Raw genomic sequence first — 144,179 nt, forward strand, 5'->3', positions numbered from 1 at the left:
TCCATCTACTTTTACATATATTTCTTTCTCTCTCTAGAAAGCTATTCCCTTTCATTTATTTGAACATACCTCATTCTATCTACAAGATTCAGCTCAAGGATTTTCTATTTTTCTATATCTATCCTTGACATACCCTAGCAGAGTTGATAAGCTTTGGGTCTGAATTATTTCTGTTCCAAATATTGCTAGCACTTAGTCTATCATGTCTCAGTTGATTTTCAACAAATCAAATATGAACAAAGAAATATAAAACCACATGGCATGAGTCATTATTCCCAGCAAGAACAAATCCACCCTGCAAAGAAAAAACTATGATCTGGGATGAGAGTGGGCCACATAACCAGTTTAACACAAGTGGGCAGATATCGCGATTCCAGAGCCCACAGTATTTTCAGTTTGGGCTTTTATAATACAGGGTTATAAAGTGATGCTTCAGTGGAGTGCCTTTTGCCACTCACTCACCATCTCCTGGAGGTAACAAAGCAAGATGATAATATGTTGAGAATGGTGTCTGGTGGTTTCATGATTCTATCATTATAGTCAAATTTGCAAAATCCATTACATCTATATGGTGTTATTGACACCAAAGATAGGATTCCTGTTACAATGTGAAGTCAATTCTTCATGCATGTATTTTAGGAGATAATTAGGCTAGCTAAGTAGTGAGCAAACACTAAATGTAAAAGTGTGTTTAAGAAAAACAAGACATTTTCACATACAAAAGCACACAGACCTCAGTAAATCTTGAATTACTAGTAATAAAAACCAACATGAAAATTTACAAATAAGTTCAAACTGCCAAGCAATATGTTGGCATAAAGTAGAGGATTTTTTTTCTTTAATCTGGCAGTCACAGAAGCTTTATTTCTAGTCACATGTTTCCTGGATCAGTTGAGTTTGGGATATTGAAGTATCTAGTTTCTTGACGGTACTGCAAGTGTGAAGGTTTTGCTAAAAACTACATTCTCTGTAAAGATTCTCTGCTGCTGCCCCAGGTTCTGCTTTAAATTTCACACCTAAAAAGAAGGTGTCGGTACTGTGGGATGGGAGTTATAACACTACTTCTTGAGTGAATAATACCCACTAGGAACTATGTTTGACATTTCTGCATATGCCCTTTTTAGGAACTTTCAATAAATACACAAGAATATTAATACCAAAGCTAGTTTAACTTATACATGTATAAGACAATAGAAGCCCAGAAATATAAAACACCAACAAAAACAAATAGTCCTTGAATAGGATTGTGTACTAGTAAGTGCAGACAGAATTGGGGATTAAAGTCATCTTTCATGACCCTTTAGTTGGACTTCACAAGAAATCCATCTAAGATTCAGACATGCCACTGTAGCTTCTGTGGAATGTCTGAATCCCAGATTTGAAGTTTAGAGAGTGAATCATGGAGGACAGTTTCATGATTATCATGAAGAGAATGTTTTAAGGAGATAATAATCAATTATTAAGACAGGAAATCATCAGTAAATTTCTTGACATCAAGAAGCTGAATGTAAAAATTATGATTTTTACCTCACGAACAAGCAAATCAAGGCTTTGGATCTTAAATTTTGAGTCAGTCGTGGTGGGAAAAGAGAGGCTACAAAAGCTACTTTCTCACTTATGCAAGCTGATTTTCCTCTGCTTGGCATCACCTTTATTCCAAGATGGAGGGTGACACAGGAAATGAGAAGATGCTGGGGATCACCAGGGACCCATTTGACTCATGTGTCATTAGCCACACACATCATCAGACTGACCCTGACTTTTCAATGAGGAGGGCAAGTAAAACCTCTCTCTCCCTACTCCAAGGAGAGAAGTGTGTGACCATTAAGCAAAATATTCCCCATAAATATATTTATCTAATTTTATAGTACATGAATGTGTGAGCCGGATTTAAACAGAGGAAGTTTAACTTCAGAGGCAATATTTTTCCCAAGGAAACATCAACAGAGTGAAGAAGACAACCTACGGAATGGGGAAAAATATTTGCAAGCTTTGGGCATAGTTAGAAGTTAATATTCAAAGTATATAGGGAACTTGGTAGAAAAAAGTAAATTGATTAAAAAATAGGCAAAGGATCTTAGCAGACATTTCTCAAAAGAAGACATAAATTGTCAACAAGTATGTGAAAAGTGCTCAACATGCCTAATCACTAGGGATATGCAAATCAAAAACCATACGGAGATATCACCTCACCTCATTTCTGATAGAATATGGACATTAATGAAAAGAAGATAGCAAATTTTGGTAAAGAAGTGTGAATAGAACCTTTGTACACTATTGTGGTGAATATCAGCTAGTACCGCCATTATTAAAAAAAAAAAAATTAGAGTGGCCCAATGGCTTATGCTTGCAATCTCAGCACTTTGGGAGGCGAAGGCCAGAGCATCTCTTGAGGCTAGGAGTTAGAGACAAGCCGGTACTTATCACTACCTCATCTCTTTAAAACAAACAAACAAACAAACAACAAAGGCATGGAGGTTTCACAAAAACTTACAAATAGAATAGTATATGATCCCACTTCTGGGTATATAGTCATATGGAAATAAAATCAGTCCATCAAAAAGTTATCTGTGGTGTCCATAGCTCAGTGGGCAGGGTGCCAGTCACATACGCTGAGGCTGGCAGTTTGAACCTAGCCCGGGCCTGCTAAACAACAATGACACCTACAACAACAACAACAAAAATAGCCAGGCGTTGTGGTGGGCACCTTTAATCCCAGCTATGTGGGAGGCTGAGGCAAGAGAATCGATTAAACCCAAGAAGAGTTGGAGGTTGCTTTGACACCACGGTACTCCACCCAGTCTTGAGAGTCTGTCTCAAAAAAAAAAAAAAAAGTTATCCATACTCCTATGTTTATTGCAGTATTATTCAAAATAGCCAAGATACAAGAACAAGCCTATGTCCACTGATAGATGGATGGATAAAGAAAGTGTGAAATACCCATGCACACAGTGTTAAAAAACAGGAAATAGGCTGGGCACAGGGGCTCACGCCTGTAATCCAAGCACTCTGGGAGGCCAAGGTGGGTGGATTGCTTGAGCTCATGAGTTTGAGACCAGCCTGAGCCAGAGTGGAAATGAGGTCTATAGCCAAATATAGCCAGAATAGCTGGGTGTTGTGGCAGGCACCTGTAGTCCCAGCTACTTGGGAGGCTGAGGCCAGAGAATCACTTAAGCTCAAGAGTTTGAGGTTGCTGTGAGCTGTGACGTTACAGCACTCTACTGAGGGTGACAAAGTGACTCTCTGTCTCAAAAAAAAAAAACCAAACAACAACAACAACAAAAAAACAGGCAATACTTATCTGAGGCATTTGGGACAACATGGGTGAAGCAAAATGGATGAACATGGATGTTATGCTAAATGATGTAAACAAGACACAAAGCAAAAAATGTAACATAATTTAAATTATAAGTGGAATGGAAAATAGTCAAACTGATAGAGGAAGAGAGTAAAATAGTGGTTTCCAGAGGGTGGCAGAAAAGGGAAATAGAGGGATGTCGGTCAAGGCTTACAAAGTTTTGGTTATATAAGATGAATGAGTTGGGGAGATTTTGTGTGCAGCATGGTGAACATAGTTAACAAAATTGAGTTGCATACTTTAAATTTGCTAAGAGGGTATATCCTAGGTTTTATAATGACAAAATAAAAGAAAAAGAAAAGAAAATAGTAACTGTTCTAAGGGATAAATGTTAATTAACTTGATTATGGCAATTACTTCACAATGTATATCTATATTAAAATGTCAATTTGTAAGTCTTAAAGATTTGCAACTTTTAGTCATGATTTATACTTCAAAATAAGGATAGGGTGAAAATAGAGCCAATGCTTTTTAATGTCTACATTAAATTTTATCTCACAGAATAGTCACCGGTGTTCTATTTGTCAGACATTTTGCTAAACACTTTACATGGATTTTCTCCCTGAACTCATATTAATCCAATAAAGATAATACTTTTAGCATCGCAATTTTTCAAACCATATTTTATTTTCAAGACTTGAGGGATGGATTATCTTCCTTAATTCACAGTGCTAATTCTTGGTATCTAACATCAGAGCCAAATTCTTAATGAACACCAAAGTGAAATGCAGTGGAGTATTAAAGATACATTAGATATAGATTAATTACTAGATTTTACATCCAAATTAGAACATCTGCTTTGAACAGCAACATGGCATAATCATATGTCAAGGTGACAGAGGTGACAGAGCCTAAAGTTCAAAGCAATTTGTCTCAATGCACAATGACAGCTACACACTCAGAAGAATAACATGCAGACATTATAAGAGAAGTAACTATGTTCATAATCTGTCTACTTGAGGTTGAGATATACCTTTAAGCCCTTTTCTCCGGTATGTTTTTGTAATATTAAACCCATTCCATGGTTCGTGACCCCAAAACTTAAACATTTACTCTTCATCTTGGATTTTGTATTATTGTTTTTGTTGTTAATTTTCACCCTGCTAAATTATTTTAATCCAGTGTACTCAGTCCCACACCTCTTTCAGTTATATCCTTTTTTGTGGGGTGGAGGGGATCCCTAGTATTTTATATATATATATATTTTTTTTTTTTCCCCCAGGCTAGAGTGCCATGGCATTATCATAGCTCAAACTCTTTGGCTTAAATGATCCTCTTACCTCCCCATCCCAAGTAGATAGGACTACAGGTGTGAGACACTATGCTCTGCTAATCTTTCTATTTTTAGTAGAGACAGGGTCTCGCTGTTACTCATTTTGGTCTTGAACTCCTGAGCTCAAGCTATCCTGAATCAGCCTCCCAGAGTGCTAGGATTACCTATATGAGATACCACGTCAGGCAATAATTTTGTTTTAAAAGGCACTTAATAACATGTGTAACAGAGCAAGTACAACAAAACGGTGAACACATATATTGCTTATTGAGTATTACTTGCTTTTTTAAGCACAAGTAATTGCTTTAATTCTCCCAGTAACTTTATTTGTCATTATTGTTCCCATTTCATAGATGAGGAAGTAGAGGCACAGGGTTATGGGACTGGAGGTGACAGAGCCTAAAGTTCAAAGCAATTTGTCTCTGAAGCCTGAAAGTTCAATTTCTATAATAAAGCACCTACAAAATTGGGCAATCCCTTTGAATCAATTTTCCCACATTTGGAAGTATATACAGAAGAAAATGGGAAAAATCCATATGTGCTACAGTGTTAATTAACATATTAATTATGTACATTTGAAAGCATTAACAAATAAAGGAAAAAGTTAATATAATCTCACCTTACCATCAAAAATGTCTATGTAATCACTACTGTCAATATTGTTAAGTATCAGAATTGAAAATGCTGAAAATATTTGTACTTTGCTAGCCAATGTATATTTTATTAATATCTAACTTGTGCCAAAACCTAGTAATATATAGAATAAGATAAATAAGAGCTTTGTACTCCTGTACTTATGTTCTGGTCATAAAGATAGTAGAGAAATAAACAAATTCAGTAATTATAGATTACTACTGTTAAACAACAGGGTACAAAATTATATTTCACCACATTAAATAAATGCTTATAAATGCGCATACTTGCACTGAACAAAAAGCAATCCATAGTAAAGAATTCAGTCTTTACTTTTGTTTGTGACATTATACTAGATTTATATCTCCTTTAAATTTTCTTTAATGTTTTTAATTAGAAAAAGACAAACACCTCAGTTGAAAAATAGGCAAAGAAAATGAAAAGCTAGTTCACAAAAGAATACATTTAAATAACCAATTAACAAGAATAAATAATACTTCAGGGGAAAGTGTGTTCAGGCCCTAATTAGGTTAAGTCACTATCCTACATGCTTTCCTAATGCTGTTCAGAACTTATTACTATTTGTAATTATAAAACTATTTTGGTGCCATTTTTATTTTTAATTTTGTTGCTATCTAGATTACAAATGTCTGGAAAGCAGGAACCATGTCTGCTTTCTATCTCCTGTGCCACTGAATCTGAAGCTTTTGCACAGTGTTAGAAGTGATAGGAATACAGTAGGCAACAAAGGAGAATAAATATTTGTAAAATAAATTAATCTGAATGATAGCATTTAAATTAAGAAATGCATCTAAATTGACACAATATACCACTTTTTTTTTTTTGTAGAGACAGAGTCTCACTTTAATGGCCCTCGGTAGAGTGCCGTGGCATCACACAGCTCACAGCAACCTCCACCTCCTGGGCTGAAGCAATACTCTTGCCTCAGCCTCCCGAGTAGCTGGGACTACAGGCACCCACAACGCCCGGCTATTTTTTGGTTGCAGTTTGGCGAGGGCTGGGTTTGAACCCGCCACCCTCGGTATATGGGGCTGGTGCCTTACCGACTGAGCCACAGGCACCGCCCAATATACCATTTTTTCTTATTTATGCAAGAGGAGTTGAAAATTATTAAAAAAAATCAATGCTAGTTTCCCATTGCTTGCATGGAAATAAATTAGTAAACATTATTTGCAAAAAGTCAATTTGCAAATATTTAAAGGAATTTCAAGTTAGATCTCCTTCAAACAGATAACACCAAAAAGGCAACAGGATACCTGCTCATCTGATACTCCTGCTGACTCTATAATCCCCTCAATAAAAGCCATCCTGGAAGTCTTAGAGAAATCCAAAAGAAAAAAAACATTAGTAAAAAGTTCTCTTTCAATTCTGTAAGCTCCACATGAGTCTATCCAAAGAAAATAATAAAATTAGCGCACAAAATGTATGTGTAAGATTATTATAGAATACTCATCATGGGTAGATTATCTCTTTGTGGTGGGATTGAATACGACATTCTTTTCTTCATGGCTTTTCTCAATGTTTTCACAATTACAGTATGTTCTTTTTGCCATCTGTGAAACATTTCAAAACAGATTTATCAGTATTTATAGGATTTTTATAGTTTAGCACTGTGATGTACTTTTAAAGTCTATCATATCAGATAAAATAGAGAATTAATGCCAGGTAACACATCTAAGTCCTCTCAGAAAAGAATGGGTATGTTTTAATGGTAACCTAGAAATAAGGGAATTCAAAAGATGTTAAGCCAGGGAGATATAAAGAAGTTGGAATTCAAGGGGAAACTTGAAGACTTAGCAGAAAGAGCAGCTGTGATTATGATGGAGAAGTAGATAAGGAGGTAGTGGAAATTTTCCTAGTAGCAAGAACAAAGGCTATGATGGGAATCATGGGACACAGAATGGAAGGACTGAGGTTTCAAATTAGCCACAGCACAAGGTGAAGGAAGAAGAATACTGAGAAAAATATTGTAAAAGGACATCCGAAGACACAGTTTGGGCTTGACCCAATGTAGATAAGTCCAAGAGAGAGAAATTATCTTTGTATAATCACAATGGATCTTTGGTAATACAATTTTTTTTTTTTTAAATATTAGTATTTTTATTTATTTATTTTTTTTGAGTGTGGGTTTTTTTTGGCCGGGGCTGGGTTTGAACCCACCACCTCCGGCATATGGGACTGGCACCCTACTCCTTGAGCCACAGGCACCACCCGGTAATACAATTTATTAGACAATGATAAATTTGAGATGAGAAGAGTCTAAGTTTTAAAGACCAGTTGATAGCCAGAAAATATTGCACCTCAAAAGTTAATGACAAATTAAAATGTGTTGTGGCAGATCTATAGGAGAGCTGTTTGGAAGTGGAGGCATAGTTCTAAGCCTATGATTGAATAAGGCAGATGGAACACGTAGAAATTAAAGACAAAGCCAGTATCTCCAACCTTGCTTAGAGGCTGATATCAGGATCAGAAGCAGTTTTGTTGTTATTACAGTTACTGTAGTAATCTTATAAAGTCAACAAAGTCAGCAAAGGCATTATGTAATTTATGTGGTTTGAACAATGTGTATTGAAGGCAATGCTAGAACATTTGGGTGAAATTAAGATGGACGCGATTGGAGTTCAGGAATAAGTAAAGTTTACAGAATACATAAGAGCAACCTGTAACATATTTAGATCTCTAAAATCAAGAAAGAGAAAAGGATTTCCTGTCTTTATTAATGCACTGGTGTGATTTAAATGTATTTCCTAAGTATTTCTGGCATCTAGGAAGTTCATAAGCACACAAGGCATGAAATATTTCCTTTAACAGTATGAGTACTAAATAAAAAACTTGTTATCAGAAGAAAGCATGCAAAATTTGAATATTAACCGGATTTTTTCCCCGCAAAGAAAAACAGCTATGAGAAATCTTAGACTCCCTGAATAAAAGATATAACAAGTACTTTTAAAATCCACAAACTTAACCTCTACCCTTGCAGTACTATGACAGTGAGCTTATGAACAGTAGTGTTGGGTTTTTTGTCCAATACCTATGGCAAGGGTCTCTAGATAAAGAATTCTAGTCGGATTTGTAAGAAGCAACATTCAATTCATTTCCTCACATGAGTATCCTCTATAGTAAGGGTCATGACATATCCACAGATGCCAAAATTATGTAAGCAAGAGATAAAGTGATTTTAATAAAGAGATAGTAAATTACTAGAAAGGGGATTGAGGCTTTCTCTAATGAGAAAGTCCTTCCTTCCTTCCTTCCTTCCTTCCTTCCTTCCTTCCTTCCTTCCTTCCTTCCTTCCTTCCTTCCTTCCTTCCTTTCCCTCTCTCTCTTTTTCTCTCTGTCTTTCTTTCTTTCTTCTGTATTTGTCTCAGTACACAAATTTATTATCTTTGACTATGGGATATGATACAAAAACCTAATCAAAATATTGATAAGTCAAGGAGTCATATTGCTTTCTTTTGCACAATAATAAGATGGAATAAAACAGTACCATAATGAATAGAATCTGATGTTAGGCAAATTCATGATCTGTTTCTAGGGATAATTATGTGATGATGATAAATGCATTTGCTACAGATACGTTCCTCATTGTATTTTTGTTTCCCCCTCCTTATGTCAAATGGCTGTCTTTACATCTGTAGAAAAATTTTAACTTTGTGTTGTTAACTATGTGAGGTGAAGAATTTCTGAAGGTTTTAATTCTTTCTCAGTAAAGGATGTTATTCATCTCAGGGCTCTGACATGTGAAACATAATCTCAGTAAAGCCAGAGAAGAAGTGCAACAGACATAATCTAGCTTTGTTGAATAAAAAGTAAAGGTAGGCAAGAAGTGTCTGCATAGCACTGAGGTCAAGTTCCATAGGACTAAAGTGAAGACTTCCTTTTCATTTTGGGGGTTGGATGAAAAATATTCTGATTTGTATTTGCTTATTTCTCCCATATTTTGTTTTGTTTCCCTTTTCAAGTTGGAGCTGAATTTGAATTTTATTGTCTCAGCAGAATTATATTTTAGGGTACAAGAAATTTTCCTTTTAAAACTATATTTTTGCTTTAATAATTTTAGGTCTGGCTCGACACCCACAGCACAGTGGTTACAGCGCCAGCCACATACTCCAAGGCTGGCAGGTTTGAACCCTGACCGAGCCAGCTTCACAACAATGACAACTGCAACAAAAAATAGCCAGGCGCTGTGGCAGGCACCTGTAGTCCCAGCTACTTGGGAGTCTGAGGCAAAAGAATTGCTTAAGCCCAAAAGTTGGAGGTTGCTGTGAGCTGTGATGCCATAGTACTCTATCAAGGGTGACATAGTGAGACTCTTTCTCAAAATAATAATAATAATAATTTTAGGTCTATGAAGTTTAAGTATATATGGTTGAGGAAGACATTGATGAAACAATGAGTGATGGATGAGAAGTTTTCCTCTATTACTTTGTTGAATAAATATTATTTATGGGCCTGAGCAGAGGAGAAAAAATAGACAGTCATAGATACTTAAGAAGTTAAGACCCCCTTGTAAGCAAACATCAAATGTAGAGGAACAGCAGTGGGTACACTATGGGATCTGTGTTCACAGATCACAGAGCTTTCCAGTCTTTATAGAAACCATCTAATCTCAAGTATGGAATGAATCAGGGGATAAATGGACATGAAAAGATCTTACACATCAAAACAATGTGTGCTTCAATTATAACCGCTTAGACAAGTAATTGCTATTCAGAAAACCATTGCCTGTACCAAAAACCTGGTCCTATATTTCCTAAAATACTTATATCATTTTACCATTATGGAATGAAATCCCCAAAGTTGAAGTTTCTTCAGGTGTAGTTAAAGAAAATAAAATTTATAAGTTAAAAAAGAAAGTTGCTTTAAGTTGATTTATATTAGCCACAAGGAAGTTATTTCTATTCAGCTGACTTTGTGGATTAGATTTTATGTATGATAGCAAGGTAAAGACCATTTTAAGAGCAAATAACAAGAAATAAAGAAAAGTGCTTAAACAGTTGAAAAAGAGTTATTATGATGTTTAAAATTCTCACTTACATAGATCCAAAATGTTTTCATGACTTTAGGATCTAATTTCAATGATAGAACCCCAAACATTCTTTTAAAATTCCCCAGAAAATGTTGTCACTTCTTATTAGAGTGTATTAGGTTGCAGCAAGTTAATCATCCACTGAAATAATTAGAAAATAATCATCCACTAGTTCATTTAAGAAAAAAACAACAAGACAAACAAAAAATATATTTTCATAGACTTCAAAGATCTGTGGAAGCAATGAATAAGACATGGATGGAATCCATTCATACCCCCAAAATGATCCACAGATTCAATGGAGTAACCATCAAAATACCAATTACATTCTTCACAGAAATACAAAAAAATCCTCAAATGTATAGAGAACCACAAAAGACACCACATGGTCAACAAAATCTTGACCAAAAAGAATAAAACTGGAGGAATCAAATTAACTGACTTAAAAATATACTTCAAAGCTATATTAATCAAAAACAGCATGGTATGGGCATAAAAACAGATACATAAATAATAGAACAAAACAGAGACCATAAATAAATCCACACATCTACAATCAACTAATACTTTACAAAGGGGCCAAGAACACACATTAGGGAAAGGGCAGTCTTTTCAATAAATGGTGGTGGAAAAATTGGATATCCATATGCAGAAGAATAAAACTAGACTTCTTTATCTCACAATATATAAAGTGAACTAAAAATGGATTGAACACTTGCATGGGAGACTTAAAACCGTAAAAGTATTAGAAGAAAATTTAAGGTATGAGTATACCTTTCTTAAAAGAAGACACACAAAAAACCCAACAGGTTTATGAAAAAATGCTCAACATCATTAATGATCAGGGAAATGCAAATCAAAATCACAATGAGATATAACCTCACCACAGTTAGAATGGCTATTACCAAACGAACAAACAAACAAGCAAACGAAAAAAGAAGATGACAAGTATTGATGAGGATGTGGAGCAAAGGAAACCCTTGTATACTTTTGGTGGGAATGTAAATTAGTACAGGCATTGTGGAAAACAGTATGGAGATTCCTCAAAACATTAAAAATAAAACTACTATGTGATTGAGCGATCTCACTTCTGGGTAAACATCTGAAAAAATTGAAAGCAATATATCAAAGGGATTTCAGCATTGGGATGTTTTGCAGCTCTATTCACAATAGCTAAGATATGAAAGAAACCTAAGTGTTCATCAGTGGGTAAATGGTAGATGGAGCTGGAACATATTCTTCTTAGCAAAGTATCTCAAGAATGGAAGAAAAAGTATTCAATGTACTCAGTCTTACTATGAAACCAATTTCATAGAAAACCAATTTCATAAGAAAGCTATAACCCAATTATAGCCCAAGAAGAAGAGGAAAGGGGAGATGGAGGGGAGGGGAGGGAGAGGACAGGTGGAGGAAGAGTAATTAAAGTGCATCTTACATGTGAAGGGTACATGTGAAACTTACTAGGTGTAGAATATGAATGTCTTAACACAATAACTAAGAAAATGCTGTGAAGGCTATGTTAACCAGTTTGATGAAAACATTTCTAATTGTATACAAAACCAGAACATTGTACCCTATGATTGTATTAATGTACACAGCTGTGATTTAGTAAAAAAAAATGTGGTACATATATATCCGGTATATACACAATAGAATACTATTCAACCCTAAAGAACGAAATCCTGTCATTTGTGACAACATACATGAACCTGAAGGATATTACATTAGGTGAAATAAACCAGCTCCAGAAAGACAAATGTGAATAACTCATATGTGGAATCTAAAAAGAATGATCTCAAAAAGTGGAGAGTATAAAAGTAGTTATCAGAGAGCTCGACAGGGTGGAGAGGAATTGAGGCTTTGGGGGAAGAGGCTAGTGAATAGGTACAAAGTTATAATTAGATAAGAGGACTATATTCTAGTACTCTGTTGCACAGCACAATGACAACAGTTAACTATAATGTACTGCAAATTTACAAATATATAGGAGAATTCTGAATGTTCTCGCTACAGGGAAATGATACACATTGGAGGTAATGTATTTGCAAATTACTATGGTTTGATTGTTAGACAATATATACATGTCTCAAAATTTCGCATTGTACCCTATAAATATGTGTAGTTATGTGCCAATTAAAAAAATAAGACTTAGAATGAATAGAATAACAAATAAATAAAAACACGAGCAATACTGTCAAATGAGTTAACAACCATACAATTGGGATTACCACAAAGGATGAAAGTGAATGGATAGAAACAATATTTGAAGAGATGATAATTGAGTTTTTCAAAGCCAACAAAAGAGGTTAATCCAAGTTCATCAAACCCCAAGACAGTAACAGAGAAGCAATTAACATTAAAATGCTTAGAACTAAAGACAAATGTAAAACTCTTAAAAAATCAATCAAATAAAATAAAAAAAGTCTTCATATGGCCAACAATAAAAGTAATGACTAGCTACAAAAATAAAAATAAATAAATAAAAGAAACCCTGGGTAGAATGGGAGGTCTATTTTTAGTTCTTTGGGGGAATCTCCATACTGTTTCTGAATATTAAAAAATCTGTATTAAATTGCTAGTGTTGCCGTAACAGCAGACCACAGAAGGGAAGGCTTAACAACAGATATATATTCTAATGGTTCTGGAGGCTGGAGTCCGGGCCGAGGTTGTCCGAGGGCTTGTTTTTCTAAGCTTTCTCTCCTTGACTTGCAGATGGCAGCTCCTCACCACCACGTCCTCACTTTGCCTTCCTCCCGGCTGGGTCTGTCCTGGGGAGTTTCTTGCTCTTCTCAGAAGGACACCAGTTCTTTTGCAGGAATTATCTCTTCAAAGGCCCCATCTTCCAACAGTCACATTTTAGGGTACTGAGGATTAAAACCTCACCATATGAACTTTGAGGAGGCACATTTCAGCCCATAACATTGATGTTTAAAGTGATATAATGTGACATAAAATTCTATACCCAGTGAAAATATCTTTCAAAAATGCAGCACTTAGAGAATTAATTATCTTCAGCAGATCTGGAAGAATGGAAAAACCAAAGGCAATTTTCTTTTCTTTCTTTCTTTCTTTTTTTTTTTTTTAATTGACACAGAGTCTCACCTTGTCACCGTCAGTAAAGTGTTGTGGCATCATAGCTCACAGCAACCTCAAATTCTGCGGCTCAAGCTATTCTCTTGCTTCAGCCTTCCTAGTAGATGGGACTACAGGCACCTGCCATAACTCCTGGCTATTTTTTGTCATTGTTGTCATTGTTGTTCAGCAGGCCTGGGCTGGATTTGATCCCACCAGCCCTGGAGCATGTGGCTGGCACCCTAATCACTGAGCTACAGGCACCTACCCTAAAGGCAATTTTCTAAGGAGAAAGAAAATGATCCCAAAAATGAAATAGAGAAATGAAAAACAAAAGAGAAACATCAGAAATAGTAAACATGAAGTTAAATAAAATCAAATATTAATTTTATAAAATATGGTATAATTTATATTCAAACCGGAAATTAAGAATATTCATAATAAAAGCAGCATAAGGGAATTTAAAGTTTCCATAATTCCAGCTGCATCAAGGAAGGATATGGCAAAAGTCATAATTTGCATTAGATTTTTAAAAGTCAAGGGCACACGTTGCAATCTTTGAGAAGGGTAAAAGGATGTACATCTAAGCAGTTAATGAAAGGAAGATGTGGAATAATCAAAATATAAGATTAATAAAGTTGTAAATAAAGGAGGCAAAAAGCAACCTAAACTAATGAGCCACAAAGATTGATAAATTTCATAGCAGTTATGCAAACTATAAAGAAACTAAATAATTCAAATAATATACAACCACCAAAATGGATTCAACACAACCATACTATAAGGGATATTCTTTAAATATGTATGTAATACGTGTTTTACATATTGTATTATATATACCTATATACATACAATTAAAAACTCGAAAGTTAAAGAATAGAAAAAAGACTATGAAAACTCTACCTGGACATGGTACAACTAAACTAATTCATGTATTGGACAAAGGAGACTATGGAAGTAGAGATAAAGAAGGGTATTTCATAATGATAAGGCCACCAACAGAACATCAACACGCAGAAAAGGGAAAATACAACCAAACACTAGCATAAAAAGAAATAGTAAGACAGCTTTCTCCATAACTGATAGAAAAAACAATGAAAATGTGGGACATCTAAAGCAGTGCAATGAACAAATTCAACCTAATTCACTTACGTACAGGGCAGCTAGAAAATATTGAGAGGGGAGGGAACAGGGTCTGAAGAGGGATTTTTACATGTTAATAGCACTGTATTTTTTAATTTGGAGGCTGATTACATGGGTACTCTGAGATTTCTGTATGTACACTATACTTTTATTCAATATAAATACAATAATTCACAAAGACCTCCATGCAATCTGCTTTTAAAGTTATACCCAGCCAGGATTCTTCAGCAGAACAATATCTCTCTGGTCCATGTTTGGGCAACCTTTTCTTTGAAATTGCTTTGACTCTCTGAAGCCCTTAAAAGTCACATAATTACCTCTAATGTATAATAGGAATAATCTATAAAAATCTTTATTTCCATAGTGATGGAACTCCATTTTTCATAGATTATATTGCTATCTTACCAAATCTTCCTCTACTGTGTATTATTCCTCATACTTAGGTGGAAGATGAGGGTAGAAAATTGGGGTATTTTTTGAGCCAGTCACATATCTTATCTTGCCTAATCATAAAAAAAAAAAAATGTGGTAGGTTTTTTTTTTCTGTAAAGAAATAAATTCAGAAGACTTTATTTCCTTCAGAAGACAGAAGGTTTTTCTTCTTTTTTCTGTAAAGAAATAAATTCAGAAGACACGAATGTTGGTAATTAAGTTGAAGCCGCAGTATTTTGTTGTTGTTTGGGGGGATTCATTGAAGGTACGAAGAGCCAGGTTACGCTAATTGCATTTGTCAGGTAAAGTCCCTGTTATAAATATGTTCCTCCCCTACAAGGTGTGCCAAACACCGTGACTCCCAACCCCCTCCCTCCTTCCCTCCCTCCACTCCCCAATTCCCCCATACCGCACTGTGTACTACGTCATCAATTGTCCTCATATCAAAATTGAGTACATTGGATTCTTGCTTCTCCATTCTTGTGATGCTTAACTAAGAAGAATGTGTTCCACCTTCATCCAAATTAGTACAAAAGATGTATAGTGTCTGTCTTTTTTAGTGGCTGAATAATATTCCATAGAAGAAACAGTATTTAAATACAAATTTACTTCCTCCTTTCCATTCTATTTTTCTTTGGATATAAAAAAATTCATTGAGCATTTGAATTGATCAATAATGGCTTAATAGCTATTAATATCTAGTTTCGGTAAAGGTCCCATTTTAAAAGAAATTTTTAGAATTTTTCAAACTAGACACAAATGGCATGATAAATATAGGGACTGATTTAGGACTCGAGGATTAAGAGGTACTGAATCAAAACAGCCTGATAGCATCCCGAGATTGTTAACTGTAGCATTAGGAATCTACCTAAATAGCTTAGTCTGGTCTAATATCAATTGCTACGTATTGCATGATCCTTGACTTGGTTTTCGGCTTCAGATATATACATACATATACACAATACGTATGTATGTATATCTGCACACATATATGTATATCATACATAGGCTATAGTGTGTCTGTATATGTGTACACTGACTTCAGAGATTGAGTTTCATGAAAATTCTAACTGTATATTCTACTGAAAAACTTGGCTTCCAATAATGCCAGACTTCTACACATAATTGAGATTTTCCTACTTTTCTGTAGGAAACTTTACCTATTCATCATTAGAAGTGTTTTGAGTTTGCACTACCCTTGAAGCCAGTTAAATATTATTTGGGGTTTTATTTCCATCGTTATCAAAGTAAGCTATAGCAGGTATTTTGGTTAACCATTTGACGGGGCAGCATATTTAATTCAATAATACATTGAATGTTTTTCAAATAAAGTGTGAATTACCCATAGACCAATGATTAAAAGAGAAGAAATATAGTCACTGCAAAATTTATTTGTAGAGATGTTCTATTGTTGACGAGTTGCCTGTGAAATCATTTTATTTGCTCTCTTGCAATATACCGTCAAAGTAATGGTCGTAACTGGGCTAATAAAAACAAAATGAAAACAAGAGGCTTAATTCTCCATATTAAAAATAATGAAAGATGACTGTCTCCTCCTCTCCCTTTTCTTAGAGCATTTACTTTCAGAAAACTTTTAACTATGCAAGTACTCTCTTTTCTCTTTGAAATGCGCATAAATCCTTTTGAAAACTAGACAGACTTTTATAACCCAGGAAAATCTCCAGTACATGAGAGTCATCTCTTTGAAATGTAAACATTTAGAGAAATAGCATCTTTATCTTCTGGCTGCTGTAAAAAGGTAGGAGCCTAACTTCAGTGGGTACCTTGCTCCAAGTTGCAAAACAACTTCCTGTCATCAAAATATGAAAAGTTTGCTTTTCCTTTGAATAAAGCCAGTTAGTTAACATTAATGCTCATCCCACTTAATAGGTAAATCTAGGTTTAACTCTGTGTGACACATAGGGCTGCCAAGTCCTCTTACTTGAGAACTAGCTATTGTTTATCTTGAAAATATGCATGTAATGGGTCATTTTTGTTTGCCTATGAAAGAAGGTGATATTTATTTCTGTCTTTTCAGCCTCTTAGTGGATTCTCCTGTGAGGAGAATCATACTCAAATTTAAAACTTATTTCATCTAGGTTTGGAAAAGACTATTTAAAATTATGTTTTCCCACCACAGCTCTCTGGATTATTTTTAAATGTGTAGGGTTTTGCAAAAACGAATAGGGAAGAAGGGCCTGTGGGTCCTTTAACGTACTTACTTTGGGTCAATTTGGGAACTGATGTGATCTCAATCCTTGTTGGCCGAGTGTACCTGTATATTTCTCCTTTCTATCTTTGCAAATGTTGTTCTTCCAACATTACCTGCTAAACACTTGCTGTGACTGAGAGTTTTGCTGAGAGTACTATGAAGAGAGTTTAATACAACAGACCTTCAATCTGCTGTGTTCTATTTAGCGATGACGGATTCAGTGCTTTCCCTTTGGACATAAAGTTATGGGACCAATAGTTTGTTGGTTTTTTTTTACAAAAAATCATGCAAAAACATAGGGTGTTTTAATTACAGACTGTGGCATAAACATAAGGGTTCGTTATTAGCATTTTCTAAAAATTTGTCTGTTAAGAGATTCATTTTGTTCATAGATTGGTTTGAGAAGAATTAAAAAGCAATTTCAAATGTTTTAATGAAAGTCAAAAGGAAATAGGATTTGATTTTCAATTTGTCATTGCTTAACAAACCATTATTTTTCTTTTTAGTAATGGGTCTATTTTAAAAATAAGTTCTGTGACCATTATGCACCACTATCATTGTTGCGGTAGATTGAGTCTCCTCTGAATGTAGAATTAAGTTAAATCATGAATATTTCAAAGCACAATTCTGTCTAGACTCATTTAACCAGTACAATTGGCATTTTTAGCAAAACTATTTCACCTCCTATGTAATTCTTATCTTCCTCAACACTCATTCTTATCTAGGGTGTCCTGAGTAGATTCAAAGGAAGTGGTTTTCCTTGACAATGAAGCATCTTATTTTACCCAAGTCAATCAGTTGTACGGAGTGTTTACTATGTGTCAGGTATCATCCTAGTACTGACAAAACATTATGAAATACAACAAAGTCTACTAGGAAAAAGAAAGTCAGGTGATCTATACTGAATTGTTGCTATTCCAGAAGAAAGGAGCCAGCATCCACAGTTTTGTAAAACGAACTGTTGGAAAAAAAGTTAAGCAAAGAAGCTACCAAGGAGAGTGGGGAAGAACTTTAACTCAACCCTACAGAGGAAGCTGAGGGCCCAAAGGCACAGAGGCCTTGTGCTTGACTTTTATTCTGTTCTGAGTCAAGCCTCTTTCACAAGTGTTAAAAGCAATATGGGGCCTTTGCCTCCAGAGAAGAAAGACAGGAAGAATTTCTCACTATATTCTAACTTATTAGAAAAGACAGTTTCCAGGCAGAATGCAAAGATCTGTACATAGGAGCTTGAGTGTCTTGTGAGATTGTGTGTATAAAACTAGGGCAGTGTGGGGTACTGGTCTTGTTCTGTAAAAGACTAAAATATGTAATAATATTAATTTCAGAAAATATGTTAATATGTGGTCATAACATAATTTCATTAAATTATAAATATCTTAAACAACATTTTATGTTTTCAACTTTAGTTTCTAATATGGTAAACATGAATAGATATGAACCATGTAGATATACACCATATAAATTTCCAACCATTTTTAAGGATAGAGAGGGGTATTAAAACCAACAAGTTGGAGAACCTCCGGTAGTGTCACTAAAAGTCTCCTCTGATTTTTGGGATAAAGGATAAATAAAAGAAGTGAGTAAATGATAAGAAGTTATAATCTCTGTTTTTTTTTTAATTAAATCATAGCTGTGTACATTAATGCAATCATGGGGTACAATGTGCTGGTTTTATATACAATTTGACATATTTTCATCACACTGGTTAACGTAGCCTTCATAGCATTTTCTTAGTTATTGTGTAATGACATTTATATTCTACATTTAGTAAGTTTCACATGTACCCTTGTAAGATGCACCGTAGGTGTGATCCCACCCTCTCTCCACCCATCCTCCCTCCCCTCCCTTTTTCCTTACCCTGTATGCTTGGGCTATAATTAGGTTATAGCTCTCTTATGAAAGCTATAAATTAGTTTCATAGTAGGGCTGAGTACATTGGATACTTTTTCTTCCATTCTTGTGATACTTTGCTAAGATGAATATATGTTCCAGCTCCATCCATGTTCCAGCTCCATCCATATAATCTCTTGGGTTTTTTGTTTGTTTGTTTGTTTATTTGTTTTTTCTTAAGGCTACTTGGGCTCAGGTATAATCACAAGTTGTGCACCTGGGGTGGTTATTGGCTATAATAACAGGTGTGAGAGCCCAAAAGATGGAAATGGGAAGAGAGGCATTAGCTCTTACCTCAGAACCGATAGGGGTTTACAAAAACCCTATCCATGAAGCAGGTGGATTGAGCTCAGGAGTTTAAGACAATCCTAAGCAATATCAAGACCTAGTCTCTATAAAATAGCCGGGCATTGTGGCGGGCACCTGTAGCCCCAGATACTTGGGAGGCTGAGGCAAAAGCATCCCTAGAGCCCAAGAGTTTGAGGTGGTTGTGAGCTATGACCCCAGGGCCCCAACGAAGTGCGATTCTGCCTCAAGGCAAAACAAAACAAACAAACAAAAACCCTATTGACATCTCTCTATGAACTCACTGTAAGAACAGAAACAATCCCATCTCTTGTAGTTCCTCAATAAAGATGCAGTACACTTAAGTAGTGGTGTTATTTTAAACTAAACCTCTAGCCACTACTTTTGTTGAATTATAATATATTAACAATTAACTTATATTCATCACCTTGTGCACATCATATATGATGAGTACTTTATATGGGCTCCATCAACTACTATTAAATGAACTTCAGGTAGTTTCTATTATTTTTCCCATATTTGCAAATACTCAGAAGGATTGTTTGCTAGAAATGGCATAGAATTGGTTAAATGGTAGAGCAGGGTTGAAACAGAGGCCACCTGTTTTCAAATCCATCTTTTTCTTCTTTTTTCTTCCTTCTCCATTTCTCTCTCCTTCCTTCCCTCCCTTCATTTCTTCTCTTATCACAGATATATATCTTTTGAAACAATCCTCACTAGATCATAAAATATAATACTTTTGAAAACTCTTGACCATGTGGTGAGATTATATTAACCAGAGGGAGAAGCTCATCTTTTTATTTACAAAGTGTTTCATATTTTCTCTGGTGACCTCATTAAAATGTTGACTCTGATCATAATATACCAAGTGTTTTCACTGCTGCGGACTTACTTACTTAGTCAAGTGGCAGCAGGAACTTAAGAATCTGTCAAATCGTTATGTATTCTTCCCCTGTATAAAACAGTCAGGGATGGCTAATATTTTTCTTGGCTTGCATGTGAAGCTACCTCTGGAGAGAATTCCCTTTTCCTTTAAATATTTGCTATGCAATTATAATCTTGCTAAAATCAAAGTCATTCCAAGAATTCTTGATGGGGGAAAAAAATAAACACCTCACAAAAGAAAAAATCAAAAGGAGGGGTGGAATATAAAGGGAGATTGGGTGGTCCTAGTCTGGTGCAGGTGGTAGAGGTATTCTGGGGTCACAGCCCTGGCTTTGTACCCCTTTTCATCTTCCCCTGACTCTTGGGGCCCGGGGCTGCTGCTTTCCTTCATTATTTCTCATTAAAAACTTGTTTTTGAAGATGACAGTACACTAGTTCCCCCTTATCTGTGCTACCGAGAGTCAACTGCAGTTCAAAAATAGGTGAGCACACTGCAAACAGATAGCAAGAGAAAGACAGCAACCACATTCACATGACTTTGAATATAGTATATTACAATAGATGTTCTATTTTATTATTAGTTACTGTTGTTAATCTTTTACTATATCTAATTTGCAAATTAAACTTTGTCATAGGTGTTTATGTATAAGAAAACACATGGTCCATATAGGGCCTTTTTTTTCTTTTCTTTCTTTCTTTTCTCTTCTTTTTTTTTTTTTTGCCGTCTGTGATTTCAGGCATTTCCTAGAGGTCTGGGACTATATCCCTTGCACATAAGGGAGACTGCTGTGTTGGTTTGCAGTGGGTGCCATAACAAAATACCCCAGACCAGGTGGTGTAAACAACAGAAACTTATTTTGTTGCAGCTTTGAAGAGTAGAAATCTAGGATCAAGAGGTTGGCAGGTTAGATTTCTCTGAGGCCACCCTCCTTGCCCTGCAGGTGGCGCCTTTCTCACTGTGTCCAGCATGTGGTCTTTCTTCTGTGGGCTGCAAATCCTGTTGTTCTTATTTATTTTAATTTCTTCTTCGTATAAAAATACTAGACACGCTGGATTATGCCGTACCTCTAAGGTCTCCTTTTAACACAATTATCTATTTAAATGCTCTATGTCCAAATCAGCTCACATACCTAAAATTGGTAGTTAGGGCTTCAAAATGTACCTTCCCCAAAAATGGACTTTCCATAGAAATATCAAATATTTTGTGTAGTTAAGTATTTTATGGGGATCAATTATATATTTTTAATCCTATTGAAAACTTATCTCTGGTATTTGTGAACTATATTATCTCTCCTATACATTTAAAATACAAGAATTAATATTACATAATATAGTTAAAACATACATGCTGTGAGCTGTCAGACAAGGAGAATGCACATCGTCACAGCCTTAAAGTAATATGTAAGTAACTTAAAGCAAAGATAACTTTTTATATGATGTCAGTAATGATAGTAGAAATTACAATTTTTTTTTTTTTTTTTTGTAGAGACAGAGTCTCACTTTATGGCCCTCGGTAGAGTGCCATGGCCTCACACAGCTAACAGCAACCTCCAACTCCTGGGCTTAAGCGATTCTCTTACCTCGGCCTCCCGAGTAGCTGGGACTCAATCATTTTTTTTTTTTTTTAAGAAGTTCACTTTTAATCCACTCGTTCTTGCCTTCAGGTAGGAAAATCTGCAAGCTATTTCTTGCTCGTTTATGTTCTAGCATAATGTTTTTAGTGCTGAAGTTCTTACAAGAAAATCTCTTGGGAAATGACCTAGGAGAAGGCAAGTTACAGTAAATTCTAACGTGTTGTATGCACTCTGATACCAAAAGATGGAGTTTGAGTTTGCCTTGGAAAAAGATTGTAGTATATCCTACCATGTCGCCAAATTATACATTATTTTTCAGTTTTTCAGCCTTTGCCCAGCTTGGAATGCTGCAGGATATTCAGGGCTACTGTTTGCTTCAATTGAGTATCAGATGTGTCCCATAAATAAATTACAAGTGTGGACCAAGTGGGTGTACTTATTTTCCATTGCTTATTATGTGAAGGAAATAATAGAAGCGTCTGTTCCCAAGCCTATTGCTCAATATATTCACATAGTGAAGTTAAAATGTTTGGTTAGAAAATCAATATTGTTACACTAAGCATTAAGTATAGTAAACTATGAGAATTGTGAGAAGCTGTGCACTCCCTTAAAATCAATGCGTATTCAAAACAGGGAGTAAGGAAATAGATAAAATTCCAACTTTAAATAGTAACCTAGGGAGAATTAACCAGCATCCCAGCTTTTGCCACCGCAGGAAGGATCAATGAAGCATACAAACAAATAAATAATAAACGCAACGCAATATCTGAGGTAACATGAGATTCATCTGCAGTGAATTTGAGGACAGTGACTACTATGCAGTATTGGCAACCATATCAAGAATCCTCTGTGCATTGGTGGTGACTGTGGCTCAAAGAGTAGGGTGCTGACCCCATATATCAGTGGTGGCAGGTTGAAGCCTGGCCCGGGTCAAAAACTGCAAAAAAAAAAAAAAGAATCCTCTGTGTAAGGAATGTAACACTAAGCACAGAATAAACGAGAACATAGATTTAGAACTTTACCTGGTAAGAACAACAGGATTTGAACAAAAGGTGGAAAAATACACTGCTATATATTGGAGTTACTTCTATTAAAATACAGAGAATAAGGCATATAAGATTGTCCTTCAAAAGCTAAACTTTTAAATGAACACACCACGGTGTGTAGCATAATTGCGCTAAATTGCTTGAGTCTGAGACTAGATTTTAACCTAATAAAATGTACAACATATTTATAGTAGAAGAGTGTTGCTTGCAATAGAAAGTGTACCAATGTGTCCTCACAAAAACTGTTGTCTCCCCCTTGTATATATATATTTTTTGTTTTTGGGGCCAGGGTGGCCTTTCTTCCTTCCTTCCTTCATTTTGTAGTAACCATTTTACTGTATATGTAGCCCATAATATCAGGTTGTTTGCTTTAAATATACACAATAATGATTAATATTAATTTAATTGATTAATAATTAATATTAAAAAGGATGACTAAAAGAAAAATAAGAGCTTATTTTTGACAGTGAATAATTCTAAATGATTTAGACCCACATTTATTTGGCTGAGACCCATAATTCTTTAAAGAATATTATTTATAATATATTAATTATAATTATATACTAAATATAATAATTACATATAATTACAAATATAAACATATAATTATATATAAAAATAATAAGAATTATATAACAATTATTATATTATATAACAATTTTATATATAATTTATATTATATAATATAATGTATACATAATATATATGTGTGCAATATTACATACTATATTGTATATATAGAATATAGAATGCAATATTTCATATAACATATAATATAGATAATTATATCTAGTATTCTTTAAAGAATTATGGGTCTCAACCAAATAATTATGGGTCTAAATCATGCATATATAAACATCCCAAATATGAGCACTTAGTTACTTTTTTCTAACTTTTATAAAAGAAAAAAAAGGCCTAAATTACTAAAACCACAAAGGCAGAAATAACAAGACTATAACATGGAAAGTTCACCATTTTCCTTATAAAATAATCTCTTTAAAACCCTAGTAAATTTTTTGACTTAAAGAACCACAATTTCTTTCATTAGAGTCTCAGTCTTTTTCTCTTTCTCTCTCCATGTTTTTCCCCCTTGTTATATTCAAGCATAATTAGAAAAGTTATTTATGGAATAATCTATAAAATTTGTCATATGTCTTATTATAAAATTGTAATAACTGATTTTTTAATTGCTGAAGTCAGCCTCCATTTTATTCACCTGATGAAGGCTTACAAATTAGTGTACAAAAAAGCCCCAGTTTAAATCTTTGCTCAAATCACTCTAAGGGATGTGGTCTAAGGGATCTATTCTAAAAGAGGACAATCTAAAGACAGCTATCTCCATTGAAAATTACTTTTGGGGAGTCAGGAGAGTAACAAAATAAGGATATCGAGATTATGTATTCAGTCCTCGCATTTCAGTGATTCACTATAAATTTTATAAAATTAATGATACAATATTAATCTGCTAAAGAAGTGATTTTTAAATCACTTTATACAACCAAAATAACCCTTTCACAAATGAAATTTCATGCAAAATCTGTTATAGAAGACAGATAAAAGTAGTAATGGTATGGATGAAATATATCGTTGTTCCCAAAGCCTTACTCCTGCTGTCAACCAAAGAAAAGTCTTCAGGACTACAGGGTTCTACTTCACATAATGTGAAATCACTAAACTAAAATAATCCAGTGCAATCCCATTTGTCACGTGGAAATATCATGTGCAACATTAAACAAAGTCATTGCTTGTCAGGCTTACTCTTAACATTGCTTCTGAAAATTTTATAGTCTTTTTACTCTAGATAACTTCTAACATTGAGATGGAAAGTACACGCACCTCTTCACTCTTTTATCCTGGACCAAGACTCAGCAAAATTTTCCTGTAAATGATCAGATAGTAAATATTTTGGGCTTTTCAGTTTATACAGTCTTTTTTGCAGCTATTAAACTCTGCCAGGGTAGCTTAAAAGATGCTGCAGACTGTAAGTAAAATAAATAAATAAAGAGCATGGCTATGTTCTAATAAAAATCTATCTTCAAAAGTATACGGTAAGACATGATGTCAGCAAAAATTACAGAGTAGGTAGCTCCAAGGGCCTGTCCCTCTATAGAATTCCTCTCCTCCAAATTTAGCAAAAAGTGTCAGAATCAACTCTCTCAAAACTCTGAAAAATATTCAAAGATTATAGCAACCAACCAAGTACTGAATCAAGAAAAAGGCAACTTAAAAATGAGAGGAAAGCTTTGTGACATTTTTATTTTCCCTTGTTTCATGTGCAGTACTTCCCTGGGATGGTGGCAGTCTTGAAGAATGTAGCCTGCATTCCTAGTGGGGCACACTGGCCCTTGATTATGAGGGAGCAAAGCTGATGTTATTCTCAAAAATGCGTTTGTCTGTTTGATTTGTCTGAGTGCTACCTACAAAAATGACACAAGGAGCTTGCTTGCCTTTGTCTACCTAACTCACAATACTCTCAGTGAAGAGAACAATTATGTAAAGGACATTCCTCTCATACATTGTAAGTAAATAAACAACCCACTGCCAACTGCAGCAAAAAGATTACCTGCAGTTCAGGTAAACAATAGATAAACTGAAGCCCGAGAGGAAAAGCTGGTGAGTTTCTTTGAGAATTAGGGCCTTGAAAAACACCTGCATATACCAGGGACTTTAGAAAGTAACACACAAGTCCAGAATAGGATATATGCTGAGAAAAGACAAAAAAGACCCTAAGTTTTCACCTTGAACTGTAGGCTCAGGGCAGCAGGAAGTGAGAGCTTAGGCAGAGCTGTAAATAGCAGGATTTAGCATTGAAGTGATGCTTCAACGCACAGCCAATCTGCTAAGAATAGGAAGTATTTTTTTGTTAATTTAATTTTTGGAGAGGACTTCATGTTTAAGGACTTTGATGTTTTCCTTAAACAAAACACTAGTAGATCCTAAGCTAAAGCAACAGAGAATTCAGAGACCAGACATAATGAAAAATACAGAAAATAATTTTTATAAGACATTAAACAAACTACCATAACCCATAACAAGCCATAGAAACAAACCCTGAGGAGGGAAAAGAATCAAATTTTCAGAATTTCCACAGTGAAATATTCAAAATGTCTGGTTTGCAATAAAAATATAAAGAGGGAGGAAACCAGAAAGTGTAGGTCATTCATAGAAGCAATTAACAGAAATTATCTCAGAAGAAATCAATAGCATTTAAATCAATGGCATTTAGTATGCTCAAAAAGCTAAAATGATATCAAATACAGAGAGTTAAAGAGTTGAAGCATATAAACAAAGTCAATAGCAATAAAGAGATATAAATTAAAGAAAAACCAAGCAGAATTCTGTAATCAATATACAATAAGTAAAGTGAAAAATTTACTAAAGAATTTTAATAGTACATATGAAGAGGCAGAAAAAAATAGTGAAATTGAAGATAGGTCAATCAAAGTTACCCCTGGAGGAACAGATGGGTAAAAGAATGAAGAAAAATAAACAGAGCTAAGATACCTGTAGGGCATTGTGAAGAATACCAACATAAATCTAATAAGAGTCCCCCAAAGAGTAGAAAGTAAGAAAAAGAACAGGAAGTTATTTGAAATAATAAGAACTAAAAAATCCCAAATTTGATAAAAAGACATGAATATACACACACGCACTGAAACACATTATAATCGAATTGTCAAAAGTGAAAGGCAAAGAAAGGGTCTTGAATTCAGTAACAGAAATGAACCATCATGTTCACTTCTCTCAAGGGGTACTCAAAAAGATTAAAGGATAATTTCTCAGCAGAAACTACTGAGGTTGAAAGGTAGTCAAATGATATATTTAAAATGCTGAAAGAAAAAAAAGAAACCTTGTCAATAAAAAGACAATATTATTATATTTTTGATTTCTAACTCTTCCTTTTCCCCTGTGCAATTAAAAGACAAATGCACAAAACAAAAATCATACAGCTATGTAAATGGGTAGCACTGTGTAAAGATGAAATTTGTGATCACAACAATAACGTAAAGGGAAAGGGATGAGGTGGTATAGGATTAGTGTTTATGTATCTTTCTGAACCTAGTAATATTAATTCAGAGTAGCTTATTATAAATTCAGAGCTTAGCTGAAAGAAATAACTTAAAAATACAAAGAAAAGAGATTGAGAAAATAATAAATGATAGACTAGCAAATCAATCAATTAAATACAAATGAAGTCAATAATAGAGGATTCTAATGACAAAAACCACAAACAACATGTGACAAACAAAAGAATAAAAGAAGCTCTTCCTTATCAGTGGTTATTTAAATGGAAATAGATTACCTTCTCTAATTAAAAAGCAGATATTTAAAGAATAGATAATAAAACAGTATTCAACTACATGCTATCCACAGGGAACTCATTTTGATTCAAAAACACACAAACAGATTGTTAATGAAATCATGGAAAATATACTATATGCCATTAGTGACCAAGGAAGAGTTTAGATGTGTACACTAATATCAGACAAACAGACTTTAAATAAAAAAATTAAATGACTATAAAAGATATGATATATCCATGAGAAAGCTAGTACATTAAGAAAATAAAACGATTATAAACATAGTCACAACTAAAAAAGAGAGGCGATGGTTCATACAACATTGCCAATGTACTAAATGCCACCAAATCACATGTTTTAAATTGTTAAGTTTATATTTTATGAATTTCATGTCCATAAACAACTACAATAGCAACTGTAACAACAAAAACAATGGCGGGCTAGATTTGACTCTTAGGCATGGTTTGATGATTCCTATATTACCTACACACACAAACACATTTATACACATATGCATATACACACACACACATATATATACAGATGCACATATATACATACACATATGTGTACATATCTGACATATATATACCTTACTTTAAAGGCATATTTTTTAAAATTTGTTTTGATAATATGCTAGCAAAACTTGGAGTTAGCTTTCAGTGATTAATGATAAGGATGAATCTGAAAGATACATACATGTTCTATATTGTTTAAGGAAATGATAAATGTGGCCTTAATACTTTCATCTTACTTTAGATGCTGAAGTTGTTATGGGTGGTACAATTAACTTACTATGTTGTTTGTAGAATTTTTTCCTGTGTGGAGGAACATGCAATGTACTAATATTAGCCTAGGTTATTAAGATTAATTCTATAATTTTATCTGAAGTTTCTGACCTTTGGCCTTTATAATTTTTATGACCTTAGACTAAATATGGTCAGATCTTATATGAATGCTTATAGCATGCAATCTCTTCGGTATTCTAAGCAGCATATATTGAATTTGGGAGAATGAAGGTTTCCTAGCAGCTCAGTAAATAAGCATTTTCTTCTCCTTCTCCTTGTTTAGAATGAACAGTTACATCAGGAAGAGACTATAATAATTCATTTAGATAAAATGGTATTTGAAAGTAGAGTTCAAGAAAATAAAATTTGAGTATTTATTATAGGACTTTTTCTTGTTATTTTGCACAAGGTAGAAAAGAGCACAGATTTGAAGATAACAGAATTTAAATATAGGAATATAACTCCTCTTTTTTTTAACACATAAATGGTATTTTAACCACAAAAATGTATGAGAAAACAAAGTTATTGAAACATCTGAACACCTACCCATGATCAGATAGTTGTACTTATTGAGGCAAAGGTATGAATGCAGAGAGAAAAATCAAACACTTCATATCACACATGTCATTGCCAACAAATGAACGGATATTTAGAATTCCATATTCCTGCTGTTGAAGAAAAATCTTGTGTTCTTTATAAGTTTTTATTCTTATTCTCATATTATTTTGTTTTGGAGTACAGGCTTGCCTCGTTTTATTGTGCTTTGCTTTATCATGCTTTGCAGATACTGCCTTTTTTTAAATTTATTTTTTATTTATTTTTTGTAGAGACAGAGTTTCACTTTATGGCCCTCGGTAGAGTACCGTGGCGTCACACAGCTCACAGTAACCTCCAACTCCCGGGCTTAGGCGATTCTCCTGCCTCAGCCTCCCGAGTAGCTGGGACTATAGGCGCCCACCCCAATGCCTGGCTATTTCTTTGTTGCAGCTTGGCCGGGGCTGGGTTTGAACCTGCCACCCTCCATATGTGGGGCCAGCGCCCTGCCCACTACAAATACTGTATTTTTTGCAAACTGAATGTGTGCGACAACCCCAAACAAGCCTATCCGTGTCCTTGTTCCAACAATAATATTCATGACTCTGTGTCTCATTTTGGTAATTCTCACAATATTACCAGCCTTCTCATTATTATTATATATTGTGGTTACCTGTAATCAGCGGTCTTTGATATTGCCATTGCAATTGTTTGGGGGCACACAAATCGTGTATAATAACAGAAACTTATTTGAAAAATGTGTGTGTGCTGTCTGCTCCAGCAGCCAGGTGTTCCCCCCACCTCCTCTCTCTCGGGCCTTCCTATTCCCTGAGTGACAATAATATTAAAAATAGGCTGATTAATAACCCTAAAATAGCCTGTAAGTGTGGAAGTGAAAGAAAGTGTTGCACTTCTCTCACTTTATATCAAAAGCTAGTTTAGCGAGGTGAACATGTTCAAAGCCGAGACTGTCCAACAGCGAGCTGTCTTGTGCCAGTTAGCCTAGTCATGAATGCAAAGAACATGTTCTTGAAGGAATTTTAAAGTGCTACTCCAGTGAACACATAAAGGATAAGAGAGTAAAAACAGATTTATTGCTGATATGGAGAAAGTGTTAGTGGCCTAAATGGAAGATGAAAGCACCACAATATTCCCTTAAGCACAAAACCTAACTTGGAGCCAGGCCCTAACTCAATTCTGTGAAGCCTGGGAGAGGTGACAGCTGCAGAAAAAAAGCTTGAAGCTAGTAGAGGATAGTTCATAAGGTTTAGGGAAAGAAGTCATCTCCAGAACATAAAAAAGTACAAGGTGAAACAGCAAGTGTGCTCATGTAGAAGCTGTAACAAGTTATCTATCCAGTGGGAAACCCAAAATTTGTGTGACTCACTTTATCGCAATATGCCCTTCATTGCAGTGGTCTGTACCTGAACTCGCAGTATCTCCAAGGTATGCCTGTGAATTTCTTTAAATTGAAAATAATTAGGCAAATCACTTTATAGCATTTAACATACTCCAGTAGCTATTCATACCTTTGCGACATATTTTTTAACAATTTAAGGAGCAATTTTGAAATTTTTGTTTAACAATATATTTACATAGGCTACTGAAGTATTTTCATTATCCTTCTCTTCATGAATTACAAATGGATATGTTGCTCATGAATTGATTTTTTTGTAAAACATGTGCTTGGTCATAAAGTCAAGGAGATGATAATCTAGTAATTCAAAATAATTTTTGTTGCATTAATAATCATTTATTCCTTATGCAGTCTTTGGGGCATTAGAAATATGTTTTGTGGTTCTCAGACTTCTTTGCACAGAGTTCTTATTGTTAATGATTCAGTGGATTCCTATGGGATGTATGGAACTCTTACTACAGTCTCAGACAGAATAGTACAAGGCTTCATACAGAGATGGAAAAATGGACTTAGACTTCCCAGTCCCAGATTCTCTTGATTATTACCAATAAAATATTCAGGTGGGCCAGTGATGGAGTAGAGTGAAAAGGAAAGCCAAAGAGATCAGTACTTCTCTGTCTCTTGTTCCTGCTTTCTGGTGGCCTTTAATTTTAATTTCAGGTAGACTTTTGCAAAGATTGTCACCAGCACCAAAAGCCCCATGTTTGACTTGTTCAGGAATTTGAGTGGAGTCAAAACTTTTCCTTACTAATATTTCTTTTTTTTTTTTTATTGTTGGGGATTCATTGAGGGTACAATAAGCCAGGTTACACTGATTGCAATTGTTAGGTAAAGTCCCTCTTGCAATCATGTCTTGCCCCCATAAAGTGTGACACACACCAAGGCCCCACCCCCCTCCCTCCTTCCCTCTTTCTGTCCCCCCCCATAACCATAATTGTCATTAATTGTCCTCATATCAAAATGGAGTACATAGGATTCATGCTTCTCCATTCTTGTGATGCTTTACTAAGAATAATGTCTTCCACGTCCATCCAGGTTAATACGAAGGATGTAAAGTCTCCATTTTTTTAATGGCTGAATAGTATTCCATGGTATACATATACCACAGCTTGTTAATCCATTCCTGGGTTGGTGGGCATTTAGGCTGTTTCAACACTTTGGCGATTGTAAATTGAGCTGCAATAAACAGTCTAGTACAAGTGTCCTTATGATAAAAGGATTTTTTTCCTTCTGGGTAGATGCCCAGTAATGGGATTGCAGGATCAAATGGGAGGTCTAGCTTGAGTGCTTTGAGGTTTCTCCATACTTTCTTCCAGAAAGGTTGTACTAGTTTGCAGTCCCACCAGCAGTGTAAAAGTGTTCCCTTCTCTCCACATCCACGCCAGCATCTGCAGTTTTGAGATTTTGTGATGTGGGCCATTCTCACTGGGGTTAGATGATATCTCAGGGTTGTTTTGATTTGCATTTCTCTAATATATAGAGATGATGAACATTTTTTCATGTGTTTGTTAGCCATTCGTCTGTCGTCTTTGGAGAAAGTTCTATTCATGTCTCTTGCCCATTGATATAAGGGATTGTTGGCTTTTTTCATGTGGATTAATTTGAGTTCTCTATAGATCCTAGTTATCAAGCTTTTGTCTGATGGAAAATATGCAAATATCCTTTCCCATTGTGTAGGTTGTCTCTTTGCTTTGGTTATTGTCTCCTTAGCTGTACAGAAGCTTTTCAGTTTAATGAAGTCCCATTTGTTTCTTTTTGTTGTTGTTGCAATTGCCATGGCAGTCTTCTTCATGAAGTCTTTCCCCAGGCCAATATCTTCCAGTGTTTTTCCTATGCTTTCTTGGAGGATTTTTATTGTTTCATGCCTTAAATTTCAGTCCTTTATCCATCTTGAATCAATTTTTGTGAGTGGGGAAAGGTGTGGGTCCAGTTTCAGTCTTTTACATGTAGACATCCAGTTCTCCTAACACCATTTATTGAATAGGGAGTCTTTCCCCCAAGGTATGTTCTTGTTTGGTTTATCAAAGATTAGGTGGTTGTAAAATGTTAGTTTCATTTCTTGGTTTTCAATTTGATTCCAAGTGTCTATGTCTCTGTTTTTGTGCCAGTACCATGCTGTCTTGAGCACTATGGCTTTGTAGTACAGACTAAAATCTGGTATGCTGATGCCCCAGCTTTATTTTTGTTACAGAGAAGTGCCTTAGCTATACGGGTTTTTTCCGGTTCCATACAAAATGCAGAATCATTTTTTCCAAATCTTGAAAGTACGATGTTGGTATTTTGATAGGAATGGCAGTGAATAGGTAGATTGCTTTGGGAAGTATAGACATTTTAACAATGTTGATTCTTCCCATCCATGAGCATGGTATGTTCTTCCATTTGTTAATATCCTCTGCTATTTCCTTTCTGAGGAGTTCATAGTTTTCTTTATAGAGGTCTTCACCTCCATCGTTAGGGATACTCCTAGGTATTTCATTTTCTTTGAAACTATGGTGAAGGGAGTTGTGTCCTTAATTAGCTTCTCATCTTGACTGTTATTGGTGTATACAAAGGCTACTGACTTGTGGACATTGATTTTATATCCTGAAACATTACTGTATTTTTTGATGACTTCTAGGAGTCTTGTGGTTGAGGCTTTGGGGTTCTCTAAGTATAAGATCATGTCGTCAGCAAAGAGGGAGAGTTTGACCTCCTCTGCTCCCATTTGGATTCCCTTTATTTCCTTGTCTTGCCTAATTGTATTGGCTAGAACTTCCAGCACTACGTTGAATAGTAAAGGTGACAGAGGACAACCTTGTCTGGTTCCAGTTCTAAGAGGAAAAGCTTTCAGTTTTACTCCATTCGGTAAAATATTGGCTGTAGGTTTGTCATAGATAGCTTCAATCAGTTTTAGAAATGTGCCACCTATGCCTATACTCTTCAGTGTTCTAATTAGAAAAGGATGCTGGATTTTATCAAATGCTTTTTCTGCATCTATTGAGAGGATCATGTGATCTTTATTTTTGCCTTTGTTAATATGGTGGATAATGTTTATAGACTTGCGTATGTTAAATCAGCCTTGCATCCCTGGGATGAAGCCTACTTGATCATGATGTATGACTTTTTTGATGATAAGCTGTAATCTATTGGCTAGGATTTTGTTGAGAATTTTTCCGTCTATATTCATGAGTGAGATTGGTCTGAAATTCTCCTTTTTGTTTGGGTCTTTTCCTGGTTTTGGTATCAGGGTGATGTTTGCTTCATAGAATGTGTTGGGGAAGATTCCTTCTTCCTCAATTTTTTGGAATAATTTCTGCAGTACAGGAATAAGCTCTTCCTTGAAGGTTTGATAGAATTCTGGAGTGAAGCCATCTGGACCAGGGCATTTTTTAGTTGGAAGATTTTTTATTGTTTCTTTGATCTCAGTGCTTGAAATTGGTCTGTTCAGGAGCTCTATTTCTTCCTGGCTGAGTCTAGGGAGAGGGTGTGATTCCAAATATTGATCCATTTCCTTCACATTGTCAAATTTCTGGGCATAGAGTTTCTGGTAGTATTCAGAGATGATCTCTTGTATCTCTGTGGGATCAGTTGTTATTTCCCCTTTATCATTTCTGATTGAGGTTACTAGAGATTTTACTTTTCTATTCTTCTTTAGTCTGGCCAATGTTTTATCTATTTTATTTATTTTTTCAAAAAACCAACTCCTTGTTTCATTATATTTCTGAATGATTCTTTTGTTTTCAATTTCATTGATCTCTGATTTGATTTTGGATATTTCTTTTCTTCTACTGAGTTTAGGCTTAGATTGTTCTTCTTTTTCCAATTCCATAAGATCTCTTGTGAGATTGTTGATGTGCTCTCTTTCTGTTTTTCGAATGTAGGCATCTAAAGCGATGAATTTTCCTCTCAAAACTGCTTTTGCAGTATCCCACAGGTTTTGGTAGCTTGTGTCTTCATTGTTGTTATGCTCAAGGAAGTTAATGATTTCCTGTTTTATTTCTTCCTGCACCCATCTGTTATTCAACAGAAGATTGTTTAGTTTCCATGCCTTTGGGTGGGGTCGAGCATTTTTGTTAGAGTTGAGTTCCACCTTTAGTGCCTTATGGTCTGAGAAGATACAAGGTAAAATTTCAATTCTTTTGATTCTGTTGATATTTCTTTTGTGTCCCAGGATATGATCAATTTTGGAGAATGTTCCATGGGGTGATGAGAAGAATGTATATTCTTTATCTTTGGGATGGAGTGTTCTATATGCGTCTATCAAGCATAGTTGTTCTAGGGTCTCATTTAAATCTCTTATATCCTTGTTTAATTTCCGTTTAGAGGATCAGTCCAGCTCTGTAAGAGGAGAGTTAAGGTCCCCTGTTATTATGGTATTATCAGATATCATATTGCTCAGACTGAGTAAGGTCTGTTTCAAGAATCTGGGAGCATTTAAATTGGGTGCATAGATATTTAGAATTGAAATGTCTTCTTGTTGTATTTTTCCCTTGACCAATATAAAGTGACCATCTTTGTCTTTTTGACTTTAGTTGCTTTAAATCCACATGTATCTAAAAATAAGATTGCAACTCCTCTTTTCTTCTGAATTCCATTTGCCTGAAAAATTGTCTTCCAACCCTTGACTCGGAGCTTTAATTTGTCTTTTGAAGCCAGGTGTTTTTCTTGCAGACAGCAGATGGATGGCTTATGTTTTTTAATCCAGTCAACCAATCTATGTCTCTTCAGTGGGGAATTCAAGCCATTAACTTTTATTGAGATAATTGATAAGTGTGGTAGTATTCTATTCGTCTTATTTTGTGAGAGTCCATTGCTTAGTTTTATCTTTTGCATCAGTGTGGAGGTTAGGTTCTGTCCTTTAATTTCTGAGTTCTTACTTTGCTGCTGATCCATTGTGGTGGTCAATGTGCAGAACAGGTTGAAGTATTTCCTGTAGAGCCGGTCTTGTTGTGGCAAATTTCCTCAATGTTTGTATATCCGCAAATGATTTGATTTCTCCGTCAATTTTGAAGCTTAGCTTAGCAGGGTACAGAATTCTGGGCTGGAAATTGTTCTGTTTAAGTAGATTAAAGGTAGATGACCATTGTCTTTTGCTTGGAAAGTTTCATTAGAGAATTCTGCGGTCACTCTGATGGATTTGCCCCTGTAGGTCAACTGGCGCTTACTCCTGGCAGCTTGCAGAATCTTTTCTTTTGTCTTGACCTTGGACAGGTTCATCACAATGTGTCTTGGAGAAGCTCGGTTAGAGTTGAGGCGACCTGGGGTCCGATAGCCCTCTGAAAGCAGTGTGTCAGAATCTTTGGTGATATTTGGGAAATTTTCCTGTATAAAATTCATATAATAGTATGGCTTCCATTCCTCTGGGGCATTCTTCTTCCCCTTCTGGAATTCCTATAACTTGTATGTTGGAACGCTTCATAAAGTCCCATAATTCTGACAGTGAACGTTCTGCTTTCTCTCTCTTCTTTTCTGCCTCTTTTACTATCTGAGTTATCTCAAGAACTTTGTCTTCTACCTCTGAAATTCTTTCTTCTGCGTGGTCTAACCTGTTGCTGATACTTTCCATTGCATCTTTATGTTCCCTGATTGACTGTTTCATTTCCTTCAGCTCTGCTATGTCCTTTTTACATTCTTCATATCGTTCATCTCTTATTTGATTCTGTTTTTAAATTTCCTTTTGGTTATTTTCCACTTTATTAGCAGTTTCCTTCATTGTTTCCATCATTTCTTTCATTGTTTTCAATATGTGTATTCTAAATTCCCTTTCTGTCACTCCTAACATTTCTTTATAGGTGGAATCCTCTGCAGTAGCTACCTCATGGTCCCTTGGCGGGGTTGTTCTGGACTGGTTCTTCATGTTGCCTGGAGTTTTCTGCTGATTCTTCCTCATGAGTGATTTCTTTTATCTGTTTTCTTGCCCTAATTTTCCTTTCACTTCCTCTTGCTCTTTAAGTTCTCGTGCCTGTGGACTAAGGGTTACAGGACCAGAAGGGTGAGAAGGCTGAAGAGCAAAAAACGGGATGAAAGAAAGGGGGACCGAGTGATAAGAAAAAAAAAAAAGAAAAATAGAGAAAGGAGAGGGGGTGGGTAAAAGGAATATTGACAAAAAGAAGAGAGGCACAGAAAGAGGGAGACAGAGCAATATATGTGTACAGTAGGGTACTTTGATACAACCTTAAAAAACAAACCACCTTCTGGGGGTGCCCAGTTGGGTGGTTCCCTTGAGGTCAGCAGCTCTTTGCTAACCTGATCAGACACAGTACCCCACCTCCACCAAGTAGAGAGGAAAGATAAAAATGCTGTAAATCAAACCAAAACAAGCAAACAGAAAACTTTACAGGATAAAATTGGCTGGAAAAACCAAATAATAGCGGTAGAAACACTAACAAAAATGAAGTTCTAATTATTGAAATAGGCAGCAATGGGAAATTATAATTAAACTAGAAAAATTGAGAAAGAAAAAGGATCTGTATGGAAAAGGTTGAACTTAAAAAACAAAACAACAATCAACAAGATCAAAATAAACAAAAAAAAAAACAACCAAACCAAAAAAAAAAAAAAAAAGCACAACCAAAAACAAAACAGTATGTATACGTTATTGAATATTGTATGGGCAACACGTGGTCTTCTGGGGTATGAGATGTTAATCACAGTTCTGATACGACTGGAGGCTGCTAGTTTCTCAAACCCCAGCAGGTAGACACCCTAAATCTCTCTTTAGCCCACTTAAAAGGCACTTTGAGCTTGTTCACTTGCTGAGCAGAAGCTTTCCCAGGGAAGTGCTTGTCTCTGGAATCACTGCTGAAGTGGCTATCCACTTACCCTGTGTGCCAAAACTGGTCTCCCTCTGCCCCCGAGGGTTAGGGCTGCAAGGCGGCTCAGACCCCGCCCTGAGGCTACTTGGTCGCTGGGTTACCAGCTCCCACCCAATTCCAGCTCTGCTACCCTGAGGGTGGAGCTTGCCGGAGCAGATCGCTCACAATGACTGCCTGTGACCCAGAGCCAAACACTATTAGCTCCGTCTGGCTCAGCGGCTCAGACTGGGGCCCTAGACAGAGGCCAGAGTTCTGCGCACTCCCGCTCAGGCTCTCCCCAAGGCAGTTCAGCTGAGTGCCAAGTCCAAAGACACCAAAACAGTTCACAGGTAAGGCCTTTCTGGTTTGCAGTCTCGCTGCTACTGAACTTACAGTTGCGGGCGGGTTTAGATGGATTGAACACACGTGACCACTTGCCGTTTTTCCACTGTTTTAGTACTCCTCTTGGGGTCCAGAAGTATCTCGCTGACTCCCTGTATCCTCTCAGGGGTAATGATAGGCAGATCCTACCAGCCAGAGATGCCTGGAGTCCTATCTCCCCAGACTCACGGTGCCCAGATGCAAGGAAGCTGTTACTCGGCTGCCATCTTGCTCCGCCATCTCCTTACTAATATTTCAAGTAAAAGTTGGATAATGGCTTTCATTGGCTCAGCTTGGATCAAGGGCTGACTTACTGATTTAATTGGAGGAGACCAGGAACGTTAGTTTTCTAACCAGCCAGGATCAGGTTGTGTTTCAACTGTTGTGGCCAGAGGATGGGAGTCTTCTTCACAAACTGTGAAAACTCCAAGGAGGGGAAGGTGAATCTACCACAAGAAACCAAGTGGCTTTTTTTTTAAGTAAGGGAAATGGAAACTAGTCAGTTCCAAACAACAGATGCAGACTTCATGCTATTACAGTTTTAAATATTCCCTTGTCAGTGTGTGAAAATGAGATAGTTGGCCAAAGAACCATTGAACACATATTATAATCTTCATTTTGCCAATGAGAGAAAAAGATAATAAATAAGGAAATGGGTAAGAAAAAAACAAAACTTAACTACATTATTGCTTAGTTACATATATATGTATTCATCCATAGGTCAAAATGACAAAATCAAACATAATTTATTCATTGAGTTAATGGGTTTAACTGTGTTGGAAAAAGATACCTAACACGTAAAATATGTAAGGCATGTTTTTTGAGCCTTAATTTATGCATATGTGGGCTCCTAGTTATGAGTAGTTTTTAGAATAGATTACATTGGGTCTTTAATCTTTATAATATATTCCAACATCCCAGTTGGATATAGAAATAGTATAAGTGAGATACTGAGCATCGCAGGACAAGTTAGTTCATTGAATGATGAAGCAGAGTTATAATTGTGTAGAGTTTCTATCAGTCGTGTTTATTGTCAGGGTTTCATTCATTTTCATTAGATCTGCCTGAAATATCTTGGATTTTCCAGAATTTTTATTTTATTATCTTTTTTTTTTTTTGAGATAAAGTCTTAAGCTGTCTCCCTATGTAGAGTGCCATGATGTCATCATAGCTCACAGTAATCTACAACTCTTGGGCTCAAGTGATCCTCTTGCCTCAGTTTTTCTACTTTTTGTAGAGATGGGGATCTTGCTCTTGCTCAGGCTGGTCTTGAACTGGTGAGCTCAAGCAATCTACCCACTCCAACTGCCACACTCTTGTGATATAATGTTCACTAAAACCAAAAGGAATTAAAATTACAACAGTTATGACAATATGTAATGTTATTTCTGATACAATTGGCTTTTTTTTTTTTTTTTTTTTTTTGGGGTAACATAAACATATTCTTTCTCCTTAGAAAATGTCCTATTAGGACTGGGTGCGGTGGCTCACGCCTGTAATCCCAGTACTTAGGAGTCTGAGGTGGGTGGATTGCCTGAGCCCACAAGTTTGAGACCAGGCTGAGCAAGAGCGAGACACTGTCTCTAAAAAACAATTGGGTGTTGTAGTGGGTACTGTAGTCCCAGCTACTTGGGAGGCTGAGGCAAGAGGGTCACTTGAACCCAAGAGTTTGAAGTTGCTGTGAGATAAAACACCACGGATTCTACTGAGGGTAAACAAGTGAGATTGTGTTTCAAAAAAAAAAAAAGAAAAAAAGGAAAGAAAGAAAGAAAAGAAAAGAAAGAAAGAAAAAAGAAAATGTCCTGTTAAGTGAGAGTGTGAAACTTTCTTTTTAAGAATACTTGACATGGTATAACAGGAGAATGTATGAACTAAAGGCAGACTACACACATTTCCTTCCATCATTCCTTTATGAATGTGTATGTAAATGCAATAATACAAATTGTGCTCCAAGGATCGGGAAGAAATAAATTTGCATAATAAACATTTTATCACCTAGAGATGATTTATTATCAGTGACCAGATTCCCAAATTCACAAAAGTGCTGAATACTGCTTTCTTTCAGTCATTTTCTAGGCACCAGGGATAGAGCAATAAATTAAATAAATTAACTTTTGACCATAGAAAGCTTCCATTCTACTATAGAGAGAGCCAAAAAAATAACAAAACAAATAATATCTCAGATAGCAAAGAAGAGAACCCTGCAACAATCTAAAGCAACAATTAATTTTATGTGAAGACAAACCCCAAAATAAAATACTTGTGGACTTCAAATAGCTATTATAGTGGAGTGTGAATTAAGTGCACCCTGGACCTTTGTCTCTGCTGCTAGGATTAATACCAATAGTTATTCCTTTGAATTATAAAAAGCCTGTGAGATAATTCTCAGTAATTATCTTTTTTCCTCAAAATTTTTATATATATTCATTTTAGAATTCTTTCAAAAACCAATTTTTTTATTGATATAATACTGCTGGCTCTTAACCAGAGTCCTCAGTTTGTTTAACTCATCATGTACTAATATAAAAGGTCTTTAGATTGTTTTCTGCAATTCATTTTCTGTGCTTCATTAACCCCAATTTTTCTATCTTTTTTATACCTTTAAGAAGTAGCATTTTTAAAATTTAATTTTCTACCCAGTGATATGGATTGGATATATTTTATTTCTTTTCTTTTAACATAATTCTTAAAAATTTAATAAGCTTAATTAAAAGGTTATTTATTATCTCTTCTGTCATGATTGAAAGAGCTTAAAATGCTCTAATACCTGTTTCTCCACCCTCTGTTTTACATTATTATTATTTAATGGTTTCATTCTCCCTTGGTTTCTCTCCTGTCAACAACATTCATAATGTTAAAATATTCATATCATTAGTGTTCATTTGAACTCACTTATATATTTATTGGTGTCTTTGCCCATCCTTCCCTCTAGCATTTCTGTTTCTCCTCTAATCTTTTTTCTCGTTCCTTTGTTTCCCTGATAATTTCTTTTAGAATTTGTTTATGAAAGTCTGTTAGTTGTAAAATTCTCAGTTTATCTTTGTCAGAAAACGTCTTTGTCTCACTATCTGATGGTATGCCGTAATAGCCATTGTTAGAATTGACATAACAGTTATTTTCTCTTAGTATTTTAAAAGAGTATCACACTGTCTTCTGGCTTCCAGAAATCACCTAATAGTAAAATCATCTTTTTTGAAGTACTGTTTTCACTAATGGATTTTAGGATCCTATATCTGTCTTTGTCAATAAGCTCAACCATGATAAGCTTACATGTGGTTTTATTTAACCTGCCTAATTTTGATATGCATCATGAATTGGAGGAATCATGTCATTTTTTCATTATGGAAAATTCTCAGTAATTATCTCCTAAAATATTCCTTCTTTTACTTTTCCTTCTTAATTTCTCCTTTTGAACCATGATTAGACTTAACATTTCTACCATACATCTTTTAGGCCTTTTTTTTGTATCTTCTTCTATAGATGACTCATTCCTGGTAATTTCTCCATATCCATCTTCCAGTTCAGTAATTTTCCTTTGGCTCTATCTAATCTACTAAATGAGTAATGTGTTGAATTTCTTAATTCCAATGAATATAACCATCCTGGTTAGAATTTTTATTTGTGTTTATTTTACTTTTTTCAAATAAAACTATCCTCATTTAACATAGTGCTTTGAATTTATTATGATTTCAAATTATTGCAAAAATATTTTTGTAGCTCTGGATCTAATTATTTTATTTACGACACATAAGGCTTTGCATCTTTTCAATGTTTGATTTTGAACTCATGTTTGAGGTGAGATCTATATTTTTCAAAGGAAACCATAGATGGTATAATTGAAAGATGACCTTCTGGAGAATATTTGTGTTTTTTACTATAACACTACTATACTACATAACCATTATTTTGCATGGAATTCCCCAGATATTTTAGAGAATATAAATTAAAACACAAACTCTAGGTAAGGGTAGGCATACAATTTTGTATTTTTGTGGAACATGATTTTACCATTGACATTTGGGCTGAGAAAGTCAATTTCCTCATGCCTTTCTCTGCTAGCAGGTGGATATCTCTAGTATATAGCTTCATAGGAACTCATGAGTCCCTTCTTCATACACAGGTGTTTGTTCTGCTTGTGCAATTCTATGGATTCTGGACAGCATGGGACTAATAAAGTCAAGAATTTTGTTTGTCAAGATGCTCCCAGGTGGCCATAGTATCATTATCAGCTTATCTCTGTGTGCTTTTTTATATTTTCTTATCTGTTTCTTATCCTTTTTTAAATTTTCTTACCTTTTTCCTTTTAATTAGCCATTCAATTAAAAGAATAGTTATTATATTTAATCTAGAGATTCTAGATATGTTCTAACAGGAGATGAGAACTCAAGATATTTATTCTTCCCCATTGTGCCAGTCCCCACTGCCATAATGAAGTTTACCAGGTCTAACCCCATTCTTTTATATCAGAGAGGATGCCCACTGACTGCATTTATGAGACTGCCTTCCCCAACAATGTGTAACTAGAGTTGTGATAACTGATATGATGATAAGGACTTTGCTGCTAGAATAGGTACTATAAGCAGAATTCCATTGGCAGCTCATATTTACCCACATGCTTCAGTTTTCCTTATTTGCAAATGAGCCTGGTCTTAGTGTTTATCACCTGACATTATTGAAAGCAGCAGTTTTTGACCCCTGTGAGTCGACTGTGTGGGTCTTGACTGCTTTATAAAAATGAGAATACATCGCAGCATTAGGAAGGTTGAAAACCACTGCAATTTTAAAGAGGTAAGTGAGGTGAAACGTGGCGAGTACTCTGAACAGTGCCATACACATAGCAGATACTGAATTCATATTGAGTGTTATTGTTATTTTTTATTTAGCTGTGTACTAACTAAAGGAAACTTCTTTACTTAGTTAAGCTACGAAAGATAGGTGTGAATTAACTATATAGTATTTACTGCTGTGCAGTAACCACACACTTTCCCTCTACCCCCACAAAACAAAACAAACAAAAAATACCCTTATAATTTATTTTTCATAAATCTGTGGGTCGAGAATCTTGGCTGGGTTTAGCGCACATGATATTGGCAGTGGTACTGGCTTAGATGGCCCAAGAAACCTCCACTTCCGGTGCATCAACGTGCCTCTAAGTGACCTCTTTCTCTGTGTGGTGTCCTTCCTATCCATTGATCTAGCCCAGACAACTTTATAGCACAGCGACCCTCTACTTTACAGAATATTGAAAGAGGACATGCTGTCTTATATAGGAACTGAGGCCTTGGTTTGCTAATATTCCATTGGTCAAAGTGAGTTAGATTGTTGCATTCTGAGTCAGTATAGGAAAAGGCTACGGGCAGATGTGAATTTCAGCAAAATGGTTTATAAATGAGCACCATGTAAGAATTTGCAGTTCAGAGTTTTAGGCAGAAGTTACTTTTACCTTGGTGTAAATAAATTCAATATAAATTTAAAAGTGATATTGACTTTCATTCAAAATATTCATATAATTCTTCAAACTCAACAATAAGAAAACATCTCAAAACGGGCCAAGGACCTTAACAGACACCTAACCAAAGAAGATACGAGGATGACAAGCAAACGTAAGAAAAGATATCTCAACTCATAGCCGTCAGGTGAATATACCCAAGCCTGTCAGTAAAGAAGGGACGTGAGGATGGCGCCTGTGGCTCAGTTGGTAAGGTGCCGGCCCCATATACCAAGGGTGGCGGGTTCAAACCCGGCCCCGGCTGAACTGCAACCAAAAAATAGCTGGGCGTTGTGGCGGGTGCCTGTAGTCTCAGCTACTCGGGAGGCTGAGGCAGGAGAATCCCTTAAGCCCAGGAGTTGGAGGTTGCTGTGAGCTGTATGATGCCATGGCATTCTACCAAGGGCCATAAAGTGAAACTCTGTCTCTACAAAAAAAAAAAAAAGAAAGAAAAAGAAGGGATGTGAAAGGTTGGAGGAACACTAAGAGATTTTTACTTTACGGAAGGTATCATTCTTGCTAAGAAAACATATCATCAGAAGAGCTAGCAAGATGTGGATAGAAAGATAGCCATTTATTTCAATGCAATGAAAGCCACTGTTGAGTTACACTGAGAAATTCTGATGGTGGCCGGAATGGAGAGGAATGCAGTTAGAGAAGGAAGAGATCACTCTTTAAGCTCCTTAAATTCTTTTGAGATATTAGCTTTGTATGAAAATAAATAAAGCGATAAGCCAAGGATGTGCAGATTGAAGTGAGAGTTTCATTTTATTTGTAATGGGAGACAAATGGGAGCATTTTAAAACTAACAGAGTTGAAAGACTACGTAATTACGTCACAGAGATCATGTAAGTTTCCTGAAAAGGTGAGCACAGGGAGTGCTGAATAAATTGTATTTACCATCTTTGCCATCATCGTTGTAACCATAACATAGAAGCATCTACAGCTGGAAGCTCCTTTGTGTGAGATGAAAGAATGGACATGGGTACAGATGTACACATGAGGCAGGTGAGTGTCCAGTCATTTTCAATTTCCTGTGTAAATTTCATGCAAATGCATTGACCAGTAATTCAGAGAAAAATGTAACTATTTAAGAAAGCATTCCTCAGACCTTACTAAGCATAATAGAAATCATACCAGATAAAATTCCTAAGACTGTAATGCATGTGACAAAACCTTACCCAGTTGTCAGAATTTTCTGTACAAAAAAAGAATTCACCCTGAAGAAAAACTCTGCAAACCTGAAGAATAAGACAGAGCTTTTGACTTGCACTCACACCTTCCAATGCATAAAAAATGTATAACAGAGAAAAGTCTTCCCAAGTGTGAAGAAAGTGGCAAATTCTTTAGCCAGTACTCACACCTTTCAATACATTGAAGAATTCATATTGAAATCCTAAAAAATAGAAGAATATTGTTATCATGCATTGATTCAATCACATTTATTCTGTCACATTTACTGTATGTCAAGTACTAGTCACTGGGGACATCATAACATGTAAAAGCAAATCTCTGATAAAGTTAGTTAAACACACACCAAATCAAATTTAATTCTAATTGTTAAACATGTTTTTGAGGGTAGGACCTGCACTGCCATGAGTCGATACAACAGAAGACCTGACACAGTAAGGGAGGTTGGTGAAGATGCTCTTAAAAGGCAGCATGTGAATTGAGAGCAAAGTGGGAGTTGGGGAGATGAAGAGAGTTATTCATACCAGTATTTTTTTATTTAAATGATTACATATTAAGCACCTAAGATATATGTCAGAAACATTGTGAGTCCTTGTGGATAAAGTAAAGACAAAACTAACAGATCCTCACGCCATTCCTATGCTCACGGAACTTTCCACACAGTAAGGTGGACAGATTTTGCACCGCTATTTCCTCTCCTTAGAATGCTTTTCTGCTGAATAACTGCAGGGCTTGCTTCTTCACTTCCTTTAGGTTTTATCCCAAATGTCACCTATTTTTATTTTTTATTTATTTATTTTTTTTATTAAATCATAGCTGTGTACATTAATGTGATCATGGGGCACCATACACTGGTTTCATAGACTGTTTGACACACTTTCATCACACTGGTTAACATAGCCTTCGTGGCATTTTCTTAGTTATTGTGCTAAGACATTTACATTCCACATTTACTAAGTAATCCAATTCCCTCCCTCTGCCCCCCTCCCCTCCCTCTCCCCCTTTCCCCTATTCTTAGGTTGTAACTGGGTTATAGCTTTCATGTGAAAGCCATAAATTAGTTTTATAGTAGGGCTGAGTACATTGGAAACTTTTTCTTCCATTCTTGAGATACTGTACTGAGAAGAGTATGTTCCAGCTCCATCCATGTAAACATGAAAGAGGTTAAAGTCTCCATCTTTCTTTAAGGCTGCATAATATTCCATGGTGTACATATACCACGAATGGATTAATAAATTGTGGTATATGTACACCTATTTTTATTTTTCCAGTAATCATTTATTGAAAACTGTGATGCGTCTTACACCTCACTGCTCCTGTATTTTCCCACATTTAACATTCAATATATTATATGTATCTATTTCATTTATTGCTTGTCTCCCTTTATAAAATGAAAGACTCATGAGGATAGGAATTTTTTCCTGTTTTACTTACAATCATATCCCTCATATCTTCAATAGCACAGACGGAGTTAGTATTCCATAAATATCTATGGAATGAATAAAGTAATTATGATACATTACATGTTATAAAGGAAATTCTGTAAATACATGGTAGAAGCGATATAAAGACTATCATTACATGTAATGTTCATCTTAATTATTACTGCCATGATATTACATTAGAATATCTTAATCAGTACTCATAAAAATGTCCACTATACTAAAAACTTGATTTAGTCTTTCCTACCCTTCTCCACCCCGACTTATAAGTACTTCACGATGAAAGGCATCAATTTAATAAAAAGAGAAAACACATAATGAACATTATATCCACAGTATAAATCAGCCTGATTCATAGAGTCCTATCATCATTCTATCTGTGTACCTTCATGAAACACACTGGCATTGAAAATAAAAAGAACAAATGGCCTCTCTGTCATAGAGGCTGTCATGTCCATTCCCTGTGAATTATCACCTGGAATCCCTTGTAAATTACAGCATAGTGTCCCATATACTCAGGATTCTTAGCAGAAAATCCTCTGACTTTTTCTTGCCGGTGTCTCCCTGTTTTTGCTGACTGGGTACCAATCTCTGTGTGATTTCCAAACATCTGCATTGTGCTTCTTTCAACTATTCCTATGGTATTTATTTTATTTTTAAATAAAATACATAGATTACAAAATAGGGAAAGGGACTCCCTTCAATATGCAGAATATTGTTCCCTAAAACAGATCATTTATTCTGTGGTTTAGGTTTATTTGTATCCCCTCCAGCATACCTTGGCTCTGGATTAAATGATTCAATACATTTTTTGCTGAGTTTTTTTTTTTAAGTTTTATGTCCAAATATATGTGTTTCAGGGTCATTTTCATCAATGTGCTATTGATGATTATGATCTTGATAATCCCTTTCTAAAATAATAAATTAATACATCCTTATGCAGCAATATTTGCTATGCTTCCAATAGGATTATAGGGAAAAACACTAATGCCAAACATCACCTGAGCAATTCTTCAGTGGACACCAGCTGCATGTTCTCTAAGTCTGTTCAGTCCCTACACTATCTGTCTAGAGAGCATGTCATATCCCACAGGTGAGGGTCAGTCCCACTGGACTGCCTTGGTTCAGCTGCCAGTCATGCGCCGTAAGTTGTCGCCTTTACTTATTACTGACCGGCTACGGGTTGGGGTTTCCACAACTTCCACTTCAGTTTGATTAATTTGCTAGAGTGGCTCACAGAGTTCAAGGAGACACTTTATACACATTAACCCATTTATTATAAAGGATATTAGAAAAGATTCAGATGAATAGCCAGATACAATAAATGCACAGGAGAAGGTATGGGGAAGGGGTGAGGAGCATCATCCATCCCTCCATGCATCCAGGCACACCATCTTCCAGAAACTTCCACATGTCCAGTTACTCAAAGCTCCCCAACTTAGTCCTTTTTAAATTTATTTCTCTATACATATACATGTGTTTATTAGTTTCCTCTTTTTGCCTTCACAAAATTAAAAAGGCTTAAAATTTAATAACAATGTTTAAGATAGGAACTAGAAACAAAAACCTCATAAAGAATGAATGAAGATAAATATATTCAGAAAAGAAATCAGACGATTGCTGCAATGAAATATTGAGGAATAATTATAACAAGAATGCAAAGAAAGTAACATTCACCTTGTCGGATAAGAGTATGTCTATCATAGAATGCTTTCATAGAATGCTTTGACTCTGAGCTTCAGTATGGAGTCATCAGTTAACTTCTTATTTTTTTTTCCGAAGTCTCAAAAAATAGACAACTAATATTTATAAAAAAAATAAAAGATGATTTCAAAAAACAGATCATGCCAAATCTTATAGACAATAGAAAAAGAAGAAATACTTTAAAATCATTCTACTTGATCTGGGTACACCTGATATTAAAAATGGAAAAAATGAATTATTATAAATGGAAATTAGAAACATATTTCACTTATAAATGAGGATGCAATATCCTAAACAACATATTAACAAGTTGAGTTAAAAATTAATGTTCAAGTAACATACTTTGGTCAAAATTGAATCCAATTTATGTGAGAATTAGTCACTATTTTCTTTTCTTTTTTTCCTTTTCCTTTCCCTCACCCACTCTCTCCCTCTCGGTCTGCTCTCCCCTTCCCCCAGGCCCCACCGTGTCATTAATTGTCCTCATACCAAAGTTGAATACATAGGATTCATGCCTCTCCATTCCTGTGATGCTTCACTAAGAATAATGTGTTCCAGCTCCATCCAAGTTAATACAAATGCTGCAAAATCTCCATGTTTTTAATGTCTGGGTAGTATTCCATGGTATATGTATACCACAGCTTGCCAATCCATTCCTAGGTTAAGGGGCATTTAGGCCGTTTCCACATTTTAACGATTATAAATTGAGCTGCGATAAACAGTCTAGTACAAGTGTCTTTATAATAAAAGGTTTTGTTTTTTTTTCCTTCTGGATAGATGCCCAGTAATTGAATTGCAGGAGCAAAAGGGAGGTCTAGGTTGAGTTCTTTGAGGTTTCTCCATACTTCCTTCCAAAAAGTTGTATTAGTTTGCAGTCCCACCAGCAGTGTAAAAGTGTTCCCTTCTCTCCACATCCACGCCAGCATCTGCAGTTTTGAGATTTTGTGACATGGGCCATTCTTGCTGGGGTTAGATAATATCTCAGGGTGGTTTTAATTTGCATTTCTCTAGGGATGATGAGTGCTTTTTCATGTGTTTGCTAGCTATGCGTCCCAACTTAGTCCTTTAAAGTATTTATGAAGATTTCATTACATAGGCATGATCACTGTCAACTGGTGACCAACTCAACCTTCAGCCCCTATCTTCTCCCCAGAGGTTGAGGGGACTGAAAGTTCTTACCCTTTAATCATAAAGTTCTTTTTCCTACAAACCAACTCCAATCCTGAGTCCATCCAGCAACACCTCACAAGAAGCTCCCATCACCAGGAGATCCCCAGGGATTCAGGAGCTCTGTGTCAGAGGTTCCCGTCACTTAGAAAACTACAAAGGTTATAGGAGTTCTGTGTCAGGAGCTGGGGGTCAAAGGCCAAATATTTCAACAAAAGGTTCTCCTAGTGCCCTGTCTACAAGGGTTTTGGGAGCTCAGGGAGAGGAACCAGGAGGCAGAGATCAAGACTATATTTCTTATCATATCACAATGTCACAGCTTGCTTTTATTAAACAGTGAAAGAAAAAGAAGTCATCATGATCTTCCTTTGACCCTGGCTTTCAGGATTCCCAGAGCTAAATTTAGCTCAAATACAATAATAACTTTACATTTGCTATAACTCAATAAAGTTCTCCTCTATATTGTTGAAATTCCCTCGTTAGCTTTCTTCTTAAGGACATGTTGCCAATTCTCATGAGTGCTACACAGCACTTTACATATATTATTTTATTTGATCATCAAAAGAGCCATGTAAGAAAAGCATTGTCCTGTTTTTGTCATTAAAATCATATATACATACTAGGTACAGAATATAAATGTCTTAACACAATAACTAAGAAAATGCCGTGAAGGCTTTGTTAACCAGTTTGATGAAAATATTTCAAATTGTATATAAAACTAGCACATTGTACCCCATGATTGCATTAATGTACACAGCTATGATTTAATAAAATAAAAAAATGTACAAATATCAATGGACAAACATGTAAGTAAAACTGTGTTTTCATGTGTGTATAAAAGTGCAAACCAGCATGTGTGAATGTGTGTGTGTGTGTGTGTGTGTGTGTGTGAGTGAAGGTACTGCCATTGCTGTTTCATTCTAAATTTTGGAAGGTATAAGAAAAGTAAATGCAAAGACATGATTACTTTTCAAATTTGCATGAATTTGTCAGTTAGTTTCATAATACGTTATGGTCTACCTTCAACCAAGCTACTGTTTATGTTGTTAAAATGTAAATACATCTGAAAAAAGACTTAAAAACTGCCAGCATTTTCGTTTCCAGGTTTTTTTTAGCTTTACCCCATTAAATTCAAGTGGGTCTTCCATTCTTTTTCAGAAGCAACCCTAGCTTTTTCATTAATAACATCTTTTGCATAATTGTATGCCAATTCTTTGTTTCAAAATATTTACAGAATTAATATCACTTCAATTTTCTCTCACTGTCTCTCTTTTTTATTTTTGTAATTTTCCCCTGCATTTACATTATTAAAATGTCGTCACCCTTTATCAGACTTGTACTACCATCCTGAATATATAAACTTTCATCATTCCAGCATTTTCATTTATTCAAATCACATATCCAAGAGTAATTGATTCCCTGTTCCCTTCATTTACTGTGAGCCAGAGATTTCTTTAAACTACAGATTTTATGTTACATCTCCACCTACTTGTTACATTTTTTTTAATGCTCTAAGGCCCCAAGATACAATTAAACAATTTGGGCAGAAGCTGAATAGTCCCCATGTGTGAGTCTTACTTGGAGTTCTGTGAAGCATTTTAAGCCAAGAGATTTTCCAAGAGCGTTTTCTTTGCTTTAATTTCAATGGTATTATTATGAAAGAAAGAAGAAGAATTAATTACTTGTGTTTGCTGTTTTCCTTATTCTTAATAATCTGAAGACAGGGAATGGTAGTGATTTTTATCATTCATTTTAGATGCCTTTAATAGTAATGTGTAAAAAAAAAGGCAAACTATGAACTTCTTAACAGTAAAATACTTAATATTCTAGAGAATGAGGCAATAGTGTGAGATTGTTCTAGAAATAAGCAAAGCTACATGTGAATATCACCTTCACTGTGTGACACTTGTTAACTCCTTGATACCCATGATTTAACCATCTTGCTTGTTTTTATGTTTGTTTGCTCTGATTGAAGTACAAGAGTAAAATAAGACCTGGCTTCAAAACTTCCTTTAAGTCTTCATGCTTCAATTCCCAAACCCATGCAACACGCCTGTTTTCTTTTCTTTCTTTTTTTGTTTTTTTTGAGACAGAGTTTCAGTATGTCACCCTTGGGTAGAATGCAGTGGTGTCACAGCTCACAGCAACCTCCAACTCTTGGGCTTAAGCAATTCTCTTGCCTCAGCCTCCCAAGTAGCTGGGACTACAGGCTCCCACCACAACTTGGCCCGGCTATTTTTTTGTTGTAGTTGTCATTGCTGTTTGGCAGCCTGGGCTCCAGTGAACCCACCAGCTCCAGTGTATGTGGTTGGCACCCTAGATGCTAAGCTACAGGCGCTGAGCCAACGTGCCTGTTTTCTAACATATTTCTCACTGCTCTCTTCTGTTGGTAAGACTACTGGTTTGGGAATTGTGTTTTGAGTGTTCTTCAAATGCGTACCTGCTTTTCTTCTTATGCAGTTATCTATTCATTCATTCTATTTGAGTATCTATAAGGCACCTGCTATAAATAAATTGTGCAAAATACTGTATAAAACTTAGATTAGATATCTGAGATAAATCCACTCATGGAACGGAATCATCTCATTATAGAGGATGCACAAAGTTCAAAAATAGCTGCCATTTTGACTTCCTCTATGTACAAGGTTATGAAATAGATTCTTTTAGAGGTTATCTTATTGAATTCTCAGAAAAACCTATAAATTATCATTTTCATCATTTAAAAAATACTAAGTTTGTAAGATAAAAGAGCTCAGGAGATTGGTTGCAAAACAATTTGAATGTACTGAACAAACTGGGTTTGTTCAGTTTGGGTTAAGATGGCAAGTTTTATGTGTATGTTTTTTCACACTTAAAAATTATAAAAGCGCTGAGAGTTTACTAAGGATTTACCTCAATGTAACAATAAAGTGAAAATATCGTATTACCATCTTTTATTAAAATTTAACAATTATTTTATTAAAATTAAAGTTCTTGTACTTTCGTGTTCTATAGATAAGTAGGGTGACTATAGTTTACAGTCATCAGTGTGCACTTGAAAACAGCTAGAATAGAAAAGTTTGAATGTTTCTAGAATAAATAAAAGACAAATATTTGACATGAAGGATATCCCAAGTACACTGATTTTATCTGTACAAATTACATTTTATGAATGTATTAAATTATCACATGTACCCCCCAAAATGTGTGCATCTATTATGCACCATTTTTAAAAAATCAAAAATACAATTCAATTAGATTTATTTTCCACTATGTTTTACTATTGAATAGGATTATTACCATAATTACCATAAAAGGTACATTGGCATTCTGCTTCTGGGGCTTGAATAAGTAATGCTTAACGTGCCTTGTACACTTCTACCTCTAGAATCACTATCCTATAGGAAATTATTGCTGTGTTGGCCTCTTTCACCACATCACAGGTTTCCTTGAGGCAGGGATTTGGCTTGTTTGTCTTGCCCTGTTACACCTTTACACAGCGCTCGGAACATCATGTGCATTCAGTAATCCAGCATGAGCTATTCAGAGCAAAATCTTGGAGGAACTGATGCTAGAGACAGGCCTTGAAAGATGTGCAGAACGTCACGATTTGGAGAAGATAGGGAAGGATAGCAAAAGGTCTAGTAAGTACCTGAAAAACAAAAATGTGAACAGAAGACAGCACAGAATATTCTGAAAAGCAAAAATCTGTCACCCTCCCTTAAGTAGAGACTGTATGTAGATGAGTACTCCTGCAAGACAGAGCCATGTCAAAACACAGGTGCCCTTGAATGTTGTAAGTTTCAACGAACTCAAACCTATGAAAATCAGAATCTACTAGAACTTGTTGGTCTAAGAAAATGTCCAGGACAGTTCAAATAAGTGGGTCTTAAAAAGAACAATTGAATATAAATTAATATTAAAAGATGAATAATCTAAAATGTAACACTGCTATAACAAAAGAATTCATTCTGTCCAAGAATATTCCAGATAATCTTATGGAATAGTTATTTATTGTAGTAATAAGGAAAGTTCCTTAGAGAGAATAAATTGCTTAGAATGTTTAGCAAGAGACGGAACTAGACTGGGAGTGGTGGATGGCATTATTCCAAAGACAATGTTACCTTTTAACTGGAAGTATCTGTCAAACCTCATTTTTCTTAATCTTCAATGATAAGTAAGGTTTATCATATGGATTCTTTGAGACTTTCATGTGTCTTATGAATCACCAAGGAAATGCTAAATTATTATATATTACTTAAATAAAAATAGATTGTGTAAAATCTCAGCTCTTTAAAAACTGGTATTCCACACACGATGAATACAAGGTCTGACAATTAAGTTCCTGAGAGCATATGTTGGCAGCATTGTACAAACAACTTGGTCAGGTGTCCCAACCTTGGAATATGAGTGTCTCACAGCTGCGTTTGTGTTGACATGTGGTAGTGTCTTGCTGAGTGGCATTTATTGTGTATTTTTATGTGGCATACAGTGACAGCTCTTCAAATCCTTCAAATTGCTCTGAATGGGGGACTAAGCTCTGGCATAGTTTCCTGAGGGTCACGTCGAAGGTGACCATAATGATATTCAGCAATGAGGTATGTAGCCATTTTTTCTAAAAGAAGTTCATTAACTTAATTGTCAGACCTGGAGTATTAATGAGAGCATTTGATCATTCTGAAAATTTTATTCTTCCAAGTTGCTGAATATTAAAACTTTTTTCTCTGCTCCTCTTGGGCTAGTGAAACTAATGTTGGAAGATGAGAATATGAGGATTTATGGAATGCAGTAGCAAAATATTTGATAAAACCTTTGCTATGGTAACCTAAAGGGTAGAAGATATTCTTCCTCTTGGAGTAGAATTGCAGCTCAAAAATCCAAACCTTTATCATGCATATCAGTCACTTTTGGATGTACTCAGCAAAATATTACATGAAAGATATGAACTAAGAAAGATTGACCAGGATGCATGATGCATGCAGAAATAAAAGGCTATAGATATTCTAGAAATTTAGGTCATGGAAATATTAAAAAAAAAAAACAACCATGTTGAGGACTTACGTTGTAAAAAAAAAAAATAGGAGTAATAAGGGATTAAAATGTTTTCAGCATCTTAGGGAAAAGATTAGATTCAGAGGGTAACCTTGTCACTAAATCTGATAATCTCAACATGACTGGTGTGCATGCAGCAGGATGTGGGTGAGAAAGGGAATCTGTGCAGCAAATCTATGAATTGTATCCAGAAAAGGATGTGTGGGGTGACTATGAGCATGCAGAACTGACTGAATAAAGTGAATAGGAAGGTTACTACATTTCTGCAAGCATTCATCAATACTGGGAAAAGACCTTCTCAGGAAGGAGAGGAGGTGATGATAGGCAGGTCTGAATGGTCCATAGCATGGAAACAGCACCAGCTGAACATTCTTATCATTAAGACCTGTCCTCCTCACTGTTATATTCAATGGCAATGAAGTGGTCACTTTAAATGCGTAATATTAAGTTGTTGGTATTATGCTGATATTATTACAGTTATTAAAGTTCAAGAACCATATAGAATGGTGTCACCTACTTAGTCAAGGTACGCGTCATCAATTTGTCACCCATCATTTAAATTTCAAAACTATAGAGCAGTATAGTTCTGTTCAGCAGCACAGAAAATGAAGGAAGGTATAGTTCTTCCTCCTGCTCTTTAAAGTTAAGTACCTAGTCATCCAGCTGCCCTCACAATGGAAGCTGCTAAGTATTAAGTTCAGTCATTCCTAGCTCATCTTTGGAAACTAACCGGGAGGTGGCATGATATTGAAGAGACAAATGGAATAAAATTCCTAATGGGGCCGCATTACAGAAAGCAGTTCTTAGACCTCACTTGATATATAAACTTAATTTCATTTTTATTTTATTTGGTGAAAAAAAGTGGGTCAACAAAAGTAAGAGTTCATCGATGAGTTGTGCGAGTGAGCTTTTATGACTTTACTCTTTTTGAACTGATATTATCAGAATAAGAAAAAAAAAAAACCTGACAGTTTAAAAGGTAAAACAAAAGAGCTTCATAAATTCATCTTTGCATTATTTTATAGGCATATTATTTTTTTCTCTGTACCCTTCAAATAAAAGACACTGTTTTTTAGCCATATATCCTTTATCTTGAAGCTACCAGTGACACAGAAATTGTGATTTTATATAATCATTTTTATACCAATCAAAATAGCACTACTGCAACAAATGTTTTCACTTCAAACTCTTCTTAGCTGCCTTAGAAGTACTGCCAGACTTCCAAAACTGACATGAACTTCAAGCATCTAATTAGATTGAGGACCATCAGCCACTCCATAAAATTATAATACCAACACTGCTCTAAACATGGGGTTGCTTCCCTGAGTTAACACTACCATTTCCTCTCCTTCAAACAAATGAAATCAGGCCTGATACCATTGGATTGAAGACGTCCTCAAGTTTCCCTGAAATTATTACAGTTGGAAAGATATTTGAGTGGGAAAATGAAAAGACATTATATGAAAGGGGCTAAAATGATTCAAAGTAGTTACCTATGACTATCTAAAGAATTCTACTTTGTTGAAGCAGAATATATCAGTTATCCTTATCTTGGAAACTATCTCTTCTGTTTGTTGTGGAATCCCTAATTCTATTTTGACAGCTATTGTAGTATAGTAACCACAGTAAAATTTAATATCTGCTGAATGAGTCCTTTAGACTAGTAACACAGGCATCAGTAACTCTATCCCGAGGATGAAAAATTGAGACTCAGAGACATTAAGTAATCTGTTTAGAGTCATTTAGTTATCAGGGGCTGACCTGGTATTTAATTTAAGTTCTCTTTGAATTAAAGATATTCTTCCTAAATTTCTAAGTCAGAAAAATTTATTTATTTATTAAAATACAGAGGGTTTTCCTCTGAGATCTGTGGGCTTCAGTCTTCACTTCTAACTTCTATGCACAGATTTATGTATATGTGCATTTTTGTTCTTTGGAAAGAAGGTTCATCTTTTACATCAGACTCTTTAAAAGCTGTATAAGTTCAAAAATTTATCTGCTCAGATGTTCGAAGGAGAACAATTTCCATCTGTCTGCTACCTTTATTCATTGTATTATTTATTCATTGTATTATCTGTTTTCTGCTTTTGGGGGTCTCTTTGCTGTGCTTGCAGGGGACTATTCACAGTGAATCACCTCCCACACTCACATATTCAACAGGAATTTATATTCTCATTCACTGTAAATTAACAATGTTTGCACACAAACACTGTGCCATTTCTGCTCTCTCCTCTTTCCCTCGTTCCCTAGTGCTCATTTATTTTGTGAAGAGAAGTCATTCTGAACATTGATGCCTCATCAGATATTTCCATTTTGAACTCTGCTGTGAGCAACTGAAGAAACTCTGTTTTCATTTAAAATGCGATAGCTGTTTAAACATTTTTAAGGTGTAATTCGAAATATTCATGTGATTCAAAAATCAAAACACTGTGAAATCTATACTTGGTGATCTTGCTTCAATCTTGTTCCCTTCTCGTGTGTCCAACCCCACCCCTTGCTCCATACGAATAATGATTTTCTTCCTTATACATGCATATTTGCAATTTTCTTTGTTAAAATATGAAGGAAAGTGAATATATATATTTGTTTTTCTCCTTTAATTATACAAAAGTACCAAATTATACAGTATTATATTAGACAACTCTCAACAATGTTGCTCCTGTGTTCATTTTATTTGCATTTCAGTTACAAATGATTCTTCCTACATTTCTAAGTCAGAATTTATTCTAATTTTGTTCTGTGAGCTTAGAAATTATTTAAAGATGGATTTTTCAGAACAAACATCAACTTTTTTTGTTTGTTTTTTTGAGACAGAATCTCACTTTGTTCCCCTGGGTAGAGTTCAGTGGTGTCATAGCTCACACCAACCTCAAACTTTGGGGCTCAAGCAAAGCTCTTGCCTCAGCCTCCCGAGTAGCTGGGACTACAGGCACTAGCTGAGCCTGGCTAGTTTTTCTACTTTTAGTAGAGACAAAGTTTTGCTCTTTCTCAGGCTGGTCTTGAACTTCTGAGCTCAAGCAATCTGCCTGCCTCAACCTCTCAGAGTGCTAGAATTATAGGTATGAGACAAACACCAACTTTTTTTTTTTTTTTTTTATTGTTGGGGATTCATTGAGGGTACAATAAGCCAGGTTACATTGATTGCAATTGTTAGGCAATGTCCCTCTTGCAATCATGTCTTGCCCCCATAAAGTGTGACACACACCAAAGCCCCACCCTCCTCCCTCCGTCCCTCTTTCTGCTTTTCCTCCCCCCCATAACCTTAATTGTCATTAATTGTCCTCATATCAAAATTAAGTACATAGGATTCATGCTTCTCCATTCTTGCGATGCTTTACTAAGAATAATGTTTTCTACTTCCATCCAGGTTAATACGAAGGATATAAAGTCTCCATTTTTTGTTAATAGCTGAATAGTATTCCATGGTATACATATACCACAGGACAAACACCAACTTTTATCTTTAAGTTTTACTTTTTAACTGTTTTTCTTTTTGTCAGATTTTTATGTCATTGTATGGATACAAAACTGTGGCCAACTAAATATATTACCAGCCTCCTTGTATACTGGTTTAAGGAATGAGAGACTCAAATTAAAAAAATACAGCTATAAAACTTTATTGAGAGTGGATAGAATAAGGATCTTGTATTTACCTTACCCAGTATGTGTGAAATAGATTATAATATGATAAACTTCAGAAATACTCAGTTACTGAAACAAAATAGTTCATTTTAGATTTTTCAAACCTCTCACCTCCGGAGCAGGTGGCCGGTGGAAAGAACCAGCAAGAAAGACTGGTCCCGAGGGCCATGTGGCTGCAGAAGGAGGGAGTGGTGGCCGGAGCTGCCATGGATGAAGTTATGTAATTAACCGAATCCAGAAGCAGTGGAAACTTCCAATATCACAGGACCCACAACCTGCGATCGGACCTCCAGAAGAGCTGCCCCATGACCCGCAACCCACGGTGCCCACCGGACCTCTGTAAGACCTGCTCAGTGACCCACAACTCATGATCGGCACCCACCCAGACCCTGGTAAGAGCAGCACAGTGACCCATGACCTGCACCCGCTGGGCCTCGCACTCCCTGACCAGGAACTCTGGGAACCTTGCAACCCCACATCCTCCCTCCTGTACCCTCCCTGCCTCTACACAGAGCCCTTCTCCTGGCCAGAGACTGCTGGAGCCTTGGGCCCTCTGTGTCAAAGTTACTGGGCGCCAGCCACTCCCAGAACCGTGTGCACCACCCCCCACCCTGTTGCTGTATCCAAGTGTGTCACACTCCGGAGCTGCTCCCACAACCAGAACTCCCTGGCTGGGGAAGCTTCACAGGACTACACAGGTTCACTCCCTACAAAGATCCAGCAACAATAGAGTGATCCCGCTGGCATCTAATCTTGGAGAGACACCTCCTCAACTCTGAGGATGGCCAGAGGCAATGGTGAAAATCAACAAAAAAACTCTGGCAATATGAATAATCAGAGTAGATCAACTCCCCCAAGGAACAATGGGGCAGACGCAGCACAAGATCCCATGCACAAACAAATAGCGGAGATGTCAAAAATCAAATTCAGAATCTGGGTAGAAAATAAGATTGAATTAGAATTCCACGCAGTAACCCAAAGAATGAATTGAAAGACCAAATGATCAAAGATTTTGACACATTGAGACAAGAAGTTGCAGCCCTCAAAGATCTGAGAAACACAAGAGAATCCCTCAGTTATAGAATGGAGCAAGCAGAAGAAAGGATTTCTGACATTGAAGACAAAGCTTTCGAACGCTCCCAAACTCTCAAAGAGGAAGAGAAATGGAGGGCAAAAGCAGATCACTCTCTCAGAGAGCTCTGGGATAATTCAAAGAAAATCAATATTTGTCGGGTGGTGCTGTGGCTCAATGAGTAGGGCGCCAGTCCCATATGCCGGAGGTGGTGGGTTCTAAACCCAGCCCTGGCCAAAAACCACAAAAAAAAAAAAAAAAAAAAAAAATCAATATTTGTCTTATAGGGATCCCCAAAAGCGATGAACTTGCTTCACAAAGCACAGAGTCTCTTCTACATGAGATTATGAAGGAGAATTTTCCAGACATGCCAAGATGTCGGTGTCGCTCGGCCACCGGCCAGCAGGGACGAACACACCAACACAGTCAGCTTTCAGCAGGTTTATTATCGGGGGCAAGCAGCTTGTCCGGGGAGAGCAGGATGGAAAAGCTCTAACCTTGTCCGGGGAGAGCAGGATGGAAAAGCTCTCTCTAACCTTGTTTACAGCACTCTGTATATATACTCTAGGACACTTCCTGTTGTCAGTTTCTTGACTTAGATATCTCTCCAATGAGTGCAAAGGGCACGGGGCGGCAAGGTTGTTGCCAGGGCGCAGCCTGCAAGCAGGTTTCCTAAAGTACGCCTCCGCCATTCTGTTTTTGTGCCTGATTGATACATTGTATAAGGGCCCTCCACATCTCCCCCTTTTTATTTATTTATTGCGAGTTGTGACCATGCCTGTCTTAGGTTGTCCCCCTGTCCGAGTATAGTCTTACCCGTCATTGAGGGTACAGGCAGCGGTGGCCTGTCCTCTGTCTTAGGTTGATCTACATCGGGGGGGATCTTACCAGTCATTGGCTACTGGTCCAGCATGCTAATCCAGATTTGGGGGGAACCTCCTGCTTGGAGGGCGAGGAGGGCCTGCTGGACGATGACGCGGTCTCGTTGTTGTCTTTGGCGGAGGGTAAGGAGAAGTTTGATGCAAAAGACTATGGCAACTAGAAGTATAATACTTAAAGCCGTGGTGCCGGCCCAATTGCGGGCATGGGAGAGTAAACTAGTTACTTTTCCTAGAATATCGCAAGCGGTAATTACTTGTACTCGAGTGCTATTGATACTAACAATATGATTCAACATTTGGCGGGTGAGGTTTTCAAATTATGCATCCCAGCTCCCCAGAAGGTAACGGGATAGTTGCAAGGAAGCATTACGCAGGGTACCATTAGGTTCAAAAGGGACGGGGGTAATACACAAGGAGGGCAGGGGAACTAAACAACCAAAGGAGAGGCATCTCTCCACATCATCCACCCGCTGCTGCAAAATGTCCACTCCCTAATCGACCAACAACAGTCCAGCGCAAAGGCGTCCGGCCACGGTGGCCCGGGTGCGCAGGGCCTCCGCAACTGAGGCGGACAATTGGTTGACAGCGGTAGCGGTGGGGACCGTTGTGGCAAGGGCTGCAGTCACGGTGGCAGCGGCTGCGAGGGCTGTGGCGATGGCCGTGACAATGGCGGCGGTGACTCCAAAGTCGCGCTTCGATGTGGCTCCATGGGCGCGGCTTCACCGTGTGAGGGGTTCACTGGACGGGTGAGTCTTTCTGGGACCCACACTGGGGAGCTCTGGTCCTGTGGAGAAACACAAACTGCACCTCGGTTCCAGATGAGAACCGGGTCTGGGCCACGTCAGTGGCCAGTTAACAAATTTTTAAATGAAATTATTAATGAATTTTTGAATGAATTTTTTTTGTTTGTTTGTTTATGTGGCTATTCATGTGGCTATTCAGCGAAAGGCCAGGGTAGCTCCCCCTTTTTTATTTATTTGTGAGTTGTAAGGGGAGTCTACTGTCACTGCCTTCACAAAAGCCTTGGCAGTTGTACCTTTCAAAGGGGAACCATTGCATTTCAACAGTACCTGCAGCGGGGCCTGAAGCCGCACTTGGTAGGTTTCATTCCCCATTTCCGTCCAAAAACCCAACGGCGGCACTCTTTGTGCCACCGGCCATTAGATAATTGAACGAGGACAGGCAACAAACCGCTGTTCTCACTCAGACTCAAGACAGATACAACAAAAGGGGTCACAAACACCAGACAGTACACACACTTAACAAAAGACTAACACCCGCCACTATGGTCGTGGCCAATGCCCTGTGTACACAATCCCCCGCTCTGATCGCGGGCCCTCGCTTTTGTCGCGAGCTGGATCCCTTTTCCTCCCCCGCTCTGATCGTGGGCCCTCGCTTTTGTCGCGAGCTGGATCCCTTTTCCTGGATCCCTTTTCCTCCCCCGCTTTGAACGCAGACCCTCGCTTTTGTCGCGAGCCGGATCCCTTCTCCTCCCTTGCAAGCTCTGCGGCTACCGCAGAAGTCTCCCCCACCACTTATCTACCTGGTGGGGCTACCCGGACAACCCCTGCACGGGGGGCGGCTTACCTGTCAGCTGAAAGCAGTCTCGAGAGGGGATCATGAAGTTCCCGGGTTTCGGCACCAGTTGTCGGTGTCGCTCGGCCGCCGGCCAGCAGGGACGAACACACCAACACAGTCAGCTTTCAGCAGGTTTATTATCGGGGGCAAGCAGCTTGTCCGGGGAGAGCAGGATGGAAAAGCTCTAACCTTGTCCGGGGAGAGCAGGATGGAAAAGCTCTCTCTAACCTTGTTTACAGCACTCTGTATATATACTCTAGGACACTTCCTGTTGTCAGTTTCTTGACTTAGATATCTCTCCAATGAGTGCAAAGGGCACGGGGCGGCAAGGTTGTTGCCAGGGCGCAGCCTGCAAGCAGGTTTCCTAAAGTACGCCTCCGCCATCCTGTTTTTGTGCCTGATCGATACATTGTATAAGGGCCCTCCACACCAAGAGATTCTGAAATTCAGATAGCAGACAGTTTCAGAACTCCAGCACGAAACAACCTGAATAAGACATCCCCCAGACACATCATAATCAATTTCACTAAAGTTAATATGAAGGAGAAAATTCCAAAAGCAGCCAGATGAAAAAAGACCATTACCTATAAGGGGAAGAATAGGAGAATAACTGCAGATCTCTCTACTGAAACTTTTCAAGCTAGAAGAGGATCAATTTTTAATCTCCTAAAACAAAATAACTTTCAATCCAGGATCCTATACCTAGCTAAACTGAGTTTAATTTATGATGGAGAAATTAAATACTGTAATGACATTCACATTTTGAAGAAATTTGCCACAAATAAGCCAGCTCTCCAGGATAGTCTCAGACCTATCCTCAAGAAAGACCAGCATAATCCTCTATCACAAAAGTAAACCCACCCAGAAAATTTTGATCAAATTCCAACTTCCACAGTTGCAAAAGGATTAAAAATGTCCACTGGACTCTCGAAAGGCTTATCAATATTTTCAATTAATGTGAATGGTTTAAATTGTCCTCTAAAGAGGCACAGGTTGGCTGACTGAATACAAAAACTCAAGCCAGTTATCTACTGCATATAAGAATCTCATCTTACATTAAAAGACAAATATAGACTCAAGGTGAAGGGATGGTTATCTATATTCCAGGCAAATGGAAAACAGAAAAATCAGGTGTTGCAATCCTATTCGCAGATGCAATAGGCTTTAAACCAACCAAAGTAAGGAAGGATAAGGATAGGCGCTTCATATTTGTTAAAGGTAATACTCAATATGTTGAGATTTCAATTATTAATATTTATGTACCCAACCAGAACGTACCTCAATTTATAAGAGAAACTCTAACAGACATGAGCAACTTGATTTCCTCCAGTTCCATAATGTTGGAGATTTTAACACCCCTTTAGCAGTGCTGGATAGACCCTCCAAAAAGAAGCTAAGCAAAGAAATTTTAGATTTAAACTTAACCATTCAACATCTGGACATAACGGACATCTACAGAACATTTCATCCCAACAAAACTGAATACACATTCTTCTCATCAGCCCATGGAACATACTCCAAAATCAACCACATCCTAGGCTTCAAATATAACCTCAGCAAATTTAAAAAAATAGAAATTAGTCCTTGCATCTTCTCAGACCATCATGGAATAAAAGTTGAATTCAATAACAACAGGAATCTGCATAACCATACAAAAACATGGAAGCTAAATAACCTTATGCTGAAGGATAGATGGCTTATAGATGAGATTAAGGAGGAAATCACCAAATTTTGTGAACAAAACAACAATGAAGACAAAAATTACCAGAACCTCTGGGATACTGCAAAGGCAGTCCTAAGAGGAAAATTTATAGCACTGAAGCTTTCCTCAAGAAAACAGAAAGAAAGGAAGTTAATAACTTAATGGGACATCTCAAGCAACTGGAGAAGGAAGAACATTCCAACCCCAAACTCAGCAGAAGAAAAGTAATAACCAAAATCAGGGCAGAATTAAATGAAATTGAAAACAAAAGAATTATGGAACAGATCAATAAATCCAAAAGGTGGTTTTTTTAAAAGATCAATAAAATAGATAAGCCTTGGGCCAATGTAACCAGGAAAAAAAAGAGTAAAATCTCTAATTTCATCAGTCAGAAATGGTAAAGATGAAATAACAACAGACCCTTTAGAAATTCAAAAAATCTTTAATGAATATTACAAGAAACTTTTCTCTCAGAAATATGAAAATCTGAAAGAAATTGACCAATACTGGAAGTACGCCACCTAACAAGACTTAGCCAGAATGAAGTGGAAATGTTGAACAGGCCTATGTCAAATTCTGAAATAGCATCAACTATACAAAATCTCCCTAAAAGGAAAAGGCCAGAACCAGATGGCTTTAAGTCAGAATTCTACCAAACCTTTAAAGAAGAACTAGTACCTATATTACTAAACCTCTTCCAAAATATAGAAAAAGAAGGAATACTACCCAACACATTCTACAGGGCAAACATCACCTTGATCCCCAAACCAGGGAAAGACCCAACAAGACAAGAAAATTATAGACCAATATCACTAATGAATATTGATGCAAAAATACTCAATAAGATCCTAACAAACAGAATCCAACAACACATCAAAAAAATTATACACCAAGACCAAGTGGGTTTTATCCCAGGCTTTCAAGGCTGGTTCAATATATGTAAATCTATAAATGTAATTCAGCACATAAACAAACTAAAAAATGAAGACCATATGATTCTCTCGATTGATACAGAAAAAGCTTTTGACAATACCCAACATCCCTTCATGATCAGAACACTTAAGAAAATTGGTATAGAAGGGGCATTTCTTAAACTAATGGAGGCCATCTACAGCAAACACACAGCCAATATCGTATTGAATGGAGTTAAATTGAAATCATTTCCACTCAGATCAGGAACCAGGTAAGGCTGCCCATTGTCTCCATGGCTCTTTAAAATTGTAATGGAAGTTTTAGCCATTGCAATCAGGGAAGAAAAGGTGATCAAGAGTATCCACATAGGGTCAGAAGAGATCAAACTTTCACTCTTCACAGATGACATGATCGTATATCTGGAAAACACTAGGGATTCTACTACAAAACTTTTAGAAGTGATCAAGGAATACAGCAATATCTCAGGCTACAAAATCAATACCCATAAATCTGTAGCCTTTATATACACCAACAATAGCCACACTGAAAAAACAGTCAAGGACTCTATTCCTTTCACAGTAGTGTCAAAGAAGATGAAATATTTGGGAGTTTATCTAACAAAGGACGTGAAAGATCTCTATAAAGAGAACTATGAAACTCTAAGAAAAGAAATAGCTGAAGATGTTAACAAATGGAAAAACATACCATGCTCATGGCTTGGAAGAATCAACATTGTTAAAATGTCTATACTACCCAAAGCAATGTATAATTTTAATGCAATTTCTACTGAAGCTCCATTGTCATATTTTAAAGATCTTGAAAAAATAATACTTCATTTTATATGGAATCAGAAAAAACCTTGAAGAGCCAAACTTTACTAAGAAATAAAAACAAAGCAGGAGGAATCACACTACCAGACCTGAGACTGTACTATAACTCAATAGTGATCAAAACAGCATGGTACTGGCACAAAAACAGAGAATTAGTTGTCCGGAACAGAATAGAGAACCAAGATATGAATCCAGCTACTTACCGTTATTTGATCTTTAACAAGCCTATGTACTCAATTTTGATATGAGGACAATTAATGACAATTCAGGTCATGGGTGGAGGGAGGAAAAGCAGAGAAAGGAAAGGAGAGGGGTGGGACCTTTGTGTGTGCCACAACTTCTGGGGGCAAGACATGTTTGCAAGAGGGACTTTACCTAACAAATGCAATCAGTGTAACCTGGCTTATTGTACCCTCAATGAATCCCCAACAATAAAAATAAATAAATAAATAAATAAAAGAAAAAAAAACTTTCAATGGTGAAAAGATTCCCTATTTAACAAAGGGTGCTGGGTGAACTGGCTGGCGATCTGTAAAAGACTGAAACTGGACTCACACCTTTCACCATTAACTAAGATAGACTCTCACTGGATAAAAGATTTAAACTTAAGACATGAAACTATAAAAATACTTGAAGAAAGTGCAGGGAAAACTCTTAAAGGAATCGGACTGGGTGAATATTTTATGAGGAAGACTCCCCAGGCAATTGAAGCAGTATCAAAAATACATTACTGGGACCTGATCAAAGTAAAAACTTTTGCACAGCCAAGAACATTATAAGTAAACCAAGCATACAGACTTCAGAACGGGAGAAAATATTTTCAGGTTATACTTGGGATAAAGGTTTAATAACCGGAATCCACAGAGAACTCAAATGTATTAGCAAGAAAAGAACAAGTGATCCCATCTCAGGGTGGGCAAAGGACTTGAAGAGTGACTTCTCGAAAGAAGAAAGATGCATGATCTACAAACACATAAAAAAAGGTCATCATCCTTAATCATCAGAGAAATGCAAATCAAAACTACTTTGAGATATCACCTAGCCCCAGTAAGAGTAGCCCACATAACAAAATCCCAAAACCAGAGATGTTGGCGTGGATGTGGAGAAAAGGGCACCCTTCTCACTGCTGGTGGGAATGCACACTAATACTTTCCTTCTGGAAGGATGTTTGGAGAATACTTAGAGACCTAAAAATAGACCTGCCATTCGATCCTATAATTCCTTTACTAGATATATACCCAGAAGGCCAAAAATCACAATATAACAAAGATATCTGTACCAGAATGTTTATTGCAGCCCAATTCATAATTGCAAAGTCATGGAAGAAGCCCAAGTGCCCATCGACCCACGAATGGATTAGTAAATTGTGGTACATGTATACCATGGAATATTATGCAGCCTTAAAGAAAGATGGAGACTTTACCTCTTTCATGTTTACATGGATGGAGCTGGAACATATTCTTCTGAGTAAAGTATCTCAAGAATGGAAGAAAAATATCCAATGTACTCAGTCCTACTATGAAACTAATTTATGGCTTTCATATGAAAGCTATAACCCAGTTATAACCGAAGAATATGGGGAAGGGGGAGAGGGAAGGGAGGGAGGGGGGAGGATGGGCAGAGGGAGGGTGATTGGTGGGATCACACCTACGGTGCACGTTACAAGGGCACATGTGAAACTTAGTAAATGTAGAATATAAATGTCTTAACACAGTAACTAAGAAAATGCCAGGAAGGCTATGTTAACCAGTGTGATGAAAATATGTCAAATGGTCTACAAAACCAGTGTATGGTGCCCCATGATCACATTAATGTACACAGCTATGATTTAATAATAAAAAAGAAGGGAGGGGAGAGGTTTTGTTGGAGGGAGGGTAATGGATGGGGCCACACCTACAGTGCATCTTAGAATGGATACAGGCAAAACTTACTAAAGGCAGAATACAAATGTCTAAATACAATAACTAAGAAAATGCCATGAAGGCTACGTTGAGCAGTTTGATGAGAATATTTCAGGTTGTATATGAAACCAGCACATTGTACCCCTTGATTACACTAATGTACACAGCTATGATTTAACAATAAAAATAAATTCCTCTTACAATTTTAGACCCTTAAAAAATAGTTCATTTTAGAAATCTATAAAAGAATAATTAATAGTGTGCACAGTATTTTCCCCAAGATCCTAGGAACTCTAATTAACATTGTTAAGAACTAATGCTTCTGGAAGCATAGCTTACAGTAAGAGTAGTGTATGCATGGTAGTCTCTGGATAACTAGTAGTCAAAGTATTATTTTTAATCCACCACTTCTATTCAATATTGCAAGCTTTGCAGAACAAGTTCCAACATCACTGCCTCTCAACTTCATCTGTTGGTGGAGTATTTAGATAAAAAACATTCCCAGCAGAATTTCACTTCATCAATACATTTCTTGGAAAATCTATATCCTCAGTAAATCCAATGTATTACATTAATAAGAGATGAATGCAAATAGATTAAAGCTATTAATAATAGATTGCAATTTAGTTTAGAATCTACATAATCTCCCTGCCTACTCAACATACGGCCTACGGTTATAGAAAACTGACATCAGTCTTAAAAAAATATTGCGTTGATTGGCATCTATTTGTTAAAGATCACTGGTAGAAAATCTACAGCTGAAGGTTGCTAGAGTTTGTGTGTTTTTTTTCAACTTAGCACATCTGTTATTAAAAATTACTGGTGATAAACTGAGGACCTTTACATTATAATGATTAAGGAAGCCATCTTGGAAGACAGAAATGTCAAAACTAGAAATAAAGTTTGTGAATGCTAAATGATTTTTGTCTTTGTGTAGTATGTCAGGGGATTAATTTTTATATATAAAAATCCTCTCCACTAAAAATTGATCTTTAAAAATATAGTAAATCCCTGTTGAATCTTAGGAAATATGACATTTCCAAGTATAGATTTCAAATGAGTCATTCACGTTAAAAAATGCCTCTGTAGTCAAAGATGAGTCCCAAATAAGGAAAATGAGGTCTGTGCGAAATTGCAGTTGAGAAAAATTCCACTCAGTAAAGTTTCATTTCTTTAGCCCCCTCTAGAAATTTAACTACATTAACCCATCCTTGTACTGAGGTTTTTAAGACTTTTTCCTGTTGGAAAATGACTTGAAGTGATTGTTCATGTCTTTTGCTGCCTAGAATATGGCTTTTCCATATCATTCTGGAGACCGAGAACCTGTTCAAGTTTCCCTTCATCGCTTCCTCCCCATGAGGCTTTTCTTAACAACCTCCAATTGAATGTGATTTCTAGTTCTTCTGAACTACCAGAGAACTGTTTTTGTACTTCTTTTAGGGCTCTTGATACACTCCTATATGTACTCTTTTTCAATCTTGGACTCTAAACTCCTTTAGTGCCAGTGCAATCTTAGCTTTGCATTTAGCGCAATTGACAGCTATTAGGAGCTCACGACATGGTTAGTAAGTGCATTGATTTGAATATAATTCAACAATGGTTTGCACTAGTCAGTAAGGAAAAGAGGAATGGTTCACATCACTGCCATTCAGGCATGCTACTGTCCTCTTCATTAAGCTTTCCTCTTTTGTTAATGACTGTCTTTTGGTAGTTAATAAATATACATAAATTTAATATCATGGAAAAAGAGGATTGATCAGTATTTTAATACATTTTAAGATAAGTAAAAATTTAAAAAATAAAACAAAATGGTTGTTCTGTGTACCATCTAAAATTTCCTAATGTGTCACTAATCCTTTGTGAATACTTACTTCATTGCCTTTTGTTGTTGAAATTTATTCTGGGTGACAAAGGAGAAGGTTATTGGAAAATTATCTTTGAGGACACACTATATATCCAACATGTTCTGGCTGAAGTAAGGGACAGAATGGGGGCCCACGGCATCAGCTACCACTTGTTTCAGTGAACATTTGTGGACTCAGATCTACAAGAAAAGACATCAAAGGCCAGGGCAGTGCCTGTGGCTTGAAGGAATAGGGTGCCGGCCCCATATGCCAGAGGTGGCGGGTTCAAACCCAGCCCTGGCAAAAAAAAAAAAAAAAAAAAAGACATCAAAGTCCAAAATCTGTGATTCAACAAAGTTAACATAATAGATGTAATAAATTTATGTCTTATGTATTTGTGCTGGGTAACATTTTTTCTGAAATGCAAGAGGATTCAACTATATATTGCCATTCTTTTATTCCCTTAAACTAAATCTAAATGGACATTATCTTTCCAGAATCTATTTTCCTTGTTCTGTACTCATGGATATCAGATATGAGTTGTGCATATTTTCTTTATTTTTTCCTTTAAGGAACAGTCTTTTTTATTATATTAACTATGACTATGTAAAGTCATGTAGTCAAAAGAGGGAAGAAAATGCTTTTTATAAACTTTGACTACCACCCCACAAAGATTGAACCTGGAAAGATCTGTGGTTATGCATGACATTTTTTAACCTTGTATTTACGTAGAAATATTTTTCAAAGTGTTAGTGATCTAATAATGAGACACCTGAAAGTAGAAAACAAAGTCCTCTTCATTGGATTTGAAGCAAAGCTAAAAAAGAAATAGCTTCATTATTTTTGCACTAAGCATCCCAAGATTAAGTGAACCTTGCATCCACTGCTAAATCAATTTTTACTGCAATTGCAGACTAAGATTTGTTTTCTATCATTTCAAAACTGGGCATATTTTTCTTGTCTTCTATTTTGATTTAAGCCTGGTTTCTAATAGTATTTCGGTGCAAAATATCTTTTGAGGGAATTAGTTTCATCGTCGATAAGATTCTGACAATGATTGATGCTTGATACTTCTAATCCATTCATAAATGCTTCAGTTCTTTCATTGCCTTTGGAAGCAAAACTAAGACCCAAGGAGAAACATTCTGTTCCTTTTAAGCATGGTTTGTGTGTATAACAGCAAAATTCAAATCAATAAAAGCATAGCTTCAGTATCACTACACTCAAAACAGCGATTGTCGTATTGTAACATATATAAAAATTTGATTCTACAAAATGTATGGCATGATCTTAATTTTTATAATTTTGATTTATACTTGTTTGGCATTACGTGGTTGTGAAGATAAATACAATGCATACCTCATAGTTGCTCAGGTGTTGTTGTGAGCCATGACAAGTTAGATGCTTCTCATATTATGAATCTTTATTCTATCGAGGTCATAATTCCTTCTTGCTCATTTGGCCTTATTTCATCTTTCATGAAATAGTTGATGAGCATAGTTATTTTTTTAGATCAAGAATATAGAAAAATTACCTTCATTGTACATTCTATAAATTATGAAGATGGCTGCATTTTAAATTTTATTATACATGCAGGGGTACAAGTGCAGTTTTTATACATGGATATATTATGTAGTGAAGTAGTAGAGTCATCACATGAAGAGTGTACAGTGTACCAGCTAAGCCATTTCTCACTCTTCACCTTCCTCCCAAACTCTTATCCTTCGAGTCTTCAATATCTATATTCCACTCACTATGTCCATGTGTACATATTTAACTCCAACTTTTAAGTGAGAACATGTGATACTTTACCTTTTTTTAGTTCTTTCACTTAAGAATGGCCTCCAGTTCCATCCAAGTTGATGCAAATGATGTTATTTCATTTCTTTTAATGGATGAGGAGTATTCCATGGTATAAATATATCAGATTTTTTTAATCCAAACATCTATTGACAAAGACTTAGGTTGATTCAATACCTTTAGTATTGTGAATACTGCTGCTATAAGCATACAAATGCAGGTATCTCTTTGATAATGATGATTTATTTTCCTTTGGGTCAATACCAGGAATGGGATTGCTGCATTATATGGGAGTTCTATTTTTAGGCTTTGTGAAATCTACATACTTTTTTTCCTATAGAAGTTGTGTTAATTTACTTCCCACCCAATAGGGTATACATGTTCCCCTTTACATCCTTGCCAATATCTGTTATGTTTTTGACTTTTTAACAATAGCCATTCTGACTTTTATGATGGTATCTCATTGTAGTTTTAATTTTCATTTCTCTGATAATTAGTGATGTTGAACTTTTTAAAATATACTTTCTATGTCTTCTTTTGAAAAATGCCTGTTTATGTCCTTTGCCCACTTTTTGATGGGGTTATTTGCTTTAAGTGGCAGAGGTTGAGTTGTTTGAGTTCTAGTAGCTTCTGGATATTAGGACTTTGATGAATGCATAGTTTCAAATATTTTCTCCTATTCCCAAGATTTTCTGTTAACATTGCCAATTATTTCTTATGCTGTGAAGAAGCTTTTAAATTTAATTAAGTCTCTTTGTCTATTTTTGTTTTTGTTGCCTTTGCATTTGAGATCATAGCCATAGATTCTTTGCCTAGATCAATGTCTTCAAGGGTTTTTCCCAGTTTTTTTTTTTTTTTCTTGAATTCTTACAGTTTTGGGTCTTCTATTTAAGTCCTTACTCAATCTTTTTTTTTTTTTTTTTTTGAGACAGAGCCTCAAGCTGTTGCTCTGGGTAGAGTGCTGTGACATAACAGCTCACAGCAATCTCCAACACCTGGACTTAAGTGATTCTCTTGCCTCAGCCTCCCAAGTAGCTGGAACTACAGGCGCCTGCCACAATGCCTGGCTATATTTTGGTTGTAGTTGTCATTGTTGTTTGGCAGGCCTGGGCTGGATTTGAACCCAGGCTGTGTGGCTGGCGCCTTAGCTGCTTGAGGTACAGGCACTGAGCCCTCAATCTATCTTAATTTAATTATTGCATATATGAGAGGTAGGGGTACAATTTCATTCTTCTGCATATAGCAATCCAAATTTTTCCCAGCACCATTTGTTGAATAGGATGTCCTTTCCCAAGTGTATGCTTTTGTTAACTTTTTAAAAGATCAGTTAGATGTGGAAATGTGGCTGTTTTTCTGAGTTCTCTAGTCTGTTCCATTGGTCTCTATGTGTTTGCCTTTTTACCAATACCATGCTGTTTTTGTTACTGTAGCTTTGTAGTATAATTTGAAGTCATGTCATGTGATGCCCCAGCTTTGTTCTTTTTACATAACATTGTTTTGGCTATTATCACTGTTTTTTGTTCATATGAATTATAAAATTCTTTTTTCTAATGTTGTGAAAAAAAGACGTTGGCATTTTGATAGGAAATGCATTGAATTTATAGCATGCTTTGGAAAGTATGAGCATTCTAATAATGATACTGATTCTTCCAGTTCATGAACATCAGATAGATATGTTTTCTTTTATTTTTGTCACCTATAATTTTTTCCATCAGTGTTTTGTACTTTTTTTTATAGAACTTTTTGTTAGTTAAATGTACAACGAGGCATTGTATATTTTAATAGCTATTTTAAATAGGATGTGTTTCTTAATTTTGTTTTAGCTTCATTAAAATATTAATGATTTTCAGCTGTTCAGAAGCTTTTAAACTTGATTGATCCCATTTATAGATTTTTTTTTTTTTTTGGCAATTGCCAGGGGGGCCTTCTTCATAAAATATTTTCCCAGGCCAGTATTGTCAGAGATTTTCTCCACACTCTCTTCTATAATTGTTATTGTTGCGTGTCTTAAATTTAAATCTTTTATCCAGCAAGAGTCAATTTTTGTCAATGGTGAGAGGTGTGGGTCCAGTTTCAGTCTTCTACATGTGGCTAAACAGTTCTCCCAGTACCATTTATTAAATAAGATTCTTTTCCCCAGTGTGTGCTTTTGTTTGGTTTATCAAAGATCAAACATCAATATGTGACAGGGCTCATTTCTAAATTCTCTATCCTATTCTGTAGATCTGTATCTCTATTTTTGTGCTAGTACCATTTTGATCACTATAGACTTGGAGTATACCACACCTAAAGCAAACAGACAGCCTTCAGAATAGGGGAAGACTTTTGCATGTTACTAATCTGAACAATGACTGATAACTAGAATCTACTGAGAATTCAAATTAATCAACAAGAAAAGAGCAAACAACCTCATTTATAAATGGGCAGGGTACTTGAATAGAAAGCTCTCTAAGGATGACAGATGAGTGGCCAACAAACACATAAAAAAATGCCCATTGTCTCATCAGAGAAATGCAAATCAAAATTGCTCTGATAGAGGGAAGGAGGGAGGGGGATGGGGGAGTCACTGGTGTGTGACACACCTTTGGGAGGCGGGACACAATTATAAGAGGGACTTTACCTAACAAATGTAATCAGTGTAACCTGGTTCATTGTACCCTCAATGAATCTCCAACATTTTTTTTTTTTTTTTTGTAGAGACAGAGTCTCACTTTATGGCCCTCGGTAGAGTGCCGTGGCGTCACACAGCTCACAGCAACCTCCAACTCCTGGGCTTAAGCGATTCTCTTGCCTCAGCCTCCCGAGTAGCTGGGACTACAGGCGCCCTGAATCTCCAACATTAAAAAAAGGAAAAGAAAGAACAACACTCTGAGATATCGCCTAACTCCAGTGGAATTAGCCTACATCACAAAGTCCGAAATCAACTTACAAAAATCATTAATATAATATAATGTAAGTCTCCAAAGGATGTGAAAAGAAGGAACACTTCTATATTGCTAATGGGATTGCAAATTAATGAAAACTTCATGGAAAGAAATACGGAGAATTCTTTTTTATTTTTTTTTAGAGACAAGAGTCTTACTTTGTGTCACCTGTGGTAGATTACCATGGTGTCATAGCTCACTGCAACCTCCAACTTGTATATACTTGTTTCATATTAGGGCTCAGACACCCACCACAACACGAGACTATTTTTTTAGAAACACGGTCTCACTCTTGCTCAGGCTGGTCTCAAATTTGTGAGCTCAAGCAATCCATCCACCTTGGCCTCCCAGAGTGCTAGGATTACAGATGTGAGTCACCACATCCAGCCATATGGAGACTTCTTAAAGCACTAAAATCCAACCTTGCATTTGATCCTGCAAATTCCATTACTAGATATATTCCCAGAATAATAGAAATCAGTTTGCCATAAAGATATTTGCATTAGAATATTTATTGCCACTCAATTCACAATTGCCAAGTTATAGAAGCAATTCAAATGCCCATCAACCCATGAATGGATTATCAAACTGTGGAGTACCATGGAGTACCATTCAGCCATAAGAAAAGATGGAAATTTTAAATCTTTTATGTTTACCTGGATGGAGTTGAAATATAGTCTTCTCAGTAAAGTATCTTAAGAATGGAAAAAAATACCAAGTGTACTCAATACTAATATGAAACCAATGTATGGATAACTATATACCCACAAATGGTGAAACACAAATATAGTTTAGCAAGGGAGGGGAGGGAGAAGGGAGCGAGCGATGAGGAAGGAGGATGATTGGCAGGTTCTCCCCTCCTGTGCACAATGTGAGATGTTTAGCATGCCCTTGGGGTGAAGGGCTCAGCTGCAACTTGAACTTTACCTTAGAACTGAAGAAGATCTATCCTAAAAATTTGTATCCTCTATTAATTTGAAATAAAAATAAATAAATAAAATTAAAATGTAAAAAATATGTTAATGATTTTTGTAAGTTGACTTTGTATCCTGGACCTTTACTGAATTTGTTTATCAGATCTGGGAGTCTTCTGGAAATCTTTGTATTTTCTAGGAATAAGATCATGTTGTCACAAACAGATATAATTTTATTTTCCCTTTTCTGGTGTGGATGGTCTTTATTTCTTTCTCTTGACTGCTCTGGCTAGGACTTCCAGTATTATGTAGAATAGCAGTGGTAAGAATGGTCATCCTTGTCTTGTTATAGTTTTTAATGGGAATGCTTTCAACTTTTCCCCATTTAGGTTGACACTGACCATGGATTAGCTGTATGTATGTATTTTGTTTGTTTGTTTGTTTGTTTGAGGTATGTTCCTCTATGCATAGATTGTTGAGGGGTTTTAAATGGAAGGATGTTGAATTTGTTCAAATCTTTTTCTTCATGTGCTCTTAAGTCTGTTTATTTTGTGAATCACATACCACTTTATGATGGTATATTATGTTTTGATGTGCTATTGGATTTGGTCTGCTGGCATTTTACTGAAGATTTTTGCATATATTTTCATTAGAAATATTGATCTATAGTTTTCTTTTTTGTTATGTCCATGTCTGGCTTTGTGTCAGTGTGATACTGGCATTTTTAGAATGAGTTAGTGAGGGCTCCCAACACCTGGGTTTTTGGACCAATTTCAGAAGGATTAGTACCAGTTTCTGTTTTGTTTTGTTTTAACATCTGGTAGAATTTGGCTTTTGGACCTGGGCTTTTTTTGGGGGAAGGGGTAGTTTTATTATTGATTCAGTCTTAGTACTTGTTATTGGTCTACTCAGGAATTCTATTTATTCTAGGTTTGGTCTTGGGAGGTTGTATGTTTGTTTCCAAGAATTTATTCATTTCTTCTAGGTTTTCTAGTTTGTGAGTACAGAATTGTTTCTAGAAGTTTCTGATGATGTTTTGTATTTCTGTGGTATCAGTTGTAATGTCTCCTTCTTCATTTCTAATTGTGTTCATTTAAATCTTATCTATTTTCTTGATTAATCTGCCTAGCAGTCTTTCTTTTCATCTTTGCAAAGACCCAGCTTTTCATTTTATACATTATATAGGGTATTTTGATCTCAATTAAATTTAGTTCTATTGTGATCTTTGTTAATTCTTTTCTTCTACTAGCTTTGGGTTTAGTTGGTTCTTATCTTTCCAGTTCCTTGAGGTGATGGTCCTATTTTAGATGGTGGTTTTGAAAGGTCTTTCTGAGAGTATCATTTCTGAATAAAGGGAGCAATTCATTTAAGCGAATGTCTAAGAAAGAATACTTCCAAGAAGAGCGTTAAGTACAAAGCTTGTGAGGCAGGGAAAAGTTTAGTATGTACTTGTACAGTAAACTCCAAAGAGCACTGTAAGCTTGGAAAGAGTGGCTAAAGGTAAGTTTTAAAGGCATGATAAGGTGTTTAAATCTTGTTGGTAATATGATTAGAAACACTCAGAGAGTTTGAATAGGAAGGTGGAAATCTCTAATTGATGTTTTAAAAAGATATCTCTGGCTTTGAGGGGAAAAGAATGCAGCGTAGAAGAGAAATGACGGTGGAAGCAATGTTCGAACAGGACGTGGGAGTGAACGCACAGATGGAGGAGTTGGATTTAGATGGTATTAGGGACACTTCAACTCTTATAATAAGATGAAAGGCTGAATACATAAATGTAGATGATTTTGTAGGAGGAGAGAATAAGTACATTCTCTTCTGACTGTTTAAATATATTTTATTTGAAAAGATCCAAGGGCATCAGATGATGTTCAGAAAAAAAGGGAGGTTTTTGTACATTTGAGCATAACAGATGTAAAGTAGTAGTCTGACAGATTGGGAAAGAGATTTAATATGGCAGGGCAGTTTGCCAATGCTGAACATCTACTTAAGATTTGCATTCTGCCTCTAGTTGTAGGTGATGTTTGGATGGAGGGATAGTTTAAATACAGAGAACTGAATCTGAACAGGGTAAGATTATGCCTGGCAAGTACAATGGAATGATAAAGGAACAAAGGAGTTGAGACTGTGAGGAGGTAATGATAGTGTTGGAATATAGATTCTAACCTGAGTAAGGAAAGATAAAAAGATTACAATGGAGCTCACACAGTAGATCAGTGGAATAAAAGTCCTATTGAATTTTAATTAGCTTTAATTTTTCACAATTAAAGAATTGTGGTTGATTTGGGCCAAGAGAAGACTAGTGGGGAAGAAGAGAGGGAGGTGACACTTATATTTTCCCTCTTACTCTCCTACTGCGTCCTTCATAAACTACTAAGTCACTCTGCCTAAGAATTTGTTATATGGCCTTCCTCACATAGCTCTCTTATTTTTCTATGTTCTCTTGCCTTTGTTCTTTCAAGCCTAGAGGTGGTCACAATGTTCCACTATTCTTACTCCTAGGGTACTGTATTACGCCTTGTTGTTACACTGACCACAGGTTTGTAAACAGCTTTCTCCAATTACCTACTTTGATTATGCTGTTACTACGAGAATAATATCAAATACAGTGTCATAGTCTATGTTTTTTTGCTCCTATAAGAGAATACTGAACTCAGGGTAATTTATAATAAGCATACACATATTGGCTTATGGTTTTGGAGGCTGGAAAATCCAAGGCTGAGGGACCAGTATCTGGTGAGGGCCTTTGTGCTATGTCATTTATTTCCTGGGGGAAGATGGAAATGTAAGAGTGGGGGCAACACACAGAAAGAAAGAAAGACAGAGAGACAAAGGCAGAGAGAGGGGAAAAGAGAGAGTGTGAGCAAGCACACAGCAGAGGGGCCAGAATAATCCTTCTATGGGAAGTCCACTCTTACAAGAACAAACCCATATAATGGGACTGACGCATTTTTAAGGGGGCGGCGCCTCATGACCCAAGCACCTCCCATGAGGTCGCACTTCTCACCCTCACCAAACAGAGGATCCAGTTTTTAATTTTCTTTTTTGTTATGATGTGACTTTTTTTTTTTTTCTTATTGTTGGGGATTCATTGAGGGTACAATAAGCCAGGTTACACTGATTGCATTTGTTAGGTAAAGTCCCTCTTGCAAGCATGTCTTGCCCCCAGAAGGTGGAACATATTGAAACTATAGCATGCAATAAATGTTATTAGGGATGACTCCAAAAAAACAGATCCTTGATCAGGATTCTGAGATTGGGGGGCTCGTATATTTGAGTAATACACAGGTAAACCTTTTGCTATGAAGAAATGGACATAGGGCAGGGCCTGTGCCTCAAAGGAGTAGGGCACTGGCCCCATATACTGGAGGTGGTGGGTTCAAACCTGGCCCCAGCCAAAAACTGCAAAAACAAAACAAAACGAAAAAGAAAGAAAATAAATGGCATGAGTAATCCACAGTGTGTAGTAGAATACATGTTTGGAGGTGACATGCAGCAAAGCCAAGAGGAAGCCAAAGTGTACCATAGACCAAGGGCTGCAGCAATCTGTTAGTGCACCCACAAAAGTAGTTATAGATTGTGGCATCAGCTGGCTGCTATGGAGGCCATACAGCACCAACAACCTCTGGCATATTGATGGTTTCTTATTAAATGGTCAATAAGGCTTGTTGAAATAATTACTAGTACACAGTTGTAATTACCTAGTAATCATTATCTTATCTCTGATTCTGGTATATATTCATTGCTTTAGGGGGGATAAAACTTTCTGGTGTTTAAGCCTCTAACTCTTCATCTGTGTTCTGGAATCTCAATTAACCTCATTCAATTCTCACAATAGAAGTTAAATTAGGAAAATGAATTGCTATGTAAACCACATTTTCCAACCTATCCCAGTGAAATATGGAATTTACTATGCTCTGGGCCATATGTTAGAACATATTGAAGAAAAACGACTTGGAGATAAATATTTAAATGTATTTCTCATTAGTTAAGAACATATATTTAAGTACCTGGGGATTATTCTTATACTGCTTAGCTAATACTAGGGTGATTATTTGGCGTCCTTCATGGAAGAACGTCCCCCAAACAACTGTACTTTGGGGGATGGTGTGATAGTGCCTAAATTGCTAAATTATGAAAGGTTTAACATAGTTTCCATAGGAAAGATGCTGTGGGATATTCTTGGCAAGATAGTTTGGGAAGATAATCAAGCCTTGTAGAGTGCCAGAATAGTCAAGAAGGAAATCATATGTAAGCTGGGAAGCAGAGCAATCTGAACGACTTAAGTCTGGTTGCTTTATTTACAAATGGACTGAGCAAATGTCTCATTAAATACAAAGTGATTTTCCAAGGGAAAGATTAAATATCCACAATACAGAATAAGAATAAAGATAACAAATGCCAAACATTCGGCTACAACAAACTGTGAAATTAGTTTTCCTCTGCCTAATGGAGAACAAACAATGGCTTTCCATGTTTATTACTTATAAAGCACATTCCTCAGGGAATAATTTATTCCCACAAAAGCTTTGAATGACCATTTTGTATTAGGTTGATTTAACCAGAAAGGCAGAATTTCTAACTCTTCCTACTTTTAATTCAATAATAACGTGTGGTCTTTTACAAATGCAGATGATAAAGTAGGCGTTAGCAGTGTTTTCTAGGGCAGTGCCACCCAGAGTGCAGTCTGCAGACTGGGGCTACTCTGCAAGTCATTTGTCACCAGAATATAGTAAGTTCAAAAATTATAAGTTTCATAATCTTTGAAAGAAATTTGGATTATCATGATAGAAGATCAGGGGACTCTTGTAATTGAGTAGGTTCTACATCAATTTTGGGGCTATTGATGAGCTTCATACATCAGGAGCATGTGTACTGATTATGCATTAGTATCAATACAAATCATGCACAATTGAACCATGTCCTGGTGTGTGTCAGGAAAGAAAAAAAAAACAACAACAAATTTGTCTTGTATCATAGAAAGTTTTAGAAGCAATGATACACTGGAAATAGCACGGGGTTTAAAGTCAGAGGGACCTTGGTTTAAATCTAATACTACGTCTATTATCAATGTGATCTTGGGAACATTGCTTAAATTTGAAAAATGGAGATGACAATTCTTATTGTGGAAGGTCATTGGTAACATTAAATGGAATACCTTGACCATAAATAACACAGTTTCTCACCAGCGCTTCATCTCCAACTGATTTCAGGTCTTGCATTTCCTTTCCCATTGAGAAAGACACCACCACCCTACTCGGAATGGCCAAATGTATTCCTGTAGGAATAATAGACACAAGCTATAATGGGACTAGTAAGGTTCAACAGTCAATAACCCTGGAGTATAATTCTCTGGATAAAAAATAGTGTGGGATGTGTGTGTGTCTGTAGGTATGTGTGCAGATAGGTATATATTTAATATTTAAATGATATTTTTCAGAGTTTAATAAATGCCTCACCAACCAGGTCTTCTTAAGGTTTTCTCTAACATGTTTCCATGAATTTTAGTTTTCTTTCCAATCAAGCTGTAAGCACTAGTAAAGGTATAAGGTTATCTTTCACTCCTGTTCATTACTTACTTTGCATAATGAAAATATTTCAAATGGTATATAAAACCAGCACATTGTACCCCATAATTGCATTAATGTACACAGCTATGATTTAACAAAAAAAAAAAATTGAAAAAAACCTGAATACAATTCAAACCTCAGATTGATTAAAGCCTGATAGGATTGTTCACATTTTCCATACATTTCTTGGCATTTTGAACATAGACCTTACTGTTTAGGTACTTGGTTGTGTATGAAGGTGCTCCTTGCAGGTACTATGGGGACATACAACTAAAATTAACTGATTGGGGCTATGACAGAGAGTGACAAGCTGTGTCAACTGCAGGCAGTAGTTACTAAATCTTGGAAGTTGAAAGATGTATAGATTTATCTTGAAAGGGAATTCACAGAGGGACACAATCTGCTTCATGTCAACCAACAAAGAGGCAAGTAGAGAAATAAAACTTTAGCCCTCAATCCTCATGTCTCCTTCTAATCACCTTCTGAGCTTCCAATTGTCTTAGTCCAGATGAAATCCTGGGCCAAGGAAGCCTATGGAGAGCAGGCTTTGGAGGATGACTAAGGTTATGGAGAGACACAAAGAAGCTACTCAGCACAGAGTGAGCACACACATATGTACACACAGTCCCGTACACGTCAGGGAGAAACATCGGCCTGTCTTCATCATACTCATCAAAATACCAAACTGGGATCTGGCAAAGTGACATTCGAAATGAATTTTACTTTCGTCATGCCTTTTAGAGTAGTTCATTTTTTTTGTCATTACTATGCACATGTTTTTTTTTTTTTAATTTAGAAACAGCAATAAAGGTATTTTTCTATTGCAAGCACAACAAAATAAGATTACTGGTAGTCCATGAGAAAAAGGTAGACGAAAGAAGACATAATCTAAAGCTAGGAACAGGTTTTCCTCAGTGCCATTTAAGCCTACTTGACTGCCAGTAGCCCATGCAGTCTCTAGCTCTTTGTAGCAAAATAAACCAAACAAAGGGAAGACTTTGAGTTAAGAAGTACGTTGTGAAAAACCTCCCCAAATGCTGCAGAATCAGAAGAGATGAGAATTAAAGACTCAAAAGCTATTTCCACTTAACCTCATGTCATGAGTTAGAATACAGAGTACATCAGAACTCTCTTTTCTCCATATGGACAGAAAGGATTCAGTGCCATGATATATGGGGAGGTCATGGATCCCAGGACAAAACAGAGTGAAGAATCGGGTCAAAGATAGAGAAACTACATGTTTATTAACAATACTCAATATGAACTGCATCTAAATAAAGGCTGCTGTGAATTTCTGATTTGTTTTCCAAGGAAATGTTTATGTCTATCTCTGTGTGTGTGTGTGTGTAGTGATGACAAAGCAGAGATGTGAAGTATTTAGATTTCAGATCAGATATCCACTTATATCCATGACCTTGAAAGTCCATCACACATCCATAGCCCATCGTAACCAACTGCATGAGAAATATTAATAGATGAATTAAGCGCGTCAGATAAAGTGATGGTTCTAGAACATGAGGCTCTGTAGTTTCTCATGTACCCAAAGTAAATTGTTAACCTGTTTTATTTACCACAATTTTAAGAATATCTAGTATACCTCTGTCTTGGTACTTAACCCCATCAAGAATGGATGGGACTTGTACATCTATGACTCTCTTTTATTCTTGTGTGATCAGAATTATGTCAAAAGATAACAGAATGGTGTCAAGTTTAGGGGTATGGGGAGGCTTTCTTGTAAAATGATATTTAAATTGATAATTAAGGTGGCAGGGTTGCACATTGGTTAAGCAATTAACAGGCTCTGGAACCAGATAGCATAAAGCTGAGTCCTTCTTCTGATACAAACTATTAGCTCTGTGACTTTGGACTAATTGCTAAACTTTTCTGTGCCCCAGTATCTTCCTCCATAATATAGGAATAATGATAATATCCAGTAGATGGGGTGTTGAGAGAATTAATGGAGTTAATACACAAGTAATCAGAACAGTGGCACAGTAATTTCCCTGGGAGCATTTGCTCTGATTGAATACATGTGAAGTGGGAGGACTAGCCTTCTCCGGAGTTGGGAAGACAGCATACATCAGGTCCCTGAGGAAAGAAAGGGCCTGTTGCTTTGGAAGACCTACCAGGCAGGTCAGGGAAAGATCAGACATGTATATACATGAATAGGGCTAGTTCAGGGAGGTCCTTGTTCAATAACAGTCCAGAATATTGTCTAAATGACAGCGAGAAAGCACTAACAATTACTTATCAAGAAAGTAAAAAAACAAGATCTGAATTTTGAAATATGATTGCCACCAAAACTGCAAAGACTACTGGGACTAGGTAAGAGGGAATTTGAGGATCCTTAACAGAATAGCTTTGTGATTAGCCAGGTGAGGCGTATGAGAGGTTAGACTGTGGTATGGTAGATGAGATGGAAATAACGAAGCATGTCTTTTGAAATCACTAAAATTAATACGATTAATTTTTTTATATTTTTTCTTTTGTTTTAACTTGTTTTTAATTTAAGGGATATTTTTATTCACCAAATCCTTAAAGTATTACTAAATGATTAGATCTGCCTTGGATCCTGTTCACAATTTCTACCACTCCACATAGTGAAGTCACCCACACTATGAAGACCAACGTAACCTTTCCCGTAGCACAATTCAATTTTAGATTCACATTATGAGGCCATTGATGGCTGTACTATCTTCTGCTTATCTCCTGTACTAAGTACAGTGCTTATAGAGTTTCCCTTTATCAAAACGATCAACATGTGGGGGTATAGTAGGTTCTTATTGCTGATGTAGCAAATTATAACAAATTTAGTAGATAAGTAAGATAAATGTACTATAGTGTGGAAGGTCAGAGGTCAAAAATGGATCTATTGGGCTGATGGAGGCTATAGAGCAGAATCTTTTTCGTGTTTTTACAGTTCCTAGAGATTGCCCACATCCCTTGGCTCCTGGTCGCATGATTCCTATCTTTCATTCATTATCACATATCTGAATCTGACCCTCCTGCCTTCCTCTAAAGCGGACCTTCGTGTGATTGTATTGAGTCCATCTGAATAATGCAAAATAATCTTTCACTCTCAAGATTCTTCACTAAATCATCTCTGCACAGTTCCCATTGCACTGTAATAGATTTTAGGGATTAGGACATGTTCACCTGGGTGGAGGAACTATTATTCTGCCTGCCACAAGAGGAAGCTGTATCACAACAGAAGGCCCCCGAGAAACTCTGAGAAATAATCTTCCATTAATATTAGAGTGTTTTCCCAGAATAAATTCTCAAAAATACTTTCTAAGTATGTGAAGTAATTTAAGGAACTCTATCCCCTTAATTTTCATTAAAGCACACTGATAGGTTCTGACTTTGTTCAGTAAGTTATGCTTGTGTTTTGTTCCTAAATGCAGCACTTCACTTTTGAAGGACCTCCGTGACACCAATTGCATGCTTGCATTAATACTTGGGCTATTTCCACTCAGAAAAGCAGCCTGTGTACTGATTCAAAGGCAAAGCTCTAGAGCTCGAGTGGGCCATTCCAACATCTAGACCCACATTACTAACCGCTGTTTGCTGGTGGGTTAGATGGTGACATGAATTTAGTTGAGTCAGTTCATGTGAGGAGCCTACTGGCTCTGGTTCATGCCAACATTAAAATAGCAATTTTAGTTTTGGTACACCCTGTGGTTATTGTTGTGCCCACAGCTTTATGTTCTACCAATGTGCCTGGGAATACCTGGAAATCACTAGAATTAATCCAGTGGGTGTAATAATTGTTTAGTTGTCATTCTCTTTACAAATAACCTTTCTCACCACCTACCAAAGTTATCCTCATGTTTTTTTATAGTGATTCTCATCTTAGCTAATGGTATTTACTATAAATTTCTGAACCATAGAAGCACATTTTAAAAAATATATACAATTCATTTTTTATGTTAATAAATGGTTGCATTTGCTTACTTGCAAAAGCATAATTTCATTTCTTTAATATTTTTATTAAGTCATAAATGCATAGATTATATATACAATAATATTAATCGTACTTTTATTGCTACCAACTGTTTTTGTCGCCTATAATGCACCCAGGCCTTGTAATAGAAGCATGTGTCCTGTTAGTCACAATTTATTTAATAATAACTTTTAATGCATGTTTAGCATCAGCTTAAGGCTTCTGATTAATATTTTTCATTATTGTTCTTTTAATTCATTGTTCATTATTGTTCTTCATTTTTTTTCATTATTGTTCTTTTAATTCAATGTTCATTATTGGTCTTCAATTTGCAGCTAAGGAAGGCTTTCATTCCGGCTTGCCTCGGCAGCTTTTGCTGTCCAAACATTTCTCTAGCATCAGCATTTCTGAATTACTTTTCACCACGTTCAGTGGTCAAGGGTCTTTTAAGTGGGATAGTTGGCCTCATCGCTCTAGCAAAACATTTCTGGGTCATGAGTGCCCCTAAAACATTTGTCAGTTGAAGAGACCTACTTGCAGGAAAAGACAATCTAATGCAGTTTATCATATAATTAAATGGAAACTGTTCTGAACTATCATAGTTTGCATTTCCTCTGGCAAACTCAACCTAAGGTTAAAAATGTGATCATTGAAAGACAAATGTTGCCTTCACCTGCCAATGAACACCAGTTTCCTACCAGGCACCTCTTCTTCTTTTATTCAGTAGTTTTGGCAGCCCCTGGAAGATCATCCTTGCAAGTACATTTTTTTTTTCCCTTGGGTATGAAAAAAATTTTTATTTACAATAAGATTAATATCTCCTACCTGTACATTGCAAGTACATTTTTAACTGAATAGTCTGCACATGGCAAAAGCCGGGGGGTTGTGCGGATTCTACTCAGCTGTCCATTGCTACTGGCCATGGTGATTTTACCAGGTACCATCCACCCTTGCAGTGGGGGCTTTAAGTTTCACTGCGTGCCATTGCTTTGCTAGGTACTAACAAAATACGTTCTCTTTAGGGACTGTACACATGTTTGTTTACAAGAGCTGCAATAAAAAATCACCATAGATGGGGGTGCCATAAAACCAGAAATGTATTCTCTTATATTCTGGAAGCTAGAAGGATGAACTGAGGTGTTGGCATGACTGTGCTCTCTCTGAGGTCTTTAGAGAGAATCCTTTCATACGTCTGTCTAGCTTTTCTTAGCTGCTGGCAATCTTTGGCATTCCTTAGCTCATCAGATGCATCACTCCAATTTCTACATAGCTTTTTTGTTACGTTTTTGTGACTGTGTCCAAATCTCCTTCTTCTTATAAGGACACCAGTCATTGGATTGTCATCCACCCTAATCCAATATGACCTTATGTTGACTATATCTGCAAAACCCTGTTTCCAAAGAAGGTCATCTTATAGGTACTGAGAGTTAGGACTTGGACATACCTTTTGGGAGAGACACAATTCAACCCAGTGCAAGGACTGTAAAATCTTTTTTTTTTTTAAGCTTGAAATAATGTTTTATTTTTTATTTTATTTTTATTTATTTATTTTTTGTTATTGTTAAATCATACCTGTGTACATTAGTGCATTCAAGGGGTACAATGTGCTGGTTTCATATACAATCTGAAATATTCTCATCAAACTGTTCAACATAGCCTTCATGGCATTTTCTTAGTTATTGTATGTAGACATTTGTATTCTGCTTTTAGTAAGTTTCGCCTGTACCCATTCTAAGATGCACCATAGGTGTGGCCCCACCCATTACCCGCCCTCCAACAAAACCTCCCCCCCTTCTTTTTTATTATTAAATCATAGCTGTGTACATTAATGTGATCATGGGGCACCATACACTGGTTTTGTAGACCATTTGACATATTTTCATCACACTGGTTAACATAGCCTTCCTGGCATTTTCTTAGTTACTGTGTTAAGACATTTATATTCTACATTTACTAAGTTTCGCATGTGCCCTTGTAAGATGCACTGTAGGTGTGATCCCACCAATCACCCTCCCTCTGCCCGTCTTCCCCCTCCCTATCTTACCTCTCCCCCTTCCCCATATTCTTCGGTTATAACTGGGTTATAGCTTTCATATAAAAGCCATAAATTAGTTTCATAGTAGGACTGAGTACATTGGATACTTTTTCTTCCATTCTTGAGATACTTTACTCAGAAGAATATGTTCCAGCTCCATCCATGTAAACATGAAAGAGGTAAAGTCTCCATCTTTCTTTAAGGCTGCATAATATTCCATGGTATACATATACCACAATTTATTAATCCATTTGTGGATCAATGGGCACTTGGGCTTCTTTCATGACTTAGCAATTATGAATTGGGCTGCAATAAACATTCTGGTACAAATATCTTTGTTATAATGTGATTTTTGGTCTTCTGGGTATATACCTAGTAGAGGAATTTTAGGATTGAATGGCAGATCTATTTTTAGATCTCTAAGTGTTCTCCAAAAATGCAAATTAGGACCATGAAATCTTAAGAAAATATTTCTTGAGGGCTTACTATGTTCTGACACTCTTCACTCTCCTCCTGGGAATTGTCACTGCCCCTCGTATTTTTATTTACCACTCCCCACCAAGCAGCATCGCCCCTCTGCCATCTCCTTGGGGAATCATCAGACCATTAATATGTGGATGCCTTTCAGATTCCAGAATGGTCTGAAGTCAATGGCAAAAGGACAAAACTCTGTCTCTCTCTTTTGTAATCTTTGCTGTTTATGCCTAAGAATCTTACAGAATTTTTCCTAACCTGGTTACTTCAATTTTTACTTCTTGTCTTTATTCACCTGAGGTAATAAAGTGATTGGGTGGAGGCTGGACTGAGAACAAAGCTAAATCAAAGCCCGGATGTACTCACAGGAGAACAAAAAATAAACAACAACAACAACAACAAAAAAAAAAAAAAGAAAACACTCTTTGACCCTATGGTTCCAAATTCCCTTCCCAGGATCTTTCCTTAGAAAATGTTTCTAGAAAGAATCTCAGCCTCTGTTTCAAATTGACTCTTGGTTGTGCCGTTTCTATACACAATTTGTACTATTTATATAATTTGTAATATTTAGCCTTCTGTACATTCAGCTTTGCCTCTCACTCTCAGCACCATCCCTTGTTTTAAGTGCCAGTGCAATTCAGCATCAAGAAAATACCTTCTATCACATTTTGAGAAGAAAGCCCAGTTTCACATGGCACTCAAATTTTAACATGTCAGCTTCCAAAAACTGGTAATGATTATTGACAGTTTACCGTGTGCTAATGCTATAGGTTCATTATATTATCTGATCAGATCTGCATGGAGTGTGTATATATATATAGATAGATAGAGATACATTACATGCATATAGATATATTACACACATATGTGTGTGTGGGTGTATTATAAGTAGTATTGTCATATTCACTGCACACATTGAGAAACTGAAGCAACTGCCACAAAAAAAAAAGAAAGTAAATTGCCTAAAGTCACATATTTAGAACCTTGACCCATCCTACTGGTTGCTAACACTTTTCTCATTTTGCTTTGCTATTATCATTTGTGTAGCACAGTCCATAGGGAACTTAAAACTATACACCATGAATATTTTGTATGAGTTTTATTTTTGTTGTTATTATTATTATTATTTGCAGTTTTTGGCTGGGGCTGGGTTTGATCCGGACACCTCTGGTATATGGGGCTGGCGCCCTACTCCTTTGAGCCACAGGCACGGCCCTGAGTTTTATTCTTTAAAGTTGATTAACAATCAGTAAAGAAAATACACCATTCATTCCTTAAGATGCTATGTGTGGAAATAAAGCAGACTGGGAGAATAGTGCTGGCAAATGGCAGGGATTCCATATCCATGTTTACTGCCAAGTTTAGAGGCACATGGCCCTAGAATGTGTTACTTTTATAATCAGCAGTTGAATAGTTTCACACACAAATTGCATCTCCCAATATAATGTATACATTGTTATCCTTACAACTATGCTTCATGCTCTGTTGACTCCTCCATCTGGGGCGGTATGCAAATAAACTTTATATACGCACACATAAATTTCTCAAACTCAGATCCAATTTTTTGGTATTAGCATGAGCTTTCACCCTCCAATATGCTGAAAGAGACAATTTATGTTGGATACTTTGTAGAAAGAGAATTAGATGTAGTTTCAGTGCTAGAAATGTCTCTGTAGGGTAATATATTCCCTCATTCTGCGTCGTGTTTTCTCCTCTTCGGTTTTTCAAAATGGGTCAAACGAGGCTAAAACATAACACTGGGCAGCTTTATTTGTTTGGCATAATTAGTAATTTGGTAGTAGTCTCTTTTATTCATGACGGGTATCCTTTTATTTTCCCTTTCCTTTATGTTTGCCATTTTGAGCTAACATCATTCATCTCAGGCAGCAGCTAGAAGAAAGCACAGGTCCTCAGTTTCCAAATGAAGACTCCTCCCCTCCAGTTGGCTATAATATAAGCAGCTCTGCCTTCAACAAACACATCCTGTGACAATGACCCATGGCTGTCCCTTTGAATAGCTTTCATTATCATTCATCCATCCAGCAACAGCTACACCTGAGGCTCTAGGCATTGATTATGTGCCAGGCACCCTGGCAAACCTAAGATGCTGTTCAGGGTGATTCTAAATCACTCAAAACAGTAGACTTTCAAGTTCTTACTGTGTTACTGAGGCTTGAACTCAACCAGAAGAGAGAGATTTCTAAGGTTGAAGTTAATCTTAGGATAAATACACATGTGTGCCTCCAGTAACAAGTATTTGAGAGTAGATAGGTCATTTCATTTCCCCTTGAGATCTATTGTCTTTATTTATAAATGAGATTAAGACGTGATTTCCAAAGGTCCTTTCAAACCTAGCATTCTCTGATTCAAACAAATCTATAGTTCCCATAATTATACCAATCTGCTTATGTTTATTTATAACTTCCTTTGTAAACTGTTTCTTACATTTTAAAAATATAGTCAAATTCTCAATCATTGTGGAAACCTCAGATACTACCAAAACCTTCAGAAAGGGAAGATAGCAGTTAGCTCCAATAATTTACTCCAGAGATGAGCAGTCAACAGTTCAGCATTTTGCCTTGCTCTATAACTCTACAATAAATTTTTATAATACAATACAGTTTGAGTGGCTGTAGATATGTCTCTATCTGGTCTCCCAGTTTGCCTAGTGGCTTTTAAATTGCTTTGTGCATGTCTCTAGAAGTTCTTTGACGTATTTCCAGGTTCTGCCATCAGGTGGGAAGAGCAGAAGGGAAAACCCAAACTGTCAGGTCTCAGGGTGAATCTAATCTTCCCACTAGATTCCAGGGAGGTCTGGAATACAAACTTAGGCAAGTAATAAATGCAAACTAGAAGATAATCAGGATTAATTCCCCAACTACTGCTTTGGAAGCATCAGAGAAAGACCATGTCACAGCTCAGAATGAGAACATTGAAGGGAAATATCTTGGGAAAAAATGTTCTTATTGGGCTGATTTGCACAGTTGCTGATTCTGGCTATCTGGGTTGCTTAGGAGTCAAGGAAGCACCATTTATGCAACAATGACTTCCAGGAAAATGATCCACAATGAAAATAAATGAAGGTCTGTGTTCAAGCCAAGAGAAACATTTGCTCAGCTGGAAAGTCAGCCAAGTGGAATATAACCCTGATCACCTCAGAATTCTGTCCGCTAGTCATCTTGTATTTAATAAAATGATAACGGCAGGGATGTTAATGCACGCCCAGCTTTGGTACAACTTGAGAATTTTGTAACCTTTCTTGAACTTAGAAAACTCTTTCTGCCCTTGGTAAGCACTCTTTATTTTGTAGAGTATTACCATTCTGTGTTTTTATGCTTTTTCACCTCTCCTGACTGCATCATCAAACATGAACAAAATACACATGTAGAGTGTGCAGACAGGCTTTCCCTCTTAGGGTGGTAAACAGTGGTAACAGTACGTGCTCTGAGGGATGCAAAGGAGATAGAAAACTCATTAGTAACCATTCATTTGGCTTTGGCTTTTTCTTCTAGTTGAACAGAATTCTGCCAACTTCTTATATTGAGCCAGGTGTGTTAGATTTGGCCTGTCATGGCCTAAAGAAACTAGATCTGTGAGCAACATTGGTGTACTCCCTATCAAAAGATGAACACAAATCAGTCTGCTTAATAATTTACAAAGACAGGGCTGGGCATGATAGCTCACGCCTGTAATTCTAGCACTCTAGGAGATTGGGGAAGGTAGATTGCTTAAGCTCAGGAGATTGAGACCAGCCTGAGCAAATGCAAGACTCCTATCTCTAAAAATTGCTGGGCGTTGTGGCAGGCACCTGTAATCCCAGTTACTGGGGAGGCTGAGGCAAGAAGATCACTTGAGCCCAAGAGTTTGAGTTTGCTGTGAGCTATCATGTCACTGCACTCTACCCAGGGTGATAGGTTGAGATTCAGTCACCCTATCAAGAAATAAAAAAGTACTAATTAAAAAAATTTACACAAACAAAACAAAAAAACTAATATTGTAATAATGCATTGCCTGTAGTCCTTAATGATTCTTTAAATCGTTCCCTTTTTAACCCATCATCACTTGGCTTCATCCTCCACCACTCCATTGAAGGTTACAAAGTCAATGTGCATAAATGAGTAGAATTTCTGTATCCCAAAAACAGTCAAGCTGAGAGTCAAATCAAAGAATACCATTCACAAAAGCTACAAAGAAAATAAAATACCTAGGAATAAACTTAACCTAAGAGGTGAAAGATCTCTACAAGGAGAACTATGAAACACTGAGGAAAGAAATTGCAGAGCACACAAACAAATGGAAAAACATACTTTGATTATGGACCAGTAGAATGAACACTGTTAAAATGTTCATACTACCCAAAGTGACTTTCAAATTCAATGCAATGCCCATTAAAATACCAACATCTTATTTCACAGATCTTACAAAAATTAATTCTAGGTCTTGCTTGGAATCAGAAAAGAGATGGAATAGCCAAAGCAATCCTAAGGAAAAAGAACAAATCTGAAATCCTTACATTACTATACTTCAAACTATACTATAAGACTATAGTAAACAAAACAGCATGGTACTATGTATCAGTACAATAATAGAGACATGGGCCAATGGAACAGAATATTTTCTGAATTTGAGGTCCTCATTTAAAAATACTGGCTAATTATGTGATGAAGATGAGCACTTGAATTCCCTATTAGTCCACCAGAATTACTGTATAGAAAATGGGTCTATACTTACCTCCTAAGGTTTTTGGAATGAATACATGAGATGATGCCTCTGATGCACAAAGAAATATGCCAGATACCTTCTATTAGCACCTCACTATCTTTAGTCATGGCTAATTAATATGGACTGGTTATTTTCTAGTCTCCTCATATGTAGCTACGCATCTTCTTAGTAGCAGTTGCAAATAAGATGGAGAGACATCTTTAATTTTAGTCCACCTTGAGTGTTCATATCATCACCAGGTACAGCCTAACCTAGACTCAGAAATACTCTCAGGAACCTAGTTTACATAAAACACACTCTCTAGTTACTCCTCCCTCAGCGCCTTTTTTTGTCCTCTGCTTCAATTACATTCGTGTTACTATAGGTCTCTCACCTAGGCCTTACTATCTTGTAATTAACAGAAGAGAGGAAGGTTTTGTCTCCCAGTAAATAGGGGCCAGTGAAGAACTCTGGCTAATTCACCACTTATCAGAACAATTTGGACACATTCTTTCCCTGGTTTTTACAATCACTATGCTTTTCAATCTTTCTTTATCTTTTTGCAATTTCTATTTTATTCAAGGCCATTTGGCTTTTTCACAATTGCTTGCATTCATCTTGATCAATTTATACAGATCAAAATGTTAGACTGTACTTTATATACACATATTCATAGTATTTACTGAAGTAAATATTACTCTGCTGTTATGCATATCATATTCAGCAACTTCATCCAGCACATACTTCTCACATCCTCTTTTTAGACCTTTTTCCTCTTAGATGTATGGTTTTGAGATTCTTAGTCTCCTTGCAGATTCCGATGCTTTACCACTCCCTAAATTTAGTTGTAACATTGAGCTCTGTTGATTCCATCGCGTCTTTTTCTTTTCCATTTTCTGAGCGCAGTTCCTTGTCATTACTCTTCTTGATTTGTGAAATAATGTCTGAAATGTTTCTTACAATCCTTCTTTCTCCCATAGTTTATAACTCCACCGGAGTTACCACTCTATAATGTAAAGAGAATGGATATTTATTTGTGTCACAGGTATTAAGAGACAAAAGTATTTTTCTTAGATTGTATAGTAAAGAATAGTCTCAGATTGGCAAGGTCTCCAAAAGCCTCCACAATCTCCCTCATTACTGCCACAGCCATATCTAACCGTACATCATTCCATAGTAACTATTTCATTAATATTCTGTGCTTTTACTCATTCTAGTCTCCTGCTTATCCTTCAAAGTCTAACCCAAGTATAATCCTTTACCTCATGCTGTCGCTCATGATTAAAATCAAGGAGAATTATATTTTTCTTACTTTTGCTCATGTAGCACTTTACAGATGTCTGTATTACTACAATTCTGTATAGTAAACCATGTGAATATATGACTTCCTAAGTGGCTTGAAATAAACTTGATGGTTGCATCTGCCACAATGCCCAGAGCAGTGTTTTGTATGGAGGAGTACACAGTATATATCGGCAGAATTCATTAAATGAAATCACTTGCATAATGTTCTTTTAAATGCTGTAGGTAATAAATCTACATGACATTGACTAATTTTGTATTTTCCTAGGAGTTTTCTTTTGTACAGTAAGGCAAAGTCAATTTTACATTCCTTGTTTATAGGGTTGTTTATCATACACATGTATCCAAAAGTATACTTACTTTCTTATTCTCACTTACAAATGGGGGTATATTGTTATCTACTTGATAGGATTACTGTGAAGATTAATTCAATAAATGCATATGAAATACCCTGACATATAGTGTTTCAAATGTTTTAGCTATCATCAAATTTTCCTGGTGAAATTTAAATATATGTTGGTGATAATATCCAAGTTATTTTTCTAACCTCCATATTAAATAGCAATATGCCAATTGAGAATAATGAATCAACATTATTTGATGATACAGCAAGGTAGTATAAAAAATGGATTGAATGGGCGGCGCCTGTGGCTCAGTCTGCAGGGCACCGGCCCCATATACCAAGGGTGGCGGGTTCAAACATGGCCCCAGCCAAACTGCAACCAAAAAATAGCCGGGTGTTGTGGTGGGCACCTGTAGTCCCAGCTATTTGGGAGGCTGAGGCAAGAGAATCTCTTAAGCCCAGGAGTTGGAGGTTGCTGTGAGCTGTGTGAGGCCACGGCACTCTACCGAGGGCCATAAAGTGAGACTCTGTCTCTACAAAAAAAAAAAAAAAAAAAAAAGAAAGAAAAAAATGGATTGAAATGTAACGTTTTCTAAACCTCACAATAAAAAAATTATATTGAAAAGAAAACAATAATAATAATAATAAACGCTAGGCACTTCGTATGCATTTTCTTACTGTCTTCACAACCTTAATGAAAATGCTATTATTATTTATCCATTTTCAGATAGAAAGGTGAACAAATGATCCAGGATTGCAAAGTTTATGAGCATACGAATATAAGAAGAGACGCTTGAACACAGATCTCTCCAGCTCAACAGACATTCGTTTAATCATGTATAATGTATGCTACTTCCACAAAGTGTCATTTTTTAATGTCTTTCTTCTTACTATTTACTCTCTTCAGTGTACTTTCTTCTGATCAATATATATGCAACTAATATTTATTTGAAGGTCATGGTGAATGATATGGGGCAACTGAAAACTCCCTAACCCCTGTATAAAAACAGCTATTTTTCATTCCCAACATTTGATAATAGTTTACATTTCAAGGCACTTAGTATTTTTTTACCTCAAGTGACAATTGCTAATGTACATGTTTTCCTTGCCTATCTAATCTCTCAGTTGTTTGAGAAAAGAAATCTGTATTCTGTTTAGTTTTGAGAATATTAGTGTAGCATATTTATAGATATAATAGGTATATCATTTTTTGATTTTTCTATTTTTTTATTTTTTGTATTCATTCATATACACAGTAGGTGAATGATATTTGAATTTTTCTGTTTTTTGTTTCTTGTGTCAATTTTATGATGTGTATGACAGGTTTCAATTTTCTTATTTTGTGGGTGAGGAAAAAAGAATGGTCTGAGCAGTCTTGTTCATTATATAGCAGTGTTCATACAGATGTGATCGTGGGCCTCAATGTTTTAAAAGATAGTCAGATACTGAACAGTTTTCGAAGAAATTCTACTTTATTTTGATGTTCATGACTGTTGTAATGCTCAGTTCTAATGAATTTCATGAAATTTGGTTCCTGGAAATCTTACTTCCAGCAGATTGGAAGGTTACTGCTGTGGATACTACTAAGAAATGGGTTTTAATTCCTAATGTAAACAATGAAAATTTTCTATTTTAGCCTTGTTTTCATTCTAAATACACATTAAGAGGCAAACATTAAGAGGTTGATTATTTTATCATTGGCTTGATTGTCTGGACCAGCATTTCTTAAATACAGACTATTAAGCCACCAGATTGAATCAGCAAAGTTAAAAAGCATGAAAGTTCCCCTAGAGTTGTACCCTGTATCCATCTGTTTCTTCCACTTTCATAATTTGTAAAGTTTAAAAAACCCATTTGACAGCTTTCTTCAGACATTCAAATGACCCATATGTATGCCAAGGTCATGAGTCTAATAGATGGATACAGGGAAATTGCCGTATGCTCAGACACATTGCTTGTTGATGGCTGCAAGCTTAAAACATATTCTCCAGGACTGTATCTGAATGATGCAAACACAATTCTCACAAGTTTTTCATGGGATTTGCTATTTAAATTCTCTTAAATTAGAAATTTTTTAAACCACTTATTTCTTATTAAGACAATATTCCATTTTTAAAATAAGAAAATAAGTTCTTGCAGTATACTTAATTAATTGTGCAAATTCTACAGCTGAAATAAAGCACCAGGAAATAATCCAATCGCACATAAGACATTACCGTGCAACTCTTTGATTCATCTCTTTGTGCTACTCACTTAGCCCTTTCATGTTCTCTTTTAACATTCTTTCTCTTTCTTTGTTAAAAATCCATATTCAAACTGGGGATGGCTTATGAAACCATCTTCGATGTGGAAAAGCTTTGACTGTATAGGACTATAGGTAGACAGTTTTGTTAATAGCTTCAGATTTCACCATATAGCATTGGCAACATTTCAGATTTTCTCGGTGATTTCAAAGCTAAGAACAGAATGTACAAAAAGTTAAAAAAGCAGGTGAGTCCTATGAAAATGTTGTTTCAAACATAATGCATATGGCAGTGGATTAGTAATAATAATCGGGAAAGCTTTCATTTTTAATTGCTATCTGTTCATTCTTATTATAATTATCTGAGAATAAATGAGCTTCTGCTGGGTATTATTTTAAGCAAACATGGTAATAATGAAAGGAGAGTAACTTATTTGAGAAAATGAAATTAATAAAATAAAATAAATAAAATTTATTTATATTACTTGCCATTTACTAATTTTGTCATATAATTAGTGATGTAAATTTTATTTATTTATATTAATTTAATTTATTTAATTTAATACTTATTGAGACAAAATTGCAGACAAAACAACAGAGATTATACACATATTTAAAGGAACTTAATGACACATTTGACTGAAAACAATTTTTTTTGAAAGAAGTTTCTTTTAGTAGCTTCCTTAATTTTTTAATTTGGGAGTCCAGAAAACATTTATTTATTCATTACTATTTTTTAACCTTTAATGTGAGTCAACGTGTAGCTGATTTATTTCCTTTTCCTCAGTTTTGTTGTATTTTCTTTCTAAAGTTTTTTACACTTTTTCACAGAACTCAAGGTAAATCAAAGGTTAATACTTAGCAGTATTTGAGATTTGAAGCACATGGGTGTATGAACGACTGGTTGTGAAGTTAAATCCAGAAGGATTTATATATGACCATTAGCCACGCACCACTGAACTTCTGGATTTAAATATGAGTTTTAACCTCTGATTATTTTTATAAAGCACATTGCATTAGCTTTGATTAATTGCACGTCCACTAACAAATCTACTGAGGATGTTGATTTACAGCTTTTCAGCTTCACAGTTTAGTTACAATCAAAACAAAAATGAGAGATAAATCAAGTTTATGTTCCTCAAATCCAGTTGTTAAGAAAGCTGGGATGTTCTATTTTTCTCCTTATTATGTTAGCATATGCTTTTTTCCTTCTTAATAAATTGAGTGGATTGAAAAAATGCATCTTAATAAATCATATTTCTGAACTCTGAAATTACCTCTTAACTTTTCAATGTTTCCACTGAGCCAGACCTGCTGTTACAGTCTTTTCTGATCTCTAATGCCTTGAACTTCTCTTAGAAGTTCTATTAGAGACTTCTATTAGAAGTCTATTAGAATATGAAGCCTATCGGGCTTTATATCTCTCCCAGGCCATCCTGGACCAATGTCACAGCTAATCATTTCAGTGACTTTCTCCCTACTATTTTTCATTTATTCAATCTCCTCATTTTCTTCTGATAACCGCTTTTTAGCCATAACCAAATGCAGACCAACCTACTTTTCTTTTCTTTTCCTGGAAGTGCTGCAGGAGAAGACCTTATGATCTTTGTAATTATATCCATTACACATTTTTGATCGTGGCTTGGCTTAACTTCAAATCTCTAACCCTGTCCCCAACTCTGTCAATTCTCACTCACAGCATGCAATGCATGCCATACGATCTATTTTATTGAGACAGTACTGATCACCAAAAATGGACTTTTTAGACCCTACCAAACTTTCCATTACAAAGAGTGAAATTCAGTGTATGACATTTAAAAAAATAAATAGAAGTTTAGTGTAATTCTGGAAAGGAACGTAGACTGGCAGAACAATCTAAATATATTAACATGTAAGAAACAACCTCACAACCTAAGTAATGTTAGAAATAAGTGACATCTTTTGTTCTTAACAAAAGAACTATATTAAATCACTCTTTTTGATAAAGTAGCTTCCCAAAGGGGTACATGTTAACAATTCTGCAATAGATATATATTGAATATGATCAATTAAGTAAGTTGGTATTAGATGTTGGGAGATATGTTTCCCAGTGTTGGAGTGAGAGGTTAAAGATAAGAGACAGGAGAAGGCCAGAATGACCCATATGGTAATGGATGAGAGTTTAGACATAGGTATGAGTTTATGTATAGCTAAATCTTAATACATATGCTTACATATAGATTATATGAGTATGTATCTGCACTCATATGTACACATGTATGTGTGTATCAGAGATACATACTCCACCTAATTCTCTGAGCCCTGAGTTATAAGTAAAACTGTCCCTGGAGAACATTAGGAGCATATTTCAGACAGAAAGAAAACCAACAGTATTGAAAATTGACATCATAATCTTCATTTTTCATCATCCCACCATAATTAAATTTCAAACAATACTGTTTGAATAGACATTTTGTTACAGTTACCACTGATTATTTGCTAATTACCAGATCCCATGCGTTATCACCAATTCCAAATTCACTTGAAGGATGAAAGTGAATTTAGCAGCATTAATCATCTGTGTGTGTTTGTAAGTTCTAGTTGATCTCTTCTTAACAATGTTTTTACTTCTTTTTCTTTAGTGTACATAAGAAGGTTTTCAAGATCCTCTTCAACCAATTAGTTTCTTCTTAAAAAATCTCATTGTCTAGACTCTAAAATCACCCATTTCTTTATTTTTCTCTATTTAGGTGGGAAAAGTAGTAATGGTGAGGAAAGCTTTCTAGTTTATCCATTTAGGAGACTTTTTGCTTTTAATCAGCAAATAAATTAAAATAATTTTTTATCAAATTCAAGCCAGAATATCTTGAGTTATAAAAAGATGCACAACTTTGTTATAGTGTAGTGATTTTCACATAAGCAGAAATCCTACATTAGAGTTATAAGATTTTTTTATTGGCATTTACTAATGCAATTTGGAAGAATTAGTGGGTCAAACAAGATGTGGAGGGATGCTATCCAACTCTCAGTAAAAGTCAGAACAACATTCATGTAACTTAATAAAAAATAAAGTCCTTTTGCCCTCTATTTATAGCAACCTAATAAAATGAACCATATATTAAGTTTTCCTCTTTGGTACTATGTAGGCTAGAAACTGGTATAGAAATACGGCAGAATTTCTCTATATCCCTAAATGAGTTAATGGAGATAATGCCCTCAGGGACACAGGCTGATGGGATGTGCCCTTACAGCATCTGTAGAATGATAAAACCTTACACACTTAATCTCCATTGAATTATTCCTACTACTCCCCACTATGACGACAGTGGGCAGAAAAGGAAAGAATATGCTTTCATTTTAATTCTGTCTATTGAGTTTGCATCCCTTATGAAGTTTCTGTTTGTTTAGACTAAAAATAACATCTCAATTTTTTTTACTCTAAATTAAGGAAGAAGTCATTAGTAGATAAATACATCTATCTGTCCTTCTATTTATATATTATTTCTTTGCATATCACTCCTAATTTCTTTTTTTGGTTTGCCTTCTTTTTTTTTTTATTGTTGGGGATTCATCGAGGGTACAATAAGCCAGGTTACACTGATTGCAATTGTTAGGTAAAGTCCCTCTTGCAATCATGTCTTGACCCCATAAAGTGTGACACACATCAAGGCCCCACCTCCCTTCCTCCGTCCCTCTTTCTGCTTTTCCTCCTCCCCCCCATAACCTTAATTGTCATTAATTGTCCTCATATCAAAATTGAGTACATAGGATTCATGCTTCTCCATTCTTGTGATGCTTTACTAAGAATAATGTCTTCCACTTCCATCCAGGTTAATACAAAGGATGTGAAGTCTCCATTTTTTTAACAGCTGAATAGTATTCCATGGTATACATATACCACAGCTTCTTAACCCATTCCTGGGTTGGTGGGCATTTAGGCTGTTTCCACATTTTGGCGATTGTAAATTGAGCTGCAATAAACAGTCTAGTACAAGTGTCCTTATGATAAAAGGATTTTTTTCCTTCTGGGTAGATGCCCAGTAATGGGATTGCAGGATCAAATGAGAGGTCTGGCTTGAGTGCTTTGAGGTTTCTCCATACTTCCTTCCAGAAAGGTTGTACTAGTTTGCAGTCCCACCAGCAGTGTAAAAGTGTTCCCTTCTCTCCACATCCACGCCAGCATCTGCAGTTTTGAGATTTTGTGATGTGGGCCATTCTCACTGGGGTTAGATGATATCTCAGAGTTGCTTTGTTTGCATTTCTCTAATATAAAGAGATTATGAACATTTTTTCATGTGTTTGTTAGCCATTCGTCTGTCATCTTTAGAGAAGGTTCTATTCATGTCTCTTGCCAGTTGATATATGGGATTGTTGGCTTTTTTCATGTGGATTAATTTGAGTTCTCTATAGATCCTAGTTATCAAGCTATTGTCTGATTGAAAATATGCAAATATCCTTTCCCATTGTGTAGGTTGTCTCTTTGCTTTGGGTATTGTCTCCTTAGCTGTACATATACAGAATGCCTTCTTTCATTTTGTCTTATAGAAGCTTCAAATTCAATATGTCCAGAACAAAATAAATTCTTTTCTGTTCTTCCCACCCAAACAAAACAAAAACTGAAACACACAAAAGGCTATATTTTTTCTCTTACATTCCCATCACAATCACATCACCATATTGCCCAGATTTGTTGCCTTGATACAGCATATATTTCTGAAATAGGTATAGTACTGAGTTATACAGTGATCTTCCTGGGTTTACTGGTATAATAAGTGAATACCGATACTGAACATTATACAGAATATTAGATAGATCTTGAAAGACATTTCACATCATGCTCTTTTTAAATCTATTTCACTGGAGTGAGATTAACACAAATTTATAAAGTTACAACTTTTCTGTACTTGTACATTATTGGCAATCACTACTCAGTGGAACCCATTTTCTATTACTGTAATATGCTATGTGGCATTATGGTGTACTGGATTATCATTCTGATTCTTTATGCCTTTTCATCAAGGGATCTTTCAGTGCCTTATAATAAGTAAGGTCAAGTCTGTTTATATGCTCATTGATTCTGAGCTGGAGTTTGAATGATGAAATAGAAACAGACACATGAACAGACCCTAGACCTGTGTTTGCATGGTTTGTTTTAACATCTTAAATATCTACTAGATGACAAAAGAACAACATGATTTTTGATAACTGCTAGTCCAATCTAAAAAATCTAAATCCAACTTCACCTAGTAGCCAAACCTAGGCTACCTGGTGGTTACCTTGTAACCAGTAGCCAAATCCCACTACTTATGAGTCTGAGACAGCCCAAGTAAATTATAGATCTGTGAGTGTGAGAAGTAAACGTTGACTGTTTAAAGTCAGTGTAATTTGGGGGAGTGTTTGTTACGCAACATTCATTGCAGCAATAGCTGACTAACATACAAATTGTGAGCAGTAGGGGGCATTTTAAAAAGAAGAAAGTGGTGAGCTTCTTGTGATAAATTATTTAATCATGTAACACTAAGATAAGTGCTAAGAATACAGCAAGATTTTAACTAATATTACCTTGATGATAATTATGAGATTTCCTTAAGTATTTGATCTGAAGCTAGTGTCTTCCTCTAATGCACACAGGAAACATAAGCTAGCCAGCAATTAAAAGTCCTCCCTTACATGTAGTATCATAATTTCTGCATCCAGCAATATTCCTCCCCAACTCTAAGTCAAACTTGATGATATTTGTAAGTCCTAAATTCAAGTAAACACCAAGTTTAAATATATCCCACATAGAAAACATGAGAATATCATGATTTCCAGCTATAAACAAGCTTCAGTTATAAAAAGACATTGACAAAATTGTTCACTTAAATAACAACACAACAATTGAAGGACCATAAGCAAAATAAAGATCAAATGTAAAAGTGCTCCCTTCTCTCCACATCCACGCCAGCATCTGCAGTTTTGAGATTTTGTGATGTGGGCCATTCTCACTGGGGTTAGATGATATCTCAGGGTTGTTTTGATTTGCATTTCTCTAATATATAGTGATGATGAACATTTTTTCATGTGTTTGTTAGCCATTTGTCTGTCATCTTTAGAGAAAGTTCTATTCATGTCTCTTGCCCATTGATATATGGGATTGTTGGCTTTTTTCATGTGGATTAATTTGAGTTCTCTATAGATCCTAGTTATCAAGCTTTTGTCTGATTGAAAATATGCAAATATCCTTTCCCATTGTGTAGGTTGTCTCTTTGCTTTGGTTATTGTCTCCTTAGCTGTACAGAAGCTTTTCAGTTTAATGAAGTCCCATTTGTTTATTTTTGTTGTTGTTGCAATTGCCATGGCAGTCTTCTCATGAAGTCTTTCCCCAGGCCAATATCTTCCAGTGTTTTTCCTATGCTTTCTTTGAGGATTTTTATTGTTTCATGCCTTAAATTTAAGTCCTTTATCCATCTTGAATCAATTTTTGTGAGTGGGGAAAGGTGTGGGTCCAGTTTCAGTCTTTTACATGTAGACATCCAGTTCTCCCAACACCATTTATTGAATAGGGGTGGGACTGCAAACTAGTACAACCTTTCTGGAAGGAAGTATGGAGAAACCTCAGAGCACTCAAGCTAGACCTCCCATTTGATCCTGCAATCCCATTACTGGGCATCTACCCAGAAGGGAAAAAAAAATCCTTTTATCATAAGGACACTTGTACTAGACTGTTTATTGCAGCTCAATTTACAATCGCCAAAATGTGGAAACAGCCTAAATGCCCACCAACCCAGGAATGGATTAAGAAGCTGTGGTATATGTATACCATGGAATACTATTCAGCCATTAAAAAGAATGGAGACTTTACATCCTTCATATTAACCTGGATGGAAGTGGAAGACATTATTCTTAGTAAAGCATCACAAGAATGGAGAAGCATGAATCCTATGTACTCAATGTTGATATGAGGACAATTAATGACAATTAAGGTTATGGGGGGGAGGAAAAGCAAAAAGAGGGATGGAGGGAGGGAGGTGGGGCCTTGGTGTGTGTCACACTTTATGGGGGCAAGACATGATTGCAAGAGGGACTTTACCTAACAATTGCAATCAGTGTAACCTGGCTTATTGTACCCTCAATGAATCCCCAACAATAGAAAAAAAAAAGATCAATTGTATAATTTCAGCTTGATAAATATTTCTCATATACAGCCTAATTTTAAGCCTTTTCAGAGGTTTTTTTTTTTTTTTTTTTGGCTTTCCCTTACCCGGTTTACAACACAGATACACAACTATCTCTGATGTGTCTATTTCTCCATCCCCACAGCTCTATTTGAAGTCCAATGATGGAGACTACAGCTTAATGCCTACTAGCTCTGCTTATTGGGAATAAAGCTTGCCTAAATATCCCAGTCCTGCTTGGAGTTAGGACTAGCCATATCATTGAGTACAGACCCATGCAGGTGATGTATACCATTTCCAAGTTTGGTCTATAAAAATCTCTTGTGTCATCTTCCACTGTGTTATTCTGCACTGCATATGGCTTCTCATATGCATCCCAGAAGGACAGAATCCAGAAAAAGATTCCAAAAGACTTGGGGATGGTAGAAATCCAAGATGGAATGATTATGTAGAAAGTACTTTCCAGCAAGGAAAACCTACATTGGCCTGATCAGAAAGAGAAATAAACTTTTATGATGTAAAATCACTGGTATTTTAAGGTTTGTTTGTTATACTTATTAGTATTATCTATATAAACTAATGCATACATTGGTCCAGAAGAATAGTGGTACCGTAACAACAACAACAAAAATAAGTAGTGATTGTTTTATGGTCAGATGGCAGGTGATGAGGAAACAAATATATCAGGCTGGAAGCTTATTAATTCTACTATGCTATGGCAAAAAACTTAGTTCAACTGTTGCCTATGGTAACTTGGAATGCAGTCCTTGTGCCAGCTGGGCCTGTAGCTACAGGGAAGTGATTGGGAAAAGAATCAAAACAATAGTGTTTGCTGAGATTAGCCTAGACAGGAATTGGCTAGTTTTCAAGATGAGATCCACAGGAATGGATGCATTCCAAAGATCAAGGTTTATTGGAAGTTGAAAAGGTAGACAACAGGTGGACTCTAAATAGTAAGAAATAAGAATAGTAAAAGTCCACTAAGTCTTCTCATTCTTTCATTGAGTACCAAGGTAAGGTAGCTTCCCTTAATGTTTTTACTTGTTTTTGGTAGTTAAATATTAGGTTGAAGAAAGAAGAGTAGGAAGAAAGAAATTTTAAAAAAGGTTGATTTACTATGTATAGGAAAAAAAAAAAAAAGAAACTTTGTATATGCTTACAAGCACTTGGAACTGACTGGAAGCAAATAGTCCAGAAAACCACCAACTGTTTAATGACATTGTTTTGCCAAAGGGGGAAAAGACTCTCTTCAAAATGAAATAAATGAATGAATCAATACACAAAATAAAACAAAACAAAACAAAAAACAAAAAACTGCTGTGTGTGTTCTGTAACCTTCAAAACAATCCTCAGTCTTATAAACACGTGGCCTTCTCCCAAGAGATGTGTGTTCCCTAATGCCAAGTTCTGATATAGCCAAAAGGTCAAGGGTCACAGGAAAGGTTCTCAAAGGATGGAGCCTACAATGCAGAGAAGAACAGAGAAGGCCATGCCTGTTGGAATAATTAAGGTCTATTAATGAAAACTTCAACTCAATAGGGAGTAATCGCAATTGATGTCCAGTGGAATTGACAATCTCTAGCAATTCTACTGTGTCTTTCACTTTCATTTTTCCAAATATTAAGAGCCCTTACCATGATATTTTGACCATGCCCACCATTGTGTGTGTATGTTTATAAAGAGTGTGTTTTTTGAGATGACATAAGGGGGACGTGCTGTTTTTTTCTTTCAAAACCACATACATGTATTGGGACATACTGTTTTTTCTTCCAAAACCAAATACATGTATTGTTTATTAATTAGTATGCATTGTAGACTAGAAACTATTTTAGGTTAGAAATAAAAGATAGAAAAGATGCATATTCTGAGGGAAGTGAAGAAGTAATTGAAGAAGATAGATAAAGTTTTCCCTCAAACACTGCCCTAAACTCTTAATGGAAATCTTTCTTTTACAAGTAGCTTTCTGTCAATGTTGGATTTAAGAAGAGTTTTGTTTTGTTTATATTGCTTTCACCTTCCCTGAACATCATTTTGTCCATTCCCTGCTGTGAGTGCCAGTGGAAAATGTTGAAACTGATGAAATTTGGTAGTTCACTAATCAGAGACTGTGAACTTAACTCTCAGATACCTATATTATTGTTGGTGAAGCATCCCAGAGACTAATGCCTTGAATATATAGCATATCTGTTCTAAATGGGTACTGACTGTGCTCACTGAAAAATGCCTCATTGCCTACCTCATGTGCATGAGCAGGTTAAGGTAGCTCTGGTGAGAGCTCAGAGGTCATTTGGGTTGCATATTGCTATCTTGTTCACAGCATCAAAGACTTGGATAAGCTCAAGAACAGTGAAGACCTAGAATTGCTGTTGAATCTGTTGGTGAGTACAGCAGACCATGCACTAAGGAAAAGAAAGAAAACTGGAACTTGTTAGCTATCATCTTGTAGAGTTAGAGAGAAAGGGTTCTGTATACCTCTAGGTTGGGAAGAAAGTGATGTAAAGTAATACCTACCACTCATTGTGGTTGATATAAAGTGGTCCAGGTCCCTGCACATTGGTGTGTTCAGCTTAGGTTTCAGAAGAAGAAGTTACTCAGAACCTGTTGGCAATAGAATAGGTCTCATCTGTGTTCTATTCATGGTTTAAAAAAAACAAAACGTGTGGCCTTGGGAACCCCGATCATAGTACTAGGTACTTTCCTTGAGGAAAGCACACTGAAGGGATTCCTGATGAGATGGTCGTGCATCTCTTCATAGATCTTGCTAATGAGTAAGGTACTGTGTTGTTTGTAGCTGGTATTACCACATTGAGACTGAGTTATTGTATGTTCTAGTATAATCATTGTTGTCCATACCTTTGTATTCTGTGTCTGGGACACAGCCTACTGGCTCAACTTTCTTGCTCTACTAAACATCTGTCAAAAAAACTAAGTGAGTTAGTCTGAAGATTTTTTACCAAATACTGAGTAAGAGTCCATGGCCCCAGGAATGAATCCCAATAATGTTGCAGAGGCTCTTTCATGAGCGTTGAGGAATGCCACTTGACACTTCATTGCAAAGCAAAAGTGGCAGTACAGCTCCAAGTTCTATCTGGTGTCCTATAGTACTGTCAATGATATGTTCATTATTAATTACTCACCAGAATTTTGTCCTTATATAAGTGACATATTGATGACTTTTGTCCTTTCATGGTAACAATTTATTTACATACTTGCTTATGATTTATGCTATTCTCAATTTATGTTCTAGATAAGAGAAAAATAAAACATTTTTCTCTGCTTATGCTCTGCTCTAAAGATCAATTAACATGTGCTGGAGCCTGGTCCCCTGGGCTTGTAAAAACTTATTGGGCACATCTTGTTCCAACTCCATCTATAATTATATCACTTAGCTTGCTTGAAATTGCACACAATGAAAGTATTTACACCATGGAAATCGGCAAACTCTACAAATCAGGATTCTCCATTCCCATCTCCCTCTTCCTGTCCCACACAGGAATGCATTGTTAATGCATTTCCCCACAGATCAACAGTTATAGCCTATCAAGGAATGGTTCACGCTGTTTGAAAGGGAGATTTTAGGTCCTCAGAACACAAGGAGTCATATTCAGATTCAATGGAGAAGAGATTGTTTATCAACCAGAGATTCCAGGCTTTGAGAAGTGAATGGGTGGGAATTTATATTTTTCCCATTGAGTAGTAAATAAATATATTCTCTATGTAGAAAGAGGAGTAAAATGGCTATTTGGCACACAATAGAAGGACTCTGGCAGAAATTGTCACACGTTAGCCAAAACTTGTATTACCTACTGACTTTGAACATGTGACCATGCAGTATTTCCTGTTGTTGATTGCAGTTAAATGTGACTATATGAACTTGGCAAATAGAATCAGCCCATATTTTGGCCATGGCCCATAAGAGCCTCCCATGTTTTTGTTGATATACTCTCCCTGCTATTCAGAGGACAACTAAGAAGAAATCAAGTTCCTAGAGAAAGGTGGAATTTTAAGAAACCAACAAAGTCTCTGTGATCACTCAGAAGGCTGCTTTTGACCTGTGCACGCTGGAATTTGAGACAGAAGGAAATACACTTTAATTGTGGTAAGCCACTAAGATTTGAAGGCATGCTTATTTTAACCTATAGCATTATTACCTTCACCTATGGCAAGTCTCTAGCATCTCAATAGAGCTCTTTTTGTTAACTTTTTTTTTTCTTAACTCTTCAATCCTTCTTGTAATATTGCCAGCACAGTTGTAATTCTAAAGCACACCCTATTTCCAAGAACATTTACTGATTTGCCACAGGATAATTTAATAACAGGATAATGTCCAAACTCTCTGGTATGTTTATAAGTTCTATAAGAGGACTCGCTTTTGTCTTTTTGGTAATTCTTGACACTATTCAAGTTGACTGCCTCCCACCTTAAAAAGTGGAAAAAAGTGCATCATTCTGATTAATTCACATTTCTCAGATTGTGCATGCTCGCAGGTTTCCATTTATTTTATTGTTTTCCTTCTGTTCCAGAATTATCATTATTGAAAATTTCTTTCTGCAGAACACCACTCATGTATTTGCCCTCTCACACATGGCATTATTTTTCCTTGCAGCAATCCATTTGCTATTGCAGTACCAGGTTAGAATAAAATGAGCCCACACTTATACCTCCATAATACATTCTGCATAACAGTAATATACCATTCATCATATTGTTATTCATAAATTCTCCTCTGCAAGCTTTTGAGTTGTTTTAAGTTTCGCATTGCTAATTCTGTATCTCTACTCTCTTACCCCGTTGTTATCTACAGAAAACACATTTTTTTTTCTATTCAACTGGATGGAATTAATTGCCCTCCAGTAACTTAAACATTATTATCTTTTTGTGATCAGAAAATAATGAACTTTTTCTCAATGGTGACATTTTAGGGTAAAAACAATTACAAAATAGTGAGTCTAATAAGGTTGTTGGAGAGAAGATGAAAAACTTGTCCTATTAAGAAGCAAACAAAATTACAAGCACTCATTTCTGTATTAATATTACCACATACAAAATATTCTTCTTTGTTTATTAAAGCAAACTTTAACCGATTCTAACTCTGACAGTACTGTTAGCGTAACAAGTTACTGTTTCTCCTTTAGTATAATGAAACCTTAATAAAACTAAATTCACTCATTCAAAATCATCTTTTTCCTGTTATGTTTGTTATCCCACACTTTAAAATTATTTCAGCATTTTAAATACATCCTAGAAAGTCTATATAATAATAATCTAAAAGATACACAATTTTAATTAATGTAGGTGAAATTTGATCTGTAAGCAAGCCCAAAGATCAAGTAAAACTATATATTTTTCAAAACGTGGTATCTTAAAACTTCAAAAGATACATTTTTTAAACTTTCAGTAAAAACCTATGTGTTCAGAATATGAAGCATTTTTATTTCAACAGCACAACCCATAGATCTGTTTTTCTTTTCTCCAGTATTATTTTTCCTTGACAGTGGTGCTATTTACTAGTCTCTTATTCTAAAACACTGGAAATGTAAACAATTTAGTAAGCATGCACATAGAATCCTAGAGAATGAGCTAAATTATAATGATTTCTGTTCAAAGCTTATGCAGCATATCACATAGACTCAGCTATTGATCTTTATCCTTAAATACTATTGCCTCAATGATTCCCGTTGATTCAACAAAGACTCATGAAGATTGTGAAACAGTGTTGTAGCGCAACTCCAACTCTACATCTAACACTTCTCCATGAAAGATGAACACAAACTGGCCGGGCACAGTGGCTCACGCCTGTAATCCTAGCTCTCTAGAAGGCTGGGAGGGTAAACTGCTTGAACTCATGAGTTTGAGGCCAGCCTGAACAAGAACAAGATCCCTGTATCTACTAAAAATTGAAAAATTATCCAGGCTTTGCCCTGTAGTCCCAGCTACTCAGGAGGCTAAGGCAGGAGGATCTCCTGAGCCCAGGAGTTTGAGGTTGCTGAGAGCTATGATGATACCACAGCCCTCAAACTCAGGAAACAGAGTGAGACTGTCACCAAAACAAAAAAGACAAACTGACATTTCAATTTATTACTAACCTATATTCCAAACATTCTTTTTGGTATATAAACTTAAATCAGGTATATTATCCCGAAAACAATAAATTATCTCTTATCTCTTTGTCAGTTATAGGAGGAGTAGATGTCACTTTGAGAAGTAGCTTGAATGTAGGTTAAATTGAACGTAGGTTACAGAAGGAAACTTCTGGTAAGGCAGGATATCAAAAGCATGAGAAGTGTAAATGGGTTTGCAATAGCAAAGGAGCAATTCAGAAGTTTCTTCCCTTTTTTATTTATTTTTTTAAGACAGAGTCTCACTTTCTTGACCCCAGTAGAGTGCTGTGGTGCCACAGCTGACAGCAACCTCAAATTCCTGGGCTCACATGATCCTCTTGCCTCAGCCTCCCAGGTAACTGGGACTACAGGTGCCCAACTCTATGCCCAGCTAGTTTTTAGAGACAGGGCTCTTGATCTTGCTCAAGCTGGTTTGGAAACTGTGAGCTCAAGCGATACACCTGCCTCAGCCTCCCAGAGTGCTAGGATTATAGGCAGGAGCCATCGCGCTCAGTTCTTTCTTTTTCTACATATTGTCAAAATACTATTTGGATTACAGAAAGGAAATAGATAATAATACAGGAGAGGGGATACAGTGATGATTTGGAAACAAAAACAATACAAAAATTGGTGACTTCAATATAGCAAAAAACTCTAAGACATGAGTATACACTGTTTGCAGATGAATATAAAATATTTTTAAATCAATTGCTAAGCAACAATCTGTGTATGCGCTTATTGCCATTCTAGAGCTTTAACTTGATGATTGACGATTTTTCAGTGTGCTGATACTGGGAAACTACTGCGATGTTTAAGTATCTAAATTGGTCTAGAAGGGATTTCTAATTTTTGTCTCAATTTTTTGAGAAATGCATTTTTCTATGCATTCTATGCATTCTTCAGCCCTCTTCTTGGCTTCACTTATAAGATGTAAAATAAGTAAGTGCAGTGATTATGATTTTTCTGGAACCCTCAAGAAAAGAAAACATCACCTACTTTTCTAAGGTAAATTAAACTGACTCAGAGCCCCCGTTCTAGGGTAAACATGAGGGATGAAGTCTCTGTGGGAATCTTCCCTCTCCCTAAGTTCCTATAAGAGATTTGGAGTTATCTGGTGCCAGAAATCTGGAGGAAAAAAGTCCATTCTTTATCCTTGATGGACATCAGTCCCACCATTACTAATCTCAAGAGATGACTTTTGCTTTCCGGTGAGTTATGGCATTTCCTAGTGGGTCAGAGATGCCTTTCATAGAATCACTCTCTACCGTGGATTTAGATTTAAAGCTTAGCTACAAGGACTCCCAAGGCCATCTTCAAGGCCACAGCGTTAGTATCCTGGCTTCTCAGGTAGCTCAAAGCCATTACTCGATGCACCTGAAATACTGTCACAGAAACTCATCAGCTATCTTTCTCTTTTGTTAGTAGGCTAACTCATTTTCTATTTTTTTTTTTAATCTTCAGATATTTGCTTTTGAGTTCTCTTTTAAGAGCCTCTAGACCTTGCTTTCAGCTGCTAATGGACCTTGACTCTCTCATGGAGAGAGTATTTTAAGTATTTAAGTATTTTAAAACTTACATTGTAGTTTTGAAACTCACAAATTGTTGGAAAATGCCTTCCACAAAGAAGGAAACCTCTACTACATGGCTGTCTTATCTGTAAAGGTCTGTGTGATGGAGCAGATCTTACATCTGTGGTGAAAATAAGAAAGAAATTAAGCGACCTGATAATTTTTCTATCTCATAGGTGTGGTAAAATTCAGAGGATGTGTACCAGGACACAACAAAACTGCCTTAATGCAGACAAGATGACTTCTATTATTCTGTAGGGGTGTTTTTTTCCCCCAATTTTAATGCACTGTATTCTTCATTGATATAAATCTGAGCTAACTGCAAATCATTTAGATCTATCCTCTAACATCATAGGCACCCAATTTCTTGGAATTAACATACAAGCTGTCTTATTAAATGTAAATGAAATGTTTGCTTATGAAATTAAACTATTACATGGTGGTTTTGTCTGGATGCACATCAACAGAGGTTTTTATAGAGTTGCTCTGTGTAGGCTGAACAATTGCACAGATGTTCTGCAATCAGAGTGGTGGAGACTATAGATTACAGGACTGTTTCTTTGTTCTCTTTTTCCTGTTTTTTTTTTTTTTTTCTCTTTCTCCTCTATTTTCTTATCTTCATTATTTCTTTTGTTTTATCCTTCTCTGTTGTTTTTACTGACCACCCACAGCAAGCTAGCTTATCCAGGGGAAAAAAATATAAGGAAGACATACTAACAAACAAACCACCATTTTAACACACGTGTACAAGAGCAGCTAAGTGCTGAGATTAGAACAGCCACAGAGATTATGGTGAGTCCACTGGAGCATCAATTTTGACTCATTCATGATATGTACATACAGACGCCTAAAGAAATGCTTAATTTTATATTAAAGAAAAAATTATGTAATATCCCATAAAATATAATTTTAAAAACTGATGAAAATGTGATAACCTTAATCTTGACCTCTATGCTATCCTATAATGTACTCTGAAGACATGTGTGTGAGAAATATTATAGAAACGCTGATGTAAAATGTTCTCAGTGACATTCCCTTTCATTAGGGAGAAGAGAATAAACAGCACAATTGTGTAACAAGCACAAAAATATAGAAGCATGGAGAAAATGGCACAGAGAAATCACAAACATGGTTTAGATATACAAATAAATATGAAAATTAAAATATCAGTACATAAAATAAAGATAAGCTAAATGACAGAAGAACACTGGCACCTGAGCAGTAATGGCTGCGATTCAAACTTGGCAATCTATCTAAAAGGAACAATTCAGAATGAGAAAAAATATATAAATTCTTCATTGTCACCATGGGCAACAACCCACTTTCAACTCCCACTTCAGGAAGACGATTAGTACAAGTTAGAATCAACTTCAAGAGCATTTGGGAACCATAATATTAAAGGGTATTGATGCCACAGTAGCAAGAGAAAACTAAAGCCCTGATTTCAGCATTGTGTTTTCTCTGTGAATTCTCTCACCTTGGTTCCCATGGTTGGCTATCATTCTCAATTTAATTTATTTATTCAAAAAGTCTAAGTTGAATGGATAAAATTAGTTATCTTCTCAGCCTTAGACAGGCATCATTTTGCTTCATTTTTCTCTTAATATACTTTATTTAGTCTTAACTTTCTTCACTTTTATCTCCCCTCCCCTCCCAAGAGGGTTAAATTAAGGGTCTTAAGGAAAAAGAGTCAAGAATACTCAGGGTAAATCTTCAGATATGTACACAAAAGGAATTTTGTGGTGCATATTTTGCCTTACCTAACTCACCAGGACACAACGTTGTTTTTATATCATAGCCACAGCTAGAAAAAAGATTAACTCCCAGCAAGTCTGGTTAGCTTACAAAATTGCCTTTAAACATCCATTACTAGCCACTGATTTATATGAAGGCTTAGGACTATCTTGGAATATTCTACTTGTGGTACAACTATTTTAGAAAACAATTGGCACTTTCTTAAACAACTAGACGTATGCCTAGCATACAATCTGAATATTTTTACTCCTATACATTTACTTAAGAGAAATGAAAGCATATGTTTACACAAAGGCATAAAATGAATGGTCAGGCCCAAACTGGAAACAACTCAAATATCCACCCAAAGGTGAATAAATAAACTGTTTTATACAGTGAAATAGTAAAAACAAAGCAAGACAAAAGAATCAACTGTTGATACTACTACAACATGGATGATTCTCAAAAAATTAGTATGCTGAGAGAAGGCAGAAGAAAATAGTTCATAGTATACAGTTCCAGTTATATACAGTATTAGAAAATGCAAACCCATCTATAGTGATGAGGAACAGATCAGCAATTTCCGAAGGACAGAGTGGGGACTGGGTGGGTAAAGAGATAAAAAGAACATGAAAAAAATACAGAAGTGATAGATATTCAATTTTTCTGATTGTAGTCATGATTCCAAGACTCTCTTTATTTAACACATTATCAAGATATCAATATCACACACATACATACATGATATATTAACAAATACTCTCTGTATACATATATATCACACATGCATTTATCACAACATTCCAGATAGTATACTGAAAATATACACAGTTATTTTATGTCAACTATACCTTACTAAACCAATAACTAAAGATGAAACTTTGACCACAATTAGGTTTTGAACAAGCATACACATTTATAAGTATAAAATGATAGAAGCATTAGAAGCCAGAGTTCAAGAAGAATTAACAAGTTCCCTAAAAACATATTTATTTTGAAGTAAACAGTCTGGTTTTATATGCTGGATTCAACTATAGCTCCACAGGGATAATTAAACTTTTTGTCACATTGTTGCAGCTATAATAGAAACCAAATCAATCTCTGAATCTAATTCAGAGTACTTGCATGATTGAAAAAAAATAGTTTTCCTAAACACTGTAGCATTTTAGAGCTCAACACAAGAGGGAGGAGGTTAGCTATCTCACTTCAAAATATATTGTTTTCTTGACATGGCACTATGTGTTTCAAAGAGCATGCTTTCTTAACTATAAATTCCCATATAACCCACATCAGCTAGAAAGCAAAGCTCCAGATCAGCTAGTGCTAAGGTGGTTGACAGTGGCAGCAGACACATACGTCTCAAAGGTCGTGAGTGTCTGCCACAGCATACTGTAACATGATGATTTGTGGGCTCAGTAATGCCCCTTCTTGGGAATTGCATGCTTGGTGCAAATTTTTCATAAATAGCTGGATTTTATGTTCTCAAATCTTGGTGCTCGCGTTCTCTCTCTCTCGTCCCTGCCTCACCTGAGACATTATTTGAAAGTGGTATTGTGAAGATGTTCATTACAGTGGTTTTTAAAAATCATTACTGACCTATGTTTGTATAACACTCTTGACTATGAAGAAAAGAAAGCATTTGAGGAGTTGATACAAGTTGATGTTTCAGTAGAAATGAATTTAAATGCCCAGAGATAAGGGAGTAAAAAAAAAAAAATCACTCAATGAAATATTATATAGTCATTAAAATGCTGGTTGTGAAGATGCTAAGGTAGAAAATAATAACTTTATGTGAAAAAATAAGATGAAAATTTTTTGTAAAGCGTGGTATCAATTATGTGCAAAATCATAAAACCTAGACTCAGTTGAAACATACCAATGTATGCTGGTGTGGTACAATAATATTTCATTTCCTTTACTTCTGTTTTTCAAAAGCCAAAACTGACTGTTTTAACCATAAAGAAATTGACTGTTGAATGAACTTATTTAGTAATGGGAAACTCATTCAGATACTTCTTGAGGTTCCTATCATTCTATCCTTTATATTTTATTTATTTCCAGTGACTTTTCCAATTTTAAATGAAGAATTGGATATGTATTGAATGAGGGGAAAGATGGTGGAGGTGCTACACTTGATATTCTTTTTTTTTTTTTTTTTTTTTTTTTTTATTATTTTTATTTTTAAAAAAACTCTTTTTTTTTTTTTTATTGTTGGGGATTCATTGAGGGTACAATAAGTCAGTTACACTGATTGCAATTGTTAGGTAAAGTCCCTCTTGCAATCATGTCTTGCCCCCATAAAGTGTGACACACACTAAGGCCCCACCCTCCTCCCTCCATCCCTCTTTCTGCTTCCCCCCCCCCATAAACTTAATTGTCATTAATTGTCCTCATATCAAGATTGAGTACATAGGATTCATGCTTCTCCATTCTTGTGATGCTTTACTAAGAATAATGTCTTCCACTTCCATCCAGGTTAATACGAAGGATGTAAAGTCTCCATTTTTTTTAATAGCTGAATAGTATTCCATGGTATACATATACCACAGCTTGTTAATCCATTCCTGGGTTGGTGGGCATTTAGGCTGTTTCCACATTTTGGCAATGGTAAATTGAGCTGCCATAAACAGTCTAGTACAAGTGTCCTTATGATAAAAGGATTTTTTTCCTTCTGGGTAGATGCCCAGTAATGGGATTGCAGGATCGAATGGGAGGTCTAGGTTGAGTGCTTTGAGGTTTCTCCATACTTCCTTCCAGAAAGGTTGTACTAGTTTGCAGTCCCACCAGCAGTGTAAAAGTGTTCCCTTCTCTCCACATCCACGCCAGCATCTGCAGTTTTGAGATTTTGTGATGTGGGCCATTCTCACTGGGGTTAGATGATATCTGAGGGTTGTTTTGATTTGCATTTCTCTAATATATAGAGATGATGAACATTTTTTCATATGTTTGTTAGCCATTCGTCTGTCATCTTTAGAGAAAGTTCTATTCATGTCTCTTGCCCATTGATATAAGGGATTGTTGGCTTTTTTCATGTGGATTAATTTGAGTTCTCTATAGATCCTGGTTATCAAGCTTTTGTCTGATTGAAAATATGCAAATATCCTTTCCCATTGTGTAGGTTGTCTCTTTGCTTTGGTTATTGTGTCCTTAGCTGTACAGAAGCTTTTCAGTTTAATGAAGTCCCATTTGTTTATTTTTGATGTTGTTGCAATTGCCATGGCAGTCTTCTTCATGAAGTCTTCCCCCAGGCCAATATCTTCCAGTGTTTTTCCTATGCTTTCTTTGACGATTTTTATTGTTTCATGCCTTAAATTTAAGTCCTTTATCCATCTTGAATCAATTTTTGTGAGTGGGGAAAGGTGTGGGTCCAGTTTCAGTCTTTTACATGTAGACATCCAGTTCTCCCAACACCATTTATTGAATAGGGAGTCTTTCCCCCAAGGTAAGTTCTTGTTTGGTTTATCAAAGATTAGGTGGTTGTAAGATGTTAGTTTCATTTCTTGGTGTTCAATTCGATTCCAAGTGTCTATGTCTCTGTTTTTGTGCCAGTACCATGCTGTCTTGAGCACTATGGCTTTGTAGTACAGACTAAAATCTGGTATGCTGACGCCCCCAGCTTTATTTTTGTTACTAAGAACTGCCTTAGCTATACGGGGTTTTTTCCGGTTCCATACAAAACGCAGAATCATTTTTTCCAAATCTTGAAAGTACGATGTAGGTACTTTGATAGGAATGGCATTGAATAGGTAGATAGCTTTGGGAAGTATAGACATTTTAACAATGTTGATTCTTCCCATCCATGAGCATGGTATGTTCTTCCATTTGTTAATATCCTCTGCTATTTCCTTTCTGAGGATTTCATAGTTTTCTTTATAGAGGTCCTTCACCTCCTTCGTTAGGTATATTCCTAGGTATTTCATTTTCTTTGAAACTACGGTGAAGGGAGTTGTGTCCTTAATTAGCTTCTCATCTTGACTGTTATTGGTGTATACAAAGGCTACTGACTTGTGGACATTGATTTTATATCCTGAAACATTACTGTATTTTTTGATGACTTCTAGGAGTCTTGTGGTTGAGTCTTTGGGGTTCTCTAAGTATAAGATCATGTCGTCAGCAAAGAGGGAGAGTTTGACCTCCTCTGCTCCCATTTGGATTCCCTTTATTTCCTTGTCTTGCCTAATTGTATTGGCTAGAACTTCCAGCACTACGTTGAATAGTAAAGGTGACAGAGGACAACCTTGTCTGGTTCCAGTTCTAAGAGGAAAAGCTTTCAGTTTTACTCCATTCAGTAAAATATTGGCTGTGGGTTTGTCATAGATAGCTTCAATCAGTTTTAGAAATGTGCCACCTATGCCTATACTCTTCAGAGTTCTAATTAGAAAAGGATGCTGAATTTTATCAAATGCTTTTTCTGCATCTATTGAGAGGATCATGTGATCTTTATTTTTGCCTCTGTTAATATGGTGGATAACGTTTATAGACTTGCGTATGTTAAACCAGCCTTGCATCCCTGGGATGAAGCCTACTTGATCATGATGAATGACTTTTTTGATGATAAGCTGTAATCTATTGGCTAGGATTTTGTTGAGAATTTTTGCGTCTATGTTCATGAGTGAGATTGGTCTGAAATTCTCCTTTTTGTTTGGGTCTTTTCCTGGTTTTGGTATCAGGGTGATGTTTGCTTCATAGAATGTGTTGGGGAAGATTCCTTCTTCCTCAGTTTTTTGGAATAATTTCTGCAGTACAGGAATAAGCTCTTCCTTGAAGGTTTGATAGAATTCTGGAGTGAAGCCATCTGGACCAGGGCATTTTTTAGTTGGAAGCTTTTTTATTGTTTCTTTGATCTCAGTGCTTGAAATTGGTCTGTTCAGGAGGTCTATTTCTTCCTGGCTAAGTCTAGGGAGAGGGTGTGATTCCAGATATTGATCCATTTCCTTCACATTGTCAAATTTCTGGGCATAGAGTTTCTGGTAGTATTCAGAGATGATCTCTTGTATCTCTGTGGGATCAGTTGTTATTTCCCCTTTATCGTTTCTGATTGAGGTTATTAGAGATTTTACTTTTCTATTTCTAGTTAGTCTGGCTAATGGTTTATCTATTTTATTTATTTTTTCAAAAAACCAACTCCTTGTTTCATTAATTTTCTGAATGATTCTTTTGTTTTCAATTTCATTGATCTCTGATTTGATTTTGGATATTTCTTTTCTTCTACTGAGTTTAGGCTTAGATTGTTCTTCTTTTTCCAATTCCATAAGATCTCTTGTGAGATTGTTGATGTGCTCTCTTTCTGTTTTTCGAATGTAGGCATCTAAAGCGATGAATTTTCCTCTCAAAACTGCTTTTGCAGTATCCCACAGGTTTTGGTAGCTTGTGTCTTCATTGTTGTTATGCTCAAGGAAGTTAATGATTTCCTGTTTTATTTCTTCCTTCACCCATCTGTTATTCAACAGAAGATTGTTTAATTTCCATGCCTTTGGGTGGGCTTGAGCATTTTTGTTAGAGTTGAGTTCCACCTTTAGTGCCTTATGGTCTGAAAAGATACAAGGTAAAATTTCAATTCTTCTGATTCTGTTGATATTTGTTTTGTGTCCCAGGATATGATCAATTTTGGAGAATGTTCCATGGGGTGATGAGAAGAATGTATATTCTTTATCTTTGGGGTGGAGTGTTCTATATGCATCTATCAAGCATAGTTGTTCTAGGGTCTCATTTAAATCTCTTACATCTTTGTTTAATTTCTGTTTAGAGGATCTGTCCAGCTCTGTAAGAGGTGTGTTAAAGTCCCCTGTTATGATGGTATTATCAGATATCATATTGCTCAGACTGAGTAAGGTCTGCTTCAGGAATCTGGGAGCATTTAAATTGGGTGCATAAATATTTAGAATTGAAATGTCTTCTTGTTGTAGTTTTCCCTTGACCAATATAAAGTGACCATCTTTGTCTTTTTTGACTTTAGTTGCTTTAAATCCACATGTATCTGAAAATAAGATTGCAACTCCTCTTTTCTTCTGAATTCCGTTTGCCTGAAAAATTGTCTTCCAACCCTTGACTCGGAGCTTTAATTTGTCTTTTGAGGCCAGGTGTGTTTCTTGCAGACAGCAAATGGATGGCTTGTGTTTTTTAATCCAGTCAGCCAATCTATGTCTCTTCAGTGGGGAATTCAAGCCATTAACATTTATTGAGATAATTGATAAGTGTGGTAGTATTCTATTCGTCTTATTTGGTGAGAGTCCATTGCTTAATTTTATCTTTTGCATCAGTGTGGAGGTTAGGTTTTGTCCTTTGATTTCTGAGTTCTTACTTTGCTGCTGATCCATTGTGGTGGTCAGTGTGCAGAACAGGTTGAAGTATTTCCTGTAGAGCTGGTCTTGTTGTGGCGAATTTCCTCAATGTTTGTATATCCGTAAATGATTTGATTTCTCCGTCAATTCTGAAGCTTAGCTTAGCAGGGTACAGAATTCTGGGCTGAAAATTGTTCTGTTTAAGTAGATTAAAGGTAGATGACCATTGTCTTCTTGCTTGGAAAGTTTCATTAGAGAAGTCTGCGGTAATTCTGATGGATTTGCCCCTGTAGGTCAACTGGCGCTTACTCCTGGCAGCTTGCAGAATCTTTTCTTTTGTCTTGACTTTGGACAGGTTCATCACAATGTGTCTTGGAGAAGCTCGGTTAGAGTTGAGGCGACCTGGGGTCCGATATCCCTCTGAAAGCAGTGTGTCAGACTCTTTGGTGATGTTTGGGAAATTTTCTTTTATAATATTCTCTAGTATGGCTTCCATTCCTCTGGGGCATTCTTCTTCCCCTTCTGGAATTCCTATAACTCGTATGTTGGAACGCTTCATAAAGTCCCATAATTCTGACAGTGAACGTTCTGCTTTCTCTCTCTTCTTTTCTGCCTCTTTTACTGTCTGAGTTATCTCAAGAACTTTGTCTTCTACCTCTGAAATTCTTTCTTCTGCATGGTCTAACCTGTTGCTGATACTTTCCATTGTATCTTTAAGTTCCCTAATTGACTGTTTCAGTTCCTTCAGGTCTGCTATATCCTTTTTATATTCTTCATATCGTTCATCTCTTATTTGATTCTGTTTTTGGATTTCCTTTTGGTTATTTTCCACTTTATTAGCAATTTCCTTCATTGTTTCCATCATTTCTTTCATTGTTTTCAACATGTGTATTCTAAATTCCCTTTCTGTCATTCCTAACATTTCTATACTGGTAGAATCATCTGCAGTAGCTACCTCATGGTCCCTTGGTGGGGTTGTTCTAGACTGGTTCTTCATGTTGCCTGGAGTTTTCTGCTGATTCTTCCTCATGAGTGATTTCTTTTATCTGTTTCCTTGCCCTAATTTTCCTTTCACTTCCTCTTGCTCTTTAAGTTCTTATGCCTGTGGACTAAGGGTTATAGGACCAGAAGGGTGAGAAGGTTGAAGAGCAAAAAAAGGGGATGAAAGAAAGGAGGACCGAGTGATAAGAAAAAAAGAAAGATAGAGAAAGGAGAGGGGGTGGGTATAAGGAATATTGACAAAAAGAAGAGAGGCACAGAAAGAGGGAGACAGGGCAATATAGGTGTACAGTAGGGTACTTTGACACAACCTTAAAAAAACCCCACCTTCTGGGGGTGCCCAGTTGCGTGGTTCCCTTGAGGTCAGCAGCTCTTTGCTAACCTGATCAGACACAGTACCCCACCTCCACCAAGTAGAGAGGAAAGACAAAAATGCTATAAATCAAACCAAAACAAGCAAACAGAAAACTTTACGGGGATAAAATTGGGTGAAAAACCAAATTATATCGGTAGAAACACTAGCAAAAATGAAGTTGAAGTTATTAAAAAAGGCAGCAATGGGAAATTATAATTAAACTAGGAAAATTGAGAAAGAAAAAGGGATCTGTGTGGAAAAGATTGAAATTAAAAAAACAAAAGAACATCAGCAACGTCAAAATAAACAAACAAAAAAACCAACCAAACCAAAAAAAAAAAGAAGAAAAAAATACACAACCAAAAACAAAGCAGTTTGTATATGTTATTGAATATTGTCTGGGCAACACGTGGTCTTCTGGGGTATGAGATGTTAGTCACAGTTCTGATACGACTGGAGGCTGCTGATTTCTCAAACCCCAGCAGGTAGACACCCTAAATCTCTCTTCAGCCTACTTAAAAGGCACTTTGAACTTGTAAACTTGCTGAGCAGAAGCTTTCCCAGCTTTCTCGCTGGAATCGCTGCTGAAGTGGCTATGCACTTACTCAGTGTGCCAAAACCGATCTCACTCTGCCCCTGAGGGTTAGGGCTGCAAGGCGGCTCAGACCCCACCCTTAGGCTACTTGGTTGCTGGGTTACCAGCTCCCACCCGTTTCTAGCTCTGCGACCCTGAGGGCAGAGCTTGCCGGGGCAGATCACTGACAATGGATCCGTGTGACCCACCACCAAACACTATCAGCTCCGTCTGGCTCAGCGGCTCAGACTGGGGCCCTAGACAACGGCCAAAGTTCTCCGCACTCCCGCTCAGGCCTTCCCCAAGGCAGTTCAACTCAGTGCCAAGTCCAAGGACATCAAAACAGTTCACAGGTAAGGCCTTTCTGGTTTGCAGTCTCGCTGCTACTGAACTTACAGTTGTGAGCGGGTTTAGACGGATTGAACACACGCGACCACTTGCCGGCTTTCCACTGTTTTAGTCCTCCTCTTGGGGTCCAGAAGTCTCTCGCTGACTCCCTGTATTTTCATAGGAGTGATGATAGGCAGTTCCCACCAGCCAGAGATGCCTGGAGTCCTATCTCCCCAGACTCACGGTGCCCATATGCCTACACTTGATATTCTTAAAGAAATGTTTTGTAGAATAAATATACCCTACTTCCAAGTTATCTGCATTAGAATCAAGTATTTTAAGGTGCTCTGAGCTTCATCTAGATACTTTCAGCAGTTTGCTTTCAGTTCTTAGGATTTAGTGTAGGAAATTATTTCAAGTATGACCAAATCAATTGCACTTTTATTCTGAATAAGGCTACATACCAAACCTAAAGGACCGATTTCTAACCTCTGCCTTGGGTAGTCTTCTAAAATGTTTCTCTTACAAATGATTTCATGGTAAATAGCCACCTGCCTGGCTTTGTGATCTGAGAGAATTCTTTATGATTTGTCTTTCCGCTTCTCCTGTGACATATGATTATGCTCCTTCATTTTGTCAATGACTATTTACTCCCTGGGGTCCCCTGGGCTTTAAATCTAGGAGGCTCATTTCCTCATCTTGTAAACTTGCCATCTATATTTGTTGGTCTCCTGTAGATCTTCTGTGTCATTAGAACCTCCTTGACTCTCTTTATATCATAATTATGCTCCCTGTATTCTGATTTCTGTTTCCTCGCTGAGTGGGTATTTCAGTTGTTATGTACCTGACCCTATGCCAGCTACTTTTCTACACACTTCTCCTTCCTCTCCCTTTATGACCGTCACAAATCTTGGTCTAATTTAGGGGTGCTTAAACCCTATGCACATTAAAATCACCTGGAGAAAGCTTATAAAACAAACTGTTGCCTGGGCCTCATCCAAGATATACTTAATCTGCAGTGAGGCTTAAGCAATGGTAAATTTAAAAGCTGTCTCATGTGGGTGGGAGTGGGTACAGCGGTGAGGAAGGAGGCTGGTGTGCGGTTGTAGCCGTGACAGAGAATCATTGCCTGATTACTGTTTCCAGTCTAACCTGGATGGCCCTCAAATTTATCACAGGAGTTCCATGGGAAACCTTAGGGAAACAAAATAAAACTTACTCATCTTTGTAAAAATCTATAACAGCAGGAGATGTTAGAATTGCAACTCACCACAGCAATGGTGGGTTTGAGGGTTTTAGTCAAAATGGCAATGTGGAAATTGTGGGATGTATGTCAAACATGTAGATTAATGAATAAGGCACAAGCTCACGGTGTCTAATTGAAGAATTTGTAAGGGTTGCATGGCAAAAAATATTGTTTTAAAACTTTCCTCTAGGGCAGCGCCTGTGGCTCAGTGAGTAGGGCGCCGGCCCCATATGCTGAGGGTGGCGGGTTCAAACCCAGCCCCGGCCAAACTGCAACAAAAAATAGCCGGGCGTTGTGGCGGGCGCCTGTAGTCCCAGCTGCTTGGGAGGCTGAGGCAAGAGAATCGCGTAAGCCCAAGACTTAGAGGTTGCTGTGACGCCACGGCACTCTACCCGAGGGCAGTATAGTGAGACTCTGTGTCTACAAAAAATAAAAAAACTTTCCTCTAAGGTAGTATAAAATTATAATACATTATTATTTATATATTCACAAACAAGGGTGAGATAAGAGTTTGGGGCTAGGTACAAAGTAGTTGAGAATCAATTAAAGGCCAGGATTATCTCTCTTCATTCTCCTAAACCTAAACAAAGCTTCAATCCGCTTTGTCAAAGACATCATTTCCTGAGTAATCTCTCCCTTCAGTGTCTTTCTGGGAGTTCTTTGCCTGCATCTACATTTTATGTGTAGTAAAGGTGATTGATTAACCAACGATGGAAAAGAACCTCATTTTAAGGATATTCCATACCAGACAGAAAGGAAGGTCTATGTTTCTTTAAAACTTGGGAAAGAAAGCCTGGAAGTAGAAGTTAGATTCAAATGTCACAAGGTTAAGCATTAATTTTTCTTAGGAAAAATCCTGTTCTCTGGAAGGAGGCAGGAAATAACAGAAAATCACTAATCATTAAGTATAAGTATTGGGATATGAATTAGGAAAAGCGTTCCCATTAATAAAAAGAAAACAGTGTAAGCATATAGACTACTCCATTAATTGACTTTTTTTTTTTTTTAATTGGTGATGCCTTCAGGTTAACAACCCGGACTGTGCCAATGCCTTGAAACTCAGACAGCACATTTCAATCACTCCCAGATAATTTTGCTAAGTAAATCTGGAATGCGGGAGTGAGATAAGAGGTGAGATAAGGGTGAGATAAGAGGTGAGATAAGAGGTGAGATAAGGGTGAGATAAGAGGTGAGATAAGGGTGAGATAAGAGTTTGTTTTAAAAGAGGTTTAAAAGGGCTTAAAAAAAAATGTAAAAACAACTACTCCAGGTGCTGTTAATGTACAAGAAGGATTGCAAATAACAGGGAACAAGGAATATAATGTTAGAAATAACATTAAATATCTGTGTTTTAAGTCTGCACTGTAAAATATCTAGGATTTTCCTTATATGTCTTATATGCATTTTATAATTCCGGTAGTGTTTTTTAGTACCTTTAGTATATTTACTTTATAGCGCATTGCTTGCAATTCTTTAAAATGATCACACAGGTGAAATAACATTCATCTAGGTCATTGAAATGCCATTTTTTTCTTAAAATAACATAATTAGAATGCATTATATAAGTTCACCCAATTACTATGAGAACAGAAATTCTAGTGGTGCCTAGAGTCAGTTTGTAACTACTTTAAACCAATATTTATACTAAGAAACTGCTATTCCTTACATTAGAAGTCAAACATTGAAATCAATATGGTGCATTTGCATTTTATTTTCCTACAAGCACTTTAAATTCGAAGTGTTCATATCTAAATTCATTCCTTATTTCCATAACCCTGCTTTTCTTACTTAATTCACTGTATGGAATACAGACACAGGTTAATGACATCTACATCAATCAACACTTCTAAACTAAAAACCTAAGATTCATTTCAGTGTCATCATCTTCCGTAACACCTCTCTCCCAATATCAAATAGAAATCAGAACCTGCCCTTATGGTATATTAAATCGTCTGCACCTCTCCATCATCATTGCCTTTGCCCTTTGTTCCAGTGTTTAGAACTCTGAGAGCCATGCTTTTGATTTTTTTCCTCCTACACCACAGATTATTCTATTTCTTTGGTAAGCCTTTTAGGATTGTGAGAACTAAAGAGTCAGTGTACACATGGGCTAGGAATGAGTTCTTAGTAAGCACTTAACAAATAGTGGCTATTATTACTGTCTATTAAAGAAATTTTATATGCATGCCAGCACTGGAAGGATGTGTGAAGATGTTAGAGATGTTTTCTGCATTGCCTGTGAGACTACACTCTGCCAGGAAGCTGAATCTTCTGCACTTTTTTCTTGTAGTCTGCCTACAGTTATGGGGGGCCTGATGCTACAAAGTGTTGAGCTCTTGGAGACATTCCCTGTCACCTCTGGCATCTTATCAATGTAACACCATAACACAGAGTCCTGTCTCATCCTGCCCCAGTACATAAGCCTTCCCCACACCCCTTAACTTCGCAGCTCACTATTTTTCTTTCCCTGACTATATGTAGGTCAAGAAACCATTTCCCCCTTTCCTAATCTTTAAACTGCCTTTTATGTCTGGGGCTGTTATCTTATATTTGAAATCCAGGGGCTACTTCAATGGGCCTGTTCCCTCCTATACATCAATTCTTACCCTAGATCAGTAATTTACACAAGCGTACCGTGAGACAAAGATCTTAGGTATGCACAGAAGTTTTTAAAAGTCATTAATTAAATTATTTTTGAAAGACATTCAAAACATACTAAGTATGTTCTTTTTTTAACTCTTTTTTTTTTCTTTTTGGAGACAGAGTGTCACTTTGTCACCCTAGGTAGAGTGCCATGGCATCATAGCTCACAGCAGCTTCACACTCTAGGCTCCAGTAATCCTCTTGCTTCAGCCTCCCAAGTTGCTGGGACTACAAGCAGCTGTCACAATTCCTGGGTTTATTTTTTTAGAGATGGGGTCTCACTCTTCCTTAGACTGATCTTGAACTTGTGAGCTCAAGCAATTCACCTGCCTCAGCCTTCCAGAGTGCTAGTATTATAGGCATGAGCTACCACGCCCAGCCCTTACTCTTTTATTTTATTTTTTTGATCAACATAATTTAAGTGTGCCTTGGAAGTTTAACTATAAACTTCAAAACACTTCCCTTCATTATTCCCATTCCACCCTACAATAGGAAGGCAAAATATTCCCATGATAATTGATTTTTACAGGTGACTATGTAAGACATAGAGGTAGAAAGTGAATCATCATCATCATCACCAAAGTTCATATATATTAAGCGTTTACTAAATGTTGAAAAACACCTCACTTAAAATTCACAGAGATGTTAAGAAACAGGCAGGCTTTTTGGCTCATTCCGTAACTCCAGGAACTGGAGCTCAACATTGATACCTTGCCTGAAGACACAGATAGAAGACCATGGAATGGATGGAAAAAAAAAAAAAAAACAGAAGTAGAAAATACAAAGATTTATTGGAGGTTGAAGAAGATCATCAATGGTAGGGCTGCAGCAATTCATTTTTACTTTAAAAAAGCAGTATTTAGTGCAGCAATAGCTAATTTTTCAGAAAAAAAAGCCAGAGGTTTAGATGCTTTTTGAAATACATAAATTTTAAAAATAGGCAGCTGATTCAAACATTGAAAATCAGTTTGGAGATTAAAACAACAGAGATTCATGAAGTACAAACATAAGTTGGCCTGGCTCACTCACTTGTTGCCCAATACTTTCAAGATCATAGAAAAATCTGAAAGGCATGATGGGTCTGATTTTGGTTGATGTGAATTCTTAGAAATTGATTTTTTTTATTTATTTTGTTTGTATTTTATTTATTGTGTTTAGATTTGTGTGAGGCTCTCACTGACAGAAAAAATGAAAATCGGACACATTCAAGAGAGATTGGGAGGACAGTGTCATCAGGATTGGGGTATTGATGGACGGTCAGAGTGAGAATTGAACAGTAGCCTGTATTCATTCATACATTCATTCAATGAATTTTTGTAGAGAACCCGCTATATTCTGTGCAACACAAACATGTTTTAGGTTTAATCTTCATTCTTGAGAAGTTTAAAGTTTAGTAATTGAACTCTTAATATGAATGGTATTTTCTAAAGTGTTGCTTACAGGTTTCTCTATCAATTCCAAAACTGTATTATCTGCATTTAACTCACAAAAAGTATGACAACATTTAACATTTCATTAACACTCTCCTTCATGGTTAGAACAGTATTAATCATAGACACTTGGTAAATTATTGCTCAATATTTTGAAGATACAGTAGAATATACAGTAAGTTGACCACCTGAAGGACTGTGATAAACTGGTCCATAGGAGCACTAGGCCTTAGTACATGTGGTGAATGTCCAGTTTGTGAAAATTAGGCCAATTTCAGGAGATGGTCAATGTAGAGAGGTGGTCAACTATGGAGGTTCAACTGTATATTGTCTTCAGGAGCTTCAGCTTTGCAATGGGAGTTTTCCTAAAGATGCGAAGAGAATCAAGATACTCTATAAATATAGAGCTTGGACCTTGAATTTTGTTAGATTGGTTAGCTTGGAGTTGGAGTAAAGTTATTCCACTCTGAAATTAGGTTACTCATCTGTAAGATGGATGAATTAATTATGCAAAGTTCTATGAAAATGGATCTGTGACTGTATTACTTACACTACTTGATACTCTAAAATTAAATGGCCCTAAAATTTGCTCTCTGCTAATTTGAAATTTATGTGTATTTAATAGATCCGACTATTCCCAAGGTGCCTGATGAAAGGTACCAATCAGAGTATAAACTTTGCCTTAGACTAAAAATGATCTAGCTTTGTGAGCTGGGGTTGGCTAGCCTTTGACCTGATTTTTATTGGTGTAATCTCGTGGTTAACCTTCATCTAAGGTTATGCATTAAGTATTCTTTAGCTTCAGTGTGGAAAGTGACGCTTCAGACACCACATTTCAGGATTTTGAAAATCAATCTTAAGCAAATGCATTTTTGAAAATATATTTTGAATGGGCCTATTAATAGGGAGTTGTGAAGTTGACTATGGAGGTCTGACAATTAAGTTAATGAACTCATCCTAAAAAAAGTGATGGATACCACATTGCCAATTATCACAATGGTCACCTGTGAAATATTCCCCTTAGGAAGCTGTGCACCAATGCCACCACCTAGTCCACTGATGCTGGCTTTGGAAGGACCATCAGAGCTATCATCATACAGCACATAGAAGACATAACAACAATAAGGAATGCCACTCTGCAAGACACCACCACCTGTAGACACGAACACTGCTGTGAGACTTGATAGATCAAGGAGATGAAACCTTACCGAGTTGTCTGTACAGTACTGCTAATGGAAGCACGCAGTAATAAGCATGGGAACTTAACTGTCAGACCTTTACAATGTCATCTCTGATGGCCATTCCAGAAAAAGTTTCAAAATTCCTTTGAAGGGTGCACTAAGCACTGGCATAATTGCATAGGTTCCCAAGGTGGGTACTTCAAAGTTGACCATAGTGACATTCAGCAATGAGGTAAATAGCAGTTTTTCTAGGATGGGTTTGTGAATCTAATTCTTAGATCGCATAAAGCAAAATGAATGGAGATACCATACCCTTTTAGAAGGCAATTGTCAGCCATTAAGATTAGTGAATAAAACTGACATGATAAAGGTTGGAAAAATATAACAAAACAGATTTCCAAATAGCTAACAGCAGACACTTATTTTTCTCACCCAAATTGGAGGCACCACACCCAATTTTTCAAATGGCACTACATATATGTATATTTTTTTCTTTTAAGATGGAAAATTTCTTGAAATTTGTATGTGGATAAATCAGGTTCAACCCATGACTTATATGCAAGTATGTTTTTATACACTATATATTTTTTATCTTTTAATTTCATGTTTTTAAGGCCTAGAGGTGATGGTCTGGCATACTAATAAAATGTTTAAAATTTTCATTATTTAAAAGGGTTAAATATGGAGTGATCTTAAGAAGAAAAAGTAAAGGAACATATGCTTAACTGTGCCTGATAAATTTTTAAATCCATTGCTATATGAAAAATTTAAAAATTAATAGTGGAAGGACATATGAGGACAGTGGTCTGCTTATGCATACAGTGCTGAGGTAGGTTTACAAACTTAGGTAAACCTTACTATTTTTGTTTTAAATATTTATCAAACAGTTGCATAAGAGAGTATGTTGCATTCAGCAATTATTCTGATTTAAGTGAAATTTATAAGGAAGAAAAGAATTTTCATAATTTAATTAATTAATTTATTTATTTTCATTTTTTATTTTTATTAAATCATAGCTGTGTACATTAATATGATCATGGGGCACCATACACTTGGTTCATAGATTGTTTGACACATTTTCATCACACTAGTTAACATAGCTTTCATAGCATTTTCTTATTTTGCTGAGACCTTTACATTCCACATTTACTAGAATTCACATATACCCTTGTAAGATGCACCGCAGGTGTAATCCCATTAATCCCCCTCCCTCCACCTACCTCCCCCCTCCCCTCCCTTTCCCCCTTCTCTCTATTCTTAGGTTGTAATTGGGTTATAGCTTTCATGTGAAGGTCCTACATTAGTTTCATAATTTTAAAGCCTTTTTTTATTGAGAGAAAGCGTCTTAGTATTTATTTACTTTTCAAGGTGTACTACTGTAAGTCAAAGTGATAAAAAGAAACAAGACTCTATGAAAAGCAGTAAGGGAGGATCAATTCTCCACCAGAACATCTTGGATGCTGGGTTGTTCACCATGTCAATAAAAACATAACCACACCTCAAAGGATTTTCTTTTGTTATCGTGGTCCACAAGTCTAAGTGAAAGGCTGACACAGACGACAGAAAAGGTGCCTACTGTGTCTCTCTTACCAATCTCTGAGCTCTATAAATGGTCTTTAATTACTACAAAACAATAAGCTTGTGGGCTTTAGGTATTTTTTGGTTTCCTTTGTATTTGACCCAAAAGTGCCCATCATGCCATGTAGACATAGGTTTGGGAGAATAAGAATTTTATGTAGCTCTAAAGTGTCTAAAGTTTTAAATCTTATGTTTATTTCACTCTTCACCCTTTTTATTGTTGTTGTAAATTCCCATTCTGTGACAATAACTGATTTCACAGCATATGGAAAGAGGAAAATGATAATAGGAAATGTCAGTTTGATTCTCCTTCCATCTGGGCTAAGGAAAATTAGACATGTTTAAATGTATGTTAGAGTAGTCTAAGAGATATAAGCAACAGTAATAGGAAGAAGTTGTTTTATTTCAGGTTTACACTAATAGGTAAGTCACAATCATGGAAGAAGGAAGGGAGCACCATGACAGGGTTAGATGTCCAGCAAGAAACTTAACTCTGGGTCACCCTCCATAAAGCGTACTGAGTAAATCATGCTATCTCAGAATCTCATTGTTTTTCCCAACTGAAAAATTTCAGGTTAGTAGAGAGTATTGATAAAGGGATGTTTCAAAATGGATTTATTATGGACATATCAAATATTACCTTGTTACACTTAGACATCAGTTAAAAACATTTTTATATGCTTTGTAGAGAACAAAAATTACCATTAATTGATTAAAATATTATAAAATATTATAATAGTGCCCGTGAATCTCAAAAAAAATTAACCATTGCACTCAAAGTTCTCGCTTTCTCTTTTCCCTTCCTCTCTCCCTCCCTTTCCCTCCCTTCTTTTCTTTCTTCCTTCCTGGAAAAAGTGGATAGGATTTTGACTCAGTAGATTTATAACAGGATGTTAGAAGAACATGGAGTTGGAAAATTTGAGTATTAACCAATTATAAGATGGCAGTACCTTGCTTCAGCATTCACATGGAGAATCTCATGCAATCTTGCAACCTGTGTGCTAGATACAATTATTAAGAGATTGAAGGAGGTTATGTAATTTACTTAAAGATACACAGCTAATGTATGGCCAATGCACCAAACAGATTCTAGTTCATTTGATTCTGGGAATGAAATCTAGACAATCCTGTTCAAGGCATCTGGACAACATTTCTTTCATGATAATTTTGGGTAAGTGATGACTGAACTAAGACACAAGCCAGCTACAGAATACTTCTAGGTCAAAAAAACATGTGCAGTATTGCCCAGAGAAGAAGAGAAAATCAATTTTTTTTTGGTGTGTGATTACTGCCTTCTGTCTCTAATATACTTTGAAAGTGATTTATAAATAAAATCAAAGATAATTAATGTAATTGGTGTAATCCATGTTACATGTCATGCTAGGTTTCTGGTACAATCCACTGTTGAAAGAACTTTACTGGTTTTTATTGACTTCAAATAAGTATATTAGTGGAACCAGGATGCTATATCAATTTATCTTGATTTAGTGAAAAAATATTTACCTTTTTAAATAACATATATTATAAGGCTTAAAAATTACATGATAGATAAATATTACATTGTATTCATAATTCAATTCATTTTGATGGTATAATGAAATAATATAATAATATATAAAATAATATAATGATTTATAGTAATAAATTGGGCTATGAGATGCATATTATGAAAAAAACTATGAATTTCGGTTATATAGTATTATTATTATTTTTAGATACAGAGTCTCACTTTGTTGCCCTTGGTAGAGTGCCATGGCATCACAGGTCACAGCAACCTCCAGCTCTCGGGCTTAGGCAATTCCCTTGCCTCAGCCTCCCGAGTAGCTGGAGCTACAGGCACCCGCCACAACGCCCAGCTATTTTTTGTTGCAGTTTGGCCAGGGCCAGGTTTGAACCCACCACTCTCGGTATTTGGGGCCAGCACCCTACTCACTGAGCCACAGGCACTGCCCGCTTATATAGCATTTTGAAGTTTATACTCATTATCGTCCAGAAACTTATATACAGGGGCAAAATAGAACAAGGCTAAGTCAATACCTAATGTATCATCACTTTAAAAGTTGAGTGATATAACATCTACAAGATAAAAGATTAAGTTGTTAAAGATTACAATTAACAAATGAACATACAATGATGAGTTATAGAAATTTATAGGCAACATTTCAAAAAGGCAATGATTTGAAGTTTGATTTATCACTGCAAACATAAACATATTATACGAGAAACATTATTTAAACAAAAACTGTGTTTAGTTTCCTGAATGTATTTATCATAGGTTCACACACTCGCACAATATAAAAATCACAACATCTGGAACAACTGATAAAAAAGAGTGTCAGAGGGTGGCGCCTGTGGCTCAGTCGGTAAGGTGCCGGCCCCATATACCAAGGGTGGCGGGTTCAAACCCAGCCCCGGCCAAACTGCAACCAAAAAATAGCCGGGCATTGTGACAGGCGCCTGTAGTCCCAGCTACTCGGGAGGCTGAGGCAAGAGAATCACTTAAGCCCAAGAGTTGGAGGTTGCTGTAAGCTGTGTGAGGCCACGGCACTCTACCGAGGGCCATAAAGTGAGACTCTGTCTCTACAAAAAAAAAAAAAAAAAGGAGTGTCAGAAAATGTGATTTAAAATGTAAATCTTAAAAATACAAAAATGGTATGATTGCTTAAAATATCAAAATTAAAAAAAAAAATACATGAAAAGTTAGTTTTTCTTTTTCTTCCAAAAGCATAGACAGGAGAACAACATATTGGTAATTTGATGTTTATATCTTCAAACTTTCAAATATGTACATCAAATATTTACATATTTAATTATTTTCATAAACATGGAACCATTGTACTGCCTTTATATATTTTTTCATATGTTTTATTTATCTTGGTAGATTTACAAGGCATAAGTGTTTTGTGTCACATGGATGAGTGGTATAGTGGTGAAGTCAGGGCTTTTAGTGTCACTGTTACCTGAGTAGTGTACACGGAACCCAATAGGGAATTTTTGATCCCTCACTCCCCCAACCAGCCTTCTTCTGACTTTCCAGTGACCATTATACCACTTTGTACGACCATGTGCTCATCATTCAGCTCCCTCACTTTGTGGTGGTGTGATACCATGACAAAATTACAGAGAAATAAAATGGCCTGAAGGAGTGACCAAGATATCTGTAATAGAGTTATCTTTAAAGTATGTTTTGATTATTATGCCAAAACATCTATGTTCTATACTTGACAAATTTGATTTGTACCCTTGTCATATACTCCATAGGTCCCACCTTTTACCCTCCCTCCCACATATGCATGAATGTATTCATGATCTATGTGTATTTGACTTAATAAAAAAAAAAGAAGTATGTTTTGATAACTTGTAGAGCATGAGTTCTTTTATTGTTGCTATTTACTGCTTTCATTTAGAAAATCTTTATACTTCATACTTTCCTGTTAATTTTGTTTGGACTTGTAATGAAAAATCCTTTTAAACATGTTTGTAAAATTAAGATTGTGATTATAGAAATTAAATAAAATCCAGACACTAGAATTATAGCTTTGCCAAAATATCTTATAGTTCAGGGTTTCTACACATAACTGCATTAAACATCTCTTACATGAATCATTTGGGGAGTAAATAGTCATTCTATGAATTTCTAAATGTGTAATTTAATGACTTTTGAACATTATTCTCTTTGTAGTATTTAATAAAGCAAAAATTATAAGTAATTGAAGATTGTTGGTTTGTTCATTTTTTATTAACAAGATTCCTATGAGGTTTTTGATGCTTGTTTTATTCTGATGCTTTAGAAAGTTAAAAAGAGTGGTAAGAATGATGACCGTGACAGAATTTCAGATACACTCAAAATTGTGCATGATTTGACTATTTATAAGATTTTAAATTATATGTATATGCACACTTGTGTTTTTTTTTGGTACATATTGACAACTTATAGCTTTATTATTTACTGCAGAGCTAAAGGAATCTATAGATATTAATGATACCCTTAAAGTTTACTGTACATATTGAAGGCTATCTGTATCTTCTCTGATGTTAGGACACTGTTGTTTTTTCCTTTCCTGTAAAAATAGGAAGTAGAGAGCTACAAACTTGTAAATAATATTCCAGATGGTAACTGGATGTTTTTATATTTTCAAAAGTATTTCACTGAACTGTCCTTATGCTGATTGTATCTTGAAGGATATAATTATCTTATAGAATACTGTTTGGGAAGGTTCTTTTCTGAAATTATAATCACTGACCATTGGATTTTTTTTTTTTTTTTTTTTTTGAGACAGAGTCCTACTATGTCGCCCTTGGTAGACTGCTGTGACATCCCAGCTCAGCTCACAGCAATCTCAAACTCTTGGGCTTAAGTGATTCTCTTGCTTCAGCCTCCCAAGTAGCTGGGACTACATGTGCCTGCCGCATCGCCCAGCTATTTTTTGGTTGCAGTTGTCATTGTTGTTTAGCAAGCCTGGGCCAGGCTCGAACCCGCCAGTCTCAGAGTATGTGTCTGGCGCTGTAACCACTGTGCTATGGGCCCAGAGCCTGACATAGGAATTTTCCTCTGTAACATCACTCACCCCATTCTTCCACCCAGCCAAAGAGTGCTTCTCACAAGACAATGTTAGATTCTGGATCTAAGTAGAATATTCAGCTCATTTTCAGCTGAAAATTCAGAAAAACATGTATCCATGTGTTAATTAATTCGTAAGACATTATGAGTAAGCAAGTCAATTACTGACTTTCAATCATTTTTTGAGAGGTTTACATCCTAACAACTGCTGAGTCTTAACATTTGTTGTGAGAAGGTGGTAAACAAGGGACTTTGTTTCACATAAACAGACAGAAAATCTCACATAACAAACAAGCCAATAATCTTCTGGGATGGGTAAAAAGGTACAAAAAGTCACAATCATTCTAAAACAGTTACAAGCAGAATAGGTGGTGGATCAGATGAGCTATTCTTTTAGTCTTCCCAGCACTTCCATGTACAAAAATAACATCCCAATTAGTTTTTGGAGGTTGGGATTGGATGGTAGTGTTGGACAGTGAGACTGGTCTGGCCAATCAAAGTATTTATTCCCTCAGCTTCCCAGACTAATCCTAGTGAGACTACTGCAGTTTAAGGTAGGTCATTTACTGTAGTAACCATTAGGGTAGATTTTCTCTGTTGTCAATATAATCATTAAATATATGCCTGCTTTTCTAGAAAATACATTTGCTGCCTATAGAGAATTGTCCCCCAAATCAAGCTGACTTCATGGGGAGCAGAACTGAAAAGATAAAGAGAAAAGTAGTGAGTCTGGATTCTTTTTTTTTTTTTTATTAAATCATAACTGTATACAATGATATGATTATGGGGCATCATACACTCACTTCATAAACCATTTGACACATTTTTATCACAGTGGTTAACATAGCCTTTCCGGCGTTATCTCAGTTACTGTGCCAAAACATTTACATTCTACATTTACCAAGTTTCGCAAATACCCCTGTAATATGTACCACAGGTGTGATCCCACCGATTCCCCTCCCTCTACCCACCCCCCCCCTTTCCCACTTTCCCCTATTGTTAAGTTGTAGCTGGGTTATAGCTTTCATGTGAGAGTCCCAAATTAGTTTCATAGTAGGGCTGTGTACATTGGGTATTTTTTCTTCCATTCTTGGGATACTTTACTAAGAAGGATATGTTCCAGCTCCATCCATGTAAACATGAAAGAGGTGAAGTCTCCATCTTTCTTTAAGGCTGCATAGTATTCCATGGTATACATATACCACAATTTATTAATCCATTCGTGGATCGATGGGCACTTGGGCTTTTTCCATGACTTAGCTATTATGAATTGGGCTGCAATAAACACTAGGGACTCTACTACAAAACTCCTAGAAGTGATCAAGGAATACAGCAGCGTCTCAGGTTACAAAATCAACATTCATAAATCGGTAGCCTTTATATACACCAACAACAGTCAAATTGAAAAAGCAGTTAAGGACTTTATCCCATTCACAGTAGTACCAAAGAAGATGAAGTATTTGGGAATTTACCTAACAAAAGATGTGAAAGATCTCTATAAAGAGAACTATGAAACTCTAAGAAAAGAAATAGCTGAAAATGTTAACAAATGGAAAAACATACCATGCTCATGGCTGGGAAGAATCAACATTGTTAAAATATCTATACTACCCAAAGCAATATATAATTTTAATGCAATTCCTATTAAAGCTCCATTGTCATATTTTAAAGATCTTGAAAAAATAGTACTTTGTTTTATATGGAATCAGAAAAAACCTCGAATAGCCAAGACATTACTCAGAAATAAAAACAAAACAGGAGGAATCACACTACCAGACCTCAGACTTTACTACAAATCGATAGTGATCAAAACAGCATGGTATTGGCACAAAAACAGAGAAGTAGATATCTGGAACAGAATAGAGAACCAAGAGATGAATCCAGCTACTTACCACTATTTGATTTTTGACAAGCCAATTAAAAACATTCAGTGGGGAAAAGATTCCCTATTTAACAAATGGTGCTGGGTGAACTGGCTGGCAACCTGCAGAAGACTGAAATTGGAGTCTGGATTCTTGATGCCATTTCTGAAGCCTGATTTCTGCTGTTTGGGGATGTTTATTGTATGAGTTAATAGTATTTCTTCTAAGTTCAATACATTTTGGTTTCTGTTACTTGCAACTTGAGTCCACTGGTTTTATTGAGACTTAGAGAAGAGAGAGGGCACGTCTATAAAAAAAAGGAGACTCCATATAGAATGTGTTTTTATGTATTTATCTATTCAATAAATATTGGTTAGGCCCTGTACCTTACCATGTACTAAATACTAAATATTAATCTCTAACATACCAAAACATGAGACATGGTTCTGCTTGCATACCCTTACAGCTGTGGCAGAGAGACTCATAAATATTTTTGGAGTAACATATTCAGACAAGGGACATGAAGGAAACACAGGATGCTAAGATAGAGAATAATCAATATGAAACTATTCTAGATAAGGTGGTCAAGACAGGCTTCTCAGAGGAGGAAGTGGGATTTACCCTCAATCTGAAGCATGAGAAGGGGCCGCCTATGGGGAGATTATGATGAAGAGAGGGAGGGTGTATGTCTATGTAAAGTGGGGGTGGTGTACAAATGATTATATCAATGCATACGATCTTTGTGGTAATAGGTCAAATTTTATGTCATCAGGTTTCTGAAAAAATTTTGAATACAGGCCATGCTTAGTTTTCCAATTTGCCTCAGCCTGATGACTTTAAACTGGCTACATTACAATTCTCTCAGGTTTTATCTAAATTAATCTGTTGACATGCTTCAATAAGTCTTATCATTTGTGACATGAGAATTTTGTGGTGCATAGGGGTGGTTGCTGGGGAGGAAGCTTCAGTACTCAAGTCTTGGGGGATTCTCTCTAACATAGAGAGCTATGTAGTTATAAATTTCAAATGGCTCTGAAACTCTCCCCACCTAACTTGGCAGCTTAGAGCCATTCTAAGCAAGTTTAGGTAAAATGATTTCATTTAGCTATTTCATATTTACATAATTTCTCTGGGGCACAAGTGTCCTGTCCAGTTTATTGTTGATTGCGTTGTTTGTGTTCCACAACAATGGTTGAAGAAAATTATTGGGCTGAGAGAAAGCAAGAGAGAGAGAGAGAGCGCGAGCGAGCATGCAAAACTTAATACATTTGAAGCACATCTTTGTCATTTCTACTGACATTTTTCTCTCTCACCTGTTTCTGCAGAGTAAGCAAGTCAATTCCTGACTTGCAATCATTTTTTGAGAGGTTTACATCTTAACAACTGCTGAGTCATAACATTAAAATGATTTTCTTGTGTTGATTGTAAGATAAATCAGGTACACACTTTGACAGTGGTATTGATTTTGCATTAATCATCCAATTCCCTGTATATCATAGCAACTTTCCTAAAGCATATGAGCTATTATTTTTCCCAGAAAGATGAGGTAGAGATGTGCCTACCTAGATATGAATATAACAGGGGTAAAGCTAAATTATGTAAAATTGCAAATCCAATGGATAACATGTGTAGTTTTTCTTGGCATTTTGATTGGTTTCCTTTATTTTGTTTTGCTTTGATTGATTTCAAGTCTTTAGAATGCTAATAATTTTATTCTTTTGAATTATAATGCATCGCATATTTCTGAATACCTGTAACTCTCAGTTGATTCTCTAATTATAAACATGGCAATGGAAGGTTTCTCTTTCTGTTGTTGTGCTTTAACACGTTGTTTCTCCTATGTACTTACCAACCCAGAATATTATTATAAATTCAGCAATGTAACCAAAAATAGGACAATATAATATAGTTTCTTTCACTAAGAAACATCACAATATAAAGACATATCTCCTTTTAAGGTGTGGATTTAATATTTAATATTGTATTTATTTTATTATTTAACATTTAATATTATGTTCCTTTGTCAAGGGAGCACACCTGATATTTATAGTCTATATTATTATGATAGCTAAATCAACACATGCTAACTCGGAATAATATTTGGAAATAATTAAATATGAGAATCTTTTTGTCTGTTTTCAAGATAACTGACTAGAAGCATTTCGATCATGTTTCATTCACTTAGAAGGACCAAGTAGTGTATAGACAATTACACTTTGAATACTTTTTATTCAAGAGTGAACATGGGAGTTCAACAGAAAAGCAGAAAAGCATGAGGAAACACCAGTAGGTGGAAGGAGCAGGGGATCGGGCAGCCTGCTCAGTTGGGACTGGCTGAAAACCAGAAATGACTCCCTAATCCCAGAGAGGATGACTGAGAATCTTCAGGTAGGCCACTTTCTCACTGGGCAATCATGTAAGCCCGCACTTGGAAGAGGAATTTAAGCCTCCCAAGCCTCCCATCTAACTTACAGAGCAGCAGGAGACCGTGTGCAGGAACTGCTTCAAGGAGGGAAGCCACCCTGGGACTCATGCCCTTTCTAAAACCAAAGAGGCTACAGCAAGGCGCCCTTTTCAATCCTAGCTTTTTACAGACTGTGCACTGGAGTAGCACCAGTCTGAGGCATTAGAGAAATACCGGCTGCTGCTGGTGGAACTGAGGTACAGAGAGAGAGCGGGCTCTCGCTGCCAGGATTGAGAATGAACATGGCCTGGGCTGCAGCTGCCAGTACTGGGAAATGGGCCTGAATCGAGCAGGATGAAATTTGCCATGGAGGTTTGATCTTGATGGGAGCAGTGGCCTCCAACTGCCTCGGGCTGATTGCAAGCTAGGTGGTAGCTGCCAGATCAGAGGGAGCATACGGGTCAGAAAAATTCTTGCCCTCTTGGAACTCACATTCTGGTGCTGGAAGGATGGAAGAAAGGCAAATTGAATATTTATAAATAGGAAGAAGAGGATAGCTACTGCAGAGAAAACAAAGTCAGGAGAGGGGCAAGACTGTGAGGAGTGGGACATTTATAATTTCATAATGTGATCATAGTCTTTCTGAGAAGGGCCAAAGGAGTTGAAGGAACAGGCATGCATCTAATTGGCACAAATGTAGGTACCTTCTTCATATTTTGGTATAAAAATTGCTTAGCAGGGAAAGGACTAGTAGAGAATTTGAAATATTTATGTATGTGGAATTCCCACATTGTCTTTCATTTTTGTTTGTATTCACTGGAGATTCTGGAAAACTCGAATTATGATTAAGGCAGAAAAAAATAGAAAACAAGTAAAGCTCAATTTCCATTAGATAAGGAGATGGGTATTGCCAGGACCCTACCCAATCCCCTCTCTATTTTCTCCCTCATCTTCAACCTCCCTAAAAAAAAAGTGCTGTCAATTAAAAAAAAAAAAAGGAAAAAAGAAAGAAGAAAATGGTTTTCAGAAATAAGAAAGTGGTTTATTTTCTAAGTCACAAAAGTACAAGGCACTCATGGAGACATGTGAGTTTGGTTTACAACATTGTGATTGGAAAGTTAGTTCATCAACTTAGTCCCTCCAGCTAAGCTCAATCTACAAGCACGTCTGACTCGGAAATATCACCAAGCTGTGTTCCTGAGCCTCTGTCGCTAAACACATCTGCAGTGCTCTCGTTAACTCTGAAGTACCTGCACCATGATGTTTTCGGTGGAGGCCCGGGGAGAATGACGTGGGATTGTTGCTTCCCTGATGGCTCCAGACAGACGTTTGAAGCATTGCATTACTTATGTGACTGTAACACAAGATAACGGACTCCTGCAGGGACAAGGGAGACATTTTAGAAAAGCAAAACAAAACATGTTTTGATATTTGGCATGTTTAATACTGTATAAACATTTGCTTTATTCCTGTAGCTTCCTAAATCTAAGTTGTATTTGATTATCATTCAGCTCAAATTCAAGTTCTTTTTTGTAGTTTTTACAATATGAAGGAAGATGACCAGAATGATCAAACTGTTAATCATGGTTCTTTGGGGGATATGAAAATATACATACTTGGTTTTGATCTTTTTTACATTTCTGTGGTTGTTCTCACTTTCAATAACAAGTATATAAATATATATATAAAACTTATGTATTGGAAAGCATTTATTAACCTATTTTATATAATAGTCTCATCTTGTTCAAAATATGAATGGAAATATTATCAAGAACTTTTGATGCATGAGCATCTCACATATTCAATCACTCTAATTCTTGGCAATTCTGTTGTATACATATCTCTCTAATTGTTTCATAGTGCCTGCTTTCTGTCTCTGCTCCTTACGTATGGAAGTTCTGCAAGAATGCTGACTCTTGATTCCTACTCCTGAACTGCTGAGTTGGTGTCTGCAGTTAACAAAATTCCCACGTGATCCATACACATAATAAAGTTTGGGTGTGACCTGACTTTATGCCTTTCTCAGAAGCTCCTCGGCGGTGCTGAGGGTGCTGGTTTGCAGACACCAGCACCCTCCTGCCTTGTCTGGACTATCCCTTTACTGTCCTTGCCCTGGCTCAAAGCATGTCCTCCGTTATTACAAATTGTCACTTTAAAACATAGACTTGATACGGAATATCAAACACGTAAAAGTCAATTCTGTGGGCTCCCATGTCTTACATGATAAAACCTTACCTCTCTATACATGATTTAAAGCCCTACACGAGTCACCCCCAAAATATCTATATGGCTGCATATATTTCATATTCCTCTTGCATCTGAAATATTTAGCTATTCCCAAATTTATTTTATTTTATTTATTTATTTTTTATATATATATATTTTTTATTGTTGGGGATTCATTGAGGGTACAATAAGCCAGTTACACTGATTGCAATTGTTAGGTAAAGTCCCTCTTGCAATCATGTCTTGCCCAAATTTATTTTTTAGCTCTTCCTTACTGCACATGAGCTTTATAATTTCTTTCTTCTTGAACTTTTGATTAATTCATGCCTCTATTCTAATGTTAATTTTTCTGTGAAAGTATCTCTGATTCATCCTTACCAATAACCCTAAAACTTGAATGCTTCTATGAATCTCTCATGATATTCTATATTTAGATGTCTCCCAAGGTCATCTGTATTTATTATCTATGTATAACATATATTATACATATATAATATGGTCTTTTTGAGTTTGTATTTCTGACAAAATTTGAGCTCTTATAAGATACAGACTTATCACCTATAGCTATTTTTGTGATTGAGTTTGTTATTCTAAACAGAAACAACTCTTACCCGATATATAACCACTGTTTTTCACCACCTCCTCCTCCTGACACACACACACAGACACACAAACATAATTTATATTTTATTTTTCTTCATTAGAAGAAGAAAGGATTTGTATTCACACAAATCTGAGTCTTCGTTTTGGCTTCAGCAATTCTCATTACTTTTATATGTCTACCACGGCTACAGTTGTAACAACTGCCTATAAATCTTGGAGACTCATATTATGTTTCATAATCTAGTCTTATCTTTTTCAATGTCCTGCGTGCTCTTAAAAATATGTATTTTGCTGGTAGGTAGAGGGCTCTGTAATTGTTATTTAGGTTAGAAAATAAATTGGTTGATAGTGTTGCTCACATCATGTGCAACTTTACTGATTTTCCACTTGTTCTACCAATTACTAAGTGTTGAAATTCTTAACTATAATTGTAGATTAGCACATATTTTTCCAGGGCTTTTATTTTAGCTGTAATATAAATATGTTTCTTTTAATAAATATTGCAGCACTAGCATGTCCCTTACCAAATCTGTTCGTCTCAATTCCCACCACACAATATATGATGTTACAGGTTCTTTTTTTTTTTTTTTTTGAGACAGAGCCTCAAGCTGTCACCCTGGGTAAAGTGCCATGGCATCACAGCTCACAGCAACCTCCAACTCCTGGGCCCAAGCGATTCTCCTGCCTCCATTACAGGCGCCTGCCACAATGCCCGGCTATTTTTTTGGTTGTGGCTGTCATTGTTTGGTGGGCCTAGGCTAGACTCGAACCTGCCAGCTCAGGTGTATGTGGCTGGCGCCTTAGCTGCTTGAGCCACAGGTGCTGAGCCAGACGTTATAGGATCTTGGAATCATTGTCATCGCACCAAATCAATGGTGATCTGTCTGTGCTATGAAGGTCACATGTAAGACCTACATGAAATCTGATATGGGATGTAATAGTTAGAATTCGATGAAAGAATCAGAACTATCACGATCAATATGAAGAGGTTCATTATAAAGATTAACCCTTACGCACTTGTGGCAACTGGAGAACAAACTTATAGAAAACTGTCACCTCTTTGTCTAACATATTGATGGGCATACTAGCAAAAAATTTCTGGCCATGGTCTTTTATTGTGGAAATAAAATAAAAACTTCAAAAACAAAACAATGCTTTCTAATTTAATGAAAAAACTGTTTTTTTAAAAAATTGTTTTCTGTATGTGATTTATATGTAACTTACCCAATGCTAGAACCAATTTTTGTACTTCATGATATATATTTTGAGCATCAAATGTTTGGAGAGCAAATGTTGTGAGTTGTGTGTGATTCACAGCATATTTATTGCATTTGTTTCTGAGAATCCCATCTTCTGTCATACAACAAATATTTTGTGTCTGGAGTGGTCCTTGGATGGTGCTGGATGATGCCTCTGAATTGTACCCTCTAGGTATATACAATAATGTCACATCACCACAGACTCTCAATTTCATTCAAAGAGTGCCCACGTAAACACCCAAGTGGCCGGCTTGGGTGGCTGGCTGGGGCGTGGCAACAGGAAGTGGAGGAAACATGCTGATTGACAATGAAAACAAGGACCAGAGGTTTCACAGCTTCATGAGGTCCCAGGCTCACAAGTAGCATGAGTTAAATACAACTCACATGGCAGTTAATGTGCTAATAGAGTGCCTGAGGTTTCTGTAGGTCAGAACGGTCAGTCATGAGGAAGGAATACTGTATGTGAACCAAAGGAGACTGAACACAAACTGGTAGCTGTGGGACAAATTGTTCTCTAATGTAGATGATGTGGGTGATGAATAGAAGCAGCTGGTACCCTTTGCGATACGTGAGCCTATCCTAGGACTCATAAAAGTTAAAGAAGGAGCTATCCTGGGACGTGAGGGCCTACAGGCACACTTGCTGCACTATCCCAGCACAGCAAGCCAGCAGGGCAGAGATAATCCCTGAAAGTTGCCATCCTGTGTGGCTCCCCCCATCAGCATATAACGGTGATTTCTCTTGTGACCAGCCATAACCCGGAATCAAATAGAGAAGACTAGGAAACAGTTCCAGCTTAAATAAGTGCGCTTAGTTGAAAACTACCACTCACATGAAGAGAATAATGGATCTTGGAATAGTAAATGTAGAAACAAACTCTCAAAAAATAAGCTTAATGACTCAATCTTATAACTGTTAATATTTATTCTGTATTTAAATGAATTTTTTAGAAATGTTTGGAGCTCAAAATTCATGTGTCAGTCAGTTCATGTAATATTATAATTCAATCTGCATAATAAGAGTAATTTCACATTAGTTTTTGTTTTTAATGCAATTATTCCAAGAAGTCATTAATTTGAACTTTCCAAGTCTTTTTATTCAAAGACTGATCATTCATTCAACTAAACAAGAATGTATTTACACAAAATACTCTAGATCAGTGGTTCTCGAACCTTCCTAATGCCACAATGTATTTTCATTGTTAAAAGGGGTCACGACCCACAGGTTGAGAACCGCTGCTCTAGATGTATTTTTAATGCTGCTTCTTTTATTATGTGTTTATTCTTACTACAAACAAAGCCTAACATAATTATCTGGCACCTAGTAATTATAAAGTCTCTTTGAGACTCTATGTACGATAATAAATTTAAGATGTTGAACATTAAATAATTATATCAACACATGTCTGGAATAGTCAAAGATACGTGCAGAAAAGATAAAATTAAAAACCCAGATTTGCGTGACATATATCATGGTGGACCCAGATTATAATAATTATTTTCTGAAAGATAGATAGGGATCTGATACAGAAATCCAGAAGAATGTCCTTAGTATGAAATTATTAAGAAGAATATAATGATGAGAGACAGACAGACAGACACAGAGAAACAACTGGTGAATTTTAAATAGACAAAAGGCCGTAATATAGAGCAGTATTTCTTAATTTAAATTTTAAAACTAATTTAATAAAATAAATAAATAAATAAATTTTAAAACTATCAATTGCTGTGCATCAGATACTTACAGTATTTGTTGCATTTTCCCTTTAAGATTTATAAAATAATTCTCTGAAAATTTTAGTGGCACTAAATAATTACTTTTCAGAAAGTATAAAGATTTATTTTAGTTATTGTTTATCTTTTCAGATTTCCACTAAATTTTCGAGTCGAGATGGTTGCCGGCATACTTATGTTCAAATACATTACTGTCGGTAACAAGCTCAGTGAGGAAAGAGCTCTGCATCTTTTAAAATGTCCAATGACTTACTCAGTACCCATGGGTTGAGGGTCTATTTTGTGCTAGACCCCACACATGGAATGGCTGTAAAAATCCAGGTACAGTAGGGCTGCTATCCTCAGGGGCCTACCATTTAGCAAAGATATGCAGATTAATCAACAATCACAGAGTGGCAAATAGCAAGGGAGACATAGTCATAGCCTGTGGTGGAAACACAAACAGGTCTTTTTTTTTTTTTTTCATTTTTCATCCATGTTTTATTGAATTTCTTAGTTTTTTTATTAAATCATAGCTGTGTACATTAATGCATTTATGGGGTACAATGTGCTGGTTTTATATACAATTCGAAATACTTTCATCAAACTGGTTAACATAGCCTTCACCGCACTTTCTCAATTATTGTGTTAAGACATTTATACTCTACACTTAGTATAGATTACTAAATTTTGGTATATGTACATCATGGAATATTATGCAGCCTTAAAAAAGATGGAGACTTTACCTCTTTTATGTTTACATGGATGGAGCTGGAACATATTCTTCTTAGCAAAGTATCTCAAGAATGGAAGAAAAAGTATCCGATGTACTCAGTCCAACTATGAAACCAATTTATAAGCACCCACACTTCTATATGAAAGCTATAACCTAACTATAGCTCAAGATGAAGGGGAAAGAGGAGGGGGGAGGGGAGGGAAGCGGGGAGGATAGGTGACGGGAGGGTAATTGGTTGGACCACACCTATGGTGCATTTTACAAGGGTGTCACAAACAGGTCTTTAACCCAGACTGTGACCTCATGGATAGTTTTCTAGAAGTCATGAAGAAACTGAGATTTGAAAAATCAACAGGCTGAAAATGGCAACTGTAGACAGACCATCCACCATATAGGTAGGCATAGCCCGTGAAACCAGGATGCAAAGTAGACAATTTAGGGTAGTGAGATCAAAAAAAGCCAAACAGGGCGGCATGTGTGGCTCAAAGGAGTAGGGCACCAGCCCCATATACCAGAGGTGGCAGGTTCAAACCCAGCCACGGCCAAAACCTGCAAAAAGAAAATAAATAAATTAAAAAAGCCAAACCATTGTGGTAGTGGTAGTGGTGTCATCTAGGACAAGATTCTGGAGGCTGTCCTGGGCTATCAACCCCAGAGCATTTGTTGGCATGAAATAACTGCAGACTTAATAAACGCTCATAAGCATATTTATCCTTGACTCAGAAGTACAATTCAATTATTGCAACAAATAAATTATACATTGCAGCTTTGCTGTCCCTGTCTTTCACTACAGGTATGTAGACTTTAAAAGAGCCTAAATTTGATACAATGCACAGAAAAGGTAAAATTCCTACCCTGGAGGGCCTTATCATCTCATTTGGAAGATAACACACAGAAAAATTCCCTGAAGACGAGGAGGGACTAGACAAGAGGTAGAAATGATGCTGGTAGTGGTATTGACCGTCTATCAACCCTAAGGTATTTCCTAATGAATGTTTCCTGGAGAAATTCTTCAGCAGTAAAGGACAATGGTCATTTACCTGTTTGTGTCTTGACAATCTTAGGGACATACAACTCTGAGGCAATCGGTCTATTTTTAAGAGAGGTTAAGGATTATGTTGATGGTAGGGAAGTGAATGCAAATCACACAAGGATTTTCTTTGTTGACATGTCACATTCTGCTTTTATTTCATTTCTAGTGAATGCTTAATGTTATTTTTATTTTTTTTATTAAATCATAGCTGTGTACATTAATGCAATCATGGGGCACAATGTGCTGGTTTTATATACAATTTGAAATATTTTCATCAAACTGGTTAAATAGCCTTCATGACATTTTCTTAGTTATTGTGTTAAGACATTTATATTCTCCATTTATTAAATTTCGCATGTACCCTTGTAAGATGTAGGGCATATATCTATTGGCCTGAAGACTGGGCTACATTTCTTCAAGACAAGAAAATAGTGATCATCAAATAGAGTTGCTTTAAATAGCCCAGCTTTGTGAGCCTTTAGAGATTGCAAGTCCCTTGTGAGGTGCAAGCAAAGTCCTTGAACTAGAGATTTGGAAATTCCTCCATTTCAAGAAGCATAATGAATTGGAAGAGACTAAAGATAATCTTGGAAAGGAGTTGCCAAGAAATTGTAAGCTTAAAGTCCAGCGACACGTTTACAAGTGTCTTGGCAAAGTCAGCTTTATTCTTTGCTGAGAAACGTTACTCTGAGTTTGTATTTGGGGTACCTAAACGCAAATTAATTAAAGACAACAAAATCGTAGAACTATTTCCCTCCCCTTCCTCTTGTCTCTACTTTATTCCTAAGTGTATGACACTGGTAAACGGATTAAAAAAAATCAGATTTTATTTCTTTAGGCATAAGATTATATTAGGATTAAATGAGATAAACAGAGGAGAACACTGTAAAAACTGTAGAATTATACTTGTAATAGGAGATTATGTG

This window comes from Nycticebus coucang, chromosome 18, assembly GCF_027406575.1.
Source record: "Nycticebus coucang isolate mNycCou1 chromosome 18, mNycCou1.pri, whole genome shotgun sequence".
Lineage (NCBI taxonomy): Eukaryota > Metazoa > Chordata > Mammalia > Primates > Lorisidae > Nycticebus > Nycticebus coucang.